Source organism: Gasterosteus aculeatus, chromosome 15, assembly GCF_964276395.1.
Source record: "Gasterosteus aculeatus chromosome 15, fGasAcu3.hap1.1, whole genome shotgun sequence".
NCBI lineage: Eukaryota > Metazoa > Chordata > Actinopteri > Perciformes > Gasterosteidae > Gasterosteus > Gasterosteus aculeatus.
In genome coordinates this window covers 17635079-17778365 of record NC_135703.1, presented here as the reverse complement: position 1 = coordinate 17778365, position 143287 = coordinate 17635079, and the positions used below count along the sequence as shown (strand labels likewise).

The 143287-nt window shown below is 45.7% G+C and overlaps 6 protein-coding genes across 9 annotated transcripts; 5 read left to right on the top strand and 1 right to left on the bottom strand.

The window, feature by feature from the left end:
• The first annotated feature begins 37418 nt into the window (after positions 1-37418).
• On the top strand, positions 37419-43480 carry LOC120833411 (GTPase IMAP family member 9). The gene is made up of 2 exons (XM_040200490.2): positions 37419-37546; positions 42063-43480. Exons 1-2 carry the CDS (start codon positions 37525-37527, stop codon positions 42812-42814), a joined length of 774 nt encoding a protein of 257 aa, XP_040056424.2. The 5' UTR covers positions 37419-37524; the 3' UTR covers positions 42815-43480.
• On the top strand, positions 37427-40643 carry LOC144382944 (GTPase IMAP family member 9-like). Of its 2 annotated transcripts, none has more exons than XM_040200489.2 (2): positions 37427-37546; positions 39142-40643. In XM_040200489.2, exons 1-2 carry the CDS (start codon positions 37525-37527, stop codon positions 40107-40109), a joined length of 990 nt encoding a protein of 329 aa, XP_040056423.2. In that variant the 5' UTR covers positions 37427-37524; the 3' UTR covers positions 40110-40643. The 2 variants fall into 2 exon arrangements, with proteins under 2 accessions (XP_040056423.2, XP_077945153.1); XM_078089027.1 differs by having other exon boundaries at positions 37477-37546; positions 39124-40643.
• A 1046-nt stretch (positions 43481-44526) lies between the features above and the next one.
• Positions 44527-58043, top strand: galcb (galactosylceramidase b). 2 transcript variants are annotated; one of them, XM_040199702.2, is made up of 17 exons: positions 44527-44826; positions 47573-47641; positions 47730-47793; positions 48491-48604; positions 49758-49897; positions 50689-50727; positions 54054-54184; positions 55068-55223; positions 55343-55467; positions 55553-55680; positions 55834-55923; positions 56003-56092; positions 56168-56312; positions 56475-56655; positions 57119-57282; positions 57713-57789; positions 57864-58043. In XM_040199702.2, the coding sequence occupies exons 1-17, from the start codon at positions 44659-44661 to the stop codon at positions 58008-58010; spliced, it is 2028 nt and encodes a 675-aa protein (XP_040055636.1). In that variant the 5' UTR covers positions 44527-44658; the 3' UTR covers positions 58011-58043. The 2 variants fall into 2 exon arrangements, with proteins under 2 accessions (XP_040055636.1, XP_040055637.1); XM_040199703.2 differs by lacking the exon at positions 54054-54184 and adding an exon at positions 51942-52069 and having other exon boundaries at positions 44530-44826.
• Positions 58044-58292: 249 nt separating this feature from the next.
• Positions 58293-69255, top strand: ak7b (adenylate kinase 7b). Its single transcript, XM_040199700.2, has 18 exons — positions 58293-58487; positions 59684-59839; positions 60691-60799; positions 61020-61114; positions 61769-61864; positions 61952-62035; positions 63469-63551; positions 63688-63778; positions 63902-63979; positions 65296-65445; positions 65522-65650; positions 65980-66085; positions 66321-66449; positions 66535-66600; positions 66755-66952; positions 67186-67400; positions 68909-69067; positions 69145-69255. Exons 1-18 carry the CDS (start codon positions 58347-58349, stop codon positions 69181-69183), a joined length of 2124 nt encoding a protein of 707 aa, XP_040055634.2. The 5' UTR covers positions 58293-58346; the 3' UTR covers positions 69184-69255.
• Positions 69256-78181: 8926 nt separating this feature from the next.
• On the bottom strand, positions 78182-113866 carry LOC120833215 (protein phosphatase 1 regulatory subunit 37). Its single transcript, XM_078089026.1, has 9 exons — positions 113827-113866; positions 111264-111364; positions 110972-111091; positions 109085-109232; positions 106192-106347; positions 105289-105401; positions 103311-103452; positions 102652-102818; positions 78182-81023 (listed from the first exon to the last, which is right to left on the bottom strand). The coding sequence occupies exons 3-9, from the start codon at positions 111068-111070 to the stop codon at positions 80913-80915; spliced, it is 936 nt and encodes a 311-aa protein (XP_077945152.1). The 5' UTR covers positions 111071-111091; positions 111264-111364; positions 113827-113866; the 3' UTR covers positions 78182-80912.
• A 15517-nt stretch (positions 113867-129383) lies between these two features.
• On the top strand, positions 129384-136322 carry vrk1 (VRK serine/threonine kinase 1). Of its 2 annotated transcripts, none has more exons than XM_078089025.1 (13): positions 129384-129493; positions 129939-130098; positions 130178-130233; positions 131366-131435; positions 131939-132026; positions 132166-132274; positions 132865-132957; positions 133463-133595; positions 133998-134118; positions 134209-134267; positions 134542-134718; positions 135506-135589; positions 136100-136322. In XM_078089025.1, exons 2-13 carry the CDS (start codon positions 129939-129941, stop codon positions 136249-136251), a joined length of 1302 nt encoding a protein of 433 aa, XP_077945151.1. In that variant the 5' UTR covers positions 129384-129493; the 3' UTR covers positions 136252-136322. The 2 variants fall into 2 exon arrangements, with proteins under 2 accessions (XP_077945151.1, XP_040055897.2); XM_040199963.2 differs by having other exon boundaries at positions 134542-134726; positions 135508-135589.
• Positions 136323-143287: the final 6965 nt, after the last annotated feature.

Genomic DNA, 143287 nt, shown 5'->3' with positions numbered 1-143287 from the left:
AAAAAAACATGATTTTTTTATTTACATGTTCAATATATGTCTGAATTTGGTTTTGATACAAATTTTTATTTCACTGTTTATTATGGACTGTTTCGTCATTTTCATAATTAATTTCAAATTCATACTGAAGTAGAGAAAGGTGGCTATATATTCCATGTCAGTTTATATTAAGTTACTTGGACAAAATTCATTACAGTAATGTTATTGTGATAATAACATGTCCATGGTAAACCTGTATGTAGGCGTTATTTCCTGATTTATTTTGTATTTCCCTGCCTCTCGTTTCCCTGGGTCACCTTCACTTCCGCCCCCGGTGAGGTTGTCCGCCTCGATTGCTCCCACCTTTGTTCGATCGCCTGCACCTTCCCAGTGTATTTAAGCCATGTGAGTCCTTGTCTCATTGTCAGTTTGTCTGTTATTTTGTGTGTTTCCCTGTCCTCCAGTGTAACGATTGGTCAGATACTTTCCCCTGTGACCCTCACTAGGGTGCAGAGATGTTTTTCATGGCCTTGGGCCTACCTGCTTCCGGGCAATTTGTTTAGTTTTGTATAGGTGCCTCTCTGCTGTGTTACGAATACACATTGTCATAAGCTCGCTGCTCCTTCTAAGGCTGTGGTCACAAACCTTTTTAAGCCGGATATCACAGACCTCCGCCTTGGTGGCAGGCATGATCTACCTATTGAGGTTGAGAGAAAAAAAATGTTCAGACTTTACTTAGAATTTAAGTGCTTTTTTGGCCTAATTGGAATGGAATGGAATCAACACTGGTCCAGCTTTCAAATAGTTAACAGCAGACAAAATGAACACGAAAGAGTTGTTTTGCATGTCAGCCATGTCCACTCCATCTGGCAAAGAAAATGCTTCCTAGAATTTGGCTGCAACCTCCTCTCTGTCAATATGCAGGAAGAAAACCGATGCAGCAATATTCTCAATGACGTTGACTAAACTCGGCTGCCAGTTTGTCCACGTGCACACAGTACTGCTCAGGGTGAAAGTCGTAATCATCTTTGATGGACTTTGATATTTTCTCCAGGTGTGTGGTCCAGACACTGAGTTTGGCCTTGAATGCATTCACTGCGCTTATCATGTGGGGCAGGTGCCGCCCTTTTCCCTGGAGCGCAGTTTTGCCGTTAGGTCTGTCAGAAACCCCCAGGTCCAGTAGCCACGCATCGTTGTCAATAGTTTCTCCTTCCTTTTTAAAAGAAGCACCTTCATCTCAGGCAGCAGGTCAACAAATTGCTGCAGCACTTTGCTGCAGACATCAGCATGCAGAAGCAGGTCTCCATACGCGGAATTGAGCTCATCCAATAATGCCTTGAATAAGGGATGTTAAAGTGCTTTGGCTCGAATCGAGTTTACCACTTTGACCACCGGTGTCATTACGTGAGAATAGTCCACAACTTTCCCAGCCAAGGCTTGCTGATGAATCTGTGATACTTCATGAAGTCGGGGGAATCCGGATCATTACAGCACAGTGCAATAAAACTAGTATGCACACTGCACATTGCCGCGATCGACTGGTACTGCCTTTAGACTGGGTGAATTTATGAATGAAAGTTTGCTGTGACGCTCTGTCACAACAATGTTGCATATACCTGCGTATCACGTAGACTACACCACTGTTGTAAAGTCTTGGAAAGCCATTCTAACAAATACAGCTGCATTACATCCAGTAAATCAAACTGCAGTGAAAAATAAGTCCTGTTGAGCAACGTCCTCCGACAGTAACTCAACCCTTTGTGTCACTGTTGTACGGAATGTGGCTTGTATGTCCTTTTGTTTTTGAAGTTAACTGCTAACAGTCTATGCTGTAATTGCTTCCTTGAATAAATCTGTATCTGTTGTGGTGCCGTTCCAAATTCCCTCGTTTGAACAGCGTTTGCGACTGGTGGCACAACACACCCACACACACACGCTTGTCTTTCAGCAAGGTAAAAATAAGTTCCTCCTATTCTGGATGGAAATAGTAGGTTCTCGCCTTCTTTTGTGTAGCCTCCGCCATGCTTGCTAACGGCAAACTGCTACCGTTAGCAGTGATCCCAGCGCACCCTCTCTAGCCTACTCCATGCGCCACCGTCAATCCCCCTATATTTAAAATATTAATCATATTACTATTACAGTCAACATTACCCTTTCCTAAAGTATTTGTACTATTTGTGCTTCTGTGGATGGTGGTTCTATCTGATGGTGGTTGTCCCTGCAGTTGTCCTACCGTATACCTGTCTTACTAATCACAATTATTTAAACATCTCTGTCATAGGAATTGAATGTATTGTACATCTTTTATATTTTTCATTCTGTACTCATGACATCTATTGTAGTCTGTCCATCCCCGGAGAGGGATCCTCCTCTGACGTTCTCCCTAAGGTTTCTTCCCTTTTTCCCCTATGGAAGGATTTTTCAGTTTTTTCTGTGCCGATGTGTGGGCTTCGAGACAGAAGATGTTGCATGTGTACAGACTGTAAAGCCCTACAAAAACGTGATCAAAAGAAGTGGGTGATGGATCCCTTTATCCAAATCCTGAACAAAGATGGCGGTCTAGAGTAGTTATCCCCAAGGGAGCTACTTGTGCAAATATGTGTGTTATGTGTATTACATTTTTTGAAACACTCCTGACAGGGAGGCGCTTTTACGACAATTGTGCAAAACAACCAAATTGGCAAAATACGCTTTCTAAACGCTCTGAGGCACGCAAAATATTATACGTAACCCTAACCTGTCCCAACGGAGAATCACAAAAATGCCTGGGGGCAAACAAAACCCATTCAATAAACCGACAAGAGAACCGAGACGACCGGTTTAAATACACTGAGAAGGTGCAGGTGATTGTTTCCACACAACACGACAAGTGACGCTAACCCAGGTACAACGAGACAGGAAACTGAAAAATAAAACCGGAAACAAACCCAAACCTTGACAGTACCCTCCTCTCAGAGGACGGATCCCATACGGTCCAAAGACACAAGGCGGGCGAGACAGGCAGAGGGATCATCGGAACACACATAGGGGTGGGAGGGAGAGAACCAGGGGATGAAGGTCGGGCGACCGGGAGGGTGGCCGTGGCGTCTCCGGGGAACGGCTAGGGCAGCGGACAGGAAATGGTAACTGGGGTTCCGGCGACAGGGGAACTGGGCTCAGAGGCACTGGCAACAGATTTGGTCGACAGGCTTCGTGGACCGGGCTTGGGGCTGGCGAGTGCCGGGGTGCAGGAATAGGCGGAGTAGGTGTCTGGCGTCTGGGAGCTGGAACGTGTTCACCAAAGCTTTACTTTGCTACTTCACTACAATCCGACTCCAGAGCTGGCCAGTCTCTAGTTCAGATTCTGTATTTACACAATATTTAGACGCTCACACGTCAATACAAAATCCAGCTCATCCATTTGCAATTCAGAGGCACTACGTTGCTTTAGCACTCACACAAGCAAAACACATAAAAAAGATATTCCCTAAAGCGCTCTTTCCACCGCCCCCCCTCGATTGAATATCCTATTTTACCTAATTGTATAGGATTTCTAGAGAGGGAAATGTTAAGCAGAACCTTCCCTTTATCTTCCCTCCCTCCCAATCTATTAAGAATCTCATAACTGGCCCGAAAATAAGACTTGTGGCCTTAAAATGCAAAAGAGTAAGTAAGACTGCTGAGCTAAACAGCGAGGCAAGACCACCGTCAACCTTTTATCCACCATACTCCAGGCCTGTAAGGACTATACACACAAAGAGGGGAAAAGAAAGTCTGCTCTATCCCCAATCCAATTACAGACTCCGTAACTGTGAAATAGCCCCGGGGACACAGTGGACCGACGTCACACTTCCCGCAAACCCTCGATCGCAATCCCATACGGGGCTCTTATAAATTTATACTGCTAGTCCTTCCCAGCAGACCGGCACGCTGGCTGCAGTTTACTAACCCTCAATGTGTGGCCCAGTCACACTGCAATATGCAGTGTTCCTTTCTATATAACTTCCTTTATTAAGCTGCCGCTCAGTGGAGACACAGCTGAGACTGAACGCCTGTAAGTCAGTTTGTGTCTAACAGACGCCGGCGCCGAGCAGATACAACAGGTCATTAAACCGGCTGCTGGTCCGCCTGAAGCAGCGCTGGAAGCCGCAGTCATCCAGACAAACTTCATGGAGGAGTCGGTGAAATTCAAGCTGTGTGCGGCGACGGTTGATGCCCCGAAACCGAATACACCATTTGAGGTTCCGACGTTTGTGTAATTCACACAACAAATAAAGAACAGAAATAGTGGTTAATTAGTTCCATGGTGGATAGCGGAAATGAAAACTGTCTTTACATAACAGAGATAAGCCACGCCCCCTTTCAGGCGCGAATGAAGTGAAATAACTACAACTACTCGGGCGAATAAACTGTGGTGAAAATTCGCCTTGCTTTTGGCGTGAACGCAGCATAATACCATATGTTAAAATAACATTTATACCTACCAACTCTGTTAGGGATTTAAGCAGAAGAGCACACACAGTGGTAGAAATTATAATATATGTGATAATGTTTAGTGTTAGAATTGTAGTTTGTGTTTTTAGATATTAGTTATTACATTAGCATGTTTGATTCATATTGCAATTATTTTGTCTAACACAATTTATAGTCATTTAAGTCATATAATTACTGTACACATTAACATCCGGCCACAATCTAATGTTAAGACCTGAGGACGGATGCTAATTGCCGTCCTTTATGTATTTCTCCCAGTTTTCTCCCCAAAGAGTAGTTTTTAGGGAGTTTTTTCTCCTGTCAGGTAGTGAAAGAGCAAGGAATGAAAGGCAAATATTCAGATTTGACCATATAGAACTGAGTTATACATAATGTGTTGTTATTAAAGTGTACTGGTTATTATATGATGATGATATTATGTTATGTTTACATGAAGCTTCAAGCCAAAGATGTGATTTTCGAATGTGCTGTAATATTAAGTGAATAGGGATTGGTCAGGTCAGTGAGGAATTTCAGGTTTTTACCGTCAAGTACTCATTACATAAAATCCTATTCAATGAAAATATTAGTATTGTATGTATTGGAAAGTCAAAAGTTAGGAACTTTTGAGTAAAAAAGAAATCCTCATTTATTCCCCATGACAAGGTGGCTCTGTTATATTCTATATATTCTATTTTATAACAAATAGCATTGTATTTTATTTTATTCCTCTTGCACGATGTCGTCTTATCTGTCTTGTTGTCCATTGTCGAACTGTCTGCTGCTATGCAGCAATCTCCAAGTCAGATTCCTTGTATGTCTGACATGTTTTGGTGATACATGTTTCCTGATTCCGGATTCCTGAACTTGTCTGCTCCTCTGTGTTTAGTCATGGGACACTGGACTGACAGCCATTTGGCAAAAGCTTTGAAAATGCTAATGTGTTTGGCCCAGTTCTCCTGGTCGACTTCCTGAGAGAAGAAGTGTTCCTGTTATGACCTCAGGCTAAACTCACACTGGTGACCAAGTATCCGCATCTGTCAGACCTGCTGCTCTCTATCTAATTTATCCTGCATGTTTTTTATCTCGTAGTATTAAAAATATAGTGAGACAGCAGTCAGATCTGCAGCGTAAAACAAACAGAAATACAAATGAACACATTTTCAAAAAGAAAAGTGAAATATGTTCTGCAATAATATCGGCATGTTATGTAATTCATTCTCAACACACAGCTGTTGCTTGTCAGATGCAATCAGATGGACGGTAATAAAACGCCATGATGCCGTCACAATGCGTAATGACGCTGATGGCTGATCTGCGCTCTTAGAAGACGTGGCACATGGAAGGATTGGCGCTGTAGTGCAGCGCACCGTCGGCCTGTTTAAGGGCAGATGGCGCTGCCTCGACTGCACTGGAGGAGGTTGTTGTTTACTCCTGAAAAGGTGTGTAACATCGTGCTGCGTGTGCTGTGCTACATGATGTGGCTCAGCTTCCAAACGAGCCTCGACCCCCTGACGCCGATGTTGGCCCAGACCCTGTCCCCGATCCCCAATCATTGCCGCCAGTCTCTCATCAGGAGGGGACAGCTCCGGTGTCCCTTTCCCACCCGGGGCAGACACACCTTGGCGATAGTGCGCTAAACGCTTTTTTGCATCCACTTTGATGTCAGACCATTTTTTCTTTATTTCGGCCACGGTCTGAGGTTGTGAGGCTGCAGCGTTGCTCTGCAACCTTTTGCCACTCAAGTGCCTTGTTGGCATTAGTGATGTCCACACTGTGCCCTCCAAAAAGCATCTTACTTCTCCTTCCCACCTCCCATTGATCATTTCCACTTCACACTGAGTGAAGTTACGTTTCTTCGTTTTCCTCTCAGTGTTTGTCATGATTTCGCAATCGATGAATATTAATTTGTGGGCGTTCCACAGACTATATAAGGGCAACTATGGGTGTGACATGAAGCCGCAAAAACTGCGCTGCATTTAGAAGTCATTGTGATTTATTAAGGGAAAACTGCGTAGGACGTGCGTGCGCACGGTTTTATAAGTCTGAATGTTTCTGTGCGTACGCACGTCCTACGTTTCATCCGTACGCCACTATTTTGTGTTAGATTAAGAACTTGCTAAGACACACCAAATGTGTTGTATTTATTCAGGCTGTTTACCATTGAGACATTGTTATATACAGTGATTTCTAAATAAAGTGGCTTACAGTGACTCAAATTAGATAACTGGACAGGAAATAGGAGACCAAGCAAAAGAAAATCTACTCTGGCGGCAGGCGTGTCTTTAATTGCTGAGATGCACAGTTTGTGTCGAGGTTTCCGGAAGGCACCACTGACTTTTAAAATGTTAATGTGAGATGATTGCGTGGTTCAACATGCATCACTCTGCCCGGGGCTGTCCTCCTCCCGTTCATCCCCTCTTCCAGCCTCTGCAGGGTCATTTGGAGCAGAGAAGAGAGGCTGTGCTGCTCATTACAGCTGCCTGGCCAGTTGGCCCCTGTGGACACAGCAGCCATAGTTCGGAAGTTCTGCCGCTGCCTAAATCACAGGAAGAGAATAAGGATGACACATATTAACCATCACCAGAGGTATTCTGTGGATGTGTCACTGCACTTTTTGTTAGTTTTGCTGTCTGCTTCGATTGTGTACTGTGATTGTGTTCTTCTTCCTCCTGTCTGCGTTGTATTTCACAGCCATGTGCTTTAGTTTCCGCCCACTGCCACGCCCCTCTGTGGCAATCATCTTCTTTATGTTTATCTAAACATGCAAAATGAATACCGCAAAAATAACTGCATTGCCAGCTTGGTTACCTTTTAATTACCTTAACTGGCTTGACAGCACACTTTCATGGAAAAAATGCAGGTTGAGGGAGTTGGATTATTGGAGCAAAGCAGATGGGTCGTGATGCATTCAGGTTATACTCAGTCAAAATGAGTATTGATCGAAGAGAAGTTATAACAATAGGTAAATTAAAAGGATGACATTTAGAAGTTGTTATGGTGAACATACCTCACAGTGGTTGAAATGGTTTCTGAGATGGTGTTACGCCCGGCCTAGGGTACTCGAACCAACATATACCTCAAAGTGCTGCATTGCCAGGAGCAACGCCAAAGCCTCCTTTTCAATAGTGCTGTAATTCAGTTGATGTTTGTTAAATTTCTTTGAAAAATAACACACGGGATGATCAATACCACAATCATCTTCCTGCAAAAGAACAGCGCCTGCCCCATGAGCACTGGCGTGTACCTCCATTTTAAAAAGTACAAATGTACAAAGTCAGGGGCCGACAGGACGGGCGTGCTGCAAAGCAGAGATTTGGCAGAATCGAATGACTCCTGACAGAGAGTAGCCCAAACAAATTGGCAGGAGGGCCTTAACAAACTAGTGAGGGCACCACCACACTGGCGAAGTTCTTACAGAAACCGCGATAGTAACCGCACGTCCCCAGCACAGGAAAATCCAGTATGGCCTGGATTCTGGCAGATAACGGCCACACCTGCCCCTGCCCCACTTGTTTCCCCAGGTAGGTAACCACCGCCTTACCAAACTCACACGTAGCCAGATTTAACGTCAACAAGGCCCCACCCAAGCAACTGAAAACCTCCCGTAAGGTATCCAGTATGTTCAGGCCACGTGGATGAATAACATACGATATTGTCTCGGTACGCCTCTCAATTCTTAACCCCACAAAGAACCCTACTCATCAACCTCTGAAAAGTGGTGGGAGCATTTCTTAATCCAAAGGGCATGACGGTTTACTGCAGAAAATGGTCAGGGGTTACAAAAGCTGAGACCTCTGCCGCACTCTGTGAAAGGGGCACCTGCCAGTAGCCCTTCAGCAGGTCCAGTTTAGTGACAAACTTGGCTGACCCAACTCGATCCACGCAATCATCCATACAGGGGAGGGGAAACGAGTCTGGGGTCATAACTGCGTTTACTTTGCGGTAATTGTTCCAAAAACGAGGCATTTGGTCAGATTTTGGGACCAGAAGGGAGGGGGAACTCCACGGACTGGAGTTTACCGCAAATCCATTCTCCAGGAGATACTCAACCTCTTTCTGCATTGCAGCCCGTTTTGCTGGATTAACCCGGTATGTGTGCTGTTTGATGGGCTTGCTGTCTCTAACCTCCACATCATGCTGTAACACTGTAGTTTGGGTGGGTTTATCAACAAATAGTGACACATGGACACGGACAAATATCACTTTTTACTGGCTCCGACAAATAGGACAAGTGACTCTCTAGTCTACCCAAAATTTCGGTGTTCCTTAGGCGTGGACTCTGAACCGGGACAAGAGGCTCACCCAGTCCATTCCCCTCTGAACTGTGTGGGGGTGACACCACCGTCACCACCCGAGACTTTTTCTTACGATCCGGCATTCTAACTACATAATCCGTGGCACTTAATTGTCGCTCACACTCATAAGGCCCACTGAATTTAGCCTGGAGACAGGAGCCAACCACAGGTAACAAGACCATCACCTGGTCTCCTGTACGAAGACTACGCCCGAGAGTTTTCCTGTCATACCGTTGTTTAATTTCTGACTGCGCAGTGGAAAGTGAGCTGCGAGCCAGCTTGCACACCGTGTGCAACCTCTCTCTAAATGAACCCACATAGTCCAAAACGCTGTGTGTGGGGTCTGGCTTTTCTGCAATCAATTTCTCTTGCAGCAGTCGTACCAACTCAGCCGGACTAAATCCAAGAGATTCCTGGGTCGTTTCACGAATGGCCAACAGTAGTGGCAAGCCCTCTTCCCAGTCCTTGTTGGACTCCATACAATATTTACACACCATAGATTTTAATGTCTGATGGAACCTCTCCAGTGCGCCCTGACTCTCTGGGTGGTATGCACTGAAGATCTGATGCTTAACAGACAACTCCGCCATGACCTGTGCAAACATCTTAGACATAAAGTTAGACCCTTGATCCGTTTGAATGCATTTTGGCAATCAGAATGTGGAAAAGAATTTAACCAAGGCTTTCACTACTGCCTTCGCTTTCAAGGAGCGTAACGGCCCGGCCTCGGGGAAACGTGAAGCGACGCACATCACAGTAAGCATGTACTGATACCCAGCTTTGGTCTTTGGTAGGGGGCCTACACAGTCCACGATGACATGCTCGAAGGGTTCACCCATTACCGGGATCGGACGTAGAGGGGAAGGAGGAATAACCTGATTTGTTTTCCCAGTCAGTTGGCAAATACCACATGATCGACAATATTTGGCTCGGATTTCAACCCTGGCCAAAAAAAAATATACGATGGTATTTTTTTCTTATTCCCAAATGTCCAGACAGGTGATAAACTACCAATACAAATGATTGCGTAGAGAGCGGCGTATGCCTTCTTTTGTGCGTACGCAACGTTTATAAATGAGGCCCCAGACCTCTGCGTGGATAGGAAGGTGCGAGTTATCAGCCCTTTATTTCCTTCTTCTGGCTACTACACAAATGAATCATGAAAATACAACAACAGCTGCCTCAGCTTATTCCGGTGGAATAAGGGCCGACACGATAATCCTAACCAGTGTGGAATTTGCGGGGGGATTTGTGGTCCATAAGAATGCCAAGCACCCGAACAAACACCACGCCGAGGAAATTTGAAGGAGTGGAGTGCAGACAAAGAATATTAGACGGACCAAAGATGTGGAACTGGTGGCTATGGTTGAAATTTCCGAAGAAGTGTCGTGCTTCATAATTCAAGCGATTTTGGCAAAATATCCAGGTAAAGCCCTAAGGCAGAGGTCAGTAACTGGCGGACCGGATCCGGACCCAGAAGCTGTCTCATACGAATCCAGACCTAAAGCCAAGCTAAAACAGAGTTGTGATTTGACCATATGGGGTACTTTTTGACAGTCTTTACGTTAGTGGATTAAAGCCCAGACCAATAGCATTGGAGGTAAACCATCCCACATGATACCACTTTGCATTCCAGGCAGGATGATATCATCTCAACACCGCAGACAGCCGACAGAGATAGAGGCAAATAACAAATAAAATCACTGTAGGAAGAAAAAGACGAGTGAGACGGAGAAAGCGAGAGAAAGGGACGAGTGAGAGAAATAAGGAACAAATGACGCTCTATAAAAAGAGAACTGGACAGCGGAAGTAAAGCATTTATTCTAGAATGGACGGACGTTTCTGTTCATAATTCCCACTGGGAGTATTAAACCTGTGTGTCTCATGTGCATAGAACCTGTTTAAACGCCATTATGAGGCACAATGAGCTCCTCCATGTGAGAACTGCCCTGATGCATCCACACCCAGGTTGAAAATCCTGGCAGAACTAGAGCTCAAATCTCCCAAACAAGTGGGGGAGTGGGTTGTATAAATATATGTATAGATTTACATATGTAAAAATGTGTCTTACATATATGCCTACAAGAGTTTTCTGAATCATACTGAATTCATTTGGTTTGTTAGTTGTGTATTGATTTTTTATTTAACATGTGGTGTTGTTCCAAACAACATTGTGTCCTAAACTGATGACACAGAAAAAGCTCTGCCATGTTTCCATTCCACTACTCAGCTGTTCTCATGATCAAAGTCTACTATATAACTACTATATACTATAACTATTTTATTGTATTCTACTGCATTATATCTTATTGCACAGTTCTTCCCCCTCTTGACCAATGATCATTGACTCAATCAAATTAACTAATATATTAAAATATATTTTAAAAATCAATAAAGGTGACATGAATAGCACCCAGCGGCTGCTTTATAATGTTGGCATTAAACTGCTTAAACGGTGCTGTGGATGGAGGCATCCTGGGGCATCGCCACACCTCCGCTGACTCCTCTGCAGAGAGACGCTTCTTTTTAGTTGTGAGGATGTTCTGTCCACCCAACGATAGCACATCTCCTCGTCTTCACACATCTGAGGGGAAAGAAAGCCATTTGATTTATGCTTGACTCCCTCTACTGCTCTTCCAGCTATTATTTTTAGATGTAATTTTTCTGCTCTCCAACTTCAGAGTGCTCCTGCCCACATATTGATTGGGTGCTCCGCTAACCACGGAGGTGTTGCTCCAAGAAGATGAGTTGAGTTATGAAAAGATATATGGATGGCGAGATAGCTCTAGATAGCAGCCACAGCGCTCTCTAGAAGCCTTTTGATAGGAGCTGGGAAATGATTGTTTGAATCCGTAAAGGTCTTGCAAAAACGTGATTCATTGTTGAATAAAGTAAACGTATGAATAAATTGCAACTTTTGCAAAATATGTGTAAAAAAAAAAAAAAGTGTAAATATGTTTCAAATTCAGATCTAAACTTTGATTCACAGTGTACAACTTGAATTCATACTTCATATTTGTACATTAGTTTTAGAATTGAAAGATGGAAGCAGTTGTATGAATGGAGTCATCAGTATTGTCTTTAGCTGGTCTTTCGGATGGAAGAAAGATAATATCCAAAATACACATTTAGGTGTTTATTTTACGAAACTTTGTTTTCTAATCTCATTAGATTCTTGGACATTTCCTTTTCACACAATGAATAATGAACTAGTGAAGTTTGATGTTGATATCTAGTATTTTTTTTTTTACCTTATTCTCCTGCAATGGTTGATCACATTGCAGGAGAATAAGGTAAAAAGAAAACTACTAGATATATAAAGATATATAAATCCTCACGTCATCCACCAAACCAAGCAGGATTTCTTTCTTTCTTTTATTCATTGAAACATGGAGAATATAATTTCCTATTGATGGAGTGAGAGAAAGACATCCACCCCCCTGTGAAATGCTTGACCATAATACAAATGTTCACATTTCTACAAGCTGCAGTGAGGTGAATGCGCAGACTGCCTGTCGCAGAAACTGAAAAGGCAAATTGTGTGTGGGAGTTTGCCATGAAGAGATGGGAGGGGATGCGTAAAGTGTGCCTAATTATGTATTCCGCGGTATGTGCAGAAAGCACCCATGAAAGCATGCATTCCCTTTTGCTTCTTTAAAGCAGGTGTAAACCAGAATGCAGGTTTCCCCACATTGTCCTTTGACGAGCTGAAAGGATTTTTGCCACAAGAATCCAAAATCCTCACGTGTTACAGATTAAGCAGCCTTGCAATATTACAGAAGCACACTATCCCCAAGGTAAGGTGTTAAAACAACTGAGGTTTTTGGAGGGGAGTTTTTCAGGTTCCTAAAACGTGTTCACATGGAATTATGGGAAGTTATTCAAATCTTTTCGGATCTCCAGAAGCTCGTTGCTATGAAGACATTGATTTCATCAACACCTTGATGACCAGCAATTAAACTGACAAAACAGAGGTTACTTTATTAAGTTTGAGAGTGCCTCTAAAGCCAATTGTGTAGTAATAGTTTCTCTAGATGACATACAGTTATTTATTATCAGCCTGCTCTAATAAGTCTTGAAAGCCTGCCAGTCCCTCTCCCAGGATGGAAAGAATGCGATGGAATTTGTACAGAATTGAATGACCTAAAATATTTACGTTACATTGAATTCATACGACAGAAATTATTCAAACATATCTAAATCCCACATACTATAATAATAATAAAGAGCACCACAGCTTGCTCTGGAGGACAGAAGCTCGAAGAGAACGAGCTTGACCGAAGAGCGTAAAATTACGTTGCTTGACCCGTATGCATGAAATCACCCTGTGTTATATCATCAGTTACACTAAAGGAGTATGTAAATACCAGATACTCTGCTTATCCTAGTTAACATATAGAATAAACACAATCAGCCTCACTAAAAAATCGGAGTCAGTCCCATTTATAATATAACTGTGAGGTATCATTTTGTGGTGACTTTTGTAACATTCACTCGACAACTGAGGTGAACCCTTTCGGGCCTCGATACATGGGCCGGCACTCTCTATGGGGTCAGATCGGTCTCAATAATTGCAAATACACACAGAAAGACCGACAAATGCATAAGAAGATCAGGCCAATTCACAAATATATTCAATTTACAAATGCACACAGCAGGATTTACAAATACATTTAAATGCACACATCAATAAATTACGATTTATATTTGTAGATGTATTTGTTTGCGGATCGCTTCATTTTGTGTGGGTTTTTGAGACTGACGTGAGAAACTATACTAGGGTGCATATATTTTCATCTACACAAGTCCAAAACAATAATTGATGGAACTGTTGGCCATCATCATGTCCTGGTGCAACATCTTCTGGTCTGGAAGTGGGTGGGGAGCTTCAATTTGAAGAAGCAGGTGGGTAAGTTGAGGTTACGACCTCATCCACGAGGTTTCTCTCCAGCAGCTCCCACCAAACCCAGAACTTCATGAGGTAACGGAGCACCTCCGCTAATGGAAGAGAAAATGTTATGCATGCAACACCTCAAATCCATTTTATTGAAATGTGAGCCACTAAAACTTTATATCATAAACACCATGCATAGACTTATATCTGTACCCCCTTTTGTATGCAGATTTAGCATCAGAACTGCCTCTTTCTTTTTTCGTTCATTCTTAGCTATTGCAGCACCTAAACAAGTAGGTTGGGTGCAAATAGAGATGCAATAAGTATGTAACTTCAGATCAGACGATGGCTGCTAGACGACAGAACCTGTCACACATCGCACAGCTATTTTCAATAATTGTAATAATTGTGCTTAGTTTCAAGATGTTACTTTGCAGAAGAAACAAATTAGCATGCAGAAACTTATGAGGGGCCGTTTAGGACTTAACTACTGAGACACTCTCACGCATACTAATGAAACGGAGACACTCTTACGTTCGCTATTGAAATCTTCTCACGCGTACTAATGAAACACTCGTGAGAACCCGTAATGGCCTTCCGTGTCGCCCCCGATATGATTTAACAATTGATCAATTTAACCAGTGCATGGGACTCTATTTTAACTGGCAGGGGATTGCTTCTTTTTTTGGAATTCGCCGTCAGACTGTGTTCAGACACAGGCAACGTCTTGGTGTCGGATCTTTGGAATACTCGTCCTTGAACAATGAAGAACTGATATCAACCATAAGGGAGATTTCCACGAATACCCCGAATGCTGGTGAGAGATACGTTATTGGTCTACGGGCTCGCTGTTTATTTCTGTAATTTACCATTGTTATTTAAACTCTTCGCTCCTATACCCTAGATTTGAACTACCTGACTTCCAGATTTATTTTAGCTCCATTGAGCCAGAATAAAACAATTTAGGCTACTCATGGTGAACAGCCAAATACTGCCAAAAACTGAAAATAATGGACAAATAACACAAACATGTTACCCTAAGGGTTCATTAGGTCTTGCAACATTATTTCTTTCCCATAGAGATGGAACACTTGTATGATGTGACCCGACTTAATTCTATGAGGGGGTTTCCAGAATTGTAACAGTTGTCACTTCTTTCTTTTATACAGGCATATTGACGGGAACCATAAATTGGTGAGGTGGAGAATGGTGTTCCAGTCACACCATCATATACCTTCAGTGCCTCAACAACAACAGGGCATCAAGTGTTTTGAACCTGTTTCAGCAGGGCGTATCTGACTTTGGACTGCCTTCAAGAGTACGGAGTGACCATGGAAGGGAAAATATAGAGGTTGCCCGATTTATGCTGAATAGTAGAGGGTTGAATAGAAGAAGCATGATCATGGGGCGCAGCGTACACAACCAAAGAATAGAGAGGCTATGGGCAGAACTAAACAAGAGTTGTTTCATACTACTTCTCTGACTTATTTACCTTTATGGAAAATGAAGGCATACTTGACTCTTTGTGATCTGAATTTATTTTGTTTGCATTACATTTATTTACCTCGGGTTCAAAGGGCAGTCAAAGAATTCAGGTGCCAATGGAATAACCATGGGCTCTCTACCCAAGGAGGCCAAACCCCATTGCAATTGTGGCATAGACGTGTTGTCTGTCATATTGGAAGCAACAACACAGCTATAGGTGGTGTGTTTCAGATTGTTGAACATTTAGGCATTAGTAATGGAGAATCACTACCCGGAGTAGAGAGCAGGGATAATATTGAGGTTCCAGAAAACCGTTGTTGTAACATGTAAGCAATAGTACCATGCAAGAAATTCAACAATTAACTGACCCATTAATGAATGACGGAAATCATGGAATTGAATTATTTCTCTCTCTTTTAAATTGTTTACAAGCAAGACATCCCAGTTGACTAATGAATGATTCTCAGACTTAAATTAATAAATATAAGTATATCTTTATATACCACTTTGTGCTGCATGAAATGCACAATTGTTAATAGAATTAGAACAGATAAAAGTAAGAATGGTTGGTGGTAAGCATGAATGGTCTTTTGATCATGGTCCGCTACCAATGTGTAGGACCCAACTGGGTGGTGCCTGGCTGCTGTGAACCGCCAAAGCAATCACTGCATCTCAGAGATTACATCAGAGATGGAAATTGGGGCTCTGATCTTATCAGCAGAGCAAACCCACCATCAGTGAAATGCTATGTTTAAGATGCAAGTAAATGGTCTGTACTTGTAGTCTTCTGACAACTCAAAGCGCTTTAACACTACATGGCATCATTCACCTATTCACACCCATTCATACACTGACAGGTGAACCATACACAGTGACACCTGCCCATCAGTCACTAACATCCACACACTGTTGTCGCAGCTACAGGAGCAATTTTGGGTTAAGTGTCTTGCCCAAGGAAACATGGACATGCGGGTTAGCAGAGCCTGGGATCGAACCCACAACCCTCTGAGTGGAGGACGACCGTGCTCCCCACTCACCCACAGTAATATATTGCTGCTACTGCTTGCTTACTGTGGTATTTTTATTATGTTCTACTAGTGTGTCAAAGTTTAATTGGTTTTTAGCAAATTCATTTTACTTTTGATATTGTTCATGATGTTGATGTTGGAAGTTAATGCCAAATATGGGACATTGGAGGTGAATGAAGAGATTAGGCTATTCCCAACAAACATTTATTGATGTGTAAATTTACCCGTATAAAAGAACCCTGACAATCAATAGCTGTTTCTACTTTATTTCTAGGCGCCTTCCATTGATTCACAGTTGCATTGTTTAGACAAGTGTCAAGGTCTGCCATCACATCTAGACTGTGCCATGAGCTACTCCAAGAACATTCATGTAAAAACAAACAGGACAAATGTTTCTACTGAAGTGAACAAAACAAACTAACTTCTAGTGTGAATGAAATAATTAGAATCGACATCGACATAACTGATGATGTACAATAAACAAACTTTAAAATGTACATTCATCATCTATGGCATGCCAAAGCCCTGTGTGTTTCTTTATAGAATAAATAAGTCCATGTTGCTCTTGAAACAACTGTATGTGCTGTAGACAGGCAGGCGAAGACAGCTGATGCAGGTGTTTGCAACAGGGAACTTTTGTGCTCCACCACTTGGGTAAAGAAATTCAAGAGATGGCTGAGGAGAAAAGCTGATTGGAGGTACTGCATCAGATCCAGTTGCAAATGCCAGGATGTCCCCAAAGTTCTTTGAGCCATCTTCTGTGGAATGAGCAGGACAGCACAGAATTAATTATACAGCACACAAACTACAATTTATATGCATTTGTATATTTACTGCGATATAATAACCGTAGGGGCATTTGTGCTCCTTGGAAAACTCATGTTAGAGCTCCTAATTAATTTGATGAGTAAAGTGCAATAGAGTCTGACAGGCTATTCTATCATGTGAATGCCACCTAGCTTTACCTGACATCGTCGGGAATTTTCTCCTTTAAAAGCGTCACGTATTTGACGGAGAACTTCCTCTTGGTCCCAGGTTTTGTCAAACTCTAAAGCGTTCAGGATGTGTCCGCTTTTGTATAGCTGCTCGAACTTCTTCCGCTGCTTGACGACTATGTCGTCGGTAGGACTAAACTGTTAAAGGTCCGATGGTACGGCGTTTTCGGTCGAACTAACGTTAGCTAGTTCCGCTAATACCAATATGCTAATGTTAGCTAACAAGCATCATTACCATTACTGTTGGAGCCATTCTGAATACTGAATGGGATGGCGCTGTTTTTGCCACCAGCCTATTTAACACCAGGGCTAATTAGTGCAGGTGTGGCGCACAGCGAGGCAGATAACTTTTGACCGTGAAGCACGGCGGATTGTGAACCGAATTGTTTGTTATTTTTGTTATAAATAAATGGATGGACATATCCGATGTTAAGTTCAGAAGTTTTGAAAGTAAGTTATTTTTATTTTAAGCCACAAACAACACGCCGGAAAACACGAGTACAAAACAACTTAAATGTGCGCCAACAATTACTATACTAGCTAGCTAGCATTAGGACTATGTGAATAAATGGAATGCCAGTTATCCTAAACAATAAAAAAATTCAACTTACCTTTGTCTTGGCTTTGATTTCCATGTGCTGTAAGTTGCCCTGGTTTCATAGCGGGGACAATAGTTCCGCATGTCGTTGCCTGGAGCTGGTGTGGTTTGCATGCAGCTAGACCCGGTGTAGTCATTGTGTTTATTAGCGTAGGTGATACCGAGATAGATATGGAATTAATTAGCATAGGTGCCATACCATTGACCGTTGGCCTTGGCTAGATTGGCGCGTTTTCACTACTTTGCTTCCGCCTTCAGGTGTAACTGAGATGCTTTCCTTATGCTAGGGAGACTTCACTTACGCACACTAGTGAGATTTCATTCACACACACTAGTGAGATGCGCACGAGTGTTTCATTAGTACGCGTGAGAGTGTCTCAGTAGTTATAAGTCCAAAAGGCCCCTCATAGAAACTGTAGACAACACTAGCTAACTAAGCTTATGGAGCTACAAGATTAAACTGAATGAGTTGTCAGTCACGGAAATTACACTTCTGACATAACGTTAACGTATCATATTCATCACATTAATCATGTTTCACTTACACTGAAAATGAAAATGAGGACAACATCTGATACAGATAGGTCGATGTTGGAAAAAATGTTGTGGATCTTGTTGGATATTAGAAATAATCTGACAACCCGGTTCATAAATAAATACAATGCATTTAGTGTACACCAGAATACAGCCATAAATCTGAAACTGTGTAATCAATAAAGACTGAATGATGAATATTGTAAAACTGCTGTAATTTTGAAACTGTAATCGAATAACATCAATGTACAGTTATGATTGTATTTAATGTAATGTAATCAACTGGAATGCATGCATGTTAGGGATGGGAAGATTCACTGGTTCGCATCGACGCATCGGTGTAAAAGCTCACGGTTTGCGATGGCCCGAATCAAAAAAGTGTGCACCGGATACCTTGTGGGATGAATCGCGGTGCATCGTTTCTAACATTTTTACATCGGTATAATCCGATGTATTTATACAGATTCGTGTGTAGGCGAACACCACTCCTCTCTAACTGTTTCTATGCGCACTCATCTCCACTGCTGTCAGTGACCGATTCTCGTCAGGTCTCGCGCGAGTTGGAGGACAGCGCGTGGGAGAGCTCTACCATGGCGGATGGAGAGTTAGACGTCCCGAAAACTTGCAATAAATACAAGGTTTGGCAACACTTTGGATTTCCAAAGAAAGATGGGAAATCCCATGCCATCTGTAAAATATGTCGTGCTGCCATAAAGTACCGGCAGCACAAGAAGAGGCGACATGGTGAGACGTCTGCCTCCTCCTCAGATTCAGGTATGGCTACAGTGGCGAGCTCTACCAGTACAGTTTGTGGATCAACTCATCTTCCTTAAGAAAAACCTCAAAATCGGAAATAGTAAATTTAGTGTGTGAGGCAGTTGATCCATATCTTTTGTCAGAGACCTTGTTTATTATGTGTTGTCTGACAAATAAATAAATCATTATGTACCATATTAAATTGCATAGAATTATATTATTTTGCATCGCATCGTCGAATCGCACTGCATCGCAATAGGGGTGAATCGTATCGTATCGCATTAGTGGCTGCTTTTATGTATCTTTAATGTATCGGATCGTTGGCAGTGCATCGAGATGTGTATCGCATCATCCTCAGTGATGGAGATGCACATCCCTACTGCATGTAATACTTGCAAGAACTGATATTGACTAAGGGTCATTCAAAATCCGAGTTACATTGAACTCACCAGAAGGCCACTCCCAGAGGTGTGGACACTAACTTTCACACCTTTACGGATCGGTATGGATACCTGTAGGCAACCATTGTTCTCGGGTTCGCTGGTGGAGGCAGCAGACGGGCACTATGGGGGCTCAATGGGCCCTGTGGCCTGTTGGTTGCAAAGACTCAGCTGAGATGTTCTTTTTACCACAACACCATCTCTTTTATTAAATACATTTGATTTTAACCTTTCAATCTGCGATGCCCTTTGTCCGTCCGGCGTTTCTTCATTTTGAACACAACAATCTACTCACGTCAGAGTGTAAAAAAAACCACACACAAATGTGAAGCGATCCGCAAACAAATACATCTACAAATATAAATCGGAATTTATTTATGTGTGCAATGAAACGTATTTGTTAATCCTTCTGTGTGCATTTGTAAATTGAATATATTTGTGAATTGCTCTGTTTTTTATTTTATTGAGACTAGATTATTTTGCTCAGCCAGTCCACTGTTTGAGGATTTAGGTGGTCTTTTGGAACAGGCCCCCGGCATCTGCACTTGTGTGGAAAGAAATGTTTGAAATACCTGGATTTTTTTTGGACATTGAAGATTCTCTGCAGATTCTACAACGCAGGGATCATCTTCGGACTTTTCAAAACTTAAACAGAATGAGTTAGGAGCGTAACCTTTTTTTGTGTTTTGTGTTGCTCGGATGAGTTGATGATCGTCAACTCTCAGCTTGGTTTGGACATATTTAAGATCTACCGAGCCTAATATTGATAAATTGACAAGAGGGCAAAAACATTCAGGGTAATATGTTGTGATAGCGATTAGGTTTCCTGTTTGTGGGAGTCCTGCAGGAATCCTCGGCAGATTGACAACCTGCTCACCAGGTGCCTAACACCCTCTTTGCTCACAGTCTGTAGGAGTGAAGCCTTACCGAGACAGGTGCAGCGTGAACGAATCCCTTCAATAAAACATTTCTGGCTGTAAGATTGGAACCACACACCGAGAAGTAAACACTAATGGTTGAAAACTAACCAACGGACCAATACTGTTAAAGTGCGTCTCATTGTATAAAGGAAATGAATGAATCCTCTGTGGCATCCACCACTCCTATCATACAAAGTTATACAACACTGACCTTGATCCTGGAGATAAGGGGGGAAGAGAACATTTTGTTGTAGCTGCTCCCTGTGTGGTGACCAGTAGGTGCATGATGTCTAAAAAGGTTTGCTCAATTCTCCTCACCATCTCTGGAACATATTTGATTCTAATATTATCCAATGGTTTTCTTGCTGTAATTGCGAGCCCGATGCCGCGGTGAAAGAACTTGAATGGATTTGCCCTGTCGCTTTTTGTCCCGACTTTATCCTCTCACGCAGGGAGGAGAACAGCAGCGTTGCACCGGAGGAGGCAGCAAATAGGATAGGAGGAGATGTCAGCCACTCAGCGGCCAAACATTTGATTTACAGCTTGATGTGTGCTATTGATTGAGTCATGAATGAAGCTGAATCAATGAGCGGAGACCTTCGGCATGACTTGATGTTAATAAGCGTGTTGGAGCAGTGGGCGGCCAAAGTTCAGCTCTCCGCTGGTCGCGTTCCTTTTCATTCAACTTAAAACCTTCTCCCACCCTTGCTCCATGCATATGAGTGTGTGTAGGCGGCGGGGAAAAGAGAGGCTGTGGGTGCTCACAATGTCAGTGTGGGTGTTTTTTTTTTCTCAACCTTCGAGTGAAAGGAATCAAGTTGCTCAGTGGAGTAGTTCTGCAACACAGACGTCATTTGTACAGGTTTGATGTTGCCTTTCACAATGAAACATTATTTCGATCGTTAACATCCAAAACTACAACTAAAAATAACAGTTGTTATTTTAAAAGCAATGAATCAGACAAGAAGGGTTTCAAAAGTTTAACAGAGGGGTGGGGGCGGTAGATTGTAATGACTTGGTCGATTGAAAAGTCGCCCGCGAGCCAAAAGTGTGGGCACCCCTGGTGTACACTATTGGATCCATTCAAACACATTTCTTTCCAGTCATTAATGAAAGACACTCAAAAATGAACTAAAATGAAGCTTGAAGCCTGAAGTTATTGCTGCGGTCAATCCCACCCTCCCCACAACATCCTGACCGCACTCTATTAGTTCTTGTTCCTTTATCATTTTAGGGCAAACCCAAGTTTCTCATTCACCTCATTTCAAAAGCATCTGTTATACCTCATTTCATAGCAGTATATTATATAATTATTGTTGAAAAAGTGCAATGAGCATACTTCCAAAACTCCTCTATTGCTTTCAATCACTTCCAATTGAGATCCCTAAGAAGCAATTCGAACTTGGGACTTAATTATTTCATGGTTTATGTGGAATGGCCAAAAGCCAAGAATCAAATATGAAACATTACAGATTCAGAAAATTTAAGGGGGAATTTCGCTACCAAACCTCAGGGCGCACTTCCTGGCAGCTCAAATTGGACCAACAATATACTGGTGTACCAACGATTATCAAGCAAAGTGGAAACATCTAGAACTTTATGCAGAAGGAAGGGAAATACAAAGTCTTATTGGAGACACAAGTATGGCAAAGTATGGCAGCTTATATATATATATATATATATATATATATATATATATATATATGAAGTATACACACACACATTTAAATATAAAGGCAAAAATAGAGTGATTAAAAAAAAGAAAAAGTGCAATTTAGGGAGAGCTGCTCAGTCTATCTTTGATTTACTGAAATCATTCTCCAAAATATTACTTTGGGTCAAAAGAGAAGACTGACTCCCTCCAGCTCTTTACGCTTTCCTTTTCTCCTCAAGGACGTTCACCCTCAGATCTGATAAGCTGCTGCAGCACAATTGACAACAGCAGACAAAGAAGGGTGATTGAAGGAAAATATTTCCCCCACTGCGGTGAAAAGGAAGAATAGGAGCAGGTGTTCTCAGGTTGCTGTAATACTAAGCTATCGAGGATTCCTGTATGGAGAAAGTATTTTTGTTATTTGGGGGGGAGAGACTCCACTCAGGCAAAATTGATGTTCATGAACATGCCCATAAAACTGGAACCATCATGCAAGCACCATGAGTACTCGATGTTCCTAATACAACATGCATTTATTGTGTTAGAAGTGCAAGGACAGAGGCCCTGCTCTAGTCTTTATGTATGCCCAATAAACATGCAGCTCACTGTCAGGGCCATGAGTCGTGTTCTCATAGGGGCTTCGGAGTATCATTTTAACTAGGGATTTTTATTGATGTTTTATTGCTCATTACATGCATTATTACTGGTCTTGATCATATAAAGCCTTGACTGCCATGCTATTGCAATTAAATACATATTTTGTATTAATGTTTGATTTTACAAATTGAGTCAAACTTCATTAGCACAAGTGTAACTGCACATACAGAAGATGCTTGTGTGCATTTTCAGAGGGAATAGGGAAATATAACATAACACCTTTGTACATTCCTGGGAATATATTGTTGAGACTGAATCATTCCACAAAGATGATATAGTTGTCTAAAACAAATGTTTTGAGATTTTTTTAGAACAACAGCAATACAAAATTGTGCTGGAAGCCACTGAAAAAGTTCTCAATGAAACTTTAAATGGACAAGGAGAGCAAAACCTTTGAGCTGGCTCAGGCAAATAAGAGTGCAAACCATGCACTGCAACTTACAGTATCTCTCATCAGGAATCAGGAACATTTATTGCCAAAATATATTTGACATATAAGGAATTTGGCTCTGTTGATGAGCCTGACTGCCGATGGGAAGAAACCGATTGTGTTTGGGTCCTGATGGACCTCAGCCTCCTGCCAGATGGAAGGGGCACAAACAGGTTTTGTCCGGGGTGAGAGGGGTCGGCTACCATCTTTTTAGCTCGCTTCAGAGACCTGGAAGCGAACAAGTCCTGCAGGGACGGCAGATTGCAGCCGATCACCCTCTCTGCAGAGCGGATGACACGCTGCAGCCTGCCCTTGTCCTTGGCTGTGGCTGCAGCGTACCAGACGGTGATGGAGGAGCAGAGGATGGACTCCATGATGGCCGTGTAGAAGTGCACCATCATCGTCTTTGGCAGGTTTCATTTCTTCAGCTGCCTCGTGAAGAACAACCTCTGCCGAACATTTTTGGTGATGGAGCTGATGTTCAGATCACACTTGAGGTCCTGGGTAATGATGGAGCCCAGGAAACGGTGACGGGGGAGTCACACAGGAGGATGGGGGCTGTGGGGGGGTTGGGCTGCATTCTTCCTGAAATCCCCTACCATCTTTAATGTCTTTAGAGCATTGAGCTCCACGTTGTTTTGGCTGCCCACGTCACCAGATGGTCCGATTCCCACATGTAGGCGGACTCATCCCCACCAGAGATCAGTCCAATGAGCGTGGTGATCCAATTACCTGTAGACCGGCACCACTTTAAAGCCCATAAGGAAACACTGCATAGCTTACCGGGAAATATCATTTCCTTTTGGTTATTTAGGTGGCAAGATAAATAATAAGTTACATACTGCTGTGTGACAATGTTGCATGCATAGAATATTTTACCTGGCAAGAGTTCATTACTGTACACTTTAAAGTTACTTATTGAAATATGATCTCTTTCTACTTAGAAAGCAGTAAAAAAGGGTTAGCTTAACCCGACAAAGCTCACATGACGGACTAGTGTCCAGTCTTTATCTCAGCTGCTCTTGAATTATTATCAAGCTATGACATTTTGACATTAAACACATTTAATTGTACAAGCCCAGTCTCCCTTTACCTGCAGCAGAGTTTGTAGTCATGCTGAGTAGATTTAAAATCCACAGTTTGTTATTGTGATTTCCTTCTTTATTGGATATAGTGAAAGTTCATGATTTGTTTAATGTTTAATGCTATTCCACAGCTTTTTAGTATGAAATAAAATACATCGACAAAGGGGAATTTTCCTTCCTTGGGAGAGATTCCTCTATTTTGATTTATATGACCAAAATGAATTAACAAAGAGGAAATAGTGAAACAACTTTCACTATATATTAGGGCTGTCAACATGTAGACAAATGTGTTAATCTATGCGATTAATGTGGCCAAGATTAATGCAACAGAATATTTTAACCTAGTAAACATACCTTTCTTCACTTCCGGTCTAAACCAGAAGTTGACCGCGGAAACAAAACGGCCGCTAGCTGCAGTCAGTTACATCGGAGAAAGCAAGACGGTAGCTCAAGATGGAGAGAGCTTTTTCCATTGAAAGTAAACAAACAGGCGCGACATACAGCGGAGAACTGGGCTGTGAAATTCCTCCCTGTGTCAAACAGACCACTTAAAGTACCGCTATGCTATGCTATCTGCTAGCCCAAGCTAGCTGGAGGAGTTGATAGTTCAACATGTTCCTCCCTGTGGAATTCTGCCTCCAAGATGACAAGTAGTTTTGTGTTTAAAAAAACATTAGACACTGCTATTTAATGTTAATTTAACGTGTTCAAGTAATTACTCATTACGTAAGATTGTCTTTTGAAGAAAAACAAACATTCAATAAAAACATTGTAACAACATTATTCAGTAATCTTGATTAATGAATTTCAAAATGTGAGATTAATAAATTATTTTTTTTTAATCTATTGACAGCCCCACTATTCGAATCAAGCGGTGGGGTAACGAAGATTCAGAGGCATTAAGAAGGCAATGTTTAGTAGTGACACTGAAGAAAGATATATACACATACATATATGTATAGCGTTAAAAAATGCCCTTCAGTTATCTAACTGATCGGGCTCAATGTTTGACTGACAGCGGCCAGCAGCTGAGCTGTCTGGTGGGGTAAGACAGAAAATAAATGTGTTCTTGTAACTGTAGCTTGTAAATTAAGGTCAGAAAGTAACTGTTGAAGAGCAGTCTGTGCTGATCAGAGCTTAGTGAGCAGTATGAACTTACTACTTTAGCCACATTTTATGACTATATAAATTATGTGCATCTTAAAGTTATGCCAAGACCCCTATTGTTGTGTATTTACACATTATTTCATGTAGTGACAACAAGCGTTCATTTATGCTTTTTGTGTGAGGAACGGGTGGGCAGAGGCAGGACCCAAACGAAGACTTGCAAACAAAACTTACTTTATTAATTTAAAAAAAATGACGGACTGACGGAGGACACAGGTGGAAACAATCTAGGACATGACAGACAATCACAGGGGATGACAGGACAAGGCAGGAAGTGAAGTAACCCAGGGACACAGAAAACTACAAACTAAAACAGGAAACAAAGCCAAATCGTGACATTTCGACCAGCTGTGGAGGATGAAACAGGACACTGAATGCGATTGTTTCTCAAGGGACAGCACAGTAACTTATTCAGCAGAGACGTATGTTACAGCAGCCAACAATAATAATGGATTTTGTTTTCTTAAGATAGTTGACATTTTCTGACAATAGTTTACTTTTATTACACAGTATCTGTTAATACAAGGTTCAAATGAACACATGTGCTGCTAATGTCAACTGTATCTCTGCACTGAGCGTATGCAGAGGACTGTAAATGTGTTTTGGATGAATGAAAGTTAAATCACGTTTATTAATTGAACTTTTCTTTTTCTCAAGCATAATGGATTTTAAAAAATCAAAATTGCCACAAATTACCCTAATTAATAATGCATAGATGTGATAAAACCTGTTGCCTTACTGTGAACATAGCAATCAGGCTGTTGGGTGTCATCACCTCCAAAACAGGCCAGGAAATATACTAATACTTGTTGTGAGCACGTCAAGATTCTCAGATTAGCATTCAGGGCAAAGCCCCACTGTGCCTGAACACAGCCTCACAGGGCTGCCAGCATTGCTGTAGAGTCTTTGTGTTCAATGTTGAATAAACATTTATTGACAATGTACATTTGCACAACAAATGCATCTTTTGTGCCTTTATACTACAAAACTCGAGACCTTCTTGTGATGGGATTCCACAGAGAGGCTCACAAGGTTTGTTTACGTCTTCATTGACTGTCTTTTGCACACAATATAAATTTCACTGGAAATTAAAAGGACATCTAAAGTGAGCCACGGTTCCCATCTAGTCATGGGACCAGACCACTTTCAGCTCAGAATTAAATTTCCAACCCAAAAGGAAATAGCTTTTCTAAATTCATATCATAGCCAAGAAGCATGGGCGCTGATCCAAAGTGTGCATGTGCGTCTGCATGCTCTGCTGCATGTCACGCACACACGTGATTACAGAGGTATGATTGATTTCAGGCCCGGCTGGTAATCCCTGAGCTGCAATCAGAAAGGAGAGTAGCGTTCATCTATAAAGCCTAATATGTCTTAAAATATAATGTTGTCAATAAAACAATCCATCTATAAATGTATGTGCATTGTGGAGCTCCTCCAATTAAATGGAAAAATAATCCTGTATGTTTGAATATGCATCATGCATCAAAGGTGTGATTATAACACGAGAGTCCCATCCTGGTGAAAATAATTCATCCAGATTCAATCATAGTGGTAATAGGTTAACTGGTGCCAAAAAATGAATGCAAACTTCTTTGACGCCCTAAGAGAATATTATATCTTTTCAATTTTTTTAATGAAACATTTCACTGTAATTACACAATTTTTGGGGGGAAGCAGGGTTGCTTATTCATTTTTATCATAAACAATTGTTTAATTATCAAGAGATAGTGGGCACCAAACCTAAAGTTAAATAGATTAAAAAAAAGATAAAGAAGTAATCGTGAAGCAACAAAGAGAAGGGAGGGATGTTCAAAGTGATTTGAATCATTGTTCTAAAACAAAACTTGAGGAGCAGCCCCAGTCTAGATTCTACCCTCAATAGAAACACCAATTGTCTGCAGTCTCCCTCAAAAGACACCTTGGGTGACTCACAGCTGCCTCCGATTGATTCCTCGTGGCCTTTGTGGCCTGCAGGTGGAAACACTAACAGTCCCTGGGTGACCCTATGGCTCCTCCAACTGCATCCTTCTGAGCTCAAAGTCACACTTGTACTCCTCCACAGCCAATAACGAGCAGGACCTTGGCACCACCGCCTGCACGAAGCCTCTTATTCAGTGCTAGGGAGTAGACGAGTAATACTGTCCAGAGTTTTACAGACTCTGTTAAAGCATATTTTCTATTCATAAGGGTGACAAAAAAATAAAACTTTGAGATGTTTCCCTGCGAGCGATCAATGCGGCGGGGTGTCAATGACCACCAATCGATCCAAACACCAGCAGCAAAGTTGTTACACTTTGACTTTGTCAGCATCGGTTCTACTTGTGTTTGTTCAACGGGACAAATTCAAGGCCCTTCTGTGTCTGCGTGGAGGCTTTTTAGCTTCTGAGCACCCTATCGGCTAACTGCTCGATCCATATTTTAACACTCATGCCTGCTCGGTCACAAGAAAACACAGCTTGTTGGATTGTTGCTCTTTCCAGCTTTCCTCCATCTCGCCTTCCAACAGCGAGCAAAGATTCAAAGAATCCCCTCATACTGAAAGCAGTGTACTCTGTAGCAGAGCTGGACGACTGTGGGCGCTGGGTTTCACTTTTTGGTCTCCATTCTGTAGCAGTACAGTGGGATGATCATAGCACACAGCCTCAGGCAGATGCTGTTCCCGGTTCTTCCCCTTACAGCTGATCAGAGTGCTATGAAACCACTCTGAGTTAGCTGACTTGCAAAACCTATAACCTATATTTACATCCATCATCTCAGTTATCTGCTAAGACATGCAATCAGTTTTATTATTCTGTGGGCCGTGCTCTAACCCCCGTTCTGTTTTAGTGGCTGGGATGTTGCGTCCACAGCGCAGCGCTTACATCCCCGGCGGCAGGCAAGCGAGACAGTGGGTGTTATGCGAGAGATTATCGGGAGGACGTACGCTGTCTTTTCCCCTGTAACCAGTTTTTGACCTCCGATGCAATTGAGATCTCTAGAAGGAACTGTCTAAATTATTTTCAGTGCAATATTCTGTCATAGCAACTTAAGCATATTGGCCTATTTCAATGTTATGTGTAATAGAACCCAAAGTGCTTGCTGAAGGTTTGAAACAGATCATATTGACCCTCTTTACACTTGGAAATAACCAGCGCTGGGCAAAGATGAAAAATGTCTTGATTAATCGCATGATATCTGTTATTAACAGTGATTAATCGCACTATGCTCAATATTCCATAATAAATTAAAAACTAGTGTATTACACACTTTTCTTTTAAAGTAGTTATCAGAACAATATAACAGACACTCTCGGAGCAACCACAAGTTATCTGAACAGGTACCAGAAGATACATTTGTTTTTATCAGGGAACAGCATAATGCATACTGCAGCCTATGGTCAGTAGTAAGGGTCCCTGTTTGATCAAACATCTTGGCTTTTCAGTCTGTAAAGACTGGATTTCCTTTAAATCTCAGTCAAAGAAAAAAAACACTTTGAGTGACGTCCACTCTTCTTTATCCATTACTCTAACTTTATATTTTCTTACTCTTCTGCACCGAGCGCGGTTATTTACTTTTTCAGATGAAAAACACGTCTGTTCTTGTGAACAACATTACCAGCAAGAGAAAAGCACCTTTCACTGAGGGCAGATGTTGTACTTCAGACTGCTGTGTGAGTCTGCATGTTGTCAGTGAGAGCAACAGTTGGTGCTCGTTGTAACACTGTTTCATACAACTTGTGTATTCTCCTCACGGCAGTGCGTGTCGAGGGAGGCTCGTATGCGCCTCATTCGTTTTGATTCCAAGGACGCTTCATTCTTTTTGCGTTGGTTGTCGACAGTTCTCCCTCAAGCCGCATCAAACAGGTCTTCCCAAGTTTGACGTCAATGCTGTGTAACGCTTAAGTGGTACTTCAGGCTCGAAGTACTCAGATGGTAAGATATTTCCCGTTTGCAGTGGTTACAAATTGCTCTTCTTTTATTGACTACGCCGTCTGGTTAAGATTTCAAATGAAAATGTCCATTTAAAAGTGAAGTTCCTTTCTCCATTTTCTCACTTAATGTGCACAGCAGTGTTAAGCCCCTTCCCACCCCCCCAAAAACTGCTGTTAACACAAAATTGCTACGTTAACGCATTTATAAAGCGTTTTGGATCTCTACCCAGTTCTAAAACCGATAAATCACTGAGAATTCTAACATTTTTCTGGAGCGCCGACCAATTGCACAGGTTGTATATCATCTCACGAGATGGCATCATTACTGGTAAAATGATTTAACACCACTTTATTGATTGATTTATGGTTTGTCTTCCATTGTGACAGATTCCCGTACAAAGACAAGCTGTACACAGCTATCTGATGAGAGTATTAGACCGAAGAGGAGTTGCCATGGTGACCTTCTCCAGTCACCTCACCACCATCACCTGCAGAGTGGAAATAAAGCCAGGGACAGCTCGCGTACGATCCATTAGTCCTCATCAAAATGTTATAAGAAAACAAAAGTATAGCAGTAACTAAACTTCAGACACCAACAACTGCTGCCATCCTTTTAGTGAGACTTTTGTTTCACCATAGAAACACGGGAACTGTTAGGACTACATTAATGGAGAACTGGGTGCATTCTAGTGATCTCGATGAGTTGAGAACTGTTAGGACTACATTAATGGAGAACTGGGTGCATTCTAGTGATCTCGATGAGTTGATAAGAGGTTGAACCTCTCTACTCTACAGTGGCGCATAGAGTAGAGAGGTTGCTCCAGGAACCACAAAGTTGGTGGTTTGAACCTTGGATGCTCCATGTCCCATGTTGAAGTGTCCCTAAGCAAGACACCTAACCCCTAACTGCTCCCCTGGCAAAATGTAAAAACCACGGGTTAAAAATACAATGTCAGTTGCTTTGGATAAAAGCGTCAGCTAAATGACCTGTAATGTAACATTTATAAGCTGCTTCGCTTTGACCATGTCGGGCAGAATGTGAGTGAGTAGAGGCTGAACACTTAAGAGCTTCATTTGGCATTTATACAAGGAAATAGCTCACCGGTTACTTCCTTCTATCAACATATTCAAATATTTTTAATTTATTTCATTAACCTTTTCCAAAGACTACCATTCTTCTGTGGCGGACCATTTTGCCATCCATGAAAACAAACGCTGATGTTACACAAGTTAATAGTTATTTTTGTACAGTCATATACTAATTGGATACATGTTCATGAATATTAGACAGTGACCACTTTATCATCGCTCCATTTTAGACGTAATAAATTACTTTGAACATAACTAATAACAATTAAAAAAGGATAAAACGGGCAGTCAATGAACACATTCTCGCTCTACAGTACCTTTCAATCTGCAGTGCTGTTTAATGTAAAACACCTGCTATTAAATAGTCTTGAGGATTTTCTTTTTTCTTTTTAGCCTTAACTATAAATAATTATAATAATATTTTGAAAAATTGTTCTTGTCACTGGTGTGAAATCATTGAACGGGACATTTATTAAATGCTTGCAAGCATGGAGCAGAGTTGACACACATACAAGTCATGCATCAAGGTTACTCAAAGGATTCCTCCTTTGGCTTCAAATGATATAGTCTTAAAGCTGGCGCACCCGTCTGCGTCTTTACGCACCGCCATGTCGACGCACTCGTTTCACTTCCTGGTTGTAAAGTCCTGCGTGTGTTGCAGAGCGATTCACCTCCAACAACAGGTGGAGTCACGTGTTTTGTTGAAGACGACCTAGAGAGTCACGTCTTTGTGTGTGGAAGTCGCTGGTGGCTTTATTTATTGATCATAGACTTTATTGCCCCGTGCATCCACACTGCTGCTCTTCATCACAGACACATTTGTCCCGTATTTTCCTCCACGACTTTGTTCCCCTCGTTGGTGGAGATCTCCCTCCATGAATCAGAGGCCGTCCGGCGTCCTCATAGTCCGCCAACGACGGCTTGTACAAGCGCTCATATTTACGCATTTCTTCAGACAAAAGCTCTTCAATCTGATCCGTTCTCTTGTAAACATTCTTTGTTTTAATAATGGCCGTATAGTGCTATGAAATATATTCCGCGGACCGGTCGAGAAGGTCCGACGGGGGGGGCGGGGGGGTGTAGTAGTCGCGCTCTGTGTTCGCTGGTGGGCAAAACTGCCGTGCACGGTAAGAGGGACGAGCGCACATAACTAGGAGAAAATCCCATAAATATATAAGCTTTCTGTGGTGCGGCCGGTACCAAACGGACCGGTACCGGTGGTTGGGGACCACCGCCGTAAAGGACGTAGTTAGCAGACCAATCACAGCCTTGTGCGCTGCAGGAGGCTGCGTCGCTTTTGACGCGTCTAGAAAAATGGGTCGACGCACGCAAGGAGGTGTGAAGACACGCGAGGGACACGCGAGGGGCTCTTACGTCTGCGTGTCCTTGTGTCCCTCTGAAAACGCAGAAGCATAAACCAGGCTTTAGGTGTCACAATCTGTGTCCCCCTCCTGAGGAGTGGGTGCTGAATCAGCTCCCACTGGTAAGCTCCACAGTACAGAGAGAGAGAGCATTGTTATTTATGATAACATGAGCGTCAGTGACGTCAATAATATCTTACGATATGAGTTCCTGGAGTCACTATCCTGTTACTGGCTGATAAAATCATCCCCAAACACTATGTGTCAGATCAAAAGGTCAAGAACATTCGTTATTTAGAATCATGAACAAAAATTTCTTTTTTTTTGTTCTGGAGATAATCTTTACTTGAGAAAATTACCTCTTTTCTAGTTTTATAGGCTTTTTTTCTGTATATATGAATATCAGTGATGCTTTTTATTTGGTTAACTTGACATGTGGGTCTTTATTTCTTTATATCTATATTTGATTGGAGAGAAAGGCCTTCTGCACGATGCATTCCTTTTGAAAGTCTCAAACGTGGCTGTGGTAGCACAGAAGATCACCCTACATGAGGTCAGGGCTGTGCCCACCCTGTGACGTGATTTACTCCTTTGAGTTCCTTCAAAAGGTTATCATGCACATTACACTGGAACAATGCTCAGCAAGAGTAGACGGCCGGAGACCCAAATTACTCAGATATCGACTGAAAATGAATGAATGCACATCTCAACATCTCCTGCTAGCAGGAGGTTGTGGTTTGGGACTCTTCCGTTGTTCTTCACAAACACTGTTAATGATTTCTGGAGTTTTTTAAAGCACGATGAAAGAAGAAAGGAGGAAGAACCGTAAATATATTTCTAAACGGTTTAAATGTGTGAAACCTTTTGTGAAGAACTGGATTTTTCTCATCCAATTTGTTAATTTTCTATGTCCTGTAAAAGCATGTGATTAACCCATCTACATTGTCAAAGAGGGTCAGTCAACAGCTTGGATTTGGAAGTGATTAACCGACATGGAGCAATGCCATTAAAGTTTTTAAAGGGGTGGTAGTTCTTGCACCTGGAGAAGGTCTCAGATCTGAGGGGGCGGGAAAATAACATCCCACAGTAACGCTCCGTTCAGTCAATTATCACTCTCATATTGGGACAATAATGTGCCACGAGGCTTTCTAGATTTTCCCATGTTATAATTCTTTGATCGTGATACAGCATCTTTTCTTTACGGCCAGCTGCAATTTGCTAGAAGAACATGTAGCATTTCTCAATGAGAGGCAGCTTGCGGGTCAGGAATCATGTTCCAAAGGCCATTGTTTTTGCATTTGTATAGTAGACTAGGTAGAGAAGGGGATTCCCGGAATCCTCAATCCTCTGATTAGAGTCTTGTGTAAAAGTGGAAAGTCTTTGTCGGAGGCATGAAAGCGTCAACTGTTTAAGTTCAAGGTATAGCACCTCTACTTTGAATTCTAGTTAAGTGATTTTCTCTGCTGCATCTGATGTACCTTGGCAAATAACAAAACAAAGTCAGGGACATGATCTAACATGACATATTCATCAAATGCAGATGACCGTGTTAGTAATACATCAGTGCGGGCACTAACTATGTCATTTACTATGCACTGCACCGTAGAAAGAATTTGAGCATCTTGTATGTCGGTGGTAGTGTTTTTGTATAAGGACAGGCGCTGAGCTGATTACAGTTTGGGGGGTTACGTACGCAGGAATGCAACACTTTTGTTTTCCGTCCCAGGTGGACAGAGCGTAAAGAGGACCTATGCCTTTGAAAGAGAGGATCCAACATGGTTTTGTACGATGCAATATACATTACCTGAATAGCTGACAAGGACAGCAACCTTGCAAAAGGAGTGTTGGAGATGGTTTGGGAGAATGGAAGGAATAAGACAGATAACTGCAAGGGATACGTATTTGTTTTCCTTTCATGTAAAGCAGAGAGGCTCGTTGTTGTCTTTTTTGCGCTTATGGTATGTAACGTTAGCGTTGTTGTTCTGTTATTTAACAAACCGTCTGACGGACCGTGGGAGGGGTGGGTTTGGCTAATGATACGCATAGCGTTGACATAGAGACTCCTGTTGTGTGTGGTGGAAGTTTGACCGAATAAAGGGTAAAATTTGTCTTTGTATATTTAATATTCAAAGCCAGCGTCACAACTCACATCGGACCCCCAAACGCTGTAGTGTTTCTGTGCAAAATAGCATCGGCGCAGACAGCTCGTGAATTTCACCGACTTCTATTATTGAGCAAACGTCCTCCAACATTACTTAATCTTTCAATATAATGTTAGGTACGGGTATGTCTTGTACAGTACGGGTACACACGCTATTTTTGTTGTTGAAGAAATACTTTTTTGCGGTTGCTGTATTTAAGCGCTTGACATAACTTTGCCGTGACGTTGCGAAAAATGCTCCAAGCTATTGTAGATTTGCGTCGCTCCAGTCTCATTGCTTCTGTGCATAGACTTTGTATGTAATCCTGGGGCGCAAAACACATGTGTTGCTGACTGTGTGAACGTAGCATAATGCTCTGTTAACTTCCTTCTCATCCACCCAGAGGACAGCAGACCTGCTGCTCATTCGTTGTGCCCCTCATCATAGGTGAGACTATTTCCTAAACACAGTCCTCATATATGGGACTCACCTGGCAGGTGAAGTGACACATGGGCATACTGCAGTATTGGTTCCTATCACATCATATCATATCATATCTGGTGAGGAATATCTCAATGGTGTTTAAAGCTCAGGGGGGTTAGAGGTAAAATGCTCTGTTGATGGTTTTTGGGGGGCGTGGGGGGGATTTTTGGGACCCCAGTGTTATACTTTTTGTCATATTTTGCAAATCAGCCTTTCTTTGGGAATTAATTTTGAGTAAACCATATATTGACTCTTTTATTGGTACAAGATTGTACTTTTCAGTCTTTTCTAAACCTTTCATTTGTGTTAATTCCCATGGCTGACTGTCACACAAAAGGTAAAATCGAATAACCCGAAACCTGATTTATGTGCCCCATTGAATAAAGATCTCATCAAACCTTTTGATGAGAAACAATAAGAACTGAAATGTGGTGGATTTGACATACTCCTAACCGGCTGAAAGACCTAGCCTTTAATGTGAAAGGGGAATTTTCTCTGAAAAAGCACAGCACTAAAAATACAACCCCTGTCAAACCAAATCACAAAAGGGTGAGTGAGATTAGTTTCAATGAAGGAAGCTACAGACTTTTTGACAGTTTGCCATGAAGGCGGCTCCCTCCTTGCACAGACTGGGACAATTCTGCAAAGTGTCACTGTATGCAAATGCTTCATAATTTAACTGTAAGAACAAAACTGTTCTTACAGTTAAATAATCAGCAAATAATGTCATGTCGTGATTAAAAGAGTCACGTCTGTATTGTTCAATCTTGATGAAATGTCAGCTGAGATGAGATTCCGGTGTCGAGGAGGACTCTCTGTGTCTCATGAAGTCTCCAGACAAAAACAGGAGGTCTAGAACAACCAGACCTCTGTACATGCACAACCCTCCCCATGTTTATGATACCATATCTCAAGTATAAATGGTGACTCCGGAAAGAAGACCTTCGAGTAGGCTTGGCGCATGACCTGTATGTGTCAACTCAGTCTCCTGTTTGCAAACAATAAATGTCCTGTTTTGATGATTTTACAGTGATGTCGAGTATTCATTTTTCTAACAGTACTATGGGGGAAATTATTCACTATACGTTAGAAGGGCTTTCAAATTGCAATCCTCAGCTCTTTAAATAAGTGACAGGTTATAGACCTGCGAGTGTTATCTATAGCAACAGTGGGCACATCCGCAAAGTAAATCATTCACCAATCAGGGAGTGGATAAACTAATTGGGGATCCAGTGGGCTTGACATGTTAAAGCCGGCTGGAGACTCGCTAAAAGACAATTACCAAATGTAAATGTTGGACACTGAACAGGTGCTGCGTTGGAGCAGGTGTGGATGAGAAGGCCTGCGGTGGCCTTCCTTCTAAACCTCAGACAACACTGACATCAAGTGGCAGCTGGCAGGAGCTGCTTCACCACGTAGGAGCTAAACTGCAGAAACAGTACCGGTCAAAGGTTTGGAAACACATTCAAGTGAGAAGGCGTGTCCAACGTTAAGTAATAGCATATATAACATCACATCTTAGTTTATAAAATGGCTGAAGTTACGTGACGTTGGAAACCCATGTCGTGCTTTTAAGAAGACATGAGACAGCTCCTGACCCAGACTGTCCTCCACACCTGAACCCCCCCTGAGTCTATGTACTGCCTGTTATGGACATCAATGTACCGTTACCGGGAGCCGCTGCACTTTTGACGGCAGCTTGTTATAAGTTATTTCAACTCGAACAGGTTAGATTTGTCTTACCGATTTGTGGCACTGTGTCCCATGCAGCTTGTTCAGCCGCGAAAGAATGCTTTACCCCGAGGGGGTAAAGGAGACCAGCTCCTTTGGTCGTTGTGGACCGACCGACCGACCGACCAAAGGGGGGACGGGGAGAGGGAGGTGGTAGGGGGGAGGGAGGGGGTGTAGTTGTGGGCTCTCTGTCTGCTGGTGGTAAGTAAAACATTTTTCAGAAAACAAAGTAAAATGACAAAAAATATATAACCCTAACCCTAACCCTATATCGATTCTTTCTGTGGGGCAGCGGTCCGCGGCCCGGTGGTTGGGGACTTAAGAAAGAACCAATGTTTGAGGCCAACTTCTGCAAAGCCATGGTAACCTGCCTGTAAGTTGTCCGGACAGGTTTTACAGGTGTTTTCTTAAGCTTTATAAGCTTTACAAGCTTTACAAGCAGACTGACACATGGGCCACTTCGTACCGGACTGCGGAATGACCGCATTCTTACCCAAATACATGCACTTGTCCCTCTTGACACATATGGGGAGGCGGGGGTTGTAGTTGCTGTCGTGCACAGTTACTTAACAAGAAAAGGTAAGGTAATGTAGCACAATAACTTAACAAAAACGAAAACGACACAGCACGTGATGCAAACCGCAACCCAACGCTGTCAAGAATGTAAAGCAACGAGGATGCAACGTAATGTAAGCCGTAGGCAAGACTCATGGCACTGTGATGCTGTCGTACATATTGCGCAGATCCTCATCGATGGACTTAAAGGTTTCTACCGGGACTTGCCACTCATGAAGTTCAGAAGCTTGGCCCCTTATGCAGACATCCATCGCCAGTTCCTCCATATAGGGCGCCGACGTTCAACCTGTAAACCCTTCCCTTCCACCGCTGATTTCCAGCCTGCAAAACTCCATACTCGACAGCCTATCAGCATCCACCCAGGACTATCAAAGAAAGAGCCCTCCCACAGCCCTCGTCGCCCCCCCCTCACCTTTTGACCTCCTGTTCACCCGCGATCACTATTCGTTCCAGATACAATAACCCGCACCTTTCCTTAACCTAGGAAGCCACGTTCTCCCTGGCCCTTTTCGGATTCCTCAGATATAAATAAGAATAAAATAAGTTTGAATATGTGGTTATACAATGAGCCATGTGGGGTGTATTTGATTGCTATAGTTCTATTTATTGATGCAGCCTATCTAAGCTGTGTAAACCAGTGTTAAAGTGGTGAAAGGAGAGGCTTGAGCAATCATTGCAGGTATAGTTTTAAATGGGAAATTCCATTCAAAACTATGCAGCACCTCCTTCTGCTCTGAAATTCCAGTCTGGCAGCAAGAAGGTGCCGCCCAAGTGGAAGTAAGAATGATTCATGACAGGTTTCAGAAGGAGAAACTCGTGACAGGACGCACAGCAGGAAGATCTTTGTAGCTTGTAGACATGAGCAGGGCAGACTATCAAGGTAAGAGTCCGGGCTTTCTGTCATTATGGTAGTTCAGTGGAAAATGAGGTTCAAACCGTTATAGATATCGGACCTTATTGATATATCCTTGTGGATATACTTTATTAATGTCTGTATGAATATCACTAGTATTTCAAGTAATGGGTAGAGATACTGTTTATACTATTGTGAGCAGTGTTACATTGATATTATAGTGATTAGAATGAGCAAAACCGACATGGGGGCTCTCACCCCAGAGAGAGAGACGGAGGGAGAGCAAGTGAGAGGGAGATATCGAGATGCACAGCATCAGAAACATAGCGAAAAAGATACAATGCAACACAGAAAAATTGGCTTCAATTGGAATACTTGTAAGTAAGTAAATTTACTTGAAAATATGTTGTAATAAAACGTTGTAATAATGTAATAAAACTTGATTGGAAAAGTAAAGTCATTATTTTATTGATTTTTTATGGAGTTTATATATTATAATATATTGCATCTTTCAAATCAAAGAAGGAACGGCGGTGGTTAAGTGAGTTGAGTTACGGGTAACAATGTCTGTGTAACCAGAGGCACAGTTGGTTCCTGCCTTTGCTGTGATTGTGAAAAATATTCTCTAAATAAATTACACTATTGTACTTCTTTTTAATTAGAATGGGTAGAAGGGATTTTGTGCCTTTTTATTAGACAACGAAAGTAATCCGATTTTCAAGAATCAAGAGGAGAGGGAGATGGGAGATTTACAAACTCAGGATTATGAGCCAAACCCAGTAATGTATTGTCGTTGCTGAAATTCATGAAATCAATGATTTTGAATGAATGAATGATGATTGAGAGATCAAAGAAAAGAGTCAGTCAAATCACAGGCCCAAACAGATTAAGGCCGTCTTTGTTTTTCTATTAAATGTTTATTGTGATTTGTCGTGGCGCAGGGGTGAGAGAAGGTGTGCTGGAAAGCACAAGGTTGTAGGTTCGATTCCAGGCTGCCCCATGTTCCATGTCGAAGTGTCCCTGAGCAAGACACCTAACCCCTAATTGCTCCCCGGGCAAAAAATGTGAAAAAGCCATGTGTTTAAAGTGTAATGTAAGTCGCTTTGGATAAAAGCGTCTGCTAAATGACCTGTAATGTAAAAAAAACGGATTAAAAACAGGGGCACATTTAGTTTGTTACAAGCAAACAAATAAGTTAATTAGAAAAATCAGTGATCAGAGACATTCTCTGTTTACGACCATAAATCTTTATCTTAAAGTTTATCATGACTAAACGAAGATAGGTTGTTGTTTTACTAATCAGGTCTTACATAAAGTATCTTGAACAAACATGTTTTTGAAAACATTCTTTACAAAAAAATGCACCTTAAAGTTAATTATAGTAACTTGACACTCCGGGTTGAGAGCATTTTTGTTCTTGTTTGACCTGTTTGATGACATTAAATATGTGTTGTCATTGTGATAAGCAAATGTTGTTTTCAGCCTTTTGACCTGACTATTGGCTAAAAGGACACGGGCACTCTGATATTTCCTTGTGAGAGGCGACCAAAATGAAGGCGGCTGACCTCCTCTCTGAGAACAAGGCAGCATGTTATGACGAGCAGTGTATTTCTGTCCGGCAGGGTTCGGAGGTGCCGCAATTCCAAACGAATGGAGGATTGTTCTAGTCGGGAAGACCGGAGTGGGAAAGAGTGCAACGGGAAACACTCTCCTGGGGAGGGAAGCATTTGAGTCTGAGCTGTCTCCATCTTCCTTAACGTCCGAATGCCAGAAGGCCAAGGGGGTTGTTGGAGGTCAAAAAGTTGCCGTCATCGACACCCCGGGGCTGTTTGACACTAATTTCCCCCAAGAAGAAGTGTTGAAGAAGATCAAGATGTGCATCTCTCTCTCTTCTCCTGGTCCCCACGCCTTCCTGGTGGTTTTCCAGCTGGACAGGTTCACCAAGGAGGAGCAGGACACCGTCAGGATGATTCAGACCACTTTTGGGGAAGATGCGGCTAAATACACAATATTGCTGTTCACGCATGGCGACCAGCTGGGGAGTCAAACCATTGATGACTTTATTTCAGACAGTCCAGAACTGCTAGCCATCGTTAAGCAGTGCAACCAACGCTACCACGTCTTTAACAACGAAATCAAAGACCCCAAACAGACCAGTCAGCTCCTGGACAAAATTGACCAGATGACTAAGGCTAACGGAGGAGGCCACTACACCAACGAAATGTTCTTGAGCGCAGAGGCAGCCATAGAGAAGGAGAAACTGCGACTCCTGAAGGAAATGGAGACGAAGAGGGAAATGGAGCTGCAGGAACTGAGATCTCAATATCAGGAAAGGGCCTACCGCAGGGAGATGAAGCGGGTCAATAGAGAATATGACCGTGAAGCCAGATCTCAAGCTGAAAAATCCAATGACTTTCTCACTGCTCCGGTAGTAGGTGTGGCAACAACCTGTGGTGCTGCTGTCGGGGGTCTGATTGGGATTGCAGGAGGTCCAATTGGGATTGTAGTGGGAGTCGCAGCTGGAGCAGCTGTTGGAGCTGCCATTGGTATGGTGTCTATCAAAGTGTCCGAGCGCTGCCATGTGCAATAAGGACCGTACAGCATACAGTTAAATGATAATGTTTATAGGCCATTGTAACGTGGTTGATTCTTAGGGGTCCCGAGCTTTATTTTTCAACGTTGCAGCCGTGATTGTGCTCCTGGCGTCCAGATCCTTCGCTTTGACTGCTTTCCCTCAGATCTCGCTGGATGGCCACTCCTGCCTAAATACAGGGAGACAAACAATTCATCACATGACGGCAGCTGAGGCCTTCACCTGGCACCGTTGCCTGAGCCACTCCCCCCTGTTCCTTCTGCTACCGAGCCAAACCACGCCCGCCACCACAGCGATCATCAGACACCATCTAGACAGCGATTGGCTCCCAGTTAAACTCCATGTATACGCAAATGACTCTCAATGACTTTTTGTTCATTTATTTTGTTGTTGACTTCTACTCTATTTATCATACAGCAGTCTTTTACTGTTTAATGTCAAACATAAGTAAAATCATCCATGTAATCACCTTGATGGATTGTGCCTGGATGATGTCATGTACGTGTATCGTCTAAATAAAACACTTAAACTGCATCTTGTGCATTCATTCCTCGAATTGATCTACAGACTCATGACGGTGTCTTTGCAGTCGCTGTCGCCGTGACGCTGTTCAGCTGCACTATTGCTCTGCACGTGTGCTCAATAAGTGTCTCTAAATTCATCACCTATCATTATCTATTAACTAGCATTACCTGGTAGATACGGCTATTCATTTGTCTCTGCTATGGTCACACTTGTCTTTTCAATGGGACGCTTGGCTCTCATCGAGTTGGGGGTCTCAGTAAAGTGTAGCGCGCACACGTTGGTTATTAGGTCACCAAATCCCAGAATGTCTTTCTGTCTCCGGTCTCTCCAAGCCCACTGGTCCCCACTGAAGATGTCCGTCTTTAATAACGATGGTCAATGTGGTTTGTTACTGGGACGGGAGGAAAATAGCGCCTTTCTTGGTGTAGTTGGTATTTGGGGCAATAGGACAGTGTTTGTGGGGTCTCCGTAGATCTTCTATTAACATTCCATGACTTTGTAGTCTTATGCCTAGTGTTCTGCCCTGGGTGGAAGGAGTGCTCTGACTTGTTTTCTGTTTGAAGCGATCACAATCTTGGAGTGGGCGGCGCTGTCATGGGAATTACAAACAGGACCCTTGCAAATGAGACAGCAAAGAGAGGAGAGGAGTATTCAGTAAACAATACCCATTGGTTCCTCGCTGCTTCCTTGTTACTTAGCTTCATTCTTCTTGCAAAAATAACTTCTACATTACATATTCATGCTGGATGTGACGATGTACTTCTTTTAGGTGTCTGATATTGCGGCACAATAGATAATTATGGCGTAAAGAGTAAGAGTTAACTTCAGATACAACGAGCACATTTGGTCGATAATTCTTTTGTAGTACTACTCCAGTAATGGTAAATGGACTGTACTTGTATAGCGCTTTTGTAGTATTGCGACCACTGATGACAGGAGAACCCCACACAGTGACACCTGCCCATCAGTCACTACCATCCACACACTGTAGTCGCAGCTACAGGAGCCATGTGGGGTTAAGTGTCTTGCCTAAGGACACATGGACATGCGGGTTAGCCGGGCCTGGGATCGAACCGACAACCCTCTGATTGGAGGACGACCGTGCTCCCCACTCACCCACAGTGGCCCTTCCAATGCAGGTCTCATACTTGTACCGGAGTAGTTTTACTGAACAAAGTGCTAAAATAACCATGCGCTAATTCAACCACGGCTACTGAACATGTATCACTTTTTAAACTGCATTGATTGAGTTTCGACAAAAGCTAAATACTATATGCTTTTATTGTGTTAGCTTGGAATTCCATATACATCTGCAAATTTGTCCTCTACTGTATATATTTATAATTAACAATGCTGGTGATATGCAATTTGTACATATTTGTATTTAAATCAGATGTTTTCTGCTGCCATGCTTTATGTCCACAGGAAGGCAGACGCGAGGTGATGAACTCCGCATCGTCCTGCTGGGGAAGACCGGAGCAGGGAAAAGTGCCGCAGGAAACATCATCCTGGGGAGAGAGGCCTTCGAGCCCCAACGCTCTTCCTCATCCTGGACACTGCAATGCAAGAGAGTTGAGGGAGAGGTCGGAGGTCGAAAGGTCACCGTCATTGACACCCCAGGGCTGTTTGACACCCAGATATCCCAAGAAGAAGTGGTGAACAGGATCAAGATGTGCATCCCTCTCTCTGCTCCTGGTCCCCACGCCTTCCTGGTGGTTCTGAAGCTGGGCAGGTTCACCCAGGAGGAGCAGGACACCGTCAGGATGATCCACACCATTTTCGGCGAGGAGGCGGCTAAATACTCACTGGTGCTGTTCACACATGGAGACTATCTGAAGACGCAGACCATTGAAGGCTTCATATCAAAGAGCGAGGAACTTCAGGAGCTCATCAAGGTGTGCTACGGGAGGTACAGCGTCTTCAACAGCCAAGTGGACCCCCAGGTGCAGTCCCACCAGCTGCTGGAGAAGATTGTGCGAATGATGCAGGAGAACGACGGAGGGCACTACACCACAAAGATCCTCAACGAAGCAAGCAAGGCCTCAATGAAAGAGCAACACCGACTCTCTCAGGGCCTCGTGGCCGCAGAGAAGCAGAGGAGGAGGACCCTGGAAGCCGAAGTTCAGAAAGAGTTTACAGGAAGGTCAAAGAAAGTAAGAAAGTGTATTTTACTGTAGACATTCTGGCCATAAACAAGCAGCTCAAGTTGGTGCACTTTTTACTGCGCGGATTTAAGGTCACGTTCCGCAAAGCCGCTGGGGAGGCTCTGGTCTCACCACGTCTTCGTGGTCGTCTAGTGAAGCCGCAGACACATTTGTGTGTTCATACTGGGTTTAGACAGGTACAGGTAGAGGGCCTGGTGGTCCTTCACATGCTTTTGGTCTTTATTTACTACAGAATGCCATTCAAGACATTAGGAAATTCATAAAGTACCATCGAAAGGTTTGGACACACTTCCTCGTTCAACCTGACCAGAGAGTAGATACAGGTTACAGATATTGGTTACTTTCTAATTGAATGAGACGGTGTGTGTGACTGCTAAATTATTAAAAGCAAGACTACTGTATAGACCGCAATATTCATATTTACTATGAATGAAACCTACATTTATAGGTATATAGAGAGGACAAGGCTGGGACGTGGTGAATTGGACGAAATATATATGTGTGTATGTATGAAGCATATCATTTTGTATAATTTGCATTGGTATTTTTGAAAACTGATCTCTGTATCATATTGCAAATGCTGCCAATCACATCAGACAGAGTTGCTCAAAAAGCTCAGTTATCGTAAGTTAACACCAGAAAACAGGGTAAACCTCAAATAAATCTCCTGAACAAGTATAATTAGTGTTCTGTCCTACACTCTGAATAATGTATAAGGTTATGAATAATTCCCAGGCAACCGGAAGCTGAATTGATCTGCATGCAAACCTCACGAAGGTTAACAAGACAACAGTGACACTGACTGGTCGTGTTCTTCTCTGCACCCAATGTGATCACGGCCCCACGACCCACAGGGTCACAGCAAATAAAGGCCTGGTAATGGTTTGACAGTTTAAAAAAAAAATCCATGTTGATGAATGCACATATTGCCCGTCGTGCATAATATAGTTCTAAAATGCTGATCACATTTGGATGGCCTCTAATGTAATAGACATAGTTGTCAGAGAAAGATAACTATATGTCACGTGAGATATAATTCCCTCATAATTTGCAGCAGTTGTTTGGGAGAACAAACTGAAGACAATTTATTTTGATGTAGATAACTGGCATCTCCAAAGCGAATATACAGTACAGCTCCGTGGGAGCATGTAGAGAATGTTTGGGGGAAATGAACTGTGTGTTATATTGTGTGATCACTTCATGTGTTTTCCATTTAAACGTATGAGAGTCAAGGAGTCATATTTGGTAGAGGGCAAGAACACATAAAGGGAGAGCCAACGAAGGCTAACTGTCTTCTGGAACTTTCTACCAATTCATCCCTGGTGCCTCTATATGTTCTGACCAGTAGAGTAGATTGGTTACCTCTACAACTTTGTGGTGGTTTTGGGGAAATAAGATGAAATCATGCAGGCCCACTATCCTTTTTCAGCTCAGACCAGAAGGACTCAGACCCGTCTTCACTGCCACCTTTGACCTGCAGTCAGCCACAGGTTAGCTTTAGATGATGTGCTTTAGACTTCTTCGTAGAACATTGGGAATACTTGTTCATCTTTGAAACAAGAAATTAAAATAAAAAACAATTAAAGTGCTGGGTACATTTAGCTGCATGATAAGATACAACAATGTTTATTTCTGGTATCTATTTGGAAAAATACAATTAAAAATGGCGTAACAAATTATAAAAAATAAATTCGACATTGCCTTCTGTATCTCACGTGACTGCACTGCTCAGCACTCACGTGACGCGCGGCGCTGCTCAGCACTCACGTGACGCGCGGCGCTGCTCAGCACTCACGTGACGCGCGGCGCTGCTCAGCACTCACGTGACGCGCGGCGCTCGTGCAGCGCGCAGCAGCATGGAGCTCAGGGAGCTGTCGGCGGTAGCAGCGCTGGTTCTGGCTCTGACCGGGGCTCTGACCGGGGCTCTGACCGGGGCTCGGGGCTCCTGTCCCCCGTACAACCTCAGCGACGCTCGGGGCCTCGGGAGGACTTTTGACGGAATAGGAGGTTTGAGCGGCGGAGGGGTGAGTTCGGCCCAGTTGTATCGACGTTGACTTACTTCCTGGTAACTTTCCGGTGTTACGCGCCTACTGGTTTTTGAACCTACTGGTTTGTCTCCGCGTGTTTGTTTGTTTGTTTGTTTGTTTGTCCCCTACAGCGGCAGATGTTTTCTGCCTCGGTCACCTGATTCGTCACAACATTCACACACATTTTGCTGAAAATGTTCAAAAGTCCTCACGTGTCCTTTGCAGCGGTTACTTTGTATAAGTATAAGTGAGCACTACGTCACTGCCACGTGTGGAGAAACACATTGAAGACCAGAGATTTATTAAACGATCCACCTGGATTCAAACCCTGTGAAGCAAAGTGACAACACGTACAAGACGACGCGATGCGTCAACCAGCACTGATGTCTGCTGCTGTTTGCTGTACTCGTCATCTCGTTGTACATCGGCAGTGGCTGGAAAACCAGTTGGTTCAGAGGGAACCGAGACCACTGGTTTTGGTGGGCAGAAAATATAGATTCAAATATATTTGAATGAAAGATCGCCTCAATCTGGATTCGAACCCTGTCGAGCAAAATAACAACATGTCTCGAGACGTCGGCCAGCTTGATAAATGATGTTGATAGTTTCCTTATTACTGTAATAAACTGTATGCAGTTGTAAACCTTTTGGTTCAAGGTGAACCACGACGACAGCTGGTGTTTGGTGTTGTGTTGTGGAACACTTCCAAACGTGTGTATCGATGCTTGAAACAGTTATTTACACATTACATCCACACCGTTAAAAAAGTGCTTTACAGACGTGGAATCGTAAAATACACCGCGGATTAATCAATCACGTTAATTAGCAACATCCGCATAAAGGGAGAATTGCAGTTTGTGCGACCTCTGCTCAGTAGAAATATATCTCGAAAAGCTTCAGATAAAATGGACCCTCCCAAAGTGAACGACTTTTTTTGTAATATGAATTTAGATGTTATTGAGAAAGTAATCAGACTTGTGTGCTAGAAAACCTGACAGACTGACTATGTAGAGAATGTGGGGATGCACAGCAAAGTCCAGGGACAAAGGTCATAGGTGAGATTAAACTGACAGTTCTGTAATCTTACAAATATAATATATTACTCGTCAACGCTTCTTCTCAGATCCAGTGTACAACATCTGAACATCTCCTTCCCACTGGCAAAACAATCCAATCAACAGGGTGCTAATGAACTTAGAGAACCCCCCCGATACGTCTCACCTCTGATAATCATCTTGCTGAAAACATGGTGTCCTAAAACATTCGTCTTATCTGGGTGGAAATGAAAGGGTCTAAATACAGAGCGTGTAACATTACAAACAGGGGATAATACGGTGGAAAGGACCCTGTCCGCTCTGCACCTCCTGCCTGCCACCCGTCTCCTCACAGGTCACCGGGGGTCACGGGTCCATCTGGACCTGGTCTTGCCTCTGTGGTTCTGTGCATTGACTGTTTGGAGGATCATCCTGTAGACTATTGCACTTGTGTCCATCCGGGGAGGAGGATCCCTCCCGGTTTGCTCTCCCACAGGTTCCTTCCTCGTTTCTCCGTTAGGGGGTTTTGGGGGAGTTGTTCCTGTTTGGATGTGAGGGTCCTGGGACAGAGGACGTCTACAGATTCTAAAGTCCTCTAAAGGACAAAATGAATGGAATCCAATTAGAATTTGCTCCTGACTTTTTGCTCTTGTAGATATTCAGGCACGGTGATTTTTTTATTTGTTTGCAAATTGTGAGCCATCAAACAATTACTTATAAGCCGATTAAGGCCTTAAGGTTTCTACAAAAACAGGCAGTGTTTACATGGCTGTAAATCATGACGTCCATTTCTTCATTTAGTGGATAGAACATTTCTAATATGACATCCTTCTGTGCTCAGTGTTAATAATTATTGAGTATTTTCACAGCATAAAGCATCACGAAGCACCGACAAAGTGTTCAACGATACGCCACCAAAACCAGTCGTCTCGGTTCCCTCTGAACCAAGAGGTTTACAACTGTATCCAGTTTAATAAGATAATAAGGAAACTGTCAACAATAACTATCAAGCTCGAGTGGCCGACCGCTTAGAGCAGACGCCCCGAAACGTGTTGTTATTTTGCTCCACAGGGTTCGAATCCAGGCTGTGGCGATCTTTCATTCAAATATATTTGAATCTATATTTTCTTAAGTGGCTGTGATGCACGATGAACAGAATCCCCCCTTTTGTCCAAATGTGTCGGTGGTGGAAAGCTGCAGCCTCGCGAAAAAGCATCGATACACATGTTTGTTAAGTGTGTAAAACCAGTGGTCTCGGTTCACTGTGAACCAACTGGTTTTCCAGCCACTGCCGATGTACAACGAGATGACGAGTACAGCAAACAGCAGCAGACATCAGTGCTGGTTGACGCATCGCGTCGTCTTGTACGTGTTGTCACTTTGCTTCACAGGGTTTGAATCCAGGTGGATCGTTTAATAAATCTCTGGTCTTCAATGTGTTTCTCCACACGTGGCAGTGACGTAGTGCTCACTTATACTTATACAACGTAACCGCTGCAAAGGACACGTGAGGACTTTTGAACATTTTCAGCAAAATGTGTGTGAATGTTGTGACGAATCAGGTGACCGAGGCAGAAAACATCTGCCGCTGTAGGGGACAAACAAACAGCAGGTGTAACAACCAGTAGGCGCGTAACAGCGGTCTTGAGGCTTGAGTACGTTAGCGGCGTGGAAGTGTGACGCCATGTTTCATCCACTTGCTCCGTCAGGCGACGTCTCGGTTACTGGTGAATTACGCGGAGCCGTTCCGCAGTCAGATCCTGGACTTCCTGTTCACGGTACGACGCGTTCACGAGAAGCGCTCAGCTGTGCGCGACGGACCTACTGATGTGTGTGTCTGTGTGTGTGCGTGTTTGTTGGTTTCAGCCCGGTTTCGGAGCATCTCTGCACATCCTGAAGGTGGAGATCGGAGGAGACGCTCAATCTACCGGTGGGTGGTTTTGGTCACCGAATGAGGTTGTAAAAATAACTCCAGGGTGGAAGCTGGGACGGTTGGTTTTCTCTTGACTTTGACTTTCTTATTAAAATTAGATAACTAATTAACAAAATAACACGTGTTGCCCAAAATAATACATGTGTGATATTTTGTGGGTCTTTTGAGTTGGTCTTTCCCCAACAAACTAGGTTCATAGGTGCATCTCAATATATACATACATATGCTCTAATAGATTTTATATAAATATATATAATATATATATATTGTAATGTATTTATCATTTAATATAATGTATTATATAATATTTATAATATGGCAGTTGTATCATATTCTGAATATTGCTTTTTTTATATATATTAATTTTCCAATAAGATGTCCTTATGTTAAACTGTTGGAACTAAAACTGCAGAGTGATGTTTGATAGCCTTGTTTGCATTGACTCACACTGGTGAAAGTGATTGGCTGTCGTCCTCCGGCCCGCGGGCCGTGTCTTTGACCCCTGCTATGGATCGTTCACTGGGTCCGCGTGTCGCTGCCAGGTCCACCTGTTCTCAGCTCCCTGTGCTGCTCTCCTCTAGCAGAGCTGCAGCATGAGTGTCTTTCTTCTTCAACGTGGCGAGCGGGCTGTACCCAGCATGCACTGCAGAGGTTCATCTTCATGACTTTACACTTGAGTCTTCTCTTTTTCCAGATGGAACGGAGCCGTCACACATGCACCATGAGGATGATGAGAACTACTTCAGAGGGTACGAGTGGTGGCTAATGAAAGAGGCCAAGAAGAGGAACCCAAATATCACACTGATGAGTAAGAACCGTCTTCTACCACACTGCAGATCACGTCTCTCAGTGGTACCAACAACATCTGGATGGATATAGAGGTTCCGTCTAGGGCTGCAACAACCAATCGATTAAAAGTGTTGGCAACAAAGTATCGATCATTATCGATTCGTTGTGTCGCGCGATTATTGCGTCACTCAATGAGTTGCGGAGAAAAATAAAAAAGGCGCCGAGCGACGTAGAAGATTCGCCACCAGCGCCGGCAGTTGTGAGTCACATGACGCAGGCGAAGACGTCTGTTTGAGGGAAGTCGTCCAAGGTGTGCGAGCATTTCACACTAAACTAGAAAAAAGTGTCAATGGCGAAATCTGCAAAGTCGACGTAACGCGGCACGGGAGAACCGCGTTGTCCCGTTTACACGTGAGGAGCCTCCGGCAAGCAACAAGCTAGCGTTAGCTCGCTAATAACCGCAGTAATGCAGTCAACCAGACTAAGACACGTTTTTATTTACTCGCCTCTTTTGGACCATTCATTTTTCAATCTGTTGTCTTGTATTTCGTGCTTTCCGGTTATTGTTGACATTATATATATATATATATATATATATTACATACACACATATACGGTAGTCTGGTGCGCTTGCTCCTATACTGCGGGTTATACGGTAGTTGATGTGCCTGTAAAGGGAGACACGGTGGTCCATTAAACCAGGGCGGATAACGAAGAAGCCTCAAATGCATTTATTTACAAATGCCATTTTAAATTCATCTCATAGCACCTGGTCATTTTTTATCTGTACTTAGATACTGTCATTGTAGTGCAACTTGGCAAGTAAATGTAATAGCTTCAAGTGTGTGAGAGCGAGTGTATTATAGAGAACAAGTTCTGACGTTAACACAAATCCTGATAATTTATCTGATTTGTATGTTTCTTCATTTTTTATAAATTAGTATTATGTTCAAGGAGCAACCTGTATTTTTTCAATGTGAATTAGCAGTTCTGTTTTAGAATAAAGGGTTGGAAATTAAAACTTTTCAATGCCGTTTTTTTATTTTTTCTAATCCAAATCGACTAATCCAAACAATATTTGAGCGATTGATCGATTATCAAAATGCTCGTTAGTTGCAGCCCTAGTTGTTTCAGATGCTGCATCTTGCCTGTGTGTTGGCGTCTCCTCGTAGGTCTTCCCTGGGCCTTTCCTGGTTGGGTGGGTCATGGGAAGAATTGGCCCTATGACTTCCCAGACATCACTGCAGCCTACGTGGTGAACTGGATCCTGGGAGCCAAGCAGTACCATGACCTGGACATTCAGTACGTCGGGGTGAGTGCTCGTTTATCTTGTTTTAGCTCCACGCTGGGGCTGGACCTTCAACGGGGGACGTAATGTTCATCTCTAGCTAGAGGGACCTTTTTATGAAGTGAGGTTAATGTTTAAATGCCGTTTTATGGTTGAGGTTTATTGTTAAGTTCCACTTGTATATTTACAGTGTCAGTGAGAACATTGTGCTCATCAGAAACCATACGAGCAGTCACATGACCAGCTGCTGTGTGTGTTTCTACTTCTCAAATCTTTGAATCCTGTACAACGACCTCATTGACGTTGCGTGTGCGCCTCGCCGTCGTAACCACCCTCACTATATTGTAAGGGGGTTTATCCACTAATCCGGGACACGGGCGACATGTTTTCTACTTCTTGGGACGATAATGTAATATCATTTATTTCCATGTATTATATATTGTGTGTATTCCCTTTGGTTGCGTTATTCTCTACAGCTCCATTATATGACTAAACTATAATTCTAACATCAGCTGATTGACAGGCCAGCTTTTCCACAGTGTGAGCAGCCCAAAGGGGGCGGGGGGGGGCGTTCTTCACAAATCCCCGGTTTTTGAATTTGTGACTAATCTCAGATTTCTTTCTTAAACATCTGACTACTATTTTTACTTATTGTTTCTCTTTATAAATGTACCACTTTAATAAAAAAAAAATACTACGTTTGTTTCACGTAAAATCACCTCTTTGATCGGGTAAGCATGAAGAGAGTGTTGCTCACCTCATCTTTTAGCTGACGTGGATTACTTGTTGTCTGACATTCACTTTCATGTTTTTAGATCTGGAACGAGCGAAGCTATGACAGCAAGTACATCAAGGTAATCCTAACTTCATATCCTAGTGTCATCTCATGGATCTGACTGATACATGTGCATTATGGGTAAGATCAATCTAAACCGTAAACGAAAGGAGAAAAACAGCCTCTAACATCGAGTTGGGTTCAGTTCAATTTGTGGAGCCCAAAACGACAAATTAGCCTCTGAAGGCGTTGAAGTCTGTGCAGTGGATTTCATGTGCACAGAATGAACAGTGTAAAAGATCCTGTGCGTTAAATTTCTACAGCAGACATGATGGAAATATTGACATGGAAGTGTAAAATAGATATAGATATATAGATATACACTCACCTAAAGGATTATTAGGAACACCTGTTCAATTTCTCATTAACGCAATTATCTAATCAACCAATCACATGGCAGTTGCTTCAATACATGTAGGGGTGTGGTCCTGGTCAAGACCATCTCCTGAACTCCAAACTGAGTGTCAGAACGGGAAAGAAAGGTGATTTAAGCTATTTTGAGCGTGGCGCGGTTGTTGGTGCCAGACGGGCCGGTCTGAGTATTTCACAATCTGCTCACTTACTGGGATTTTCACACACAACCATTTATAGGGATTACAAAGAATGGTGTGAAAAGGGACAAACATCCAGTATGCGGCAGTCCTGTGGGCGGAAATGCCTTGTTGATGCTAGAGGTCAGAGGTCAGAGGAGAATGGGCCGACTGATTCAAGCTGATAGAAGAGCAACTTTGACTGAAATAACCACTCGTTACAACCGAGGTGTGCAGCAAAGCATTTGTGAAGCCTCACAAGCCACACGCACAACCTTGAGGCGGATGGGCTACAACAGCAGAAGACCCCACCGGGTACCACTCATCTCCACTACAAATAGGAAAAAGAGGCTACAATTTGCAAGAGCTCACCAGAATTGGACAGTTGAAGACTGGAAAAAAGTTGCCTGGTCTGATGAGTCTCAATTTGTGTTGAGCCATTCAGATGGTAGAGTCCGAATTTGGCATAAGTCACCAGATCTCAACCCAATAGAGCATCTTTGGGATGTGGTGGAACGGGAGCTTCGTGCCCTGGATGTGAATCCCACAAATCTCGAAAGGGGGTCAAACACAGTTTTAGTCTGGTGTTCCTAATAATCCTTTAGGTGAGTGTATGACTCCAATTTAGTCCTTTGTGTCAAAGAGGTTTCCGTTGGACCTTCTGCTCCCTGCGTTCCTCTGAGAGCATGTCTTTGTTGCCAAGGTGCTCCGGAACACGCTGGATAAAGTTGGGCTAACCGGCGTTGGCATCGTCGCAGCAGATGGCGATTGGAGCATCGCCAACTCTATGCTGGTTGACCCCTACCTTACTGAGTGTGTTGAGGCCATTGGGTGAGTACAGTTGGTCCAATGTGCCGATCCGAAGTCGCACTGCTTAGTCAGTCGTTTGACCCAATGCCAGAGCAGCGTGGTCACACCTGTGAGTCCAGCCAAGGACAAATGAACCCCTGACCACTGCTGGACGAATTGACAGAGACGTCCCTCTATAAATGGATCAGCTGTTCTTCTTCAAACCTCAATGTTTGTGGCTGTTTTTTCATGTTGGGCTTTAACGATTATTATTTAACGATTTAACTCTATACGGTAGATGCATTTGAGCACCACATGTTGACACCATCCTTATTCAGCACTGTACTTGTTGAACTGGCATCGCAACAGACTCTGCAAAGCTTTGTGCAACGCTTCTATTTTGGGATGATTTGAGACAAAAGAAATCCGAGCATGCGACGCCCCAGGGGGGGTGAAGGGTTGTGTGTGAGCCTTGCAGTTGACTGGTGACCAATTCAGGGTGTCCCATGTCCCCGCTTTGAAGACGACTGGCTGATAAATAGGGCGGACTGCCCTGCTAACTCGTTACAACGTAATCAGTGACGTCAGTAAGAGGGTAGTTATGAGTCATGTCACCTGATTTGTTCTTTAGGCTAACACGTCAAAACCGTAAACGTTACGCACACGTGCACACTCGCATGGTCGATCTCATGAATTTTCCTATCGAGATGACAAATCACTACTACAACTCTCTCTCTCTCGCTTGGCCGCGCACACACAGCAGTTATTGCTTGGTTTCGGTGGCGATCGCCCGAAAAAAAGCGTATGTTTGGGGCAATAGTGGCTTTCGCAACCGAATGTAACATTATTGACGACAAAGTCCGGCCTCTCGTGCCTTTTCTTGCACAGCGGGCAATTGTGTTTGTCAGTCAGCACCAATGAAAACACACACTGCTGAATATGAAGGCAAATGGCTTGTAGTCGGCATCCATTCAACCACACTTTCAATTCAATATGAGCCCGAAATAGTTTCTGACTCACCAATCGGTCGAGTGTTTGTACATAAAATCCATCCGCCGCTCTTTCCTCGTGACTGGTCTCAGATCCGTGATATCGGCGAATGTGCAGTAATATCTCTATTAATTGGTCCATGTTTGATACGCAACGTAGATGATTACTGGCGTAACCTTTTAATGTGAAAGGCGCAGCAGAGTTGTGCTTTATGACGTACATGTCGTAGAATACAGGATCAAAGTGTCCATGCGCCACATGTCTGCAATGAACGGACGGTAACAGCAGCTTATTCTGCCAGAACAGTAAAAATGTTTATTAAATAAAATGATTTAGTAAACATTTTCATGTTTGGATTTCGGCAGGGTCGGCAGTGCCCACCTTGCCACCCACCCTTACCTTCGGTATCGCACAATATAGAAAAATGAATGCGATACGTTTTGGTGGTGCGATATTCATTTTACATATAAATAAACATTTTAGTCAATCGCGCTTCCATTGTTGGGGGCGGGGCTTAGGCATCGCCTCCACACGCGGAGCGGGCGCACAGCGGGAGGGAACGCTTGAGGGCACCGTTAACAGGATAAACAAGTCCAAGTGGATTTGGTATCTTCAGCTTGGGAACATATTGGCTTTAGGTCGACAGAGAAGATGAGAGAAGAGAACCAATAACGGGAACGAGCCGGTACGTCGACTTTTAAAAACCATGGAAACGGGCAACGCAACTAAGCTAAAATCTCACCTGAAACGACAACCATCCGCCCAGGCTTTGGTGAACTCTCTGGTTGCCGCGGCGCTTTTCCAATGGACACATTTTCTCGCACCTACCGCCCGGTGCTTCAAAGAGCGTACCTGTATGACGACGTTATTATACTGTCATCATAATCAGCACCACACAATGGTCTGAAAATTGCAATAATATTGTTTATCGCAAATAATGTTGGTGCAACAATCGACCACAGAAATCTGATGTTGTGACGGCCCTAGTTGAAGGTGTGTGTTGTGCTCTGTCTCCATGTGACTGTCACTGACCCAGCTGCTGCGCTACACTCTGGATAAGCGTGGCCTGGAGACAGTCAGGATCGTAGCCAGTGACAACCTGTGGGAGCCCGTTGTCCGGTCCGTGCTGCTCGACCCAGAGCTCAGCGGAGCCGTAGACGTGATCGGGTAGGGCCGGCTTCTGTTCTGTCTCTGACATCTGGTCTCTGACACTGAGCTATCAACAGCACGCGCATACCTGCGCTAAATAGGAGTATAGTATTTACCTGCACGGTACTCAAAGTGTGGCTATGCTTCTGGTCACAACCCTTCTGCTGCTAGTGCACGAGCATCGATTCCCCTCCAGTGTGCCGGCGTTTCCCTACGTTAAAGCAGTGGTCCCCAACCACCGGGCCGCACAGAAACAATCCTACTTCAATCATACTGAAAAATGACCAGATTCTCTCCCAATTCCATGCGTTGTGCGCTAGTGAAAATGAGCAAAAACCAAACGGGGAGAATAGCCTACACCTTCAAAACCGAATCAAGCTTCATTTAAGTAGGAGTCCTTTTTTTAGTGTTTCTAGCGTCCGGTAACTCTCATCCGCCAAGCCCGCCCTGCGTTATATGGGCCAATGTTTTGCAGGTCGTATCTTTTCATTTCGTCGTGTTCAAAACGGTCCGATAAATGTATTCCAACATGAAAGCGGTCCACGAGTCCATGAGGCAAAGAGGTTGGGGGCCGCTGCGTTAAAGTGTTTTCCAGATCCGGGCTCGGTTACGAGTGTGAACCTTTAGGAACCCGGTGTTTTCTATAGTAGAGAGAGACGTTGTGGCGTTCTACTGTGGAGCTGCTAGCTCGCTGAATACTGCCGTGCATGAAAGCCAGTGACTACCGAGTTGGGACTTGAGTGTCTTTTTAACATCTGCACTAACGTAGCAAAGCATTTCATATTTACAGGCTGTGTCTAAATCTACTACTTTACGCGGTCTCAAAGGATTAGACGGCTGCATGTGTGCCGTAGCAATGGCTGCCCTTTGCTAAAGCTAGAATGACTGGTGTGCCACTCAGGGCCCACTACCCCGGCACCAACTCGCCGGAGGAGGCCCTCAAGACGCAGAAGAAGCTGTGGGCGTCGGAGGACTACAGCACATTCAACGATGAGGTCGGAGGAGGCTGCTGGGCTCGTATCCTCAACCAGAACTACGTCAACGGACTCATGACTGCGTAAGTCGACGCACCACGTACGGTACAAGCTTTGTAATGGTTCATTTTAAGCAAACCTAAGAAACAACTTTCCGTGTTGGCGTTGTACAAACCCTGAATGGCCCGTGGCTCTTTCTCAGCACCATCTCCTGGAACCTGGTGGCCAGCTATTATGAGGACCTGCCCTTCAGCAGAGACGGGCTGATGACGGCTGAGGAGCCCTGGAGCGGCAACTACGTGGTGGAGTCTCCTATCTGGATCACAGGTGAGACCCGTTCCTTGTTCAGTCATTCATTGTGAGAACCTTGAAGAAGTGGTCTTTGTTTTGATGATGATCGTCCCCCTCGTAGCCCACACCACCCAGTTCACTCAGCCCGGGTGGACCTACCTGCAGACTGTTGGCCATCTGGCACAAGGAGGAAGTTATGTGGCGCTGACTGATGGGAAGGGAAACCTCACTGTTGTCATAGAGACCATGGCAAGTTGGGCTTTCCTATTGTTCACTTTTAGCTGCTTCAATGTCCCTGCTGTGGTTGTGCAGTTTAAAGGCGTTTGGGGTGAAGCTGTACAGGATGTTGTAGAGCGCACAACGTTTGTGTCTTGTGTTAAATATTTGACGTTTCTTTTGCAGACCCGTGATCATTCCGTGTGCATAAGACCTCCGCTCCCTCCCTTCAATGTGACATCCCAGAATGCAACTTTCCAGCTAGAGGGATCCTTTGTAAGTTCCCTTGCGGTCATCATGGTGCTGTTTTAAAATGAACAAATGATTCTGATTGTAGGTCACTTATTTCCCTTAGGCCTCCATCAAGGAGCTCCAAGTTTGGAGGTCACAGTTTAACTTTAAAACCAAAAAGTCCTCCTTCTTTGAGAAACTACCTCCACAGAAGGTACAAGATCCTCCCACAAATAACTTTACTAGGTTTCAGTTGTTTCGACATGCTGATGTTTACTCGTCATTTCAGCTTTTCAATGGATTATTCACTATTGAACTGGCTGAAGATGAAGTTTACACATTTACCACCATTACCAGCGGGCAGAAGGGCAGCTACCCCCCCTCCCCCCCCTCCGCTCGCTTCCCCAAAGTCTACAAGGACGACTTCAACGTGCGTAAGTACCGAACGCGGAGCCCGAGAAGAAAAGGAGCCAAGCGCCAACCCAAGTAGTGGAACACATTAAGAGCCCTTTAGACCCTTTTTTTCAATTGCGTTTGACTTCCAGTTGTTTTCGGTGCTGGTGTTGAGCGTGTGTCCCCATCCCTCTTCTGCGCAGGAAACCCCCCTTTCTCAGAGGCCCCCAACTTCGCTGACCAGACGGGCGTCTTTGAGTACTACGTGAACATGAGCGACCCCGGACCTCACGTCTTCACCTTACGACAGGTTGTGACCGAGAGACCCGTCACGTGGGCGGCTGATGCTGACCAGACCATCAGTGTCGTAGGGGACCATCAGTGGTGAGGAACGGTACCTGTAGTCGTACAGTACCAGTCGGCGCTGGTGTGCCACTGAGAATACATACCTGCAAACTTGTTGCCTTGCCGATCAGCATCGAGGTCTTCATCCTTTCACTCTGAATCCGTGTTGCCAACTTCCAAAGCCTTGTGTCATGGGAGCCCGACGTGTCCCTCTGCACTGCCCGTCCTCAGCATGTCCGTCTCACAGGAGCCCCGCGTACAGCAGTTAGAGCAGAGACGCAACATGAAGCGTGCATGTGCAAAGCCGCCTGCGGGCTCCGTTACCGTTATGCAAATCAGGCGCCCCCTCTTCCCCGTTGTCCCCTTTTTCAGCCCCTGCGAGTCTGCAGGTATGAAAGTTACGATGGGGAAACGTTAAATGAAAACTGGCGTAACTGTGAAATAAAGGAGTACTTGTTTTTTAGATTCTTGTCCTACATAACGACACTCTGTGATGTCACAGGGGGAACCTGACGGTCACGTGTGACGTCTTCATGGAGCGCGTGAAGACGGGCGGCGTGTTCATAGCGGCCCGGGTGGATAAAGGAGGCCAGTCGGTCCGCAGCGCCAGAGGAGTCTTCTTCTGGGTGTTTGCAGACGGGACGTACAAAGTGACCAACGACCTCGGTCAGTGGGCATCATGGACACCACAGACCGCTCACCCGCGTATATGCCATGCTTTGTATGATTCTATGTCAATTCCAGAAAGGAAAGGTGCATTTTGTTGGACTATTTTTAGTGGCGGATTAATCCAAATTTTGTGTTTGGGATTGAGTCTAAATAACGGTTTCAAAATATATAAAAGGCAATAATTGCTGTGACTTATCATATTTTTATAGCTCCGTTGTCTTCATGCCTGCCTTGCTTTTTTAAGTGCCTGTCAATCACTGTCAACTTCTTTGTTCGGTATTTTTTTGTGGTATTTTCATGGAATTTGTTGACATTATAAAAAGTAGTATTTTTCTTTTTTTTTTTTTTAAAGCCAATTAAAATGAAACATTTCAGCTGTAACTGGAGGTACTTCTGGGGATGATGGGTTCTGTTGTTGTGTCCTCAGCTGGACAGACCGTGCTGGCAGAGGGAAGGTCTGGGACCCGAGCCTACGGCTGGCACACGTTGTCCCTCACCGTGGCAGTAAGTGGAGACCCAAGGTGCTGAATGTACTCCGTGTCCACGCTGGGTGTACGTAACGTGTTCCCCTCCTGTAGGGTCAGTACGCGTCTGGGCTGCTGAACGGGTACCCGCTGTGGAAGAACGCTGTGGTGCTGAGCCCAAAGAGCGGCTGGGCGGCCATTGGAACCGCCTCATTTGAGCCGGCTCAGTTTGATAACTTCGCTGTGGTGGCAGAATATTGATTTAAATCAAATAAAAATGTTCCCCATCTTCTAGGTGCTGACATATTAAAAGCTTAATTCTAAAGCGTCTCTACAGTTTGCTAATAAATGGATTGTTTTTTTGTACCAAGGTGTTTACGGGGAAATAATGGTTAATGTTTTAAAACCTGTCTAATAAAACCTGTCTAAAAAAAGCAGCTTGTGGTTTCATGGTCTTGTGGAGCTGTTGTCCTGAACGACGTGTACTTCAGCTTGTTGGTCTGCATCGTGCTGTCATGCAGTCATGATGCGCGCACGCACAGTCACGTGGTGAGATCCACTTCCGCCCGCTCCGCGGCGCGCGAGCGGGGCATCTCCATGGCAACGGTCCACCAACAAAAACCCCGGAGACGGACGGATATCGCGCAGCCGAGGATGAAGGAAGCCGGAGCGCCCCCCCGGGTCCGAAGGGTCTTCATCAACCACATCGACTCCTACGCGTCCGAAAGCATCGCACAAGTGAGTGAATGGAGGCCGCCGCGTGTTTCTGCGTCTTTACGCACTGGTTTCACTTCCTGGTTGTAAAGTCTCGCGTGTGTTGCAGAGCGATTCACCTCCAGAACAACAGGTGGAGTCACGTGTTCTGTTGAAGACGACCTAGAGAGTCACGTCTTTGTGTGTGGAAGTCGCTGGTTGCTTTATTTATGTATCATAGACTTTATTGCCCCGTGCATCCACACTGCTGCTCTTCATCAAGGACACATTTGTCCCGTATTTTCCTCCACGACTTTGTCCCCTCGTTGGTGGAGATCTCCCTCCATGAATCAGAGGCCGTCCGGCGTCCTCATAGTCCGCCAATGACGGCTTGTACAAGCGCTCATAAACTAGGCTTTAGGTCAATGTCAATTTTATTTATAAAGCTCCTTTAAAGGCCAGTGGCCATCCAAAGTGCTTTACAGGATAAAAACAATACAAGCAAACGTAAAACAAACAAGCAAGCAAAAAATAAAATAATTTAAAAAAAACAGTACAAGGCAAACACAAAAAAAGATCGATGCAGGGGACTTAATGCAGCCAAAGGCCAATGTGAACAAGTGGCGAGTTTTAAAAGTGGAGGCTCGTCGCAGACCGCACAGAAGACGGCAAAGCGTTCCACAGTCTGGGAGCCGCTACTGCGAAGGCTCGACCTCCTTTCGTTTTAACATTAATAAGCCTGGATAAATATTCTGGGACCAGACCATGCAGAGACTTAAAAAAACAAATAAAAGACTCTTAAAATCCATTCTGAACCTAACGGGACGCCAGTGGAGAGGAAAGCACTGGCGTTATGTGCCCACGCTTCTTTGTCCCGGTCAGGAGACGGGCTGCTGTAGACGGTTGAGTTCAGACTGGCCGATACCGACATACAGGGAGTTGCAATAGTCCAAGCGCGAAGATATAAAAGCATGTTTAGATCGGGTTGGACTTTGGCTAGAAGCCGAAGCTGGAAGAAGCTAGCCTCAACCAGGTGACGTGACGTCCGCCCCACTTGACCCAGGAGACGCAAAGAGGATCCACGCAGGAGGCCCAGCTCGTCTGCTGCCAACTCGAGATGATTGGAACCAATCGGAAAAGCCATTTCACCACCGATCAGAGCGCACGCTTGGATTTGGTTTTGTGAGGTGAAGCCTTGTGCACACCTGTTCTCTCCATTAACACTCCGTTCTCCCCCGCAGTGTCTGTCTGAGCGTGTGGGCGGACAGACGGAGGAAGAGGAGGAGGAGGAGGAGCTCGAGATAACCCCCCATGGTGCCGCGACAGCTTTTCACGTTGTAGGAACCGTCAGTGGCAGACATGCAGTGGCCCTTCCATGTGTTGTGGAGGCGTATTTAGTAAGTAACAGTTTGCCTCCCCCTTCTCCTTTTGTGTCTTTAGTGTACTGTGTGTAGCCCACTGCAACGCACATATGCATCAGTCACTTTGAAACACTGGGGCCTCCTTCCTCTCCGGGGCCCCCTTCTTCTCTGGGGCTCCTTCCTCTCTTGGGGCCCCCTTCCTCTCTAGGGGCCCCTTCCTCTCTTGTCCTCCCTGGGGCCCCCTTCCTCTCTGGGGCTCCTTCCTCTCTGGGCCCCCCTTCCTCTCTGGGGCCTCCTTCCTCTGTGGGGCCCCCTTCCTCTCTGGGGCTCCTTCCTCTCTGGGGCTCCTTCCTCTCTGGGGCTCCTTCCTCTCTGGGCGCCCCTTCCTCTCTGGTCCTCTCTGGGCTCCCCTTCCTCCCTGGGGCCCCCTTCCTCTCTGGGGCTCCTTCCTCTCTGGGCCCCCCTTCCTCTCTGGTCCTCTCTGGGGCCCCCTTCCTCTCTGGGGCCTCCTTCCTCTGTGGGGCCCCCTTCCTCTCTGGGGCTCCTTCCTCTCTGGGGCTCCTTCCTCTCTGGGCCCCCCTTCCTCTCTGGTCCTCTCTGGGCCCCCCTTCCTCTCTGGGGCCTCCTTCCTCTGTGGGGCCCCCTTCCTCTCTGGGGCTCCTTCCTCTCTGCGGCTCCTTCCTCTCTTGGGGGCTCCTTCCCCTCTTGGGGCCCCCTTCCTCTCTGGTCCTCTCTGGGCCCCCCTTCCTCTCTGGGGCCCCCTTCCTCTCTTGGGGCCCCCTTCCTCTCTGGGGCCCCCCTTCCTCTCTGGGGCCCCCCTTCCTCGTGGACACCTGCAACCATCTCAGACCAAATCAGAGTGACTGCACTTTACTGTCTTGTTCAAGCAACCCAACAGGGAGGAGCTCCTGTCAAAGCTGATTGACTGCGACGTGATCATCTACAACATTACCCAGCATGCCGAGCAGGTGGATGAGGCCCTGTGGGCCGTTTCAGGTCAGCAGTCCTCAGTTTGCGCTGGGAGCTTGGTGGATCTTCTCGTTGTCTGTTGCGTTACTATTGTTGTAGGTACTATTTGTGTTAACTTGTTGGTTTTATATTTTTAGACTAAACTGTCAGAATGAAGAGCTCGTACGCGTTGCAGCTCCTCTATTTGCCCTTTGTGCTACATGATTGTGATATCTTCTGCTCATTGTCTCGTGTGTTGTATTTGTAGCTCTCCACAAGGAGATGGGCCGTTTCTCCGGAGGGAAGATGTTCATCCTGGTCTCCACGGTGATGACCTGGGCAGCCAGCAAGCCGCTCAATTCTGTGAGTGGCCACACGCAGCACCTCTAAGGTCAACACCATAAGTCTGTGCAACATGAAAACAGCCCTGAAACAGTTTTCCTCTTCACATATTGAGATGCAGGTATTTAGGCAGTCATGCATTTATTTATTTTTACTCCTCTTGATTGAAATTGTGCTCTTAGCTTCAGTTCCATATCATGTAGCACGACCTCTCCTCTAAGCATGTGAGACAACAGACGATTTTCCTCATATATTTTTCTGATCAATAGTGAAATTGGCACTATGTACAAAGAAAAGTGGATATGATTACTCGCACTATGACCGATATTTTATTTCGTGTGGATTAAAGCTTCAGGTCAGCACGCGGCTAATGTTGGAACAAAGTGAAGCCAGCGGTTGTTGTTGTTGTTGTTGTTGTTGCTCCCAGTTCAAAGTCCTGTGTTTGTTTGCTCCTCCCGCCCAGTGAGGGTCCTATGATGCTAACCTGTGTGTTGGTATATGATGACATATGAGTGGGTTGTAACTTCAATATGTCTCTTGAATGTAATACTTCTTTACAGGAACTCCATCGAATGTATTTCGGTTGTTGTTGTTTTTTTCGACGCTCACCAACTCTGTACTTGGGTCCTTTGGGTTTGTTGCCCCGTGGCGGTTGTTGTCTGCCTTGTGTTGCAGGATTTCACTGATGAGCATTTCTTGAAAAGGAGACCACATCCCAACTTCCAACCACACATTGACCTGGAGAAGAAGGTGGTCCACATGGGGAAAACTGTGAGCCTCGTCGTTCCTTCCATTTTGTGCAGGTGATGCATGTGATTGACAGGCGTGGATCTGACCATTTATGGCTGTTGCTTTTAGAAGAGGGGATTGTTCTCCACATACGTGGTGGCGTCAGGACTTCAGTACGGGATGGGAGAGCAGGTCTTCCACTACTTCTTCAAGGTGAGATTTAAAGACTGTTGCGTGAGTGTACAAGAAGATGCCTTTGTGTGGGAAGTGAGAACTGATTTTGACTTGAAGGTTGTTCTCACATTAAGTCTAGTTTTTGGTGGTGACATTTTGGTTTTTAATTTGCATCCTGCAAGTCGGCGGTGTTATTAGAGCGGCTATGCCCACGTGTCCGTTGGGGACTAGATTCTGTTATATTTCCTCATGTTTGTTGTTGTTGTTTGCTGGATCCCGTGGCTCCATTCGTTTTTGTTCTTTTTGTTCTTTTTATCTTCATTTTGTAACGGGAGGCAGTTAAGCACAGCGACCTTTCCATTTTCTCAGTCTGTCAAATAAAACTGATAATACAACTTCTTATATAATAGAACTTTGGTTAGCAGTGTAGAATACACCATTTCTGGGAGTCACAGCATGTCCTTCAGGTGATTTCTGTTTTCCATAACTACAGAGGCTTCGCTGTGTGACTCGGATATGAGAACACAAACGGGGGCTGCTGCCTGAATAGATCTGAGCGACTGCGATCACATCATCATCGTAGTGGAAAGATTGTGTTTGTGAGGCAGGGACACGTGTTGTCTTTCTCATGTAGGGATTGTGTACTTTTCATCAGGATCTACTTTGGTGCAGTTCCCTTTCAGATTCCTTACCTTTTTTTCTTTCATTGATGACTCAAATGATGCTGTTTGTATTCAAGACCAAGACTTGATCTGACAGTAAAGTATCAGTATGAAGTTTTGGCAAATTATCACCTAATATGTATGGCTGTTGTGAGTATTGGGGGGGGGGGGGCGGTGATTTGAAATACTGGGACACCTGATGGTAAATGGTAATGGGCTGTACTTTAGCGCTTTAACACTACATTCTACAGGAGCATTGTTGGGTTAAGTGTCTTCCCCAAGGATTGCTAAGGGCACATGGCGGGTTAGCAGAGCCTGGGATCGAACCGCCAACCCTCTGATTGGAGGACGACCGTGCTCCCCACTCACCCACAGCCGCCGACAGCATTAAGCTCAGCGATCCTTCCCGACCTCAGTCTCTGAGTAAACACTCAAGGAAGCTGGCTGACTGCATCTACTGCACCTCCAGGGCAGGCGGCCATTGAACTGTTGGATCAAAGTGGTCAAGGGGAAAGAACAACAACATGCTTGTGTTTATTTCATGTGGGTATTGCTCTCACAACATGGAGGCTTGACCTAACCCCGTGTGATGGAAAATGACTGAGGGTGGGGGAAATGTACGAGAAAAGGCAGCTTTGAAATGTACGGGATTGACCCAAAACGTGTGTGGGCTGCCAATCATATGCACTTCCTGTTGATCTTACAAATGAATCCGATTCTTCCATTCCATTTTCCTTCCCATCAAATACAATGTGAAATGTGTGAATGTGCTTCATATGTGTAAATAACTGCAATAATATGTGTTATTAGACATCATGGCTGGGACATGAAACACCCGTCTTTGGAGATGGAACAAACATCGTCCCCACGATTCACGTCAGTGACCTAGCGAGGTAGAACAAATATGTGTTGTTTTTCTTCTTGAAAAATTATGAATTCAAAGATTCTATAGAATTTTGCTTCCAGCTCTGATCCTTCATCATGAAATCAAGTAAATGTTGATACAATGTGATTTTCTTTCTGTTTAAGGGTGATCCTGAATGTGATTAAACACCAGCCCAAGCCTTATTACCTTCTCGCTGTGGACTCCTCCAGCAATACCTTGGAGCAGATCGTGAGGGTGTGTGAATTTATGAGAAAACAGACTGAGTATTGTTTTAGACGATGAGTGTATCGGGTTGTTTTATGTTCTTCACAGTGGTAAACTGAAACTATGATGACATGTAAGTTCTTTCTCCAACAGGAAGTTGCCTCTATATTTGGAGCAGGAAAGGTCCAGAAAAGGCCTTTTGAGGAGGCCTATCTCACAGAGGACTTGAGTGTAAGTTGCACCAGTTTAAAATACACTTTACTGCAATGCTCAGGACATTTTAATGTATTATTATACACCACAGGTGTCAAACTCGAGGCCAGGCTGACCGCATGACTTTGCTATTGTGAGAATTACAGAAAGACATAAATTGCATTTCTATAAAAGTAGCTGCTTTTCCTAAAAATTCTCACTCTGAGTGAGCGCACGCGTTGGACCAGCGGGACCAGGTCATTCACCAACGCAGTGCCGGTTGATCACCTGCCATTGGAAGAAGAAAAATGACGTCAGGTCAGCGCGCATGCGCGATCGCTTCCGAGAGACGAGAGGCTCGTTGTGTTTTGTTTGTATCGATTCGTTTTGCGCTCCCGGTGTGCAGCGCTGTGGTTCGGTTTGGTTCCCGCTCTGCTCGTAATTACTATTATTCAGGCGAGCTGCCGGACCGGGAAAAGGGCGGGGGGGTAGACCGCCATGAGTTGGAGTGAAAAGTTGAGTGAAAAGTAGCCTGCGAACCTGAAAAGTGTGAGGACCCCTGTGTTAGATCCCCCCTCCCTCCCCCCCCAGGACCATCCGCACTTGAGATGAAAGTGGGCAGTATCTGGCCCAAACCTAAAATGAGTTTGACACCCCTGCTATACACCTGGGAAGGAAAACTGACATATTTTGAAGCCTTTAAAGAAGTGGTGCAGCATTTTTAGAGATACATTTATTGACTTTCTTCTGGGATCGAGATGCATGGTGGATCTCATATTTGCACGTTCTAGAGGCTGGGGTCAGGCTTAGCTTAGCTTAGCATGAGGACTTGATGCAAGGGTAACCATAAATCTTGTCCTGCTATTAGTTAAAAAATACAGTACCCCCACAGCGAGTAATTACACATAATTACACATCAGTTTTTATGAATCTATAGAGAACAGTAACCAAAAAAGATCATTTTTTTCTTTCTGTAATGGATCAGTTTCCTGACAAAAGGCCGCTGTCTGCAGTGACTGTGTGAAGCGTCTCGTCATGAGTCTTGATGTCACAGTTCGGGTGGGCGCTATGATCAGGCCCGGCTAGCCTCCCGCCAGCAGGACGAAAGAAATGAATTACGTTCATAGTTGAGCTGTAGACCAGTTGCTAGTTGTATTCTTTGGACGGAGCCGGGTTGCTTGTTTCAGTCTTTATGGAAACACTGGACGGACACCAGAATGAACCCAGAGACATGAGGGTACATTACTCTATTTGTCTTTGTCTCTTCCTCAAACAAATTAGTGAGTGAACAATTTCCCCAAATGTTGAATTTGAGTTATTTTACTATTGATGTAGAATATGTCTTCCCCTGACAGACGGTGGAAATCGATTCCTTGCTTGTCAACCTGCGCATGCAGAATGTCCATCTTAAAGAACTGATCCCCATCGACTGGCTGTGTGAGACGGGTCTGGTGGACAACATGGAGCTGGTGGTGGAGGAGTACCAGAAAGCCAGGGGACTTCTGGTAAAGGATCAACCATGTGAAAAGGTTTTAGCATCCAGGCGCTGCTAGGTAACCTATGTAAGTGTGTTGTCTCCAGCCCCTCCGCCTGTGTGTGCTGGGGCCTCCTGCAGTGGGGAAGAGCACAGTGTCCAGACAGATCAGTGAATACTACAAGGTCCAACACATCACACTGAAGGAAACCATCGCGGAAACCATCTCACAACTGGTTAGCCCCTCTGGTTAGCCTGGTTAGCCCCTCCGAGCACCAAAATGTTTCATTGTCTGGGAAACGTTTTAGCCATTTTTAGCCTTCTGAGCGTTGTGACAGCCGATCAGCACCGGCCAACTTGCTAAAGTATGTTTATACCAACCACCAGAAGGGATCCAACCCACAGAAGATCTAGAGATCTATTTTCTACCTTGTTTACCTATTTTCTACTGTATGTCAATATTCCAATTTCTGTTTAATGGCACCTCTTAGTCATAAAAATGTAATGCTAGCTTTCGTTAACAAAATCAACACTGGTTATTGTGTCCAAACAATTCCATCTCTAGGAAGATAATGTGAGGAATGCTGATCCAGATGCAGCGGATGAGAACTCTGCAGTAGAGGCCAAGGAGCTTCTGAACAGCCTGAAGGACAGTATGGAGCAGTATGGAGGTACACACTCTAATACCCAGATTCACCCTGCAGCCTTTGTCTGCTGTTCTCACTGAATAGAACATGTTCATGTCAGCGTTCAGACCGTTTGCGTTGAGCAGAGACACACTGACCTGAACTTGAGTAGAGACAGTTATTATTAACAATGTTAATGTTAAAATGTTTGCTTTTTTCACGTCATTAAAAGTGTCTCCCTAAGTTCTTCCCAGTGTGATGTCTGCGTGTTGCCCGGTAGGACATTTGGATGAGCAGCTGTTGGTGAAGGTGGTGAGGAACAAGCTGATGTCTCCTCCGTGCAGAAACCAGGGTTTTGTACTCGACGGCTTCCCGAAGACATATGAACAGGCCAAAGAGCTCTTCTATGGTGACGCTACACTACTGCTCACACCTAGTATAACATGGATATATAGGACAGATATACATAAACATCTGTCTGCTTTCATTTTCAGCTGAAGAAAGCCAACCAGAAGACGGAGCTACCCAGATGTCTTCATGCAGGAGGAAGATTATGCCAGGTCTGTGGGGCTATTGGACCTTTGGAATGTGAGATTGAAGCCAGCAGACCCTGTACCAAGCCCCATGTGGCATATGTCTAGATGCTTTTTGGACTGTTGACAGAAAGCGTCCAGAGTTGTAGTTTTTGGACTGGTCTCCTCGTGTGTTTCGCAGAGTTTGTGTTGTGCCTGGATGCGTCGGACATCTTCCTGGAGCACCGCGTGATGATGCTGCCTGAGAGGCTGGTACAGGAGCACAACTACGAGCAGGAGCACTTCCAGCGACGACTGGCCGGATACAGAGAGAACAACGCGGAGGATGAAACTGTCGTGAACTACTTTGAGGAGCTGGACCTCTCCCCTCTGTACCTGGGTAATCCATGATGCATCACTGCGGCAGGCTTTAGTGAAGCCGTGAATTACAGACGAGGGAAAGATTTTATGTTAATGTTGATCTGCCAGTGTTGTGTCCCAACTCACTCATTAATAGCATCCTTTTCTAACTGCTGATCGTATGATTGTAAAGGTGCTACATCAAGCCTCAGAGACCTTAGACGGGACATTCTGACATGCCCACCACTGACCCATGTCTTCAAACCCCTACAGAGATCACAAGTAGCGAGGAACCCGACCACCTGCTAATGATGCAGACGATCTTTGACACAGTGGGCCATCCCAGGAACTACGGCCCCACCAGCCTGGAGGAAGAGGAGAGGAGGAAGGCTGAAGAGAAGATGGAGAGAGAAGCCCAGGAGAAGGCTGAGGAGGAGAGGCAGGAGGCTGAGGACGCTCAGCACAGGGCGGCACAGTGGGAAGAATGGGTAGGTACTGGAAGGAGGACTGGGGTCCACCACAGACCTACACACACACACACACACACACACACACACCGGTAAAACAATATAAAATGAACTATAACCGATACAATTGTAAAGATAGGGCACTATATTGCATGGTTAAACATAGGGCTGCACCGTATACCGGTCCAAACAATATACCGGTATAATATTTCCGCATCTCACTTACCGTTCACACAGGTGTTACGCCATAACAACTGACTCTTCGGCAGGCGGCAGAATGTATTTAAACACGTCATCGCGGAGCATCGGTTGTAGCTACTTTTCTTACGTGTGTTAATTCTGCCCCTGATTGGGTAATGGGCGCTGCCATCGTTGGTTTGATTGGCCGTGAACCTGAAACAAACCAGTCAGAGGAGGGCGGGTCTCTTGGTGGAGTGTCGATTTGAAAGAATGGCGGCGGCAGCAGCTCCCGATAGCCCCCGCGTCCAGCTCTGACGCGAAAGCAGATACAAAAGTACCGAGGACAGTGGGAGGAATCACCGGGGATCGCATAGTCGCGTATTGTCCCTTTTCTGTACAAAAAGTGGCAACCCCTAAAGACCAGAGATGCACCAACACAACGTGTGCCCAAGAAAGGAGCCGTGTCTGTTTGGAGGGTTTTTGGTTTTAGAAAAAACGCTGTAAGTTAGTTCAGAAAACGATTTAAGTCTGTCGAGCCTCTGGTGGCAACACTAGCAGCCACAACTAACATGTGAACTAGCTAACAAGCTAACTCCTCTGAGAGGCGAATAGCTGTTCGGGTGGTCAGCGGTGAACAGCTGTTCGCAGCCACAACGAGCTAACGCGCTAACAAGCTAACTCGCCGGCCAGTTGCGAGCGAGTTAGCCAGCAAGCGGAAAGTCCTTAACATCTAGGGACGCCACCGTGTAACACCGCCATGTTTTCGCGGCATACTAGCACGGACAAAGTGAGCGCTGGTTCTACATAGAGCCTTTGACAGCCTGTGTTACGGCACGAGATAGAGCCTGTATTACACGGGCGGGAAAAGAGCTACGTGGGTCAGTCAGCATGGGCACAGCCATCTGGCGTCCACAGGACTCATCTACTAGGTTTGTCTCTTTTCATTCATGTTTTTAAAAGGCTCGGTGCTGCATAACAACCTTTTCCACTCTGATGCATTTTTTTTGTAGTGTAATAACTGCTTGGTCTATCTGGATGTTTATTTTTGTCAGAATGAAGGGGAACCCCTATGAGTGTTCTGATGTGTTCATGTTACTGGTAAAGAGATAAATCAATATAACACAGAACAGCAATAGACAGAAACATTGACATTTTGTCAATCGCATGAAATAAAATCAGTAACAGCCCTGTAAGTCTTATAAAACATGGAGATACCAGACTAACAAACACATCTGCGTGATCTACTGGAAACTACTCTAGCGAAGGCTTTGGTGCAGGCCTGCACTAAACCACTGTTTCATTTAGGGGTTTAAATATATGATGTTATGTGATGCATGTATGTGTGTCAGACTCAGCGTTTGCAGGAGGTGAGGCAGCAGGAGGAGGAGGTGCTGGAGGCAGAGTCCGCCCCTCTGAGGAACTACCTGATGGAGCACGTCATGCCCACGCTGACCCAGGGCCTGATAGCATGCTGCACAGCCCGCCCACAGGACCCTGTGGACTTCCTGGTACTACTCTCAGCACTGGTATGAAGTTATTGTCATCATCGGCCTTCTAGGTCTTGATACCATTTGTCTGGTTCCAGGCGGAGTTCTTGACGAGGAACAATCCCACCAACCAGTGAAAGTGGAGCTCCTCTCCTCTCGTTCAACTTGATGCAAATAGAAAATAAACAAAATAAAAGATGTTCTCCTCATTTTCCTAAGTATATAACAGCCTGAAGTCAATAACAAGCAGCATTTGTGTTCCAGGAAAACCTCATGTGTTTCAGCCGTGTCCCTCGGTCCATGCTGGGATTTTGATTAGATGTGATTTGCAAGTGGCCCATTCTGTGGCCCCTGTTGTATTTACGCACAGCTTTGTTTGGGCTCTTGTGTGCCGGCCGTTACTTGAAAGCCCCCTAAAAAAGCAGATGAAAGTGTGCATGAAGCCAAAGCTAATTAGGAAGTTAATTTGCTTAATGAACTTGGTAAACTCCGAAGTAGACACGCTCGGGTCATAATTGCTTTGATTTGGCTTCCGATATCCAGGAAGGATAAATGTTACAAATGGCTGCCAATTTGTGTCTCTCTCATGTTGCCGCGCCGACTCCAAAGTGAACATAATTGGTTGCAACAGAACACCAAATTATTTCATGGTACATACTTAATCACCACATGGGGAAATTAGTTGAATATGAATTAGTTTATTTGGGAAACGTGAGTCGAGCAGACGATTGGAATGCACCATCTGAGTTTCCTGAAAGTAAAATATGGTAATACAATATTTTCATAGTCTCTGGAGTTCTGGAACATGGAGCAGCTTTTGTATTTTCCATCTCAACGAGCAGAAGATACATGTCACAACAACAGAAGGTGCACGTAACAGCACCTCTGTGTTCAGAGCGGAGCGGCCGAGATGTCTTTACTCAAGCATAGGTCATTAACTGTGACATTAACATTTGAGTTGTGAGTGCAGCAGGGGGGCAGACTGGGTCCACTGGGAGGCTGGGCTCCTGCCCGTTTCGCGGCGAGGGTAGGTTGGGGGCGGGACCATCTCTTTACCTCTGTAACCCCATCTTTAAAAGGACCGCGGCAAGAGGAAAACAAAAACAAGAACAACAAAGAAACAACCAGACACTCAGCCGGCCAACATGGTTTGGGACAGTGATCAGTGTTGGACTGGCTGACCATTACACGATGACAATGTCATCACTGAGTAAAGTGTACTTCGTACTTCAGCCCTCTACCACAACGTTCCATTCAATAACTGAGTGGTAGATGTGGCTGACTGTAGAAAGCAGCGTTGTCCTGGAACTGGAGGATTGGTGGTTTGATCAGCAGCTTTCTCCTCACACCCAAGGGCGTAACCATGCGTTAGACAGTGGGGGGGGTCCAAATGAATACCATTCCCCATATTATTATTTCTTAAGTGCATGGCCTACTATTCTATATTTCTATATGAAAATCCGCACATTTAAAACATAGGTTTGAGGACTACATTGACCATTTAAATGAACATCTAAAGGAATAGTGTCATTTCTCTGTGACAGTGACTGAGTTGCTTACTATTTACTGACCTTAAACACACCTACCAATTACAATTGTGCTCTTCCAGTAGTGCTGTAGCAAATAGGATGCTTCCAAAGGAAAAAGAAAGACCACATACCCAAAGCATGTTTATGTAAATATTTTAATTACAACAACTAATGCTGTACTTGAACAAATTACGGACTTTCCCTTTAACAAAAAAAGGTATCTAAATAAATGACCCAAAACCTGGAGGCGTTCATCATTAAGCTTAACTAAGCGCTGACAGATTTGTTTCCTGTCCAAAGCGTCCGATTTCTCCTGATGCACATGGCGACGTTGTTCAGCCGGGTCTGCGTCATCATTGCTCTCGGCCATGTCTTCAGACGTCTCAAGGCGCTGAAACTTCGCTCTGCCTCTGCTGAGGAGGCAGGAGAAACCATCAGCAGTCTCAACAGGATCGCAACTTGCTTGAAAAGATGTCGCCCCTCTGGCACCATTTCCCGGATGATGTCTGCTCCCTCTGAGGAAGTTGTACACATGTAGTTGGCCCGGAACATTTTCAGCTGCACTTCTAAAGTCATGGCATTCAACTCTGGGTATTCATCCACAACCGCATCAATGTTCCCAGAGAGGACTACGTCCTCTAATTTTTGCAGTTTTTGAAGCCCTGGCTGCAGCGCTCATTGCATTGCACCACAACAGTGTCCAAGGTATTAAAGTACTGTATTCTTTAGCTACACTAGCTATGTTTTCTCCAGTAGTGGATATGAGCTGACACAGGCCTATGAATTCCTCTCTGGGCTGCAAGTTTTTATCAACAAAGCGCGGACAGAAGGACTCTTGCTCAACTCCTGCTGCGTCCTGTGTCCCATCAATTCGAAGGGAATACTGAACCACTGGCAATGAGTGGATTTCCTGTGTGACGATTTCACGTACAATTGTGTTACTGACAATTTGAAGGACCTCGTTTTGAATTGTGGGGCTGGTGAAGTTGTTGTGCCGCTGAAGCCAGCGTGAAAGTTCTTCATCACCCACTGCCTTGTACTTTACAACTGGTGGAAGTTGCCCTCTTTGTTGTCATGTCCCCTTAAAGCATTGCCCTGTCTTGCCCTGTCCCCCCACCCCACCCCCCCAATCTTTAAGAAACTATTCCTGGTCACCTGCTGCTGCTTTTGCAACTGAGGGGACAGTTGAGTCCTGACAGGCTGTTTTTGACGCTGCTGAATGGCAATCGCTGTCTTCATGTTGAGAGAACCTTTGAAGAGCTTTTTTCCAGTTACTGAATCGGGTTTTAATAAAAGCTCCATCAGCCTTACTGGCTAAGGAAGATTTCTGATCTCCAAAATATTTGGCACAGTAAAAACAAAGCACACCTTTAAGTGAGGGACTGTAATGAAGCCATTTGTACTGCTTAAACCAACTGTCTGGAATTTTTTTTTCGGGTGACTGAGTTTCAATAAAGCGGGTATTGGGCTGGTGTGGGCAGGTACCGAGCTCCTCCTCACGCTGATCTAAACCAACATGTAGCGTTGGAAAACCCAGTATGTTTCCACCAAGAAATCATACACAAGATGCAGGTACCTGCAATGCCTTACTCAGCTACATACTTAAAATGACTGTCTGTGTGCAATACTAAATTGCATTAAATTTCACGTTACTTTCTCACCTGATCATCTGCATGTGCAGAGCTTGTCTGGCCACTGCTTTCATCTTGCCTGTCTCTTTCCCTGTCTCGTGTGACGCCTGCATTGTGACCACATGTCATTTTATCAGAAAAACAGCGACTCGTGCTCTTATGAGGCTACTCGTTTTATTTCCTTACGCATTTAGCTCGGTATCAAGTTACTTGCTGTCTGAAAAAAAACGCTAATGCTCGGCTGCTGGCCTTCTAGGTAACCTAAAATCCTGCATTACTCAACCCTAAGCTGCCAAACTCATTTTAGGTTCGTGCCAGATACTGCCCACTTCGACCGAACGCGGGCCAAACCATTAAATGATAGGGAGGGGTGGCGGTGACCATCCGACCGGTTGGTCAATATATGTACATAGATATACAGTATTTTACATATTTTCTGCTGTATATTGGGGGGCAGATTGGTACCTTTTCAATATTGGGGGGGACACAACCCCCCCAAAGAATGCGTGGTTACGCCTATGCTCACACCTATGTGTGAAACTCCGCCCAGAGATCCGATTGGTCAGGCCATGTGCTGTGGACTGAGAGATGACAGATTTGTGAGGATTCAGGCCTCGTCAAGCCAACGCTTCGGGACAGTTGGGCTCAGCAGGAGACACTCAACGAGGGAGAAAGCTTCATTACCTCCTCGCAGGTTGGAGGGCACAAACAACTGTTGCTTCCTCAAAAACTCCCGTGAGTTTCCGAAGATCCCCGTTCAACAGAGAAGACCGCGACATCTACTTCATATCGGGGCTTTGAACAACACGTCTCCTCTCAGGCCCTATGCCGCGTCACAGCCACGCGTATTGTGATGGTTGGCTTAGCTTCCAGCCAGCACCCTTTCCTCTCACATCGCCTTTAGCTCACACACACATACTACCGCCGTCGTCTTTCCTCCACATGAATTCTCCTCACCGTCTTTCCTTGACCGTGTGATGTTTTCCACGGAGGATTTGACAATCCAGCCCCTGCCTGGTGTGATGGGTCTGGTTGGATTCCGTTCAGCTGAAGATCACCAGCAGCGCAGTGCCTCTAGGTGGCAGTCTTAAATCATCTATTCGCTCCTGGTCTCAAAAGTGGTGATTATGGCTCGATGATTTACAATAAAGGAGGTTGAGTTTTTAAGGGTATTAGTGTTTGTCATGACAACCCTCATGTTTGTTTATTCCATACATATTGTCTTTGGCACATGAAATGAGTGCTGAAATTGTCTTTGGATAACCTTTGAACCCTCCTGGAAGAGGAAGCCATTGCCACCCTACTACTTCTTCACAAAGTGTAATATAGAAAAATTTAAACTTCTAGGGGGGAAAAATTTAATCGTATAGGTTATAGGTCAAGTAAATGCGGGAAAAAGTTCTGACATATGTCTTGAGCTTTTTTTTTTAAGTAATGTGTGTGTGTGTGTGTGTGTGTGTGTGTGTAATCATCGGAGGTGAGCAAGGACTCGGCAGAGAGGCCATATGTGTTCTACTTACGTTTCCTTCAATTGGATTGTGTTCATTAGGAAGAGCGTTTTCGTACTGATTTGTGGCTGGAGTAGTTCATGTGGATAACTCTTCTCTTCTTTTTTACGAAGTAAATTTATTTAAGTTATGTTACATATATGTTGATAATTTGAATTTGCAGGGTAACTAAAACGCATCTTATTTGCTCCTGAATTTTATTGGAGTATAAAGTAGCAGAAAATGAAAATACCCAAGTAAACCTTTTTCCTCAATGTCTGTTGAAGTTACTTACTTACTCTTTGAGATCAAATGCAAAGAGGACAACATAATGTGGAATGTGTGTATATATATATATATATATATATATATATATATATATATATATATATATATATGTATTCCCTCATCATAACTAATACCAGCCATCAGCCGCAGTAAGCCATGTGTGTCTGAGAGTGTGGAAGCATCTGGACTGAATCCACTGTCACTGATGCTGGTCACTGTTTCCTAACACCCCTTAATCCATGGAGGGATGACACCCCCCCACCACACACACACACACACACACGCATGCATGCTCATACATACTGTATAGAACTGACAGACAATGTCAGCCGGGCCAACGGACAACAATATGGACACACACACACACACACACACACAAAGATACACTTTTAAGAAACAGAATGACCAACATATCCAAGTGCTGGTTTTAGTAGTCAGTGCCTCTAAAACACACACATACACACCCTCCTCACCAAGAATGCTGCCACCAGCCTGGTTCCAAGCACTCGAAAGGAAAATGTGTTTTGTTGCTTAGGAACAGTTTGCCTTGCATCTCAGCAGGGGGTCTCCTTTTGAATATCATTATGTCCCCGATTGGGGAGGACGACACATTTTTCTTTTCTGCCAATATTTATCTTGGGCTCCACTGTGTCTCCGGAGGCCCACGGAAACGTTTCCAGTGATTAAAGGCAGTGGAAAGGAGATTTTGCCCCCACACGCCTCACCTCTTTTAATGTAAATGTATGAAACGGTTTGCACGGCGCCGTGGCAGGTGTCAAGGTGAGGCGGCACTTTGCTTTGTTTAGGGTGGATGGCTGAGGATGGGAAAAGGATGGTTATTATGATCAAATAAATGTACGCTGTGTATAAGAGTCTTCACGTAAAAAGACAGCGCTGGGCCGATTAAAAAAATCATATATACAAACCCATTCTACCATTATATTGGGAAAAGACATTGATAGATTATTGGAAAAATTACCCCTTATTTACATTATGAGGTCCTAAAAGTTACAAATTAATATAAGAAAATACTGCGAGCACAATAAAAACTTGATCAGACCTTATTAAAAGCTTTTTTTAAAAGGGTAATGGTAACCTGGCCAGGTGCATTAAACTGAAAAGACCTAATTCTGTTTTGAAAATCGGAGTTCTCACGCTGGGCGCATCGAGCCTCATTTCCACCAAAAACTCACAGCCTCGTGTTGACTAAAAGTGATTCAAGAATCGTGGTTTTGGTCTAGACAGAGAATAGTGAAACATGTTCACCACCAGTCTGTCAAGGTGAAGGTAATGACTGTAAATGTCTTTTGTGTGTGTGTGTGTGTGTGTGTGTGTGTGTTTTTTAGTAAAACTATTGTCCACAATCACAATCTTACAGGATACAGCGACGGTACCGTTAAAAAATACACACCTTTGTGAGGGGGGGGAGTGGAACATGGCCAACGGCAGACCTCGTCAGTCAGACTACCTGTCCCTTGGCTCTTACTCACTCTCCTCCTCATCGCATCACTCAGCCAGCTCAGCCGAAACCCTTACATCCTCACCTCACCTTCTTCCCCTGTAAATATCAGTTTATCTGTGCGAAAAGCATCTATGCATCTGGACCCTGAAGTCACATTGGAGGCGCTGGCATTTCCTCACAGCTCCAGCGGCAGTTCCACAGCCTTTGTGAACGAGCCAAGTTCGGATTCACTGGGAGAATACATGGAGTCTCCACTCCTGTCGTCTGTTGGCACAGACACAAGAGCCCCGCAGAAGCCATCTCCTCCTCCTCCTCACTCCCTATTTGCTCACTAATGAATGGGAATGTGTCATTCCTACAAGCAGGCAAACTTGAGAGAGTCTGTTTCCTCCTCTCAAACAGTGAGTACCAGCAGCTTCTTGGCTTTCATCAAGTCTTCAGCCCACTCGTGCATTCCTGTCTATTCAGCATGATGTTGGTACATATGAGAGTTATACATTCTTATGTTTATGGTGCCCAGAGGATTACAAATCATTTTGAGAATTTTGACCTGCACTGTCATGGTAGCTGGAACAAAACCGACAAAAAAAAACAAAAGCAGAATCTTTAAAGCAAACAAAAGGTAGAAGGTCAGAACAAGACATGCAAACAGAGAGAAGGGAAACACAACCGGGCCTGTGAGGAGGTCAAGGGAATCAGAACGCAGACAGGGAATGGAACTGGACACTTGTGTTTCACAATGTAGGTCAATAGCAACCCGCCTTGATATGCCAATGACATGTGACCCGATGCCACTGACACACACAACGTTGCTACTGCGTCACTTCGAAGCCCAGTGGGCCGCCTGGTCCCAAAGAGGGAAATAGGGAGCAGTTGGGCTAGTGGGAGCAAAATGGCCACTATTTGATTTGAAGTATTACACAGAAAATATGCAGAGAGACATTAAATATACTGACATTCGTGCTCCCCAGAAGATGTCCCTGTTTACAAGGTATGATTATGTTACTGGGACAGCGTTTAGGATGGATCCATGGAGGGGACCGAACAACTAGGCCTCTTTGTGGTTTGAAAGCAAACACATCAATCACGGGAGTTTATGATTGCAGTGATATCTGTTAAATAGTATTATATTTGTTCTGGGTGAAAACCACTGAGACCATCTCTGTATGTTTAGGTGTAAACGTCTCATTCTGATGTAACCAAAACATTTCAAAACAATTATTTCTTTCTTTCTTGCTGCTATACAGCGTTCTTAAGGAAGCCGGTAGCCATGACATGAGCTGTTCATGCTGCCGAGGGGAGTAGCCTTCCTCCACCAGCACCTCCAACAACAAACCCTGAGCAGGGTGCACGGGCAAAGCAGGACCACAGCAGCGTCCACCGCTCGTCATCGAGTGTGAAGTCCGAGGGAAACACCTCTGGTTGAAACTTTCGTCCTTTGCTTGATGCATCACACTAATTCTGACCGAATCAAGAAGTATGACATTCAGCGCGGGTTAAAAGACTTTAGGCGGATCTTACTGGTGTCCAACGACAAAAGTGTGTGTGTGTGTGTGTGTGTGTGTGTGTGTGTGTGCAGTTGGAGGGGGACCAGAGGAGAAGCAGAAAGCACCCGGAGGACACTGCGAGGGGTGGATTGGCCCCCGCCGGGCCCAGGCCTCAGGACGGATAGATGGAGGGATTGTGTTGACAAGGGGGAAAGACGAAGAGGAGGAGGAGGAGGAGAGGCAGCCACACGTTCAGCAGGGAGGCTGAGAGCATCAGCCAGAAACTCATCAAAACGGTGGAAACACCTCCAACAACCCAACAACAGCAGGGCCTGTGTGTGAATTTGTGTGTGTGTGTGTGTGTGTGTGTGTGGACGCTCATGTTCTTAGGCAGCCAACAGTGTGTGTGTGTGTGTGTTCGGGGATGTTTTGGGGTGATGGATGGGAGGGTTGAGGGAGGCTTGGTTCCACCATTGTTCATTAGTAAACTACACAGTTGTCCTTCCTAATTGCTCAGCCTTCATGTCAGACTGCGATGAATGATTACCACCAGCGCTGACCTACTCCTTCCATCATCCAAGCCTCACCTCATCATCTCCCACAGGGACGACTGTGTGCATACTTCAACAGTCTACTCTGTGTCTGAGAAGAAGTGGAAACACATTTTCCTTCACAAAATGGGAATGGCAACGTTTTCAATTAGATCCTTTGTGGCTACACGTGATGTCATATATTATCTGACACAACGGACATTTGTTGTCCAGCAAACAACCTCCAGTCAGCTGGGCATGGTGGTTGGTATGGATACTCATGCTTTTGGTCTCCATCAGGCCGAGCATTCTCTCTCCAAACACCACGATGCTCTGGGTTCCCCTCTCAGAGCAGTCTTCCACCTGTCAGGGCCAACACTCAATTTCCGAACGTACGTGTTCACAGCTTCTGCTTCTTGTATGCATTTAGTGTCTTTTAAAAATACATCTCGACAGAGATGTATTTAGAGATGTATTTAGATCTGATGTACTTCAGATCTGATTGGGAGAGACTTTCTCTATCTGGCCTTTGACAACAGCCAAAGTCTTTTCGATCCTACGGCTTCAATCCAGCGGATCATGAATGATCGTTGTCACTGTCTAATGTAGATCCAAGCACGCTACGTCTACTGGATATGCAGTCGTGTTCATTTTTAAATACAAAAAATGCTTGAAATATATGTTGTAACACAAAGAAGCAGAGGCCATTCATATTGTTGCATTGTATTTAATTATTTCAACTTGAAGTAACACAAAAGGAAGCTCAGTGGATCAGCGGTTAAACTGGGCCGGTTCAGTGGGACAGAGAGTTTCTGACCAGCATTTCTTGTTCCTCTTTACTTCCATCAGAAAGGGAAGTGGGTACAAATGGAGTCATTTGCTCCAACGAGCCAAGATAGGTGAGGTCACCAGACAGGTGCGTGTCATTTTAATACCCTCATTCATCAATTTGGAGGACAAAAGATTAGAGACACCTGTGTGAATGAAGCTGCAGAGCTGTAGCACAATAAATACGAGCTCCAAAATGCTCAAGAAGGTTCATCAGAAACGCTCTGTCCAGGTGTAAAGTGTGTGTGTGCTCTTGTATCCCACTGAGTACAAGAGCACAGCTTGACTTCTGTCTCCTGTCAGTGCAGTCACATGACATGTTATGCACTTTGACTGCATCTCTGACTGTCGTTATCTTCTCTCATTTGCATTCTCTTAGCAGGAATTATTCAACATGTGTTCCTTAAACAGACGATTGATCGTGACTGTCACTCACTCAATACTAGTTTTGGAGGTTAGAAAGCAAATGAAAAATTGAAATATAAAGGCTGCAGTACATCCAAGGATGCAACTTACTTTATTTTGCACATTGCATGTGTGTGTGTTTGCTGATATTCATGCCTTGCCCTCACTCCTTCCTAACAATGATAAAGTAGACGTCATGGACGCTGCCCTACCCCCACTGCCCAGGCATCTGCCTCCTCTGCCTCTGCCATCGGTACTGGATCAGGTTCAGATCTCCCAGGCTTCAGGGGGGGCGGGGGGGGTCCAATGGGTTTAAGCTTGAAACCAGTATCAGGGCTACATTGGCTGGAGGGAAGTGAGGTTGGGAGGCCGCCATGTCCACATGGGTAATGATGAAGGGGTGGATGAAGGCGAGGAGGTGAGACATAAGGTAACGTTGGGATCCAGTCACATTGGCGGCCAAATGCTGCCGTCAGTCTGCTTCCACACAAAACACAAGAAAATCACATCCACAGCTGGAAGGTGTGTGTGTTGGGGGGCGGGGGGGGATCTCACATCCCACATAGGAAAGGCAGCCATCTCCCCTGCTGAATCCACCCTTCTGATCTCATCTGTCCATCAGACGTCCACATCCACAGGGGCTGCAGTAACAACACAGCCCACTGCATGTCTGTCACTGTTACTACCAGTGACACTGCATGCAGCCAGCCGCATCGCAACATAATGCATAGAAGTGAAAGGATGACTTTTGTTTCAATCTAGACCTAAAGTCAAATGATCCAGTGCAAAAAATATTAGAGCAAACAGGAAAACCTTTCATTTCCAAATGCTTTGGTTTTGTTGTCTTTTTTCCCTCCAATAATCATCAAGTTGACCTTTGCTGCCCCACATTGGTGAACCATTGATTTATGGATTAGTCCTACAGTAGATAAATTAACTGTTTATCCCTTTTCTAGTCCACTCAAAGCTGCTTAACACTACATGTCATCATTTACACCCTGATGACGGGAGCTACCGTACACAGTGACACCTGCCCATCAGCAACTAACATTCACACAGCCTAGAACTACAGGGGCAATGTTGGGTTCAGTCTTTATACACCGACTCGCGTTAGCGAAGCTGGGCTTCAAACCGCCGGCCTTCTGATGGAAGGACAACGTGTTCTCCACTGCGCCTTAGTAGCCCACTAGTTGGTGCGTCTGGCGCTGGATGCAGTGGAACAAGTCATGGTTCTTTGGCCCACTTGAACTATCCTGTGTCACCATAAGACGACGCCTTACAGGTGGCAAACGTTTCTTGGCTACAAGTGTTTACGTTTGGATCTGAAGCAGCAGGCCACTGCCCCCCCTGTCAGACAGTAGACCTGGAGGGGACCTGAGCTAAACCAGCAACTATTTGTTATGATGATTAGGAGACTGTTCGACTCTAATAAACATGTGACTTGTTGTTAGACCTCCAAGCCGGGTCCTTCCTGCGTGTTGAGAAAAAGGTCCGTACTATCGCCAAATGGGCAACAATGTATAGCAGACCCCTGATAATCCGCATAGTGCTTCTTACAGACACACCTCTGTGTTTGCTGCTTTCACTCTGCTCAACGTCTCCCTGCTTCTCAGCTCATTAATCCAGATGGAACTTGGCTGAGTTCATGGCTGCTACCTCTGTCAGGGTAATGACACTAACACACACACCTCCGAGGAACATCCCACCATGCATCACTTTGAACATTAAGTGATGATGGAACGCCGGCAAACAGGGGTTTGCAACGCAGACGCACACACACGCACACAGGAGTCCAGCGTGATTCTTGTAGGGAGAGGAGGGGGTTATGGTGGGGGGCTTCAGGGGGCTTGGGGCTGGGGGGGGGCACTTCTCTTCATTTCTTGGTGATTCACGATTGAAGTGGGCTTGCAAAATTGCTTTATGGAAAGTGGCGAGCGGCTCGGCGGGAACATTAGGCGGGAAGCAGCGGGGAGGCCGGCGTTTCATTAGGGAGCTCCACTCTGCCTTTATTACCCGGATTTAGAGTTTTATGGTTATCATTATTTGGGATAGAATTATTATTCGCATATATCTGCTCGTCAGCTGTTTGGCTTGGGGACTCTGGGACTTTGCGTCTGTGTGACTGAATCCATGAGCGCTTTCTGAGCTGATCTGTACAAGCTCAGCCGTTATTCCTCCTGTGAGTGTGTGAGCGCTCAGATCGTTGTCACGCTATGTGCTCATAAAGGCCCAGACTTGTCCGCGGCGAGGAGGGAGCGGGCGGCGTTGGCGAGGCAGTGCTGGGTGATTTCTGACTGGAACATCGTCTGAGTCTCCAGCAGAAATCCGTCCTGTCGATCACACACACAAATACAAGCGTCACCATCGGCCACCAGCAATGATGCCAAAAACCCCACTATAGATACGAAATGAACCCTGCTTTGATAATAATACTTGATATTCTCTCTCGGCCTCCTTGATTTGTGGTACACGTCATGAAAGGGTCAAACTCAGGGGGGAGAACGTTGGAAGGGTTCTTTGTCCAAGAAAAGTGCGGAAGGGAAAAGTTGAAGTCGGGTAGTGGACCTTTAGAAAAAGCCACCCGCCCCACAACCCTTTTATCCTTTGTCACGGTTAGGGTTAGGGTTGGGGTTAGGGTTAGGGTTAGGGTTAGGGTTAGGGGTTAGGGGTTAGGGGTTAGGGGTTAGGAGTCAGCAACCCAAACCTGCAATGCAACAATTTCAACCCCATTGCAGCCTGCATTAACAACAATGAACAATTAAAAATGTGTGAGGCCCCACAGAGTTCCTGCTCCCTTTTAGGTACAGAAAACCTATATGAGTAGCTAATATTGGCGCTACAGGTCAGTAAAAGACAACGACGTGCCGCGAAATCAGAATGCAAACAAAAGCTTAAGCTGAAGTGAAGATGTTGCCCTCTATCAGTTCAATAATATAAATAAATAGAATAGAACAAAGATGACCGAAAGTCCCACCTTAAGTGCATCTCAGCCAAGGCGGTTGCCAGCGGCGGTGCTAAGCTCCTTCGCCTTAATCATCAGCTAGCTGGCAACTTGGCTTTTGAGGGTTTTATTTAAGTTATTCAGGAACAAACTCCTCACACTGCATCTGCATACTGCAGCTTGAAGCGCTAATTCTGACTTCAGACTCATCATCACACACCGGCTCTCTGTGGTTTTGTGCATTCACTGCTGTTTATGTTAAATGGCGGAATAAAGCGTTGCTCTACGTGGTTTAGGTGCAGTCTTATTGGAGTGGTAGGAAACAGGAGCACAGGTAGTACTGGTATAACATTTACATCAGGAAGCTTGGTCAGACTTTCTTGCGCCGCACATGAGCAGGACGCTTTTCATCTGAACTGTGTGTACTTGTGGCTCGTGTATTTTTCGGTATGTTAGTTAGTTATAAATACCGGGGGGGGGGGGGGGGGGGGTCGCTGCACAGGGCAAAGAATTGCTTGGTTGACGGATGGAAAAGTGGACGAGCGCAGGCAATTGGGAGAGAAGTATATTCAAAATACCTTTTAGAAAAGAAGCTTTCTTTGCAGGCCGTGATCCGAGTGGCGACGGACGACACACACTTCTATAGTTTATAGTTGCCTCCATCTGCTCGTCTTTAGTTACTGACACTCTAAAAAGCTTGACAAGGTGTCCGTCGAGGTAAACTTACTCACCGCCGAGAATCAATACAGTGAATGACTTAGAAAGGCCGCTGCACAATTAACAAACTAAATGTGGATGGGAGGACGAGAGGGTCAGTGCGCGCAGTACAAGAGAAGAGGAGACGTGACAGAAGGCACGACTGAGCGGGTGGAGAAGGAAGGAAGGAGCAGAGGACAGACAGCTCGCTGCTGCTCGCCAGATTCACTGATGCACTTTCTCGCCTCATAAATTATCACTACGGTAACGGGTGGGATGCTGTCAGGGAAGCCCAGCATCCCAAAAAGCAACAGCCAGCCGGCCTCTGGCACCGCTGTCATCGCTCTGCTTTGAAATAGATTATTAAACCAAAACCAAACAGGAATTGAAAGTCCATTTATGATAATCAAAATGGCTTTTTGTGTGGCTCCAAATAGTGAAAAACAAGTTTATCCAACGCCTGTCAATCAAGAAACCTCTTTCCTCCATATTCTCTATACTGGAATATATTTTATGTTTCCAGGATAATATTTAGAAAAAAGTAACTAAAGAATGTGAAAGGCGTCCTACGTGTGGAGCGTCCACTTCCTGTTAACGGCTGTTGAGTTTTGGCAAACTACTTGGTGCAGTTATTACGTAACGTGCTTCAGTCGGTGTGAGTTTGAAGCATCCATCAACCACTCCACACTTTGTCACCTTTAACACGACCTCGTCCTCCTTCTGGAACCTCTGGCTGTGAAGAGCCAGAAGAAGAAAACATCTGTGGATGGAATCAATGTCGCTGCCGAATCATAAATCTCAATGTTCCTGTAAATGTTGAGATAATTGTTCTCTCCTCACCAGCAAGTCTGATAATCACGTTGGTGGGATAGATGGGTCACTTTTGTTTATGCACAAACTAACCAGGTTAACTACAGCACAACATTTCACTGACGCTATAAGACGAACAAACAGGAACAATCCCAACTTCATGCCGGATGTTGTCTGTTCTGGTTCTGTCAACAAACCAACAACCACCCAAATAAACGGACCAGCAGCTTCAGAGTCACAATGGACCAGAAGAAACTTCAGATTTAACCAAACAAGCAAGCAGCGACGCCCCAACGGGACAAGTGGAGGAGCAACAATACTTTCTAACAGCTCATTTAAATATGGAGCCGTCCGACGAAACACTAACACCACATTCTAGTTGCTCCTGGCCTGTTGGGCCCGTGTGGCCTGAAAATGAAACAAAGTCTGTTACAACAGACGTCAGTGACGGAGCGACCTCGGCGGGGGTCCCAACCCACATGTTGAAGAACACAGTCACGTTGCCTTTGTGTCGTTAATGATGGTTTGCTGCTAACAGCTGCAATGAAACAAACCAACTTTGAAGCTGCCGCTTCTCTTTTCTCCCCCTCCTCCCCCCTCCCTCCTCCCTCCTCCCTCCTCTCTCCTCCCTCCTACCTCCTCCCTCCCCCTCCCTCCCCCTCCTCCCTCCTCCCCTCTGCAGCAGAGCAGTTAATAAAGAGATTGATTATCAGCCTGTCAGGAAGTGACAGTTGGACAGGGCGGCTCTGCGTGAATGACAGAGGGCACGCTCACCACGCAGCAGCCCGCCTCTCACACACACACACACACACACACACACACACACACACCTTTGCCAACACCGGGGGTAGATGAGGTGGAGGAGGAGGAGGTCGGGGGCTGGATGGGTGAGAGGCAGGCGTGTGGAGAACAGCAATGCAACCTTCTGCTGGTGTGTGTGTGTGTGTGTGTGTGTGTGTAGGGGTGGTGTTTGTGGTGGTGCAGCGGGGAGGTCAGAGTTCATAGCCAATGCCTTCTGGAGAGACAGGAAGAGGGTTGCCAATGACGCCACACACACACGAGCCAAAGATGTCAAAAGAGTCAAGAACACACAGTCCCCCTTTGTCTCTCTCACACACACACACACACACACACACACACACAAATACACAAAGAAGACGAGACGAACCCACGACAGACTCACACCCTGTGCCAGCACATACCGGGTTGGTAAATGACACTTAGAAACTCAAGGTAGAGTTAAGATGATCCGACACTTAGTAGTAACCAGGGTGGAAGTGTAGCGCCGCCCTGAAGCGTACGCTGCTGTTTGGTCTGTTTGACTCTAAACGGACCCACGTTACTAAACAAACATCACAACAAACAACTAAAGAGCATAAATAGTGTTTACTGAGGGAATAAATCAAGAGGGAAGTAGAGTCATTTCCTCATCGACGATCAGGCCTCCTGGTGGACATGAAAGAGCCTCTCCTGGTCCACTCACACCAAACCCCCAGAGACCTCTGAGCGCCGAGGGAGGGTCCTGTTGGCCCAACATGTCTCCCTTCACAACGTGGAGGGACGGACATCTGGAAAGCCAAATAACCGGTCCTACCTGAGCCCGACAGACCAGGAGACCAGTTGGTCCTCAGAAGGGAGGCGTCCCCATCATTCTATTCTACTCAAATCATTTCGTTTTCTGAGCTTACTGTTCTCACATGACCAAAAGTGAGAAACTCTTCAATGGGGAAAAACCAGAAGAAGCCCAGAGGAGGATCGCTCTGCAGGACGGACCACAGTGACGTGTGCAGCATGAACGATGTAAAAGATGCACAACACATTCAATTCATACAAACACAATGTGTGTCAACTCATTTCATGGTATAAGTACACAAGCACAGTTGTAAAAATTGAGGTATAAAAGAAAGCCATTTACCATCCCACCTGCTGGCTGCTAAATGCTCCACTGTGTCAACAATATTTCAACATGTTTTCATAAAAAATGACTTTGTAATACTGTAATTTAATGTGAATATTTTCTTATCCTTCTAATCATTCTGAGATCGTTGAAGAGAAGCTAGTGTCAGGTTCATGTAATAATATTTCCAGGGCAAAGGTTAGAAAATGTTTCAATGAGCATATTACATAAATATTAACTAAGCTTTAAAAATCTAATTCACCATTTGATATTTTGAGCTTGTGTTTAACATTTATCTCCCTCCGACAGCCTTGCTGCTGAATTCCAGCGGACCATTTTAAAAAGTATACATATAAATATATACGTATACATATAAATATATACGTATACATATAAATATACACGTATACATATAAATATATACGTGTATCTTTGGGACATCTGGTAAAATATGGTCATTGTTTGATAAATTAACGATTGCTTGTTGTGTGTAGAATTGCTCCACATCTCATGGGAATGGCTTCCTAAGAGAGAGGTGCTTACTGATCCCACACACGCACACACGCACACACACACGCACGCACACACACACACGCACGCGCACGCACACGCTGCCTAATCCACACTAGCGCTCTGCAGCCCCCGATCGGCCGGTGGAGCGATCGATACCTGCAGACTGAGGAGGTGGACGCTGAGCCTCGTATCGAGATGCTTCTTTCCCTCCCCATCGTTCACACCGAGGGAGAGGAAATACGAGTGGGGGGAGTGTTGGGGGGAGGAGGGGGGAGGAGGAGACGCAGATGGACAAGTGCTTTTACAGCTGAGTCTGTCTCTGGCTCAGTGCCACAGACACAGACTCTCTTTGTTTGCCCGGATACTAAACTAATAGAGATAAAGGCAGGTTCCTGCTGGCCCCGAATTACCAAATCATTAAGGAATATAATCACACACACACACACACGCACACACACATTGGTGTCCATGCTGAAACTCCCAACAAACTCCTTCTCCAAAGCTCATGTGTGTGACAACGTCTCCCTCCGACTGGCTCACGGTGTTAGCGTGTGTTACTTTACTGTACGTGGGACTCACCGCTCAGAGTCCCTGTTGTTATTATTATTATTATTATTATTATTACCTTTATTGGATCCATAAATAGAAATAACGAACACATGTTGACTAACACACAGAGATCAAACGACTCCAGAGATGAAATAAAGAGCTCACAATCAGTTATTGTTCTTAATAAACAATATTGTGTTATTGTCAATAAGCGCGTCATCACTAGTAGGAATATTATAGTTATTATTTTCATTACTGATGAATAATCGTTAACGCATTCATTTATTGTTGAGTGATTGTGATGGAGACCATTTTATACATAATTAACAGCACATCATATTTATACGTTTTATCATCTGTTTGTATATTTATGTACTTTTTTACTCACAGAATAATTAAGCCATGAAAAACATGCAGTGCAGCCAAAGTAAAACACGTCTTTGAGGCACAAATAAAGTACCTCAAATCTGCACTTGGCTAAATGTGCTGATGCACCGTGAGCCAGGACCCTCACGAGTGCTCCGACACGCAACAAGGGGGCAGCAGAAGACAGGGCGTCCTCGCGTCCACACGTGTCCCGACACAGCTGACGTCCCCGCCTGTCACCCCCTGCCGGCTCAAGATGCTCTCGGGCTCTCGGAGGAACGCGCGTCTTAAACGGCCTCGTTTGTCAGCGCTGCGTTCTACAAGACCGGAGGGAGGGAACACGGCCTCTGACGGGCCGGTCCCGCCGGCCCCTGAGGTCACGGCGAGGTCACGGCGAGGTCACGGCGAGGTCACGGCAGGCCGAGGCGAGAGGGGAACGGGACCTGATCTGGAAATCGGCCTGGCGGGGACGGCGACAGCGAGGGAGGAGACGGAACACGCGGAGGACGAGCATTTCAGCGCCTGCATGAAGAGGAAGTCTTATTTCGTTCCATCTTCTCCCAATGAGTGTGAGAAGTGTCCGTTTGTTGTCGGCACACGCGCCGGGTTTCACAGCGGCACCGTCTCAAAGGAGCAACTTGAAAGACGACAGAAAGCTATTTACAATATTTATACATTTAGGATGCTGATACTATGCATATTACATGTCTGTCTCCCAGTGGCTGCGCCTCTGTGTGCGTGGGACAACAACAGTGGAGAAAAAGGTTACTTTGGAAATTCTCTGATAATTGGAGCCTTAAAAGGAGCTCGTTTTTTAACCATGTCGCCACGACTGCTCGATGACAATTAATCTGTTTGCGGCTGCTTCCTTGGCATCTGTGCCAATTACTTTATATGCTAATATATGTAAATAGCATCTCAGATGCCAGTTTCAAGTGTTATGCGCGTGGCGTATTGTGTCTTTTCTTTTTTTTTTAAGTCGTATTATTGAGGCGGGTGCTTTATTTTGGAGGTGTAAGTTATTGATTTCCTCCCTGACTCATAAACATTTACCGACTCACATACGATACATTTCAAATGAATCTCACAGTTTGTGTTTTTTTCTTTGTTTTCCTCTAAAAAGTCTTTCATTGAACTATTCATTTACACAAAGGATAATTGCACAGTTTGCATTTATTAAATGTGTTTTGTCGAGCAGTTTTCGTTTCCTTTTTAAGGAATGAGAAAACATTTAACTTTCCCAATGCACACAAAAAAATAACAACACTAGACACTAGATCTAAATATGCAAAAAAATCCGATGTTGGTCACAAAAAAACAACAAAAAGGTGGAATCTGAGGAGTCGACAATTGAATCATTTATTTCCCTTTTCGTGTTAATAATTTCTGTTGAGGTCAAACTCCAGGTCGGCTGCATGAAAACACTTGATAACACAAAGTGTTTTCATACCATCACACACATCGACACATCCTGCGTTATAAAGCATTTATTAACAATACAAATAGTTCACAAGCAAAATTTGTTTAAATGAATAAATAATAATTTGCAGCCAGATTAAAGAATCCAGCAAAACATTTATTAAGTGTTTTATGAATCTTAAAAGACGTGACGGTTCGACTCCCTATTAACGCAGAGCCCTTTTTCTGTGACATTTAAGGGGAACACGATTAATGTGACACGCTGAAGTCACGCGGCGTGCACGTGGGCTCGCGTGTGACCTTTGGGAAGCCCGAATGGAAAACTGTGTTGACCGTTCAGCAGCTTGACCCTTCACACTGATGCGTTGTGGGCTGAGGAGCGGCGCGAGGCCTTCAGGGACCCCGCGGTCCACTCCGTCCTTTAGCGCCGGCTACATGTCAATGAAAGCGCTTCTTCTCTTTCTATAAACGGCTGTAATTATCCGCTGACTGCTCCATTGTTCCTCCTCCTCTTCCTCTTCGTCCTCTCTGCAGCCCTTCGGCGCTCCGACTGAAGATGTCACTGTTGTACACCAAATGCTGGGGTTGTGTGTGCGTGTGTGTGTGTTCAGCGCGGAGAAACAAAGCCACGTCCTATTTGAGGCGTTTCGACGGTGAAGTTTTGACAACAGACAAAGAAACAAATCCGGCACAAAGAATCCGGCCGGCTGATCTTTGAATCGGAGATGAACGCTCACGGATTGAGGCTACATTTCTGAATCGGGTTGTTGGTTGTGAAGCTGTTGCTGTCATCGTGCTCCGTAGGACCACATTCCTACGCACACATGCAGCAGGACACACAGCGGTGACCCAGCAACACTCATTGGTCATTAGAACCAAAGCTACTTAAAGCATCAACGTGTTCTGTGACCTCTGATCTGAGGGTTACTGTTAACCAAAGAGTGAGATGACAACAAGAGGCTGAAGTCGACACGTGAAGAGATGTATCAAAGTATTCCTCTGACCCCGTGGACGCACACACACACACACACACTCTCAGCCCTGACGGTGGGTTTTCTATTGGAGGAAGTGATCCGACAGGCCTTTTATCACCTTCAGCGGCCCTTTGTGCGCTCGCGCTGCTGTTTGTGTTGCATGAAGTGAGCTGCTGCTCGGCTCCGTCCGCAGCCACTAGTCGTCTGCAGCTCGCTCAAAGGGAATAAGGACACGTCTAAAAATACATTTAACTGACAATTCTCACCGGGGACCAAAACAATAATAATCTCTACGTGACACCATCGTTGTCTTGGTTCGCTGTGATAAGACATTTTACTAAAGTAACATTCTTTGTGCAGTGAACTCGATTTGATTTAAAATGGTTTCATTTGGCTTCCTGTATGTTTGATTAAAATACAACGAGCAGCCACATATCTATAAAGGAAGGGAGGGATTTGTTGGTTTAAAATGGATAATAACAATAGTCGTATCCAGTTGAACAAATTAAATGATTTATATGAGAATAAACAAACACATGATTACTTGACAGGCTAATTAAAGGTAATCTGGGTTCCAGTTAGTATTATAATCATATTCACAAACAAATGTGCACTTAAATAGAACAAACGCCATCAACACACTCAACCTGTGGCTTTGGGGCCAAACTTACATTTCTTCATTTGGACCAAATTTAAAACGGAATTCTGGAAAAACTTCCCCAAAGCTGCAGCTTTATAAACATGTCCCCTCTGAACCGGGACCAAGGACAATCCCTCCCAGTACAAAGTGACCACAGGACCCATCACCCCCGTGACAACAACAACAACCCTTTGGAAACCAGAGGACCCCACATGGGCCCCAAACAAGCCAGAACCAGAACTATTGATATAACAGCAACAAATAGACCAAGTCGTTCCAGAGGTGTCACCCTTCTTATGGTGTGCAGAGGCCAAAGGAGGCCCGGTGTCTGAGAACACGTGGTGCTGGTCCAAAGAGACACGGGTTCATATGGGCTTTCCTTTCCACAGACAGCAGCAGGCGGCTGACCTCAAAGTGCCGGAGCTACCAGAACCCTCAGCAGAACCCACAGCTGCCCGGCCCGTGTTCATCAGTGGCTTTCTAATCCCTCTCTTTAGCGGCGGTGTGTGAACGCTAACACTCCTCCGTGTGATTAGCACGGGCCCTGGGCTGCTGATTATCGGGAGAGACCACCGCAGAGACCCCCGGCCATGCTCTTCCAAGCCAGCACCACTTTAATTCTGCCTAATTGATCTTTACACTGTTAACTTTTCCCTCCCCAACTCCTCACAAGTACAACTCTGTTTGATCATTGTGGCTGCAGGAGATTCTCATTTTCTTCTTTTCTTTCGACAGGATGCTTGTTGTTGTTGATGCTTTCCCCCCCCGTTCCATCATTTAAATGTGGCTCTTAAAACGTGGGAGGAGATTTTTATGAAATAACCATTTTTATCCATTACTTTGTTTTATGACCAAAAAACATTAAAACTAGTAACAGCGTCGTCAGGCAACGAGCCGTCCCGTGTGTTTGGGGCATATATATAATAATAAGCACATATTGTGTCCACGTGAGGCTGATTTCAGAGACGTCTCCAGTTCAAATGTTTCATCTTTGTGAATCTGACTGAGAAATGTATTGTGATGTGTTCATCGGCTCTTCAGCGCTTCCCTCGGTGACCCCTGTGAGAGGCCCTCAATGACTGACTGGGTCTTCCCAGAGGTGAAGATGCGATCCAGGGCTCGATGAAGAGCATCACCAAACATTTCCCGAACGGACTTCCTGAGAGCAAAAGCTGCCAGCGGCGTTTCCGTGACTTCAGTCACACAGACCCCCGTAATACGGGAACGAAAGGAGGACTTTGGTTCTGTTTGGACGGAGCCACGGGAGACGACATGTGAGGAATGTGCATCATCAGCTGACAGCAGCTGCTGTTTGACAGCACGCAGCATTTATGTGATGAAGTCATTAGTAAATATATGCAAATAGTTTCTGAACATGTCTATATGTGCATGTTGATGGCCACCGAGTACGGAGTATAAGAGTGTGTGTTCGGCCGGAGCTCAGCAGCCGTGGAAAGGTTTCAGGCGACAGCAGTGGCCCCCAACATGCTCTCTGAGGTCCCCCCGTTGGTGGAGATAGGGCTCCTGCACCTCAGCCATGCCAGGTCATCTGTCAGAGAGCAGCTTAATCACCGTTAATATCCACCAAGCCATCTGCTGTTCTCTCACCGACGGGCGAGAAGCAGCTTTTAAAGAGACGCTTGTGTTGTTTTTTGTTCCTTTGGTTATACGGTTTCCTCCTCTTCCTCTGAATCCACAGCTTCTCTTAACTGATGTGATGGTCCAACGACAGAGATCACAAAGCCCTCTGAGGGAATTGTGTGGTATCATAGAATGACTAAATCCATATATGGTCATGTGGTACCTCAAGGCCAATGTCCTCCTTGACGACTATAACTTCAAGCTTCAACGTATAAAACTTATATGATACCTTAGTTAGACAGAAGAAATCCTAGTTTATGTAAAATAATAAAAACATAACAAGAATCAAGCAGAATTCAGCATTTCAGTCCTTCACGTGGGACGTCCTGTGCTGTTTGGCCCATCCATTACCTCTTACACTACCTGCTCGATGCACTACGTCCTCTCTCTGCCAAACTCAAAAACTAAGACATTCAATTACGCAACGTTTGAAGAAAATGTACAGTGGGGATCGAGTTTGCAATAAGCATAAAATAATGTCTTGTTTGACAGCTGCCACAATGTTAACATCAGTTGATAACATAACTTGACTGGCACAAATATAAGGCCCTGCTTAGTATTTCTAGATCAAATGTTGCTGAAATAAGATAATAAGAGATTTAGATTGTCTCATTTCTTAACAATATTATTGTTAATGCATTCTTAGTAGTATTGCACCATGTCGTCTTATCTGTCTTACTGTCTGATGTCACGCACCAACCGCCAAGTCAAACTCTTTGTATGTCTGACATATTTTGGCCATAAATGTTCCTGATTCCTGATTCCTGGTCGGGTAGACTGAACAAGCAACACTGGCAGAGGGAAGTTGTTCTCAGCGTCGTTTTCTACTTTGACCACCACTGAGCAGCTATTAAATCCACTATGTGTCTGTCTTATTAATCATATTTCAATTCATGGTGCAGAAAGTAATACATGCAGGACATGAATAAGTAATGAGAAGGTAGTCTGCTCCTTTGGGTCCTTAAGGGAACATGCAATGCTTATTCAGTGCTCCTCTGGTCCTGATAGATTCACTATACAAATAAAGACAACTCTATATGTGGCCTGTAGCTTTTTGAGAGTTTGTTTTCTATAGTGTTTTATTGTCATTGCATCAATAATTGGTAGAACAGACCAAAGAGAAATGAACAATTAGAATTACTTGCAATGTAGGATCATGTTTGGACATAAATCTGACTTTTGGACAACAAGCAATGTTTTATCAAATTGTTTTAGGAAGTGTAAACTGCCTGTAATCCTGTAAACAAGAGTAAGTGAACACGTCACTGTTGAAAGGCCCTGCAGAACAACAGCAAGTGAACGCATCACACTTTGTCAATCAAAACAATGTTTTTTTTTTTTTACAGATAATTTAAAAAGAAATTGCAGTGTCATCGATATTACACTGTCATTACATCATGCCAGCGTGCATCCTGCTGCATTATCTCAGCCTCAAAACGGACATAGTGCCGCCGCCCCACATCACCATTAATCCACATTATCACCGCTGACACCATTGCACTGTTGTGACTTCAGCCATCATACCATTGGTGCACGGCCTGTACAGCACAGCATATGAGGTCAGCCTCATATCCATCACACTATAATGTGATGGTCAGTCAGTTCAAACTGCTATGCATCAACACGGACATGCATGTTGACGTTTTGTACTTCAAATTCTTTAAGAATTGAATCCATTGCAACTTATTTTGTCGAGCTTCAAAGGTGAAAAGAGTTCCCGTCTCTATATATCTGTATAAATCCGAGCCACTCAAAATCTCCAAACTGTCCTGTATCTGTGGAAAGATGAACTGGATTTTGTCTTAAATAGGAGACAACAGATTTTGCAGGACACGGAGGAAATAACTCACTGATCCCTGATGGGGTGAACCAGGGGACAACTGCACTGAAGCCTAAACCACAGACCTTGACTTTGGCCTCCTGTCAGCGGTTTAAGAAGATGTCTAGTGACACGGTACGTCACAGGGAATGCCAGGACACCGGGGCCATGTGCCAGCATTTCCTGCAAACACAGAGGAGTGTTTCTCTTACCTCTGGGGGGGACTGGCATCTGCTTTAATAAGGCTGCCCGCTCTTCATTCACCATGCCCCCCCCCCCCCCAAGCCGTTGAATGGGCCTGGGCACTGGAGGAGAGGGGGCAAAGGTAACAGCTGGCTGCAGCCGTGGCGGCATGGCCGTGGCATGACCACAGCTTTATTAGTGGCGTCCAGAACACCAGCTGATCCTCTCCCAGGGTCCCTGTCACACTGATGTCTTCATCACTAAGCTGAGTAGACAGGCCAGGCCTGCCAGCCAGTGGAGGTGACAACAAATCCAATTACCTCCCCTCCATGGTACCCGGACCAGACTTGGGGGGGGTGGGGCAATGGGACAGGGGAGGATGGAGAAAGAGGGACAAGAGGTGGCCCGGACACTCTCATTTCGGCTGCTGAATCTGCCTCACTCATGTTTTAATTCTGCAACACGGCATTTAGGAAAATGAAGTGCTAAAAAAAACGAATGGAATCAACGGTCCAAACAGTTTTTCCTCTGAGCAGCATGAGTATGGTCAGCAATTAATGGTAATTGTGAAATGTTGACCGGATCATGCTGATTAATCAACAATAACCTTTCATGTACGTGTCAAATAGCAGAACTCTATGTCTGATAGACACATATGGGTCTGAGGCTTCGGTCTATTATTTTATCCCCAAGTCCACAGTGTTTCCCAATAGAAATAAAAAAAACAAACGAAAGGTCTTGTTCAAACAAAATGTACTTACTTATATTCTAGAATATTCTGCATGATTCTGGTATTAAACTAATACATTTGAATACCCTGAAAGTCACTGCTGAGACGAGCATCCATTAGGTGAGGATGTTTCCCCGGAGCACAGACAGCGTGGCCCCAAACGTGCCAGAACCTGTTTACCCCCATTTAGGTCCTCCTTATATTTCCATCCCAAGCAGAGGGGATGTGGAGATTGATGAAACACAAACCCAATGAGCAGACACGCAGAACCTACTTTTGGACATTAACTCAATTAAATCTCCATAAACAAATTGGTTCCCGATGACGGCCTGGGATGGTACATAGTAAGTGCTGATGATCGCGGGCCGCTATTGATCCGCGATTGGCACAGCTCTCCCCTTCATGGATTGAGGTGAAGGAGAGGGGGAACTCGTCTGGCAGCGAGGCCTTGAATGGTGATGAAATTAAAGCAAAATTCAGCTCCTCAGCCATTATGTTTCCCTTCGCTTTGTGAGTCTGCTCTTTCCACCAGAGGCCTCACCTTATCATCCACAGAGCTTTGGTGCCTGGAGTTTCGGTTTCAATCTGTGACTTTGGAGCCCAACCGGAGAAGATCATTCACACACATGGTCTCCTGACACCCTCCAAACAGGGACGGGATGAACGATCCACAAGTGCAAAAAAAGAGGCGTACTGGGAGGGTGAGCGTATGCTGAGAGGGTTGGAGGGGCTCTCAGTCTTGAAGGTGGTTGAAGTCTTGCCAAGATATTTCATATTCATAGTTAAATATTCAGCGCGCATGGTGGACAGGGGCAATTTCTGCAGTCAGCCCGCCATTCAAAAGTGAAAGGGAAGTGGCTTTTGGATGAAGGGAGCGAGAGAGGTAGACACGCAGGGGGCTTCATGGAAGTCAGATGAGAGGCTGCCAGCTGCTGATGGGTGACTGTTTGAGCGTGGCGCTTCAGGACATGCCCGCTGAAAGGCGATTCGATCCGATACCCCCACTTATGCGGGGCTTATATACATATGCACCCTTATGCAGAGGACGCCCGTATCAATTGCAGAACTTTCAGTGTTTTGGTCATTATGCCAAGTTGTTTGAGCGAGCATCTTGCATTTCTGAATGGGGAATGTGGACTTGCTGGGCTATGACCAGTGAGAAAAATCTCCTCTGCATGAAACCACCTTGTGGCTTCTGAAATATGTTTGTGTGGCAAAGCTTAAGTGAACAGAGTTTTGATAAAGGAAAGTAGTTTTCGCACTAAAACTGTGAACTCACACAAACACGTTTCCATTTTTGGCTCAACTCCAATACCATGGAGGTGACTGGCTTCTCCCACAGGAACTGTTACTTCCGCTGGTAGCTTCTTCTAATCTGATTTCGTTCTTCATTGTCATCGGTCAATGCTGTGAGCTCTGCGATATATACCAGCATGGCTCGATACCACTACAGTGGAGGTAAGGATAAGTGAGGTTTTTCTCTGAGTTATCTCTTTTAAGCATAAACTATCCATGTTGTTACATTTCAAACCAATGTTCACAGTATGACGTCCTAATGAGGTGTTAATATAATAATAATAATAATAATAACACACCCTTCTGCTTGGAACCGGCTACCTGGTTCCAACTGCTTCCAGTCTTAGCTGTATTACTCCTGGCTGTATGAGCCAAACAACAACACCATATTTTGTTTTTTTATTAAAGCGAGATTCCGTCTTGAATGTGTAATTTGATGTACGGGTGCAGTTTTAGGTTCATAATGAATTCATCAGCAAGTAGTGTGGTTCATATTTAGTCAATTACTGGAACAGGCGGCTATAAAATGTATCCGTGAGGTGTTTCAACAGAATATCTTTGAAGAGGCGCACCAATGTTTCCAATCAACACTGTGTGCTAAAAGTTGTGTTACAGTTTGCCAATGAGCCCTTAAAACAGAGTGTTGTGTTTCCTGGTTCCCACCTGCTCGCCTGGCTGCCAGGTCTCCATCACCTCCGCCCACCGAGAGGACGAAAAACACACCCCGTCTCCTCGCGGCAGTGCAGGTCACACCTTTCGCTTTGGAAGAGCGCGAGTGATTAAAAATGACAAGGAGACGTGTTGAGTGTCCTCCTTCAAAGACCTCCACCTTCAGCAGAACCAGCCGGTCCGCGAGGGGGAACCGGGGCGGGAAGTGAATCCGCTCCCCTCCGGCCCAAATCCAGACCCCGAAATTTCCCTTCCCCTGACTACACGTCCAAGTGATTACATTACATCCCCCCACGCGCACACACACACACACACACCCTTTGCTCACACAGAAACGCACACACGCGCTCAGAGGGGCTAATTAAGGCTTTAATATGCAAATGAGAGCAGCAGTAAATTACACAGCTGGCAAATATGCCTGTTTTTGCCTGAAAATACATCAGGAGTGCAGCGAGGAGTGTGTTGCTGCTGTTGTTGTTGTGTTTGCAGAGAGACAGGGGATTGCCCCCCCCCCCCCCCTCGCCACACACACACACACACAAAACAAAACCCCCCTGAGCAGCCCATGCCCCCCTCCCCTCATCTGCTGGAGTAACCCATCCAGCTACATCCCTTCCAGGGGTATCAGGAGGAAAAGTCAACTCTCTGCACAAGTAATGTAGCATTTCGGAGCGGGACACAACAAGGAACACAACCTTCTGTTGCCTGATGGTATGACATCACATTGACTAGTCTATGAATCCAGAAATCATTTGGAACCATGTGAAAATAGTGTGGGGAAGGTGGATGAAGGACCGATGAGGTCATGAGATCCATGACTGCACTATTTTTAATACTTGCTGTTTGTCCAAAGTAGGGAACCATTGTGAGACATCACAGCATAATCTGATTTTCTGTTTGACCAATGCTCTTCTCTAATGGTTCATTTGGTTAAATGGACTTTTGAACATCATGAGCTGTATTGCATGCTGTGATTCCAGCAGGTGACCCCCCCCCCCCTCTCGGAGTGGTTCTCCGCTGCCCTCTGAGGCGTTGCTGGGAGGATTGTTATGCCTGGTTGCTGTTGTCTGCCTACCGACTCTGTTCCCCAGAGCACCGGTGTCATCATGATGCAACTGAAACCTGAGTGCCGACTACACGCATGGTCAGGCCGTCCTGTCACCCAGCCACCCTACTGGGACTGACCGTGACAGGAAGGGTGCCCAAGAACATACCCAGAGACCTCTTAGTTGCATGCCGTTCCCTATACGAGACTCCTCACTCCTTCTAACTGTGCCTCGTGTGCGCTGCGGTTCCCACAGCAATCTCTCCACAGACTCATAGAAACACATGTAACTGTTCTTGCGTGTCGCTGCCGATTAACAGCGATGGGAGGTAAAGCCAGCAGACTACCCTGAGGCGTGAACAGTCAAGGTTGTTGGATGAAATAAAGAATACCCACAGCAGATTGTTTTAATGGATATCAACAAATGTCTGACATCTGATTTCTAAGGGGAAGTTTCAGTGTGGCTTCATATTCAACAGTCACTACCCTTAAGTGGAAGGGTACTAAAAATGAAAGATCACAAATACAAGATGTTTAAAGGGGGCTGCATCTAATTTGGGAATTGATATTATTGCGTCCTTCACCTTGATAGATTGCTTATTTTCCATAACTTTTCATCAAGAATGTGGCTGTGGTTATTAAGACAGTTCCAGGAAAGTAAGGAAACTGTATTTAAGCATTGATGTCAGTTATTGATAGTTTGGCATCATATTTGCCAGACCCCTAAATTATTGGAACACCGACACATTTGACAACTAAAACGGCATGAAAAAAAAAGAGTACGTAGAAAATTGGGTTGAAGGTCGTACAGGTGTAGAAGAATGGCCTCAGAGGGTCTGGCTTTATTGAGTATTTTCACATCTAGAGATCCGTCCATTCTTCTAGGCAAAAAAGCTGAAGCTCAGTAAAATTGGATGGAGACCGTCAGTGAACAACAATTTTCAAATGTTGCCATATATTCTCAATTGCGTTGATGTCTGGGCTTTGACTGGGTCATCATAAAACATTAACATGCTTTGATGGAAACATGATTCATGATGTTTAGGGTCAGTGCGCTGCTGGAAGATGAACCTCCGCCACAGTCTCAAGCATTTCTCTGTATTTGGCTCCATCCTTCCCTCATTCTGACTGGACTCTCTGTACCTGCTGAAGAGAAGCATCCCCACAGCATGACGCTGCCACCACCATGTTTCCCTGTTGGGCTGGTGTGCTAACGGCCGTGTTGGGTTTCCACCAACCACAGCGTTTTGCATTGAGACCCAAAAGTCCAGCTTTGGTCTCATCTGACCAGAGCACCTTCTCCCAATGTGACGTGTGAGAAGTGAGTGGTTGCACCAGATCTTTGTTAGGGGTTCCACAGTAAAGCGGCTGAAAACATTTTCATTGAATCATTTTAAAATTCATGTTAATTCCTGCAACTTCCAGATGACACTGTAGATAACCTGTAACAGTGTTGGTCTGTTACAGGAAATAAATGCAATACAATACATTAGTAAAATATACCCTCAAGACACTGTGTTTGTTCCTCTGTCCCCCCCCCCCCCCCTTCCTGGACCACTGAAACAAGCTACTGAGCCTCCTTCCTGTTGCCTTTACTGACTACTGCACACACACACAGACACACACACACACACACACACACATGCTGCTGTAATTATCAGTCAGCGAGACAGTGTAACGGCTCCACCTTGCAGAAATGCGACTTTCAGGAGAGGACGCTCTCCAGCGTTATCGCTGAACGCCTCTGCCGGAGGACGGCTGGCAGGGCGCTCACGATGGCTAAATCCAAAGCCAAATATTTAAGCATCAAACAGGTAAACAGACTGGCGAGGCCGCTTCGTCCGACCTGCGACTAATAGAGCGCCGGGCGGGTAAGTTCAGTGCATTAGCCGGGTTGACGGAGGCCCTGATAAGGATGTATAAACAGCTCCACCTTGCACTGGCTGCAGAGAGAACTTGCCAGTCGGGAAAAACGGCTTTCCACGAGGGCCGGGGTGCATGAATATTTCAGATGGGTAAATAATTAATAATTAATAGCAAACAGGCCAGTGATCAAATGGAGCAGCGTGACAACAGACATGAAAAATCAGACTCATGTAAACAAAGACGAGAGGACCCAGATTTCCTCCCCTCTTGCCACCTTCTTTTTTTACCCTTTAAATATGCGCATCTTCAATCGCCCCCCCGCATCGCCGCAAAACCACACACAAGCCAAAAAGGCACACATCAGAACACACCAGCTCCACATCAGCGACTGTCAAACACACATAAAGTGCTGCCATAACCCCTCCATCACTCACTCACATTCATACCCACACTTATTTTCCTTCAGACGGATGAAATTTTCACGTATTCCTTGGCGACCCGGGGAATGTGACTGAGCGAGAACACTTGATCTGGCCACCCGCTGCTTTCTGATGGAAAGATTTGCTTTTTAATACAATCGTCACTCCTCCCACCTGGATGTGCCACGCCAAGACAAATCCCAGCTGTGTGACTCCAAAACCTGACAGAGCTTAAAAATTCCCTTATTACCGCTCCCTTAAAATACCCAGCCACACTAACTCCCGACAATGGTTGAAATGCTAATCACGTCTCTCGGCGGCTTAGAGGAGCGCGGAAACAGAGCCGCCAATATGGAGGCTTTGGTGCGTGCGTAAAAGAGAGGAAGGAGAAGGAGCAAAAGACAAAGACGACGGCCACAAAGTCCCAGTTTTAATGACACACATTCACATGTGCGTCATGGCTCTTAAAAGCTGCTTCTCCACAATCCGTCGCGTCTTGCCACTTTACTTTCGCCAGAAGAGACATTTCATAAAATCTGACTCAATGGTGTAAACAACCCCAGACAAACACAAAACCACTGCAAATAAAAATAAAACAACTTTAGAAGCTGTGCACGGATCGCCTTCAGAGTTAATTTTAAAGTAAGCATTCAGTTCCATGGAGATTTTAATTAATGCTTTAATATGCAAATAAGTTAGCAGAGATAAAATGATGACAAACAGATGGCAAGTGTGGGTAATTATTTTGTGAATCCAGCAGGGGTATGTATTAAAGTTATGGCATCGTTTTCCTTAGGCCTCCACAGCCATGGATCATGGAGAGGAAAAAAAAGACACACGTATCACCGATGAACTGAGGCACAAATGACTTACTCGTCTCTCCGTATGACAAATGAGCCACAGTGAGTCTGAAAACATCACAAAAGACTAGACGTTAAGGATAAGGAATCCTCAGTCAACAGACCCCCTTTATTCTAAATTAGGAGGGGACATTTAAATGAAAGTAGAGCTGAAAAGGATTGTGTGTTTGTTTTGTCCATGAGAGCATCAGTAGTGTCACACTTATTGTGGTTCTACGTGTTAATGTGGGTGTCTGGCATCGTCTTTTGTGATTCCTGTGATGAAATAATAATAATTAAAACAACTTTGGGTGTTCTGGGGTTTGCCCCAGCGAGCGACCATGAGTCCCTCGCATGGCGTTGGTCCTTCCCCAATCACCCCCCGCCCCCCCCCACCAAAGCACTAAACCCTCAAAATGCGCTGTAGTCGGCTGCACGGTTCCGCACCATCCTCCACATGGCGTCCCAGACTTAGAAGGCACGAGGAACAAATGGACTCATTTCATAGATGAAGACCATGTCCCGGCAAGAATTGGGGAAAGACTGTAGGTTTGAGCAAATCATTTTGAAACGGACTGTTTTCTCAACCTGGGCCAATATTGCGTTGGACTCGTGCTGGGATTGGTCTGATTTGGAGGGGGGGGGGGGGGCTTAAAGAGACAGGCGCTGAAATGATTTCAGACAGAAGGTGATACAGGGATATTCCCACAGACAATAGGAGGAAAAATATATGCTTTTTTTACATCAAGACATGCAAACTGTTTAAGGTGGAAGGTACGAGTCTTAAAATGAGTATGATACGTCTCCTTTATAGCAGACTGGCTGGAGGTCCGTTCGCATGAGGCAAATCACTGCTCATAACACCAGGTCATGTTTTTCATGCCTTTAATAATCTTGTTGACTAAACAACTTCCCCAAAAGGTCTAATTAGTAGACACTCTCTAGTTATATCACATGCAGCAGATGGCCTTGTTATGGATATCATAGATGGTAAAATATTTTATTTTCCTGAGCATTTGAGGGACTTCACCTCCATGCTGGTTCAAAAGTTGATGTTCATTACTTGTCATGGCAGCTGCATTCTTGTAATACAACATGATATTATGTTATTAAGCATCAAGTTAAGGCCTTTGTATTCCCGGGAAGTGACGAATGAATAACTCCTGAACTAAGTGTCCTTTTAGAGAAATGCTCTTAATGCACAGTTGTGCAGTTCATTTGTCACAGGCTTTTATTGTGAAAGGGAAAAAGGTAGACCTATTCTTAGCTTCCCTTGTCAGAGTTGAAAGGAATAATACAGTTTACTCTTGGCTCAGACTACAACACTGTAACAAATTGCTGTAAATTTACGGTGCATTTCTAACGGTATCTTACAGTATGTCATAATAACTGTAACATAGAGTTAAATATCCATCCCTTGCTTGTAAATTAACGGCCAATGTCATGAATAAACAGTTAAAGCTGTCAATTTACAATAATAGCAGACTACCGTAATTCAACTGCATGTTACATATATTTAATGAAGTGGTGGAAATACACATACAAGTGCAGTGAATCACAATCCATCTACATCTGTCTGTAGGTTAATGTATGGAAGCCCATGTCAGCCACTGAAAAACAGCTCCTGTAAGTAACCTTGTGCTGCACAGCACACCCTCCCTATCCCATGCGCCGCCATCGCTGTCGTTTCAGTGGCCGGAATGTAAAGATTATAAATATTTGTATTATTCAAAGTGTTCATTGCCTAAAAGTCATTTGAGTGTTAATCGTGACCGACTGCTCCTGAACGTGACGTCAGACGCGTAATCTCAGTTCATCCAGAACACCTGTCAGTTCAACATCGGAGGAGTTTCTCATTGGCTCGTCTCTCCAAGTAACGTTGGTAAGTGTTATTTGCCTTCATGATTAACATTCTCCTTCCTTACATCTTGTTGTCTTCCTCATCTTTGTAATTTCAATATTTTACCAATGACAGTCTTTCTAAATATTTAATTTTGGTTTGTTTTACAGAGGCACTGGATTAAGGACGCCAGCCGTTTGCTGCGGTCAATTGAAAGTGTTCCATAGCGTATTGTTGCAGTTAGTTTACATTGTTCCTAATGATTTTATGATTCATTTTTTTTACGGTAACATACAGTAATCCATTTTACAGTAGCATAGTGTAAAAACCATTTATGGTATTATACCGTAAAATAACGGTAAAATTCTGGCGTCCTTGCTGCCAGTAAGATACCGTTAATTTACGGTGACATTTTTTAGAGTGAACCTCAAAATACTAGGAAAAAAACAACAAACAACATAGCTTTTTGACTGTGTACTATTTGCATCCACTGCACCGAGCGTATTTAGATGTGTGAGACGCAATGACACAAGAAGTGAGCGCACAACAATGGTGTAAATGCTGCAATGGCATCAGGTAGAGATGTTTATGCTCTTATTCCAAAGGGCTTCGGCAAGTGTTAGATGGACAGGTCACTTACTACAAACAGACCCAGAACAGCAGTGGCCCATAGGTCATTTTTCTCATGAGTAGTTGGCATATTTTTCACTGCCGTAGCAAAACGCTACCCAGGGCATTACCGAGCTCTATCGGCACCGTTGCAACCTGCGCTTCAGATGTGTACCTACAATGATATCTGCACCTACCTGCTCCTGCGGGGGTATGTGGTCCACATCCAGGCAAGCAAGAGACCGGTTGATCCTCAAGGCTAGGCACAAAGCCATCAGGCCGCCAAGCTTTACTTCATTCTGACGGAGGTCCAGCCGCAGAATCTGACGACTCTCTGCAAGGAACTCTGCCAATGCCACAGCACCTTCACCAGAAGGAACACAGGTTTTGTCAGAAGGGCTGGCATGGCTTGCCAACTTAAATTTATCTGGTCTAGTCTTGCACAGATACAAGTCTGTAGGTAGATAGGGCCCTAACCCAACAACGTCTTCACTGTGCTCGCTTTGGTAGAAATGTTATGGCTTGTCTTCAGGCATAAGTTTTGATTCTGTACCATTAGCCGCACTGCTTCTAGACACCTTTTAGTAGTTGTTGGAAAATGATTAGCAGATCTCAAATTTGCCGACTCTTCTACAACACTCAATATGAGTTGTGTACCGGGGGCCAAAACAAGCTTTTCAATTCATTCATTCACTCACCATAGAGGCCGCTTTAAAAACAATTTCTTTGTTTGTTTTCTGCATTTCCATCCACGTTCAAAATGAATTATAATGCAAGTGGTTGATAAGAAAAAAAAGTAGTGAACCACATTAACACAAAACAAACACGAAGACTTATTGCACATGTATTGTTGTACCTTCACACGTGACATTGGCCCGGGCCAAGCCGAGCTCCAGCAGCGAGCAGTTCGCCATCAGAGGCTCCCTGATTACCTGCATCCCCTCGTTCCCCAGCAGGTTTCCCCCCAAATCCAGGACCTGCAGGACCTTCAGCACGGGCTGAAAAACAGCATTTATATCAGCACTGCCTTACTTTGACTTTACCGCAACAATGAAGCTTGGCTTAGTTTTAATCATCCTTAATATTATTCAGTCATTATTAATTCCTTTCAAACTGTTTCCTCTCATGTTAAATGCTCAGAACTTCTGTTTCCACTCTCCAGAGTCACATTAGCATTGAAGGTTGATTAGCTGGCGCATAAAGCCGGGGGTGTCTGGGGCACAAGAGGACCGCGTTGCCCAACAGCTTGACGAGGAACGCGCCACCCACTCCTTCGGTTGCCCCCTCGCCTCGCCACCCTTGTTAAACTCCTCTGGTCAGCGTTCTGAAGAGAGAGGGAGCGCGGGGGCGGAAAGGAAGCCAGGAAAGCAACAGACAGAGCCGGAGAGCCTCTTCTTTTCGGAGTTAATTTGCACCGCGGTGACAACAAACACACTTGAGAGGGTTCCCCCCCTTTATTTCCTCGGCACACAGAGGGGCTCTGCCACATCCAACGCGTGGCGAGAAGCTTCTCCGGTGAAGAGGAGAGGAGGAAAGGGAGGAAGAGCATCTCGGATGGATATGCACAAGGGATAATAGCAGACAATTAAAGAGGCGACTGCGTGGTTGAGGGTGTGTGAGAGTCGAGCATGGTTGAAGCCTGTCAAACGTAAACCACAGGAGGGTTGGAGTGAGAAGTTTGAGGGGGGTAAGAGTGTGAAACCACCAAAAACACAGTATGCTTTCACACATGACATGCTGGCTTCAAACAAAAAAACAACGGAACTCACAAAGTGGAAAAAACAAGAGCCCTGCGTGACATAATCACCTCGGAGTTGTTTTGTGTTTTTATGCAGTAAATTTAGAAATCATGATCCAAACTGCAAGTGGATTCTGGCCCATATCTGCTCTGTAGCCCTTCAAAACACGGGTCACATAGACCAGGGAGAAAGGTTAATAACAGCTCTCCTCGTCATCATATGCAACACCACCGCTCTACCACGTCTAATTATCATCATTACGGCCTGCAAGGACATCTACTTATCCCCGTGACTGGCAGTGCACAGGAGCACCCCTCCTCAACACGCATCTATTATTTAATCAAACAGCTCCTTCTTTTGGTAGCGCTGGAGGAGACGGGAAGTGTTTGTGTGCGTGTGTGTGTGTGTGTGTGTGTGTGTGTGTGTGTGTGTGCGCATGGCAGACCTTTGAAATGTAGCCTTCTGACTTCCACAGTCGCCACTCACATGACAGCGAGGAGCAGTTTATGCTGATAAACTTGGCTGGCAATCAGGCGGAAGGAATACATCATATTAAGAGTGTACAGTGTGAAGGTAGGAACCCCCCCCCCCCCCACACTGCCGTTCTCTGCTCCCCTATCAAAGAAATACTCTGCAGCTCAGATGGAACTGACGCTATTTCAGCATCCGCAACAACCTCTTCAGGAGCCTCCGTTGTTGGAAACGCTCTCCTCTATGTGTCGTCTCACAAACCCGTCAACGTTGTTTAAGCCACGCCCCTTCCTGTCCAGAGTTCCTCGCACTCATTAGTCTGACGAACAAGGAACAGGATGGAATTTAGTGGGAGGCACTGTGGATTTGGTCCCACGTCGCATATTCATTAGAATAGTCATGAGGAACAAATCTGTTCATCCGTTTAAGGGTTCGAAAACAAAAGTTAAGCAGCACTTGGAGTACAAACGGGCCGTTAGTGGGAGAAGCTTCCTCGTGAAGAAAACTACAGCGGCCACGGATGACCTGCACTGACGATTCAGATGCGCATGGTGGAAAGAAAAGGTACCTTGGAATGTACCGTATAGATGTAAAGTTGACGGTTGCTTGTGTTATTGTCCTCACCAGGGCGCTGGCCAGATGGACCATTCCATTTGCACTGATCTGGTTGTTCCTCAGCAGTAGGACCCTGAGACCTGCCGTTTGCAACCTCAGACCATCACACAACTCTTCCAGACCTGCACAATGAAGAACACAACCAAAGAACACGACATTGTGCTAATTAGATGAACAGGACAAGCACTGACAGACGTTTTGAGGGAATGATGGCGCTCCAGACACTATGTGCTTAACCTTCATCACCTTAAAGCTATAAGCTGCTAGCAAAGGCTCTTTAACGAGCAGGAACTGAACAAGTTTTACTAATGATTAATGACATTACGTGTCTCAATTGTTAAGAACGTCTTAGAACACGTACATGCTCATGATGCAGGAATGCATTTGGTAGTGACCAATGGTCACCTCAGGTTTCAGAGAGCAGTCTGGGAACTGTGCAAATGTGATTTCATTCAAAGATGGAGATGTGAAGATGAACAGCCATGTGACTTCCTCTTTAATTTCTGCTTTACATTTTGGAGCAATCCTCTATTTTCAAAATGTTTAACTATATCCTATTAGAAAGAATATTCGAAGTGAACTAGTGGAGAATGATATGAGGGAGAATATCTCTAAGCATCCATAACCATCACTAACCTGTGTAATAGCCTGGCTCTATTCAACGTTTAAACAGTGTTCAAATACCTCGTTCAATCTTTAAAAGCTGTACCTATTTCATTGTTATTTCATCTATCAGCACTTACCAAACCAAACCATGTCCTCCATCAAATGCATTTCAACAAAGTATGAATCATCAAATTCTCAATTACACCAAACCGAGTACTGCAGAGCCGATCTTTTGTGGATGGACCTTGAGCAACTTTGACTATAAATAAAAATGTTTTTCTTCTCTAACAAAGATGGACATCCTACCAGAATCTGCTACAACATTGCTGCTTAGGTCCAACGTGTGTAAAGTGGTGTTGTAGCGCAGCAGGTCTCCTAGATGCAGGGCATCGTGGTAGCTGTTCAGCAGGTTGTTGGTAAGGTGGAGTTCTTGCAAGGCCTTGTTTGACTTCAGTGCACCAACTACAAGCAGCGAGAAGATCAACAAAACGTTGACATTGACATTATTGCCTTATATACAGTTAATAATATGCTATATATTAATATATATATATATATATATTACATATAATATAATACGTTGTTGCAGGTAAGTCTTCTCTGCTGGTCTTAATATGTCATGGAACAAACGTCCACCTGCATGCTGAGATGTGCCATCACACTCTCACTCCCAACTTGGTAAATACCAACGCTCGGTCAGTGAGATTGAAGCGAACATTGGAACCCTGCGCAGTCTCTCTGTGTCAGTCTCTTCACTTTTCATCCATCCACTCGACCTCTGTAAGGAGACGTCCTTCCTCCTAATGCCTCAGAGGCCTTTACAGTCCATACGCAGGATGTTGCATGTGTACAGATAGTAAAGCCCTCTGAGGCAAATTGGCTATACAAAACCAAATGAATTGAATCGGTTTGAATTGAATAATGCAGCTTCTAATAACAGACAGACCAGTTGAAAGTCCAATGCGCCATGTTGGAGTCTTGGTCCGCTGGTATGAGCTGCTGAGGGTCACTGACCAGCGTCGCTCACTTGACTCTCAGTAAATACTGCGAAGCGCCATATGTTTTGTTATTCTGAGCTGTCGTATAAGAGAGTCGTATAAGCAGCCGCAGTGGTTGGTCACGAGACGCCAGTTGGGTACCAGGTTCTTATCAATGGGATAATGTAAAGCTTCCACATGTTCCACACAGCTGCTAAAGCGCTTGTCTGGAAGGTAAAATGATCAGATGCATTTGTCTATCTATAAAGAAGTCAGCAGCGGACTGGCGTCTAAAAATGTTTGCGCCTCTAATTTAAAATAAAACAAGGTCCCCCCCACCCCTTAATTAAGGTATGTCTTTAAATTTAACATATGATCCTTCATAGAGTGTGCTCTGAGAAGCCAAACAGGGGGCTTTCAGGTTGTAACTATGATGGTATGATTGATGGCGAGTGAACTTGAGCATGAAAACGAAGCGCAGCAGGACTCGCCGCCTGCTGCAATTACTGCGGTAAAGATCATCCGCCGCTTTCTAACAGAAGGAGCCATTGTTGGAACCACTGACTCCTCAGCACAGTTCTCCCAGATGTCCGGGCCTACGCCATTCATAAGGGTCACATATAATGGTGTTTTGGAAATATCTCTTTTATTTATATGTATTTGTGTAATGTGTACTGTACACATGTGTCCATGTTGCCCGGCCTCCGCCGGCCCGTGGCATCCAGATCGATGCACCAGATTTGATCAAGCCTGTTGGGCTGCATGTGGAATGCCAACATTGTCATCAGGCGCAGTGGGACCCAAATGGTGGAATCGGTAGGATTGATCTCGTCGAGTCCGCCGCGAGCGCCCGAATCCCGCAATCACAGGCCCCTCCGATCGAAGGCAATGATCCTCAGCCGGGACCCCCTGCTGGGAGGGAAAGAGGGTAGGGGGGGAGGGGGGAGGGGGCGGTGGGCTCGGCTGAGGAAGACAGGATGCGGTGGGATGAGAGATGAGCATGGGGGGGGGTTGTTGTGAGACCCTAAAATATCAAAGGGATCCAGGAAACGGCAGAAAATGTTGGAGGAGCAAGTCGCTGTCGGGAAGAGTGGGAGGCACACTGCGTCCATTTGCTTCTCTGCTCCCAGCTGGGAGGAGGTGACCGGCTGTGGTCACACGTTGTTTAGTCCCAGCAAAGAATCCAAAACAGGGATTGTGTATATTACCATGACGTCTGGTCGGAGGCGTAAAATGTATTGTGATTTAATTTAATTATCAAAAAAACAAAATGCATTTGACTGTCAGTGTGTGTGTGTGTCCATCCATGTGCAGCTCCCAACCCCACTGGGAGTGTTGTTTTCCCCACAGCTAGGGTACTTACATGTGTGTATGCGTTGTGTGTGTGTGTCATTTGAGCCTTTGAATATTCCACTCACTGTTCCAAATGTAGAGCAGCAGCCGATCAATGAGGGTGAGCGGTGACAGACTCGCTGAGCTTTTAGTGTTTCTGTCAAACGATCCCTAACATTTGTAGGTTTTGTAGGAAACAATGGTAAATGGTATTTCTTCCCACCACCTACAGCACGTCATCATTCACCCATTCACACCCATTCACACTGGAATGAGAAGAGCTACCGCACACAGTGACACCTGCCCATCAGTAAGGAACGTGCACACCGTGCACACAGCTACAGGAGCGATGTGATCGATAACGGGATCGAACGGTCTGATTAAAGGACGGCCCCGCTGGCTGCTGACCCACACGCTCTACGATCGCAGAGTTCGTGCGGCTGTAGAACATCAGATACACTGAAAGATTCCTCTATGAATCCATCTATGTTTCCAAAAGGTGCACAGTGAATATGTGTGTGCGTGTGTGTGCATGCGTGTGTGTTTGTGCGCGTGGGTGTCTGTCCCGACTGCCAGAGCCTTTATAAATGTGTGCAGTGGTGTGTAAAGTGACAGGTAAGAGATTAGAACTGTAATCCGGGTCCGGACCTGCGGAGAGGTTAACAGGTCAAAATCTGGTCCTGCTGGCCACTAGACAAAAAACACACACACACACACACACACACACGACGACACACAACTTCACTATGCACCAGGCACGCATAAACATTCACAGTCCAGATTTTCATATGAAAACATTATCAAACAGACAAAAGCAAAAGATCCGAATGTGCGGTGCGGGTGAGCTGTGTCTGCGTTTGTGTGTGTGTGTGTGCGTGTGTGCGTCATACCCAGTGTGTAGAGGGGCATGCCGCTGAGCTGGGCGTTGTGGAGGTGCAGCACTGTGAGCCTGCTGGTCAGCAGAGCTTTGGAGAGGGACCGGGCTGGGTAGTCCACCACGGGCACGTTACACACGTCCAGTCTGGACAGACGCACACTCTGAGACACACATACAGTGAATTACCTCTCCTGGTTATTGGTCGACTCTTTAGCTGCTAACGTCTCCACTGTGTTTACCAGCTAATCACCACATGTCTGTGTGCTGCATCCAAAACACAACAAGTCATCAGTTGTGCTGTATGACCCAACTGGCCTTTATCCAGTAGAATGCTCCCTACTTCCCTCTTACAGGCTCCCCAACACCTGATTATTCATTCATTCAGCATCTTGACACGTATTCATTTTGCACCCCGACCGACTTTATGATCAAAAGGCCGTGGCTGGATTGGAATACCAGCAGTAAAAGTGGGCGCCATGATAGGAGCAGTTTGAACCCTGTAACGCTAAGGGAAGCTCCTTTAGCATTGGAACCACTGGACCTTTAAGATAGGACAGGAGATATATCCTTCCCATAATGCTTTGCAGCGGCAGTATTTAACTGACTTGACTAGCATGCGTCCCCCGTCGCCTCAGTGAAAGTGGAGTCGGATTCCCTAATTACCCCGGTTGTCTTTTCCTAAGTCCTCATGAATTCTCCTAACCATCTTTCCTGTGACGTTTTCCACAGAGGTTCGAGGAATTGTGGTTAGTTATAGATGTTAGGAGACAATGTTTGAATCCAGCACCAGGGATCTTACTTTGTACAACGTCATTAAACACAGCAGCATGTCTTCAATCAACAGTTTGAATCTTGGTCCACGGCTGAGGGAGCAGATGAAAACTATCTTCTGGAGCAGAGGTCTTCAAGGGTTTTCAGGCCAAGGTCCCCCAAACCGATGGTGAGATGCAGCAGGGACCTCCTGTTCTACGGAGTTTGGTCCGCCATCTTTTGTTTTGGAGGTTTTAGAGGTGAGCACGAGGGCCATCTGATTGGCTGGTGCGCGTGATGTCGTATCAGCATGGAAGGAGCTGTGAGGGAACCGGTGAGCAGCTGTGGGACTGAAAGATGACGTCTTCTCCATCAATTTATCCGTTCGCTACAATAAGTTGGATTCATGTTAGTGTGTAATTGAAGACAGCAAATACAATTCTGATTCTGAAGACATTTAAATTTGTGGAAAAGAAATTGTCTTATCAACCAAAAATGTCGCGACCCCCCCTGCAGTACCTCCGCGGACCCCCTGTTGAAGACCTCTGCTCTGGAGGACAGACTCACTTTGACTACTGTTCATTGTTCTATGAAGAGCTCTGTGACCGGCGAATGCCCGTGTTCTCCTATTTAGATTTACTCTTGGATTTGTTTTAATTGTTTACTTGTCATAAACATACTGGCATTCGTTCATGTAAGATGATCTCCACGTGTTTTTCCCTCCAAACGTCAGACGACGCCAATGTCAGATCCCCACACGTCCAAAGGACTGTGGAGCGAAAACTGTTTAAAAGTAAGTTGATTGCAGGAGAGCGAGAGAGAGCGAGTCCTCACATTTGTGAGGAAAATAATCTTAACCTGGGGTCATGCTCAAAGTCCCGCATTGTGTTGGCTCATCCGGTCCCGCTTTGATCGTAACATTGTTTCCCCCCCGCGGCTCATCAGTTATGCTGCTGAAGCTATCTGTGATGCTGCAGTGATGTTTTCATGTGTTTGTGCAGTTGTTCGCAGTAGGAGGACTTCTCACGCTGTTTGCTCTGCCCTGTATCTTCAAACCATGTAATGTGCAACAAACTCACTTTCTAGGATGTACATTATCCCCCAGAGAAAGCCCACAAGAGAAGATTACTATTCCACTGCGTCAGCCAACCTGCTTTATCAAATGAGCGAGGGCCCTCCAACACCATGTTCCCATACTGCCGTTGTCAGAAATGTCAAGATGGGTTGTAGATTCATAGTACAGAATCATCTCCAGCAAGGACGATGCTCCCTGCGAGAGGGAAAGAATGAAAAAAGCAAAACGCCAACATTTGACAGCGATGTTATGAAGTTCTTTTGGAAGGAAAAAAAATAGCTTCTAATCTGATACAGGGGAGGCCTGAATATGAAACTGTATTGGGAGAGTGGAGATGAGGAAAAGAAGTTTTACTCATAAAACTCACATTTTCTTCCAGTTGAGCTGCCTGCAGATTGATGAAATCAAAGTGCAGCGATTTGAGGACGGCTTCCAGAGCTTCACAGGAGCGCAGGTCTAATCGCTCACCTTGATGGAGGCAGGCAATCAAACGCAACATAATTGGGAGGCTGTTTGCTAACAGGCAAAATTGCACGGGTCTAAATGCGCTTTATCCTTTTTTTCTGAAAAGAACATTTCAGCCGAAATCAGGACAAAACAACTTTCTTTATGGGAAAAGTTGATCCGCGTGCGCGCGCGTGTTTTCTTTGAATAATGTTCTGAGACTTAATGAGGAACAGAGAAAGAAAGATAATGACAGCTGGAAGAATACGATGCTGCTCGTCATGATTGGACTTCTACAATGCGAGCGCCCCAGTGTCTATTGATTACTGACAGAACTGAAATCAATAGGACCTGGATACACAACTTCTAAAACCTCCAAATATATGCTGAATTGATATATGTATGAATACATAATATTGATTTGAGGTACATTTTTTATGCTTTTATGCTCTAAACATGATGATGCTCTCGCATGATGTGAAGAATTATTATAGACTAAACTATCCAGCAGAATGTATCATATATACAATTTATAATAGAACATGCATTTTTACTTTTAATACCATATTTCATTTCTACTGTTAGTAGGATTGTAGTTTATATACAAAATAATGTTAAAGGAAGGACTGATACTTGGAATGTAGTACGATTTACTTCTGATATGCTGGATCCTGACACCAGCGCTGACCAGGGATTATTTATTTATTTATTAAAATATATATATATATATATATATATATATATACATATATATATTTTTTTTATTTACTTGTTGCTGCTTTCATCCAGGTGCTTCCTAGCAATAGGACACAGAGCTCCCTTTTCATTTTGCCCTTTTGAATTGTCTATTTTTGTGATTGTCACTGTCACACTGATTGTCTTTGTGTCAGTATCATGCACACAGAACTTTGGGTTATTTTGACTTTGAGTCCCCACAATCTGAACAGTTTACATTTACACCTTTCCATCATTTAAGTCACTCATTATTCTCTTGCACATTGTTGTTGTTACTCCCACACTATTGTATGTTCTTGATCCTAATCCTGTTGAGTGCTCATCACAGGTCCCTGTTACCGCTCAGTAATCTGATTACCTTGCTCTTGCCACGCCTCTTTTTGGACTCATCTCATGCGTGAGGTGTGTTTGTTAAAGGGTTGAAGGAAAAGATTCGGTAAACTGATTACTCTTGCTCCCCGACCCCGATCAGGAGTCACACTCCAAATTTAACTGTGACTGATCAAACAAATCCCTCTCTCCCCCTCTCTCCCCCCCTCCCTCTCTCACTCCTGGGTTCATTCTTATCTCCCCAGCCAAGAAGGGGGAAATGATAATTACTATCATAATTATTTCCAAAATGATTTTTTAACAATAATCACTTAGCTGAGCGATGGCAGAGGGTGTGTGGGGTGGAAGGGAGAGCCATCAGAAATCCCATTTTTCTAATCCGCGCTGCGTCGGGGAGATAATAAGGCAGCGACACCCGCAGTCAGATATCATCAGCGCGTGACGACAGTGACGCCCGTCACAACTTTACCCGCTGCTGTGTGCGCACGCGTCTGCTGCTGCTCTTCTGTCCTTGTGAGGCCTTCAGAGCCGCGTCGGGTCCACTGCTCACTACTCTGGATCCCAGCGGGGATCAGGATGAGGGTTAGGGTTAAGGGTTAGGGTTTAGGGTTAGGATTTAGGGTTTAGGGTTTAGGGTTAGGGTTTGGGGGTTAGGGGTTAGGGTTTAGGGTTCAGGGTTAGGGTTTAGGGTTAGTTTGATTTACGAACTAGAATTTGCTCTAGTGTGGGTACAGATGTGAAGATTAGGTTGAGTGAAGGTAAAAGAGGTTTAGGATGCGGGCTGGGATCCACGTTTAGATTTAGTTTGGGTTTAGGATTTAGGTTCAAGGGTAAAATGTAAACCGGGGTCAGGTTCACTTTGACCTTAGTGGTAGAATTCAAATGAGTTTGGCATTGGAGTTTGGGGGGGGGGGGGGTGTAGTATTTGAACATGGTTTAAGTTTCAGGTTTAGTTCAAATAAGGGTTAGATTAATGTCGAGTTCAGGATTAGGATTTAGATTCATAATTTAAGGCGCGTCAGAAAAGAGGAGAAACCTTCTCCATGATGTTAAAATAACAGCATCTTCACTGTGATTTTTGGGACAAATTCACTGGGAGGCTCATCTGTGTGTTTTTGATAAGCACATGAAAATAAGTAAATAACAATTCATCTCATTTCAATTTAAAATGAAACATCACCCCTGTGAAGGCAATGTGTGAATTCACCACAAATATACATTTAAATATGACACAATGTTATTGCCTCTCAATTTGATGCTAATCTTTTGTGCAAAAACGCTCTCATGTATGTTCTATACATCCTCTGTAATTCCTCGTTGATTGAATATGTAAAAGATCACCGAATGAATCTGTGTATCGTGAACGTCCCGTAAAGTCCTCCATCATGTTTGATAATGACGGAGCGAGGCGCTGGGCTTACCTTGGAGATCCAGACATTTCACACCGCCACCTACACACACCCCCTGCTGGGAGAGAGAGGGAGGGGGGTAGAAGCAGGAGGTGTGAGGGAAAGGCGCGAACACACACACACACACACACACACACACACACACACAGAGATATTTGGCAGCAGCAGCAGTAACCCATCCACCCCCCCGTCTCCTTCCGCTCGGCCCCTCCATCCATGCCACGCTGTACCGGTTTGATCAGGGAGGCTTATTGGACGCCAGTGCATGAATTATGAATTTCACACAGTTTACCGCCGCTGTTGATGGTGACACGGCGTCCTAATTAACCAGTGTATAATAATTAGAAACAGCTGGTCATCAGTTGATGTGTTCATTTGCCAGAGCCAGTGTTCCACATACATCTAATTTGACTGCATCCATCACTGGAGGTGGCAGATTTGTGCGCATGGTGGAAAACACGGATTCCTCTTTTTCTACTGATGAGCAACACCGGAGAAAGGAAGGAGGATTCGTTGTGTTTTTAAGGCCTCCTCGTACACATGATGGTAAAGTGAGATCCTGGGACACTGTGAGAAGGCTTCAGCTGATAGATGGAGGTATGTGTTAAATCTCTGACCTGAATAGCTAAAATGCTATTATTGTTATTATTATTATTATGTGGTTTTAGCAGGAACACTATTGTATGTGGAAAAGAAAACACAACTGTATATTCATTTGAAATATCAATTGTTGATAACATTAATTAGAGTCCGCCAACAACCACCAGGGGGCCCCAAAAGGGAAGAAATTAAAAACAGGAGGCCAGACTTCATATAATGATTTGTTTTGATTTGAGTTTCAAACATGACGTTGATTGTTGTTTTTCCCATAAACACACATTAACTATAGCCATTTAAAGTGAAATCCCAAGCATTTGATTGGACTGCCGAACAAGGGGGCGGCTCCGACGTATCCAGGTGACTGTTGGATGGATGAACGCATGACTCGACATTATCAGTCGATAAGACGTTATATAAGTTAGTTTTACAGTGCAGAAGTAATCGAAATGGTTCACAGACATTTTATATGTTTTATCAATTTAATCTACAGAAGAAAAAAAATGTTGTCAAAGGAATTCATTGCAAAATGAGGAATTAGCGACATTTTTATTAAAAATCAGAAAAGTGATAGTTTGGCTCCTAATAGACATTTTTAGACATCGAATGCTGAGTAAAAATAAAGTTTTAGAGAGCTCAAATTGGGTGACTCGTGTGAGGGTTTGTTGCTTTTATCTTTCCGTATTACTGGATTATATATTAAATCTTTCATTCCACCCACAGAAAGTGAACAGGGGGATTTACTCCGTCCGGCCTGCTGAGGGCCGGACCCTCTGCGTTCCCACCTCCACTGATCAGCCACCTTGTTGTCGGTGCGCGGCGCCTCCCTGCTAAGTACGGCGCACTGTTCAAAGGGACGCGGGGCGCACAAAAGGGACTTGGAAGGCTTTCCTCGCTCGGCTCGCTTGCCGCCGACAGGAGAGCGAGGCGGGAGACAAAAAGACGGCGGCCATAATGTGCTCCAGTTGAAAGAATTAGACAGATCAATGGGACATAAATTGCACTGTTTATGTATACAAGAGGCTGGTGTGTAATTGGTAGAGGTGGTAGAATTCCCCCCGTAATCATCTTAACCACACACACACACACATGCTCATGCTTTAATGTGTCTACATGCACATTTACACAACTAAACCACTGTGTGTGTGTAGAAACAGAGCCGCGTTTCTGTCACTGAGGGCTCACAGAGAAACGAGTGCTGATGGAATTCCACCTCATCGCTTAACATTGTATTCATTTGACAAATTACAATAATCTCTCTGACATGTTATTTATATATTTTTATTTAATCTGTATGAAGTAGTAGTTTATTTTTTTTCTTCAAGATGTTTTAACCCGCAAGTTATTATACATTTTATTATATGTATATGTATGTATAGATATATATATTTTTAAATGTTTTAAAATGTTTTTTAAATGTATGTATATATATACTGTATCTATATATATATATATTTGCATTATTGTACTTATATTAAATATTCAAACTCTAAACCTGATTGGTGGATCCCAAAGTAGGTTTAGGAATCTAGAGAGATTCTTGCAGATGCTTGTATCAGTCACCTGATTAAAGCTGCCGAGGCCCAAACGTACGGCAGGTCTTCTGTTTGTGTGCCACAAACATCATCACGTACCACAAAACATGACTGATTTAAATAGGACTGCACAGGGAAACAACACGCACCACCGGGCTGAAGTGGGACGCGTTAAAGCCACCAGCATCAATGTTGAGTGTTTGCACACATCACCTGTCTCCCTCTCTGTACAACCAGGGGGCGGAGCCTCATCCCCCCCCCCCCCGGCAGGTCGGCTCCTGAGCACGAAGGTTGGAGTGGAGGCCTTTAGGCCTCATCTCCTTCACTGATTTGCCGACGTTGCTGACCGCTCGGCTCGTGGCACAGAGCCAATTAAGGACGCTCAGCAACACACACACACACACACACACACGTACACACACACACACACACGCACTGCACTTCCTCCCTACAAGAAATACGGTGATGGCAGTTCATCATCTTAATGAATTTGAGAACTGGTTGGTTCCCTCCGCTCGCCGCGGCCTCGTGGTGAAGGGGGGAAACCGAAGGCGCCGGCTGCCAAACAACTGATCAGTCAGGAGGGACAGAGGACAAAATGGAGTGATGGGACGAAAAGCGTCCCTCGCAGGGGGGGGGGCTGCTTCCCAAACTCCTTCACTCAGCCATCCAGAGCCGCCGTGCCTCTCAAGGTGGTTTGGCATCAAAAACGGTTTGAGTGCACCTTTTTTATCCTCTGCCCATTTAATTAACTGACTAAATAAATACATCTATAAATAAATATATATACTGTATGTATTTTTAACGTGCATTTCATGAGCTCTGAGGGGTTAAAAATCCCCCACATTTCCCTTTCAGCATCTTTTCCGCAATAAAGGATAAATTATTTAAAATAACACGACCTTTTATCTCACACCCTTTGAAGGCGGCAAATTAAAAATGTAAATTGGGAGCTAATTAATATGCAAATGTATTCGTTCACTGTTAACAATTAGCAATTAAAGCTGCAGTGTCTAGAAAGAGCACAGACAAAATTAGTAACTTCATTTATCATTTAAAAAGAAAGAGGGAGATCTAAAAACGTACATAAAATTGTAATTGACTTGCAGTATTTCCCAGTGTCGCTGCCTTTGTTGTCTCTGCTGCTTGTGAAATACATGATCGCCGTTAGCGACTTAATTAATGCCACTTTGTGTGAAATATACCGTCCTCTTAAATGCCTGGTGTCAAAAATAATGTACAGATTCAAGGCTGAGGGGCGAGCGCTCGGTCGGAGGGATGTGTGTGTGTGTGTGTGTGTGTGTGTGTGTGTGGACTCTAATGGGCGTAGTTTCTCACTCACTGTCGGGAGGAGACAGAAGAACACAGCGTAGGATCTGAAAAGGACATTTGATTTATATTTAGGATTTGGCACAAGTTGCTCGTGGGAGACGTATCAAAAAGAGTTTTTTAAAGATCATTCTTACGTATAATTCTTTAACTGTGTAATGTCCTTTTCTGTGCACGTGGACGGACTAGACGGGGAACGGGCATCTCTACCTCTATATTCACATTTTTAGTGATAAACAATTAGGATCCGCAGCGGATCAGCTCGACCACATTTCATCCAAAATCATTCTTTGACACACGTCACCCGCAACAAATATGTCTCGTGTGATTTAAGAAATTGCAGCAGGCAACTGGGATTTTGATAAATCTTTGATTATTTGTACAGTGCTACACAGAGCTCCTGCCTTCTGTGCTTTTTGGGGGAGAGCAAAAAAATATACCAATTATAATATTAAGCCTTTCAAAAACACGGCATGTAATATATTTATATATATATATATAAATATATATTTCACAGGTGCAGCATTGTTTAGCATTTGTTGCAGCAGGACGAAATAAGGACAAACCCTCTTGCTCTTGTGTCTCCTGCACCTCGGTGCCAGAGTCAGACCACAATATTCAGCATTATGAATCTGAATACTGATCATCTGCGACAGCTACTCGGTAAATTCAGGGTTTGCATTTAGAGGAATAGGTGGGACGCTTTTTTTCTGTGCTCATAAGAAAGACTGAGATGTCACCGTGGACGAGGAGGACGAGGAGGACGAAGTCATGTGATCAACATTGGGACCAAACCAGGGAAATGTTTGTATTTTTTTTATTTCGTTCAACTGAATGTAGTACTTCCCCTCCCCGCCCGGCTCCAATATTCACTACGACTACAAATACTTATACAAAGCGGCAGCATGACGCGCCTTCCGCTCATTACATTCTACAGCGTTTCATCTCCTTTGCTGCTCGGACGCAGGTTCGATCCCATTGGGTGAGTTTCCACTGATGAATACGAAGAGGCCCTTTAAAGCCCCATCACACTGTATGAATGCAGTCGTTTGGGGGGGGGGGGGGGTTATGAAGTAAAGAGGGGCAATCTACAGCGACGACTAGTAATTCCAACGATGGGCATATTGTGTCAGACGCGTGTTATGTGGTGACGGAGTCCGGCCCTGGAACATTTCCCCGACTTACAAAAGCACTCACATTACTTGTGCAACCAGCCGACCATGCAAATTCAATTCAGCCCAATCGGGCTCCACCGAGTGACATCACACGTGGCGTTCGGCTGAACTGCAACCGCTCCGGATTCAATCAGCGGCCTCCGTCCCCTTTGCCCTCCTGCACAACGGAGCCTTTTAAACAAAGCCCGGTGTGTGTGTGTGTGTGTGTGTGTGTGTGTGTGTGTGTGTGACGGGCTGGAGTGCGTTAGCAGCAGGTCCCGTGTGTCACGGTGTGGTTCACTTCCTGTCTTATTTTGTAGTTTTCTGCCACTCGTGTCCCCGGGTAACTTCACTTCCTGCCTTGTCTCGTCATCCCCTGTGTTCGTCTAATAGTTTCCACCTGTGTCCAATCACCTGCACCTCCCTTGTGTATTTAAGCCATGTGTCTCTTGTGTCACTTGTCGCGTCATTGTCTTTCGTCTCACATGTTGCCTGCTGGTTTTCCTCCCGGTTCCTGCGTTTTGACTATTAAAGTCTTTTGTTTCCCGCAAGTCTGCGTCTGAGTCCTGCCTTCCCTCAACCCTGACAGAATGACGCGACCAAAGAAGGGCTCAGCAGACCCACTGCCAGACTACGGTCCGGACTACCTGGACGTAAGGAGTCCCTTCTGGCAGCGGAAAACAAACTGTGTTTTTGGTCCCAGGAGCTATCAGCTCGCCTGCCTCGAGCTCAGGGACCTCCTTAACCCTAGGAGGAGCAAGCGGAAGAAGCGATCTCCCGTTCCCGCTGGGCCGCCGCAGCGATCTCCCGTTCCCGCTGGGCCGCCGCAGCGATCTCCCGTTCCCGCTGGGCCGCCGCAGCGATCTCCCGTTCCCGCTGGGCCGCCGCAGCGATCTCCCGTTCCCGCTGGGCCGCCGCAGCGATCTCCCGTTCCCGCTGGGCCGCCGCAGCGATCTCCCGTTCCCGCTGGGCCGCCGCAGCAATCTCCCGTTCCCGCTGGGCCGCCGCAGCGATCTCCCGTTCCCGCTGGGCCGCCGCAGCGATCTCCCGTTCCCGCTGGGCCGCCCCGACTCTCACCCATGCCCCCTACCCGACCAGTTCCGGCCCCACGCTCCATGCCCCCGACCCGACCAGTTCCGGCCCCACGCTCCATGCCCCCGACCCGACCAGTACCGGGCCCACGCTCCATGCCCCCGACCCGACCAGTACCGGGCCCACGCTCCATGCCCCCGACCCGACCAGTACCGGCCCCACGCTCCATGCCCCCGACCCGACCAGTTCCGGCCCCACGCTCCATGCCCCCGACCCGACCAGTACCGGCCCCACGCTCCATGCCCCCGACCCGACCAGTACCGGCCCCACGCTCCATGCCCCCGACCCGACCAGTACCGGCCCCACGCTCCATGCCCCCGACCCGACCAGTACCGGCCCCACGCTCCATGCCCCCGACCCGACCAGTACCGGCCCCACGCTCCATGCCCCCGACGCCCCCAGTCCCCGCTCCGAGACTCAGGCTCCCTCCCTCCCATCCCATGGTCCTCTCCCACCCTCCCGTTGGTGATTTGAGGGCCGTCTGGGATCCGGCCCTTGAGGGGGGGGCTACGGGGTGGGTTATGGGGGGGGGCTGAGCCGCCGCAGACTACGGAGTTGTTCCATGTCCCCGAGCTGGAGCAGACTGGGGAGTTGTTCCGTGTCCCCGAGCTGGAGCAGACTGGGGAGTTGTTCCGTGTCCCCGAGCTGGAGCAGACTGGGGAGTTGTTCCGTGTCCCCGAGCTGGAGCAGACTGGGGAGTTGTTCCGTGTCCCCGAGCAGGAGCAGACTGCGGAGTTGTTCCGTGTCCCCGAGCCGGAGCCGACTGCGGAGGTGTTCCGTGTCCCCGAGCCGGAGCCGACTGCGGAGGTGTTCCGTGTCCCCGAGCTGGAGCAGACTGCGGAGGTGTTCCGTGTCCCCGAGCTGGAGCAGACTGCGGAGGTGTTCCGTGTCCCCGAGCTGGAGCAGACTGCGGAGGTGTCCCGTGTCCCCGAGCTGGACCTCACTACGGAGGTTTCCCGTGTCCCCGAGCTGGACCTCACTACGGAGGTTTCCCGTGTCCCCGAGCTGGACCTCACTACGGAGGTTTCCCGTGTCCCCGAGCTGGACCTCACTATGGAGGTTTCCCGTGTCCCCGAGCTGGACCTCACTACGGAGGTTTCCCGTGTCCCCGAGCTGCCGACGACTACTACCCCGGACGTTTCCCGTGTCCCCGAGCTGCCGACGACTACTACCCCGGACGTTTCCCGTGTCCCCGAGCTGCCGACGACAACTACTAACCCGGACGTTTCCCGTGTCCCCGAGCTGCCGACGACGACTACCCCAGACGTTTCCCGTGTCTCCGAGTCTGCCATTCTAGAGACGTTCCGTGCCCTGCAGTCGCCGCTCCGGAGCCGGATTGGTGACCGCCCGCCGGGCCGACCCCCCGAGGCTCCCCGCTCGTCTGGCCGCCCGCCGGGCCGACCCCCCGAGGCTCCCCGCTCGTCTGGCCGCCCGCCAGGCCGCCCGCCAGAGTTTCCAGGGTGGTCCGACCAACGTCTCTGGTTTCCCTCCCCACCCACCCCTTGTTCGCTCTAGTGTTGGCCGTCTGGAATTCGGCCCTTAAGGGGGGGGTACTGTCACGGTGTGGTTCACTTCCTGTCTTATTTTGTAGTTTTCTGCCACTCGTGTCCCCGGGTAACTTCACTTCCTGCCTTGTCTCGTCATCCCCTGTGTTCGTCTAATAGTTTCCACCTGTGTCCAATCACCTGCACCTCCCTTGTGTATTTAAGCCATGTGTCTCTTGTGTCACTTGTCGCGTCATTGTCTTTCGTCTCACATGTTGCCTGCTGGTTTTCCTCCCGGTTCCTGCGTTTTGACTATTAAAGTCTTTTGTTTCCCGCAAGTCTGCGTCTGAGTCCTGCCTTCCCTCAACCCTGACACCGTGGTGATCCTCAGCCCGACTCCCCCCCCCGTGTGAACGCCGCCGCCCCGTTATCGCTGCTCTCGGGCCTGTAATGCGAGGAGCGACATATGTCCGGCGCCCCTGCTGCTCCCCGATAAGCAGGAACGCTCCTCCACCTCCTCCACCTCCTCCACCTCCTCCGCCTCCCTCCCCGGGGATCTGAGTCCGCACGCAAAGGCCTGCTAACCATCGCTGGAAAAGAGACGCGTGGCACTTAGTGACATTTACCTGCAGACTGGTCCACGCGGGGGGGGGGGCAATAACAATCAGCATGCATTTCATTTAAAAGAAGAAAAAGATGTCCCTTTAGAATTGCCCAGGCAGGGGGAGATGCAGCTCCATCTCCGTGTGTGTGTGTGTGTGTGTGTGTGTGCGCAGTGCAACATTAATGCTAATCAAGAGAGCTGAGAAAGCAGCGGTGGCCTGTAGAAACACATTTTCTCTTGTCGTTCCCTTTGTGAAGGGGTTGCCCCCCCCCCCCCCCACCCCTCTCCCCCCAACCTCCAGGGATTCGTCCCAGAAAGAAGAATCGTTCCTGGGATTTGAATGCGACCCTGTGAATCCAGCAGCGGTCTCTCCCCCTCAGCTGTGGGACAAATGGTGGAAGTTAAGTTGCAGTAATTGATTTCTCTTCAGTCCACTCAACTGAATAATCTGCGAGCGAAACAAGCGCTAAGCCGTTCATTAGAAGATCTGCCAACATGCAACTAATACCGAGCTTATTCTCCAAACATCACAGAGCCGCCGCAAACGCCTTCGTTTACAACCCTTTTGTGTAAGGAAAACTCAATGAGTCCATCAATAAATCATAGTCATCATTCCACGGCTGGCTGCGAGTACACTGGATATAAAACATACAACAGGTCCGAGCAAAATTTCTCATGCTTATAAAATATGACTTCTGTCGGGATTTGAATGAAAATAAGAATGAGAGTAAAGGTTCATATTTGAACCGTATTGCCCTTAATTATAAGAAATGTGGTTTGCTTTCTGCTCACTTGGTGAATCCACGATGAAACCGCTCTTCTTCCGTCCAAGCTGTGGAAAGTACTTTTCCTTTGAGAATGAAAATGGTGATTTGGTGTTTTGAGGAGCCGAAGCCGGATGCTGAGTCGCTTCAGCAGAGAGAGCGAAGACGTCACGACCGAACCACGTAGGTGTTTGCACGTGAAGTGTGAGTATTTCAATCGTTGTTCCGTGTCTGTTTGTGGTTTGTGAGTCTTTGTTGTTGTTGTTGTTTGGGACTGAAGCCCGCAGACAGACTCCCTCAATGAGCCCACAGAGACACGCCTGGTTTAAACACCCCGGGACGCTGCAGGTGAGGGGAGGCGGGAGGACGGGACGCGTTCAGTGATCATGGCTCGATCCTCTCAGACACCTTAGTGACAAGTGCAGAGGGGAGGGCCCCCCCGCCCCCCCCCCGGCCCCCCGGCTCCGACCTGTTATTGTTTACCACTTCTATGAAGACGTCACCGACAGCGATCCTGGTTTATCCACTTACACTATTTCAAAGGAGTGCAAAGGGGCCCGAGGGGGCCACGAGCAGGAGCTTTAAATAGTGCTCATCGCTGGTCCTCGGGGGGAATCGCCCGCTGCCTAAAAAGACCTCATTTAATAAATTTGCTCTTTAGGCGTTCCTCTCCTCGTTTCGCATCATCTTATTATGGATTCATTTGCATGCGGCTCTTCTGGTCTAAATATTGCTCCTCTTAGCTGATACTTAAGCATACATATTTTACTCTTTCACTGAGACCTCCTACAACACATCTGGGTCCATTAGCACCTCAGCGATAATACAGCGGCTGTATGCTTAATGTAAGCACTGCTAAGTCTCTCATTTTCCACAAATAATTCCCCTTGATCTCAAGTCCAATTATGCAGTATGTGTGTGTGTGTGTGTGTGTGTGTGGGGGGGGGGGGTAGAAAGCGGCATGCTTTAACACGGCTGGTCCACATAATGCGATAAGAATAAAAGACTTATAAGCGGCAGACTGCGTTGAGTTTATTTGGAGTGAGACGTATGAGAGGACGTTTGATTATGATACATTTTTAGGCCTGTTTGCAGCCAACGATGACGCATTCAAGCTCCCTCAGATCCCAAATGCAACGTGAACAAGTTGACTTTGCGGATGAGTGGGTTCAACGCCTCAGCCAGCGGTTCAGCGTCTGGGGCCGGACAGAAGATGTAATAGTGGAGGAACCGGCAGGTGCGTCCGACTATGGCGTCTGTGGTGATGAACAGAGCATCCACAGGTTTGACTGGGGATCAGTGCAGTGGTGGTCAACACGTTTAACAGCTTGCTGACAAACACCCGGAAGGGCAACAGCAACTGGAAACACCTCAGTAGTTAAGCACGGGGAGGGAAACACCTTTGCAAATATCTTTTCTTTTCCTTCTGTTTGTTGTGTTTCAAAGGGGAATGTAGAGCCAAAGCCATATAGACAACCAGGTGGCTTTTTTAATTTGTGTCATTAATGCATTACAATCTGCTAACAGCACACAATTCATGCTGCTTATAACAATAATTGACACATTATGAAGCATTTTAGAATGACTAAATATTGTCGTGTCTCACAATGGTTCACAATTTATGGTCCCTTACTAACATCTGAAAAGCATCATAGTGTGTTATAGTGTAGGTAGTCTTCCATCATAATCACTGATATAATAGATCACATTTGGATTATAAGTCATTCAACGTGGTCAATGTTTGATTAGGTGAGTAAAAAACAAAATGTTGAATAACTAAAGCCATTTCTTTAGTTAAATACAGATTGTCCATATATAAACCGAGACAGTTTAGGTAACGAATAGAAACTGTTCCTGAGGGGTGGACACAGAGCGTCCCCGTCCACGTATCTACTGAGAGTGTGTTACACACAGTAAATGTGTGGAAGTGAAAAGTGAACGAACTTGCAGGGGAGAAGTAAGAAATCTGACTCACAGAGAGAAATAAAGTGAACTATTATCACTGTAACCGTTAACATTTGCCAATCGATTACGGCCGGTAACTCAACATTAATGTGCGTGTGCTGCAGCCTCCTGCTTGCGTTGTTTACAGCTGGGAGTTATTTGCATTCCCACTAAGTTTACACTGCGGCACTTAACCTGCTCTTAGCCTCTTGTTCCGAGTGGAGACGCTGGCAGCGCCCTGCAGCACGAAGCCTGATTGAGACTGATGGAAGCAAAACGATTTGCATTATCCAAAGGGTTTGAATGCACACACTCACACCGCGTGCAGAGCATACGCATGCGCGCGGAGCCAGTAAATCGCAGTTAATTCACAGTAAAATTCGTTGAAGTTTACGGTAACATACAGTAATCCATTTTACGGTAACATAGTGTAAAAAACATTTACGGTATTATACCGTTAAAAGCGGTAAATTCCTGGCGTCCTTGCTGCCAGTAAAATACCGTTAATCTACAGTGACATTTTTTAGAGTGTACTTCACGAGCAGAGTTGCTGATCACCGACACCTTCATAGGGCACGAGACCCGCAACCCCAAACCGCTCCAAATCACTCCAAAACAGGTCTGAGAACCATGACCTACATAAGCAAATGAGACCATCACAAATAGGGGGTCTATTGCTTTAGACTTGTCTTTAGTGTCACAAACCGCACAAAATCTGACGATATTGACTCGATACCACTGCTCCCCAGTGGTAGCCAACACTGGAGGACCAGGCTTCAGTACCGGGCCCACTGGAGGCAGGTTGGCATGGCGGAAGCAGAAGCAGGGCCGCGTGGGGCAGACCCGCTTTTCTAAAGGGATCCCTTTCATTCACACCGACCGCGAGATCAACACTAAGAAGAGTGTTCTCTTAAAGCTTAAATGGACCACTTTGGATTTTGCCGATCGACCGCGGGTTCTAAAAGGCTAAACTTAACACCAGGAAGACTACGGTCTGATGTGCGGCCCAGTGAGGGGGTCGTGGACCACAAAGGCCCCTCAGGGGTGTCGTTGATAGCCAGGAGAACAGTACTACAAAGTTATTAGACCTGTCGCGATGGAGGGACCCTCCCGCCTCAACGTCCGTCAACCAATTAGCTCGAATAGATTGTTCAAATCCAAGGATGTTTATTCTTAAAAAAAGTCACAAATTGAAAATAACATTCTATGGAACAGAGTAGTATCTGGTTTCACCCAACAGACTGGTGTTCCCCCGTTATATGGAACTACAAAGTGCTCACACACAAGATACATTGCTGTGAAGTCCTCAGCGCGAGGGGGGGGCCGAGACCTCGTGTAAACCCCCCCACCTGATTTCATGTGTTCTAAACGTCATTACCTTGCATGTAGTTTTTAGCGGCTGCCTGATGATTTCCACTGAAAGGCAGTTTACGGCTAATAGGACTGCTTCTAAGGAAGCTTTTAAAGCAGCAACAGCAGTGAGAATGGGTCCAACAACACAAGAAACACCAAGAAACAAGGCGTTAAAACAGTGTGCAGAGCCCCTTCGTGGGTCACCTTTGACCCTGTGCACCTAATGGATTCAATTGACAAGAATCGTGAGCAACATTATGGATGTGCAATAAATGGTTCATGCTCATCGAATATCTCCAACCTATTTATTTAAGTCATTTATTTCAGCTATGAACTGATCTCGGAGTGAATCTGCACCGGCTCCTTCAAGCCACGGTTCAAAGAAGTCATTTAGGGACTCGGAGGGGTCGAGGGGGGGGAAGCAGCTGACGCCTTCTCTGAGATGAGTTATGTAAGATCTGCACCCCCACGTCATCATGACAACAGTGTGAAAAGCCTTTTCTTTCTTGTCGTTCATTTGAGAAATATAGGTTTGATTTGTTATGTGTCCTGCTCAGTCCTCTGCAGGTCAGTGCCACTGTCCTTCTTCAGGGATACAAAGTTTGATGTAACTAAAGAACACAGTCTGAAAACATGGCGGCACCTTTTTCTTCATGTACCACATAGAATCCATTTTTTGGGGAAATCTTAAATAACATTTTGCCTATTTGTCAAAATGACTGAGACGACAGAGAAGTCTGCCTTCTCTAGCGAGATACGTGTGTTTTGTGCCAACTCATAGACTAGAAGAGGATTGTGCGTCAATTCATTGAGGTGTAGAAGGTGATAGTCTACATCCGAGGTTGATTACCAGCACTGTTTCAGTATGTTTATCCTTCAACTATACATTTCAGCTATACGTACTCTACTATACACACATTGAGAAGAAACCCTCTAAATAGCCTGGATGCATGATTTGTGTGTGTGTCCATTTTGTCTCTTACTTTAATAAATGTCCCGTTTTCCCGTTTTAGGATTCTCCTAACAGTGTGTGACTGGACAGAAGAGGTGGCAGCACATTACACAGTTAATGGAGGTTGTGCTCTAGCTCTATGATAGGTTCCAAGCATAGGCCTTATAGGAGATGTGTAGACAGGTTTGTTGACCGGGTTAGAAGCAGTCGCCATCTTGGATTGTGGCCGTGAAGTGTTCACAGCTAATAGATGGAAGGTTCCATGTCTGTAATGCAGAGGAGTGACGCGGGGGCCGGACAGACACGGGGAATGTGTCAAGAGGGACCAGCGCATGTCATTGGGAGAGAAAAGTTATTTATTCTTTCTGCCCAGAACCAAATGGCCTGGTGGTCCATCGTTCTACGGGACCAGAGGAGTCGCCCCCTGCTGGTCAGTAGCCAGAATGCAGCATCGAGGACAATTTGGGCAACATGAGCTGTCCGTCTGGTTTAATGTCATCATGCTTGACTGACGCTCGGTGGGATGTGTAGCTGCGTACCTGGAGCTGCTGCAGGACGTGAGCTCTGGGTTGGACCTGGTGTCTGTTGCAGCTCTGCTGGTAGGCCACCATCACCTCCGTCAAGGTGAGGCAGCTGTCAACTAAAACAGAAGAATACACACGTTCACCGCTTTAATGCCTCTGCATCCCAGCGAGCCGCCAGCAGCCATCCAAAAGCGCTTAAGGGGCTAAGAAATGCCGTACGGTAAACTGTGCCATGTTCAGGGTGTGTGTGTGTGTGTGTGTGTGTGTGTGTCTATGCTACGGACATGAATGTCTGTCTGAGCAATAAATCAACTAACTGGGCATCTCATCTTATCATACGCAGCCTTATGGGAAGGAAGGTCCAGATGTGAGAGACTACAGAGGGTTTTATGATGGAAACACAAACATCCTTGTGTATCCTTCAAAAGCCGGATGCATTTTACCCAAATACAAACTGTATGTAACGACATAGACTAGACTGTAAATCTAGATGTTGAAATGAAGCTTAAAAGGCTTAAATGAACAGTAGATCACATTATTTATTTATGTGAAAATGAGAAAAACAATCTGTTGTGTTTAAAGTAGGATTGTTTTAAGGTTCTATTTCTATTAATCTTCACTGAAGCAGGAGTAATTTAAGAGGTGCTAAGCTTAGCGTAGCTTAGCATACAGAGTGGAGTTAATGGGAAACCAAACAACTCTGGCGGATGTGTGAACAGGGGAGGCCATTGCTGGCTTTGGAGGGAACCATGTTGTGCAACTGGTTTTTGTTGCCTTGCAATGAATCTAAGCGATGTCCTCCTTTAAATACGCGACCAAAACCTCATTCTTCATCTATGTCTAAGAAAAGAGGAACAGATCTTATTTCTAATCTTCAGACCTTTCAAAGCTCTTCAACGCTTCATGTCATCATTCATTCAGTGAGGGCAGCAGCCAGCACACGCAGTGACGCCTGAACTGAGCATCTAACTTAACAGCACAGAGGGTTGAGCTTTCAGTTAGATGGTGAATAGACTGTACTCACAGCCATGGATACGCTGTACATGAGCCCACTGCAGATACGCAAAGGAGAACGAGGATGGAGGCATTCTTGCAAAATAGTAGCTTTCATTTAGTTTGGATGGTGATATCACATTGAATTGAGGAGATATTGCCTCAGAGGGCTTTCCTGTCCCCAGAGCCTCACATCGGCACAGAAAAACTGCCCCCAAAAGGAGTATGAGCGCTGCGCCGGGCGAGACAGAGGGCAGCAGATGCCATGTGACTGCAGACATTGTTAGAAACCATTTCCATTTAATGGTGGCTTTGATGCAGATAACCAAAGGTCACCAAATTGACATTAAATCAGACTTGCATTCCTCTTGACACAAAGTTGAACTGCAGCTTACCCTTTCTGCTCGTGTCCCTGTGCTCAGCAAAGCCGGAGACTATCTGCTCATCGGGGGGGAAAGACACGTGCTTTTCCGCTTTACTCCTCTTCCTGGGGCCCTCGTCGGGTCTTTCTGCTCCATCAGCACTCGGCTCATCTTCGTCACTGCAGTGGGTCATCCCTCCTCTTCACGACTCCACATGGAGCTTCCGATGTGGATTAGAAAGCAGTTCACCGCCGGCTTCAGCAGCCAGGGAACGCTACGGTAAAGAGGCCGCAGAGCATGAACAGCTGTATAGACGGTTCTCTCCACTCGGTGATCACCTGGAAAACCAGATACCAAAGGGTCCATTTGTTATTCATGAGTGGAGCGCAGGCTGGCCAGAGGAACACAATATGTTTGTATCAAATGACACATTAACCATGTGGAGGGTTGCGTGCATCGACGTAGCGATACAAACAGGTATGGGCAGGTTGGTTAAACCTTCTAAATGAGGCCGCTCCCTCACAAGAAAAGACCCATCGGGAGTTGGTAAAGACCAAAAACATAAGTGGAGATTGAATGATTAAAAAAAAAAAAGACTAAATTGGGGAACTTTTTCTTTTTACATTTCAATGTACTTTCAGCTGCTGCTTCTATCTAAAGCGATTTACAGTAGGTAAGTGGTACCTTCAGTAACTTACTTGTAGAGTTATCGTGTACTGGCTCTGTGCAATATGCAATGTTACCGATGAATTAGAGCTAAAACCCAGTTTAACCAGCTCAGTGGACCAGATGGACCGTCATCAATAAGAAGACCCCGTCGCTCCTCTGACGCCCACCACGTTACCAGGCAGCCAATCAGCCGTCACACCGCAGCGTGCTCTCGACCAATAGGAGAGCAGACGGTCGTGACGTCATTTCCTGACCGCTAGTTTTGAGGGAAGTGTGGAGCTGCTACGACACAGAGCTTAACGTACAATAAACAGCGAGTCAAGGTGCGTATTCATTCCATCATCTAATGAAACACGTAAGAGTTGCTTTGCTGGAGAAACAACATCGCACACACCGAGGAGCTTTCCGCTTTCAACGTCACGTGAGGCTGTGATGCTAACGAGACAGCGCGGTTAGCATCACAGCTAACATCCATAAAGACGTCGCGTTACTCTGTCCTCCACCCAGCGACCTGCTCTGCCGCCCGCTTAAACCATCTTAAAAAGAGGCTGCTCGAACCGGCCAATTGTGTTAAATGGTGTTAATCGGGCGGTAAACAGCAGATGACGTTACTACCGCGTAACGCGCGGAGCTAGGTCGAGTTAGCCAAGTTAGGGCAAGTAACCTCACCACTGCTAGTAAACAGAAGGACGACGCCCACGTAGCATCAGCACTGCTAGTTACTGTAAGTGAACATCAGCGCGCAACGCCGGGTCCGTGTGCTTGCAGATGCCCCCTAAAGCCAAAGCGGCAGGCAGAGGCAGAGCTCCGGCCAAGCGGAAGCTGGCGGAGGAGTTTCCCCCCGGCGAGGTCCTCACGGACACCGGGAAGAAGACCTGGAAGCTGGGCGCTCCGATCGGCCAGGGCGGCTTCGGCCTCATCTATCTGGGTGATGATCCGTTCGTTATGCTACACGAAGGGCGATGACGGCATTACTGGTGTTTACTAATGACACGTTTCTCTAACAGCGGATGAGGATTGTGGCAAACCCGTCGGTGCTGAGGCTCCTTATGTCATCAAAGTGGTACGTGAACAATTCTTTATTATGTCATCCAAGTGGTAAGTGAACAATTCTTTATTATGTCATCCAAGTGGTAAGTGAATGAGTGAATAAGGCTTTATTCCTTCCAAGTCACTCTGCTACAGATGAATACGCTGCATACTGCTTGTGATCACAGCCAACTACAACTCTCCTCTCTTCACAAAGGCTTTTAGCTGCAACTGGAGGTGACGGTGTACTTTTGGGTGGACACACAAACACATCCTACTCCCGCTGGTGTAAAACAAATACACTTGGTATTAAAATGAACATGGCTTCAGTTTACCAAGTAATCGATAAGCTTCATAATGACAAAGACGTTAAAAACAACAGTGTTTCATGTTTACGTTTCTGGGTTCCCAACCAGCTGCTTCCAGGCTCCACTGAGCTGCCTGGTTCTCCATTACTACATTTAAGTTCCCTGTCATGTGCGACGGCAAAAAACGCCAAAATCCCAGCGCTTCACTTCTCGTGGAAAGTTTCACGACATTTACCTGAAGCTTTCCGCCCCTTTGCAAGTGTGTGTATCACACAGAACCATCACACAGAATGTAGTGTCTACACACGCACAGAGCGGACACCCACGGTGTTGTGAATGGACTCTGTTTCAAAGCTCCGACGTGGGAACATTTTGTCTTTAAGCCGAACGAGAGACGAGAGCCAGTCGACGTAAACGAGCCGGTACGTCGACTTTGTTTAAAAACCGTGGCAGCGAAAAGCGGTGAACAGAATCATCCTAAAATCTCAACCACAACCGGCCAGCCGGTCTTTTCAACCTGGGGTCAACGGTCGGTTCCTCCGGACTGCGTGTCCGCCTCTTTGGCCACGAGAGCCATTCGCAGGGCAACGCCACTGGAAGCCGGGCCGAGGCGCCCAGCCAGCAGCCACGGCGCAGCTTCCCAGCGGACACGTTGTTCGTCCGGCTCCGGGTCTCTTAGTGACTGGTTTTATGTATTTAATGAGGATGTATTGTTTCCCATTCTAATGTGTAAATGGTCTTAAGAATTAAACGCTCGTTGTCATTATGTAATCAGTGGCATAAAATGCTCTAAAATTTAAATAATATTATTTTAATGCGCAATTAATGTAGGTGACATCCCTGTTATTGTGTCCACAGGAGCCCAGTGACAACGGGCCGCTGTTCTCTGAGCTCAAGTTCTACATGCGCGCCGCCAAGCCCGACCTGAGTGAGTCCACTCCTCATTACGCACCAAGCTAAAGGCAGCCGCGTGATCACGGCGCCGCGCCGCGCCTCACCGCCAGGGCAAACAAATAAAAGAAAGTTTCTTAATTAAAAAAGACAATCTTGCAGCGGAGGCACGGAGGGGCCCCGCAGAGGAAGGGGAGCTTTTGGTGGCAGCTCCATTGGCCCCCGGGCCACAGCTTTGCATTTTATATAATAACAATCCAAATGTCAGTCTCCCCTGACAATTAACTATTATATTACTAAGGAACCAAAGGCTCATATTTTATTCATGCAGGAATCTCACGTTGTTGGTAAATATTTGTCCCAGCAGCCGAGTAGCTCGCGGCTGTGCTGCGCCGGCCCCCACCAACAGGATTCTGCTCTTACTGCTCCGCCCACACCCGCTGCAGTGCGCTGCGCCTCCTGTAGGGACCCACTGGGTCTGATTTATCGCTCTGGACGTTTGGCTACAGAGGTTCTGAGAAGTGTCTCTTTGTCCTGCAGTTCAGAGCTGGATGAAGTCCCGCAAGTTGAAAGCGCTGGGCGTGCCCCGGTACTGGGGCTCGGGCCTGCATGAGCGCGGGGGCAAAAGGTGAGGCTGTGGGAGGGGCCCACTCACGTCGTCTGCTGCTTCATGGGACTGAAAACACTGAGCGGCATTAAGAAGATTTCTATCCAACTCGGCGCGAGCTGCTGGTCCGTTAGTAAAGGGCCTTGTTGGTATCGTCCAGGTACAGGTTCATGGTCATCGACCGGCTCGGCACCGACCTGCAGAAGAAGTTTGAAGAATGTGGAAGGAGGTTCCCGAGGAAACTGGTCCTGCAGCTCGGCCTTCGACTGGTTGGTCGTTTCTCCCCGTTTAAAAATGCAGTGAAAGGAAACAACTCTGGTTAAATTCAGAACCTTCCTTCATATTCAAACCAGCCATGACTAGTAGTGAAGAAAACCACTGATCAGCCCAGTGACCACAATGCTTCAGCAAAGGGGGCGGGGCCAGTATTGCTCGTACCAAAGCAACCAGTTAATGCTCAGTGGTTTGTATTCTATTACATTCATGGTTGGGAAGAGATTGAACTGCTGTTAAAAGCACTTCTTTCTTTAAGCGGTTGAGTGTTTAGCAAACCAAATGCTATTGCATTTCTGTTTACAGCAGTACTTTCAAAATAAAAGTCTGCAATGCACTACTTTTGAATTCATTCGGTTTCAATTTTGTGCAAAACAATGTGATTAAACGCAAAGCTAAATGCTCTTTATTGCAATCAACAATTAATATTTGCCCAGCGCTATAAACCTGACTTATTTGTATATTTTACCACATATATATATATACACACAGAAATATGCCTAAAAAAATAAAAATAACACTAGTTCTGCGATCCGTGCTCGAGTGTTGCTCCTCTTTCCTTATGATCACCTTTCCCCTTGTTTAGCTGGGTATTCTGGAGTACATCCACGACCACGAGTACGTGCACGCTGACATCAAGGCATCCAACCTCATGTTGAGCCACAGCGATCCCAACCAGGTCAGTTCTAGTCTGCACATCCTCTGGAAACCGGAGCGTTTGTTCATGTTGGTAATCGGCTGTGACCTGAACGCAGGGACGCGCTGCTGCTGCATTACAGTCAGTTAAGTGTGTGTCTGTGCGTTTGTGTGTCTGCATTTGTGCGCGTGTCTGTGCGTGTGTGCGCGTGTGTGTGCGCGCGGAGATTAGATGGCAGCAGCTAAGCTTTTTCTAACAAACAAGGCAGGGACAAATATTTAATTTGAAGATTAATAATGTATCATTGGTGGTGTTATTAAAGAGCTATTTATAAATGACAATTTAAAAACCGGCCCCTCAGGATTTTGATTATTAGGTACAGCTGCTTCTGCAAATGTTCCCCTGGAGTTACGGAGACGTTTGGTCTTATTTCTTTATTAAATCTGATAACCAACCTTAATAATAAGGATGAAGGAATTGAAATGGTTGGCCTGCTGTGCCTTGGCTCTGGTCACTGGGGGACGTCTGAATGGGTGTGTCTCCTCAGGTTTACCTGGTGGATTATGGGCTGGCCTACAGGTACGCACCTGACAGTGTCATCAAGGAGTACAAAGAGGACCCCAAAAGATGCCACGATGGCACCATCGAGTTCACCAGCATCGATGCACACAAAGGAGCAAGTAGGTACCCACCCACCAGAGGCCACGCCCACTCTCTGTCTGTGTGTGTGTGTGTGTGTGTGTGTGTGTCTTGTAAATGGCATCATGAGATGTGTCTAAAAATAAAGTGTGTTTTTGTTAAGTCCAAACATAAGTGTATGAACCTGGCCTGCTCCCCGTGTGGTGGGAGGGGCCTGCTCCCTCCCGCGTGATGGGAGGGGCCTGCTACCTGCGGACTGGCCCTTGTACGTGCTGGTTGTGATGGACGTGCTGGTTGTGATGGACGTGCTGGTTGTGATGGACGTGCTGGTTGTGATGGACGTGCTGGTTGTGATGGACGTGCTGGTTGTGATGGACGTGCTGGTTGTGATGGACCTGCTGGTTGTGATGGACCTGCTGGTTGTGATGGCGTGTTGCCTCCAGCTGCGTGTAGGCGCAGCGACCTGGAGATCCTGGTCTACTGTATGATCCAGTGGCTGTGTGGACGGCTGCCCTGGGAGGACAAGCTGCAGGACCCCCTCTACGTCAGAGACGCCAAAATCAAGTGGGACCCCCCAAGTAGAGCGAGATGTTTTAGACTAGTGTTCAAACCTTTATGGGCCATAAAATCACACCGCCGGTTTTTCCCTTTCAGGAGCCAAGAGAACATCTCCGAATTTCTGACCAAGTGTTTCTCCTCTCAAGACAAGCCAGGTAAGAAGGACGGAGAACAGCTGACTGGGATTACCCATGAGCCTCTAGCTTCTCCAGCTGCCACACTGTCACAGAACTGCTCTTTAATAAGTTGTCGTCATTTCTAAGCGTGTAAGATCAGATCTTTCACACCAGCTGGAGCGTCTCTGGTCTTCGATTTGTCCACCAGGACACAAGTCTGCTAAACCTTTAGAGATGTGACCCCGCCCCGCTGCTTCGCTGGGCCGGGGGCGCCGCCTTGTGCCCCGTGTTTAGCCGCTGTGTTGCGTTGCAGCTGAGATCCAGAGGTTCATGGAGGAGGTGACCTCTCTGGGTTACCGAGACCGGCCGGCGTACGACAAGCTGCGCTCCATCCTGCAGGCCGGCCTGGAGGCCATCCAGGCTAAAGACGACGGCAAGCTGCAGTTCAGTCCTCCGGTCGGTGGAGGGGTCGCCGCCCCCGCCCCCGCCCCCGCCCAGGTGAGCACACGCGTCCCAGAGTCACTACAGCGCCACTGGCACCTCCCTCCGGCTCAATCACGCCAATCCGAGACTTCAGTCCTTAGCCCCCCCGCGTGGGAACGCCGCTTGACTAACCACTTGTTTCCATGGCAACAACGGCGTGTGCGAGTTGTCACTCATGGCGATGAACACAGGGAGCATGACCGTTGCGTGTGGAAGGTTCGCTGCTGCTTGTGCGTAATCATCGGCCCACGCTGCTGCTCAGCGGCGCTCTGCCGCCAGCCGCAACCGTCCGAATGAGCGATGGTCAAAGGTCACGACCGAGGGCCAGGAGGGGTGTTTGGGGACAGTCCCCTCAGCAGACCCCAGGCGCTTCCTAGTTTCCTGTTGGCCCGTCTGGGTCCGGGGTCACATGGTGTGACCCGGGGTCCGTGTGGGGGGCCGAGCAGTCGCCCGGGCTCCACGAAACAGAAGGGTCAGTGTCTGTCTCCATCAGAGACGTCTGTCCCAGCGTCTCCATTCGAGGTCCAACTTCCGCCCTTAATGACGGACCGCTGCGCTCCAGTGTTTGGACATCTGAGACTCCGACCCGTTGAAGTAACGTCCACGTCTGCAGGATTCCTGAGGGAACCGATCGGCTCTGCGTGGATGTGAATCTCAGCTGTTCAGCATTAGTTAGTTACTAACACATAAAAGTATGTCTGTATATCTGCTCTGTCTGAGTAATCCACACCGCGCTGCTGCACGGGTTGTCAGTGACAAGTCCCTCCGGTCACTAACAAGCTGCTGCTCCTTGCAGAAGACCACCAAGAGGAGGAAGGTGGCCGACGGCGCAGAGGCGAGTGAGCCTGACGGAGGAGTCGCCAAGAAGAAGAAAAAAGGTTCGTTCTCTTTCCTCTGCTCCCTGTTTTCATGCGCATGAGTGGCTGAGGAACGGTGGGTATCTGTGTGGAGGTAAGGCCCCCCTCACCCCCCCTCACCCCCCCATCTCCAGAGCGTCCAGCCCTATTGGGCTCCCCAGCCTCTTTGCCTTTTAAGGTGTGGTTCATGAACGCGGCCAACTGGCATGAAAACGTTCACCCACATGAGGCGTGTGAGACTCTCCAAACTCGATAAACCCGCTTTTTAAGTTTGGCTCCTGACGCTGCCTTTAAATGGTGGAGGTGGAGCCTCTGTAGTCGGGACAAACATCGTGGAATGTGTCAAGAGGGACAAGCTCATTTAATTGGGAGAGAATCTGGTCATTTTTCACAATAAAACACTTTTCAGAAAAACCAAGTTCCTCGTTCTTGCTGTGCAGCCAAATGCAGCCGTGATCCAACCACTGAGTCACTGAGGTCCAATGACTTGGAGAAGGTGGTGTGTTCAACGTGATTCTTCTCCCTCTGCAGAAGTGAATGGAGGGAAGAAAAGCCCCCCGAAAAGACAAAAGAAGGTGCAGGAAAACTGTGACCCCAAATCCAAACTGGCAGCGATGGACCCGCAGACCTCCACCAGGAGGGCCCTTAGACCCCGAGGCAGACCCAATAAAAGCAGCGCCTGAGCTTTGGCGATGTTTGACTGTATGTGGTGAGAGACGGATCTGTTGTAATAAAGAGGAAATGAACGTCTCCATCTGACGGCGTGGGTCATTGTAAGCTGGCGTGAGGAGGAAGCCCAGTGGCTGCTGGGTAACGCGCTGCGTGTGACTCACCGTACATTAGCTGTGATGGTGACGCGTGGGACTCGCTGAGCTAATGCGTATGTTTAAGAGCAGGCGGCACGTTTCCTGAACATTTGAAAATAAGTGGCACTCTTTGCCCCCCCCCCCCCCCCGTCTCCGTCCTGCTGCTGAAATGTCACATGTCTGAGTGTCCAGTGACGGAGGACATGTTGCTGTGTGCAACCACTGACGCCCCCCCCCCCCCCCCACCTCCATCATTACCTTCTGACAGCCCCCCCCCCTCCTCCGTCCCCATGGAGGAAGACATCTCCACTAATGTCAGTGTTGTGAGGGCCCTCGGGGGGCTGTCGATCGCTCCAGCCTCTTCGGGTAAAGAGCCCCCCTGCGTTGCTTTCCTCTCCACAGACGCTGACCTCGGGGGCGCCACAGCCACGGGCCTGCAGTAGGGGGCAGTAGTACATAATGATGGCAAATGGGGGTGGGTGTGTGGGGGGAGGGGGAGGGGGGGGCTACGCGACGGCACTTAACCACAACACTCAGCTTCAGCAGGGAGGGCCCCCCCCCCCCCCCCAGCAATGGCCTAAACACGGGCCAATAACCCAACCACCCCCCCCCCCCCCCCCCCCACCCCCCTTCTGTTTGGGACAATTGTCAGTATTTTGACCCGACGGGGACCTGAAACTCACGAGGAAGGCGGAGCTTTGTTCCAGAAGTTTTCACCTCCATTCTTCTACTTGGCGGGTCGGACCCATCGTGGGCTCCTCGCCGGAGACGGACAGAACCGGGCGCCTGCTAACGTGACCAAATTAAACTTTGAATGATGGGAAATCCTCTGAAATATGAAACTGTTTAACCTGGATGTATCTTTCTATATCTTGTCTGCTTCTCTCTGACATGCTGTTTGTGTTTGTATGCATGCTGTGAGTGACAGAATGGGCTCCATGGCGACGTCGCTGTGACAGCAGCAGGGGGCGGGGCTTAGCGAAGGCTAACTCGGACACTGGCAGGTTTTCCCCTGACTTTAACCACTTTATTTTAATTGCGTGGCCTGAATGATGCTGTTACCGCGGCCAACAGTATTACGTTCCCAACGTGAAGCCTCGCGTACACCACATATTTCCACTGGGACTCTGAGTATTCCCTCCATTTTTTTAAATTTGGCACTTTGTGGCTGATTTACTGTCCAGAGAAGATGGAAGGCCGGGCTGAGGAGACCTGACCTCACTGCCCTGCTTCAGACCCACGGCGCTGGTTGGTTAAGCCGGTTGGAGGCCTTCTAGGAAAACACTAGTCAAGGCTTGTTCTGTAGGAAGCAATATGTCAATAATCTCTCAATAATCAAAGGACCTTGTTTTGGTATAAATCCAGTTAGGCATGTTCTGTATTAGTGATGGTGCATTAATAATAAACCCATGTGCATGGCATTTATAATTAGCCATGATTACATCAAATTGTGCTCTTTGCATTTCCAAAACGAGCTGGCGCCTCCCTCTCTGCGGTTCTCTGTGACTCCTTCTGAAAGCTGCAGTGTGAAGCTGGAAGTCTGGTGTGGAACTTTGCGTCTGGAGGAGATGCTGCAGGCTGTGGAGGCTGCACCCGTCGCCGTGTGAGCTCTGATGCAGCCCGAACATCTGGCGAGGTGTGTTCTGCCTCGCCGCTCTCCCCCTCTCTCCCCCTCTCCTCCTCTGTGTCCTCCGCTTGTTTTTGTGTTTGTGTGATGCTCGTGGGTGTTCAGAGGAACAAGTTGCCGTTCTTCTACCTGCTGTAGATCCCGCTGAGGGTTTAGGTCACAATAAAGAAGAAGTAAAATATATGCACAGTTTCTCTGCCCGAGTTGGTGATTCTTTGCGAATGGCTGGAAGTCACACGGTGTTTTTATTGTTGGTGACCTGCTCTGGTTTTCATACTGAGCGAGTGCTTCAAAGGGTGCTGTTATTGAAATGATTCCTCATTTTATTTAACCACAAAGAGATTCCGAATTGAGAGTCTCAATATAGTGTTGGTGGGGGGGGCGGTGTGTCAATCCCAGCCAACATCGGGCAAGAGACGGGGTTCACGTTGGCCTGGTCACCAGCCAATTGACACACAGACAAACAACCTGATGAAGCCACGCAGACCCTCACACAGGAAGGAGTCGAACCTGGGACCTTCCTGCTGTGAGGGACCGCGCTAACCACCGGCCAAAGGTGATGTCAATCATGCTCATCTCCACCAAGTATCGACATTTTACAGAAAGAATAATGGCGCGTTTCCCCCGAGCGGTGCGGTACGGGTCGGGTCGGTACCCTCTTATTTGTGTCTCCACTACCAAAAATCCGAACCGTACCGTACCACTTTTTGGGTGCCCTTCCGTCGGGGCACCTGGCACAGTTGTTTGGTACTAAAGGGCGGAGCTAGACTCACTGCAGAGCGTTGATTGGTTGATAGAGTGTCGTCATTTGCGCGTGCCGCAAGGGGAAAGACAACACACGTAACACGCCTGCAGCATGTAGCCTTTGCTCAAACAAAGAGTGTCGTCTCCTTGTGACAAACAGCCACATATCGAGAAGCAGGAACAGGATCGGCTGTTAGCTTTCAGTTCTCGCGCGATCGAATTACGTCAATCTACTTTCCGTCATGTACCACGCCCATCAAGTGACGTCATCACTACTTTCTGGAATACACCACGCCTATCGAGTAAGGGTACTGTTGGCGGTGGAAACGCTCGCCAAATCATGGTTAACAGACCCGACCCGAACCGTGCCGCTCGGTGGAAAGGCGCCAAAAGAGCACCTTGGCATTCTGTCGCCTTTTTACGACACAGAATTAGTCGTAAGAAGAAGTGTTCTTTCTCTGCGTTGTGTTTTATTCTCAATAACATGGACTTGCTTTGAGTAATACGCTGTGTCCGTGGCCTGCGGCTTCCCGCTGCACTTTCCAATTGTCACAGTCGAGACAGCGAATCTGCATTTCACCCTCCACCCTCGTCTCGAAAAACAGAAACTCCAGACTTCCAAAATAAAAACTCTTGTTTCCATCATCCACACCTCCCTCCTCCTGGAACTCCTGGATGAAAAGATGCGATGGAAATTTGACTCAGCTTGTGCAGTAATTTAGGCCTCCCGCTCCCTTTTCCTTCCAAAATAACCCGGACCCTGTCTTCCAAAAGACCGAAACACACACCAACATGCGCACCGGTTCCAGGTGTGGGAGGAGAGTGTGGGCGAAGTTACGGTACATTTGCCGTCGTAGTTGTGTGTAAATATTAGAAAGCAGCAGGCTCCTGGCGCGAGGAGAAGCCAGCCAAAGCGGCGGCACTAAGACAGGCGTCCTTATCGCTTTTGTGTTCAGACTCCGGCGTCCTCCTGCTGTTTGTAATCTGCAGCTGCCGCTGTGAGCAAAACTGGACAGGCATTTATTGTCCCAGCAGGAGGACGCCTGACAAGAGAATGTTAAACACTCGCCTACCTGCAATTTTCAAAAGGCGATACCACACATGATAAAATGTACACACACTCCATTTGAGGGTTTTTTTTTCTTTTTCAACGGACGGAGAAGCTGCTGAGAATCGGGAACAGTTTATTTCAGGTTTTACTGTTGAGTCCGTAAGGCTTCACGTATTCAGGGAGGAAGAACGGGACAAACGTCAAAACACACAAACAAACACACACTTCATGCATTCCATAGAAAACCAAACACAGCTCTGGGCTGAGCAACAAAGAGCAAACTAAACGGCTAACCCTCTACCAAAGTCAGTAATATTCCATTAAATAATGGCTGTTATGTTGTGTTCAAAAATGAATAAACTCCGGACAGACGGAAGACATCTTGGATTGAAAAGTTGCAAAACGTACATAGTAGAGGAAAAGGTTTGTGCTGAAAATCAGATCTGGACAGGCCAGAGTCGCTCATTGACTTCCCCTTAGTGACGGTCTCTGGCTTCCCCAACGAATCTGAAACAACGGGTTCCCATCAGCGCCATGGGTAGGCAAGGTAGGCACTTTTTATTTAATAAACTTGTATTTATATTTTTTCTGTTTATTATAATTATTTATGCGATATGTGTGTCATTGATGCTGACTGACAAACATAATCGGCCGCTGTTCAATAATTAAGCAATAAGGTGCGAGAGGCCGGACTTTGTCGTCAATAATGTTACAATCGGTTGTTAAAGCCAATGTTAACATTGCCTTCTGCTCTACTACCGTGTGTGTGTGTGTGTGTGTGTGTGTGTGTGTGTGTGTGTGTGTGTGTAACGTTTAAACCAAAACCAGCTCATCTGGCTTCCATGACTCCTACCCTCTTACTGACGTCAGGTCCCTGGTACCTGTAGACATTTATACAGGTCAGTAAAGGTGTGAAAGGGTCCACTGGGCATGCCGGCCGTGACTAGTTTGTACAGAATATGATGGTGCGTTCCGTGTAACTCTGGTTTTAAATGTCTCTCGGTCACCCCACATTACGCATATTAACCTTAAAGTTGCTGCTGGAGATTTGGGAGGATTTGAATGGCCTCCACTTCTTCTCAACAGCTGAGTCAGCAGCTGGCAGCTAACAAAGCTAACAGCGCTGAATGCTAATCTCTAGTTTTCTGACCACTCACAGCTCTTCAACACTACGTTTTGAAATGCTGATGGTGGGAGCTGCCACACACAGTGACGTTAGCCGCACCAGAGGGGCCCGGATAGGCCTCCAGCCAGGGTGTTTGATGCATGGCCCCGTCCTCTGCAGCCCAACCTCGTGGTGCTACGTGTGCACATATTGGGCGGCAGCTCATTAGAGACTCGCCTCTCTCATTTGGCTGTATGAGCAATGGCTCTGAAATTGGGTACCAGCGACTAATGGATGCCATAGTGGGAGGACCATTAAGAGGAGATAATCCTACGTGGACATGGTCATTAAGTTATTTGCATAAAAACATTTATTAGAGGCTAATCGGGCGAGCTTGTGGGCTGCACTGGATTGTTTTAACCGTCCAAGAGGCGCCATTATGTTGTATTTCTGTGTCATATATTCATATTTATAAATCTATCATGTTCTAGAGTTACATATATAATCTATATATCCGTGCTCTTTACTTCCTCCACAATGTGATTCTTTGAAACCGACGGCGTGCGGCCCTACAGATCGTCCTGTGCTCTTTGATGCCTTTGAACACACCAGCTGCATTAAGGTGCTCTTCCAGCTCTTCGTCCTGGGCGGCTAAACATCCAACAATTCCCTTTAGACGCCGGGGTGGTCAATCAATCTCTTCATGCCCACACATGAAAGCCCCACAACACACAAACACAACCCGCTGCCCCCAATCAATCAGATTAATGCGTTCTCTCAATTATCTAATATAAAAACAAGCCTAAAGAGGATCTAATTGATAAGAATGAATAATCTACGTCTATCTTCTGTATTATATATAATACATGTATATGTGGATCACCATATAGAACTAGGAGTTGTATTATACGTGTGTGCCACTCACACGTTATTATTTAGCAAACTACCTGCAGTTTGACTTTGTATTCAGCAGCAGTGTGTCGTTAAAGAAATCCATTATCCTACATCATAAAGTACTATATTCAGAGCAGTGATGGTCTGTATATAACGCTAGTTCAGATGTATCGTCCAGTGTGAGGTACAGACACACGGATAACGTTACTACGAATTCATCCTCCATTTCATTAATTAAGGAGCATTTCCACACTGATCGGCCATCGCCGTCGTCGTGTGGTTAAAATAACGCCTGTAGAGACGAGCCCTGACAGTGGCACCTTATTTGAGGACGCCGATTGGCTAAACTGTGTGTCACACATTTATATCTCTAATTAGCGATTGGCTGAACTGCCGCCTCCCGGGACCACTTGATATTGACAATTGCAGAATATTGACAATTTCTATTTATGGTTACGTTTTGTTTTTTCGTGGATCAATGAGGGGTGCTCAGGGTGGGGCCAAGCCCCACGCCCCTCAAGCAGGCTGCCACGGCCTGGTTCTTATTCTCATGAGCTGATGTTAACTTACCATTTTGTTACTTGCATGACGGTGAAGCAAGGCCGGAAGTGTTCATTTGTATAACACTTTTTAAAAAACACGGAAATTGAAAGTTCTTCACATTATTTTTATTTCATGTACATTTATGTAAATATTGTATTTTAATTTTAATTTTAAAATTGGTCGGCTTTCCAGAAAAGGCAAGCACAAGAATTTTAATAACTGACGATAAAAATCTTTGAATCTTGAATTAAAATCGTAAGGAAATTAAAAACAAACAAGTAAAAAAAAGACATTAAAATAACAAACAAGAATGACAGTTGCAGTGCAGCTTAAGAGAAAAACAGTAAAAAGCATCCACTTCATCCTTGAATCTGGTTCATTAAAGGCAGCAGTAAACTGAAAAGTCTTCATCCTTAATTTGAAGCCGCTGAGAGTCTCAGTAGACCTGCAGATTTCTGGCAGTTTGTTCCAGTTTCGCGGAGCAGAGAAACCGAAGCTGCTTCTCCATGTTTGGTTCTGACTCTGGGAACAGGCAGCCTGAGGGGTCGAGATGGTCCACGAGGAAGCAGCAGGCCTTTGGCTCTAAAACCATTCAGTGCTCCATAAACCAACAGCAGGATATAAAAGTCAGTTCTTTGTTGGACAGGAAGCCAGATAAAGACCTCAGAACTGGAGTGATCCACTGCCTTTGTCTCAGTGAGGACTTGAGACCTGTGAAGACACCGTGCAATGCTCTGTGGCCTGATACAATAGTCCAGTCTACTGGAGATGAACGCATGGACAAACTTCTACAAATCATGTTATAATCCATGATACATTCTATATGTGATAGTGGGCTAACTTTTAAATTGTTTGGCTACGGCTGTTGGTCTGAATTCATAACTACACATATATTTCTGGCTTGGTTTGTGTTTTAACATCAGCGATCAAAGCTCAGCGCTTACTTTCA

Excerpts from the sequence above, each read along its gene's own strand:
- LOC120833411 (XM_040200490.2), top strand. The coding sequence starts at position 37,525 with ATGAGCAGGGCAGACTATCAAG. Across the intron at positions 37,547-42,062 it reads GAGCAGGGCAGACTATCAAG|GAAGGCAGACGCGAGGTGAT; the intron begins GTAAGAGTCCGG and ends TTATGTCCACAG.
- LOC144382944 (XM_078089027.1), top strand. The coding sequence starts at position 37,525 with ATGAGCAGGGCAGACTATCAAG. Across the intron at positions 37,547-39,123 it reads GAGCAGGGCAGACTATCAAG|TGTATTTCTGTCCGGCAGGG; the intron begins GTAAGAGTCCGG and ends TATGACGAGCAG.
- galcb (XM_040199702.2), top strand. The coding sequence starts at position 44,659 with ATGGAGCTCAGGGAGCTGTCGGCGGTAGCAGCGCTGGTTCTGGCTCTG. Across the intron at positions 50,728-54,053 it reads ATGACAGCAAGTACATCAAG|CTGCTGCGCTACACTCTGGA; the intron begins GTAATCCTAACT and ends TCACTGACCCAG. Across the intron at positions 54,185-55,067 it reads GGAGCCGTAGACGTGATCGG|GGCCCACTACCCCGGCACCA; the intron begins GTAGGGCCGGCT and ends TGTGCCACTCAG.
- ak7b (XM_040199700.2), top strand. The coding sequence starts at position 58,347 with ATGGCAACGGTCCACCAACAAAAACCCCGGAGACGGACGGATATCGCG. Across the intron at positions 61,865-61,951 it reads TGGTCCACATGGGGAAAACT|AAGAGGGGATTGTTCTCCAC; the intron begins GTGAGCCTCGTC and ends TGTTGCTTTTAG. Across the intron at positions 65,446-65,521 it reads AGAAAGCCAGGGGACTTCTG|CCCCTCCGCCTGTGTGTGCT; the intron begins GTAAAGGATCAA and ends TGTTGTCTCCAG.
- LOC120833215 (XM_078089026.1), bottom strand. The coding sequence starts at position 111,070 with ATGATTCTGTACTATGAATCTACAACCCATCTTGACATTTCTGACAAC. Across the intron at positions 109,233-110,971 it reads TCGCTCATTTGATAAAGCAG|AGTGTGCGTCTGTCCAGACT; the intron begins GTTGGCTGACGC and ends TGTGTGTCTCAG. Across the intron at positions 102,819-103,310 it reads GGCCAATGTCACGTGTGAAG|GTGCTGTGGCATTGGCAGAG; the intron begins GTACAACAATAC and ends CTTCTGGTGAAG.
- vrk1 (XM_040199963.2), top strand. The coding sequence starts at position 129,939 with ATGCCCCCTAAAGCCAAAGCGGCAGGCAGAGGCAGAGCTCCGGCCAAG. Across the intron at positions 132,958-133,462 it reads GCCACAGCGATCCCAACCAG|GTTTACCTGGTGGATTATGG; the intron begins GTCAGTTCTAGT and ends GTGTCTCCTCAG. Across the intron at positions 134,119-134,208 it reads GTCAGAGACGCCAAAATCAA|GAGCCAAGAGAACATCTCCG; the intron begins GTGGGACCCCCC and ends TTTCCCTTTCAG.